General features: G+C 46.4%; 1 protein-coding gene across 1 annotated transcript; it reads right to left on the bottom strand.

Moving 5' to 3' along the window:
• Positions 1-23305: 23305 nt before the first annotated feature.
• On the bottom strand, positions 23306-140307 carry SNCG (synuclein gamma). Its single transcript, XM_069610779.1, has 5 exons — positions 139852-140307; positions 98090-98131; positions 91664-91791; positions 26771-26851; positions 23306-24033 (listed from the first exon to the last, which is right to left on the bottom strand). Exons 1-5 carry the CDS (start codon positions 139970-139972, stop codon positions 24013-24015), a joined length of 393 nt encoding a protein of 130 aa, XP_069466880.1. The 5' UTR covers positions 139973-140307; the 3' UTR covers positions 23306-24012.
• Between the last annotated feature and the right edge of the window lie 3872 nt (positions 140308-144179).

Genomic DNA, 144179 nt, shown 5'->3' with positions numbered 1-144179 from the left:
GCGGCAACACTGCAAGATGTGCTCAGAATAAAATGCGTGCCACACGAAGCTATGAGTGATAGGGGGTAATGAGAGAGGGTTAGGGAGGGAAAAAGCAGTTGAGTGGTGTGAGGGGACATAGAATAGAAGGAAGGCAGATATTGAGTGCCTTTGAGGACGTGGAAGACCTTTTCATTCTGAGCAATTTTTCCTGTTATTTCATGAGTTGGAGTACCACTGCTACTCTACTGCAGGAATTTCTATTATTAGAACCGATTACTGTGAAATTATTTACGGGAATAAGGAGTTATAAAAGAATAGGTTTACATCTGTAGTGCCTATATAAACTTGGCAGGGGGCAATGGGGGTTTGGTAACAAATGAATGGTTTGACATTGCCAGTGGCCAAGGCTAGTCAGCCCAAAAGAAAGATATTTTTGGACCACGCACATAGGCCACGTCTGAAGGACCCAGCTAGTGAGACATCAAGAAACTATGCAACATATTCGGCCGTGGCTAGTGGGCCCAAAAGAAAACTTTTGGTAGGACATGTTCAGTGGCCACAGCCAAAGACCATGTCTAGTGTGTGTGAGGAATCTAAGGTATCGCAAAACCCTTAAAATTAATTGAACCATTTGTTGGTGGAGAGATAAGGTGATCGGGCCTAATGTAACAAAACCCCTGAAAGTCAGCACTCTTATTTCAATCACGTCCACCTTGCAGAACAAAAATGCAACACACCAACCAAACAGTGATAGGGGGCAATGTCCAGCAGAGATCCAAGGAGGAATAAAACAATTGAGAGAAGTGGAGGGTCAATTGAAAGAGGAGGGGGGCACTTGGAAAAGAGGAAAGAGTTGGGGATTTTCAAGCATTATTTGGGGAATAACAGGGAAATTCAGCGGCAATGGGGAGAGAGTGAAAAAAAGTAATTGTACACCCTGTGACAAATGTGAGGATGTCTTCCCTTCTTCCCTAGGGGAGACCTTTCCTATGGTGCCAGGGCGGTACGTCCACAGTACAATAGTCCCTCTGGGGGTGGTGCACCGAGGTGGGATCACATGGTGATGGAATACCCCTATAGGATTGGGGACGATTATCACCAGGGAATATGGCATCACTGCTTTGCTTTACCTCCTGCTACCCCTATTACAAGACTAATTCCTACTATCCCCTCCCTCGATACAGCTGATATATAATAATGTCAACTTAGTGAAAGTAACCCACATGATAATATTGAAGGTCTAGACAGTATGACGTATTATGCATTTAGCCAAACCGACCGGCATAATAATTTTGAGAATCCATTTAGTCAAATCAACCTGCGTAACAACACTGAAAATACATATAACCAAACTGACCTGCATAATATTATTAAAAATGCATATAGTCAAACCAACATGCATAACAAAACTGAAAATGCATATAGTCAAACTGACTTACAGAACAACACTGACATTCAAAAATATTGTGAAGGTTGCTTGACAAATGGTACAGTGACAAGGAAGATAGCCAGGAGAGCAAAGATCACTCGCAAGCAACCAAATGAACGGTTAAGCTTCCAGACGCCCACGATTGGCTTGAAGGAACATATCAATTCAATGCGGAATTTCAAGCGGTGTTCAAGCAGAGGCTCAAACAAAGATGTCAGAGAGACTTGAGAGAGGGGGAGCCGTCACCTGATGAGGACAAGCAGGGAGCACAACCAGACAAGAGACGATGCATGGAAGAAACCAAATGCGTGGCCAGGCAGAGCCTTAGTCTTCAGCAAAGTTGCAGACCTCGCTAGGCCCCCAAAGGCTGCTGGAGCGTCCTGGGGACCATGGAGACCATCATGAAGTAGGCAAGCAGGTACACAAGATACCCAGAAGCTTTAGGAGATCCAGGGAACCACAGGGGTGATCTAACAAGCCGGAAAAGGAGGGTCTGGGACCCTGCATCAAATAAGAGACAGTTGTATGTTTGGTAGGAGAGTGATCCAAACTAATACAATGCACCTGTGTGAGTCTGGGACCTGCATACAAAACCACAAGGGTCTGGGACCCTGAAACAAACAAGAGGGGTCTGGGACGCTACACCAAATAAGAGACAGTTGTATCATGGGTGGTATCAGTCTCAGAAAACATGGCACAGGTCAATGGACTACAACTGGGCATCACTGTGTCTTATCACTCTTTGGTCAATCTACATAACCTACCCACACATATGCATATCAATTTCAAGATCTCATCTACATATCCTCCTCACTCCTCTGCTCCCTCTGTTGGCCCGTCATGCTCTGACAATTCACTCATGCACTTCTGCATCTCTATTCCTTTCTCCTTCATCCAGCACTAAAACAAAACTCAAAAAATCAAGCATTACTACATTTCATCCTTTCTTGACCAAATCAGGATCACCCTCCATGATCATCCCTCTCCTTCACCTGCTCACAGTATTGCACATGCTTTCATATAGTTCAACAGATCCTTGGCTACCCCCCATTCAGTGATGCTATCTGGGTCTCTCTTTCACTCCTTCTTGCCCTCACTCTCAACTATGAACCTTCACTTCCATCCGACACTGAGAACAACCATGCATCTTCACTTGCTCTGCTGCCACAGAGCTTGCTTACTACTCTCACTGCTCCCTACAAGAGCTATCTCCTTGCCCTCACTAATGATTCAGAGTCTTCTCAATTGTTTTATTATGTTAATATACTCTATTGCCTCTAACCCTTGCAAGCTGTCCATGACCGTCCAGAACATTGTTCACCCTCAAGAAATATGAGAAATTGTGTCCACCATTCTATTACCCTTCACTTCTCCCTTTAATATCATGCTTCTCTCCTACTTTCTCTGCTGAGTTGTACCCTATCCCCAACTCAGCAAATGAACACTGAACTCCTATTGACCACTTTGTATTTAAAAATGGTCAAAGAGCTTGCACCACCTCCCTGCTCGTATATGATTTCTTTGAAACCGCCCTCTAACAGTTTGCATCTTCGCAGCCTGTTACAGGGTGTCCAGGGTGAAACCCATCTTTAAGAAATGTACTGTTGACTCTAACAGTCCCTCTTCCTACCAAGTCAATTCCATTAATCCCAACACTCTGTAATCTTCTACCATGGTGTCTTCAACTACCTGACAACCAATACTCCTGCTGTGGAATCCAGACCCTGTGCAGTCAGGATTCCACAGCAGGTCATCAGTGAAACAGCTCTTAGTAATGGCACATACTTTCTTTCTACTGCTCAACCAACCCACCTCTCGCCGAACCACACTCTAATCAATCTCTGTGCTGCCTTTGGCACAAGACTACAAACTTCACATCTGCTTCGACAGCAAACTCAAACTATATAATTAGTTACTCTCAACTCCTCAGTGTTAATCAGTAGACTGGATGACTGTTCTATACTACTCATGGCTATCTCTTGCTATTCTTTTCCTCACAATAACATAAGAAAAATGATTGCCATACAAACCCTCTAAAACCTACCAATATCTTCTCCCACCTCAGCATTGCATCACCATGCGATGTGTCTCTCTATGCTGAATCCTTCGCTTTTCAAGTTTATGTTCCTTGTCTTCAAATCACTCTGCAATCTATCCCTGCACTACCTGACTGAATGCATTTCCCTCTAGTCTTCTGCTTGAGTTCTCAGATCTTTAGCCAACTCTTCTATACTCTCCCTTGTAGCCTACCGCATCCAATGCTTTACCTTAATGGACGCTCATCCCTGGAATGGGCTTCTGACTGATGTAGAAACAGTGCAGTCAGTGAAGCTCTTCAAGGCCAGGCTGAGATTTCAAAGGTTAGCCAGAGAAGGTGCGTATTTCACTCCCACTTCCTGCCCTTTTCCCATATATATCTGCCCCATCCAAACCCAATGTATATAATAGACTATGTCATTGTGGGCATGTTACCTAATGCCCAATATGTTTATTCATGTTATTTTGTTGTCATGTGTCTCCTGTTCATGTCTCCACATCTATCACTCCCAACATTTGTTATTATGTAACTATGTTAATGAACCTAGATGTGGGACTGAGAGCTGCCTGTTTGTACTATGTACAACAATGCTTTTGGTTAAAGTGCAAATCCTATCAAACGAATAAATACAAAATGCACATATAAATATTTTTCTGGCCATTAGAATGAAACCAAATATAAGTGAATTTAAAATGCAAACCCACCCAGATGTTTTTAATTGTTTGATTGGAGTCTTGTAAAATTGCATTTGTACACCGACCATGGCCAGAGGGGCAGAGGAGCCGCTCCATACGAACTTGGGTCCATGGACTACAAACCTTAACATCAACAAAATGATGGCCCGCATCACGAAACTAAAGATCTCCCGTGCACCGGGTCCTGACGGCCTCGCGAAGGTCATGCTTCGGGAGCACCCATAGGAATGGGTTGTGTTCATAGTGTCCTTGTTCGGTTAGATTGTTGTGAGTCACCAAATACCAAGTTCATGGAGGAGGACGATAGTGGTTTCGATCCACATAAAGGGGGATCGGAAGGATCTAAAGAACTATCACCCTATCGCCCTCCTCGACGTTATTGGCAAATTGTTTGGTATGATTCTCCTGGACCATTTCCACGTCTGGTGCAGGGCCACCGACAGCTATGATCGCTTCCAGTGTGGATTTGTGAAAGGCCTGGGCACTGAAAGATACTGCCCGGCGACGAAATATGAAAATGTACACGGTATTTGTGGACCATGTGCAGCCGTTCGACCAGGTAGACAGAGGTCTGCTTTGATCAACAATGGAGAAGAAGAACTGCCCGTTAGCCATCCTGGAACCCATCCAGGCCATGCACTCCGACACCACCTTGAGAGTTAGAATAAACCAGCCAGGTCTCCTGTCCAAAGAAATCAAGACTCCGAGAGGGGTAAAAGAGGGGTGCTTGATGGCACCAGCCCTCTTTAACTTTTACCTGGAGGACATGCCCGACGCTTTCCAAACTATAAGTTCATTCCCCGCCAAAGGTGGGTAGTGTCCACCTCTTGCGATTGCTCTATGCTGATGACGTAGTGCTCATCGACCAGACTCCGGTGGGCCTACAGAGGCAACTCGATGCCCTCCATAATTACATCACTCAGAAAGGGCTCGAGATCAATAAAGGTAAGACCAAAATTTGGAACGTCCATCAAGGTATATTAATGATTTTCCTGGCCAATCGGTGGTGAGAAGATCGAGAACGTGGACTCATTCAAATATTTGGGGGTCTGGCTGAGCAATTTAAAATTGGAAGCCCCAATGCTATCCCATTTGGTGGGAAAAATGAAAACATTGACCTGCCAGGCGTGTGCTATAAACAGAAAATTCGATCGCTTTTCCATTCTACCTGTTATCCGATTTTACAAAGCAAAGGTCTTCCCTATGGTAACTTATGGTGCTCACGTTATGTTGTCCATTTCAGACCCTTTCTGGACTCGCCTTGAGGGGCTCTTTTGGAAACAAGTTCTCGGGGTTCCAAAATGTACCCCGATTGCCATTCTCTGTCGAGAACTGGGTCTCTCTTCATTGAGATGTTCAGTTACCTGGAACAGACTGGCCTTGTTCGGCAAATGTTTCTCCCCATCAAGATCCTCAATTTTAGATCTGATCTACAATGAAACAAAACATCATAACCCATCCTTGCAGGACTGGTTTCAAGACATGACCAGTTGTCTGAACGCCATTGGCAGTCGACTTGAACAACTCTTGACCAACGCAAATAGGGTGAAAGCAAAACTGAAAACTTTTGACTGGATCCAAACTCTGCAAGTGGTTTCCAAGTGCCAACTGGTGATGCATCTACCTCCGGATGGTTGGAAATTGAACAGCGTGTGCCCTTACTTGAAACAATTTCCAGATAAGAAAGTAAGGGACACATTTCTTCGAGCTTGGCTGAACTTATATTCCACACATGAGATCCAGGCAATACGTGGCCTGTTGAAAGACAATAATTGTCAGTTTTGCAGAAATACTGATGAGACCGAAACACTGATGCATATTGACACAAGATGTCCTGAGCTGACAGACCTTCGTACTATTTTAGACATCTTTTTTCAGACCACATTGCTTCTGATCCTCTTGCTTGGTGGCCACTGCTGAGAAATGGTTCGAGACTCGGGTGCGTAACAGCCCTGGTTCAATTTCTCAAGAGAATATCTTTTAAAACTCGTACAGTTAGCTGATCTGACTCAATTTGTTCTGGGTTTTTTCATGTTTCCTTTTAATAGTAATCTTGTTTTACTGTTCACAATTGAAATACATTGCTAAAAAAAATAGCTCTACAATTTAAATGCAATAAACAAATAAAAGAAATAACTTAATTGGGTGCTTTTATTGACTGATTCTATATAATGCTAGGAAAGAAAAAGACGGTATTTTACTGGGCAACACACTTATCCTAACCCAGAATGTAAATGACATGGGATTTCTTTTTGATGCGGATCTCTCCTTTTTCCCACCAAGTCAATGCCATTGTTGAAGGGAAAACTACAAGCAGAACCATCTCAGACAAATCCTTCCCTTTCATTAAGCCATTCATCAAGTGGTACTCATCTGCGTCCCGCCTACATATTTTTCTATCAATTTATGCCAGACTCACAAACAAAACAAAGTATCTAATCTCTGTCCGAAGATAGAGAAACAGGATTTTTCAACTACTGGCTGAAAGACCCTACACTGACTTGAGACTAAAGATGCAATTCAAAATCATATGCATAATGCATAGGATGTATTGGAACAAAAGCCCTATACACTGACAGAGATTGGCAGCCCACCCTAGGCCAAGGAAAAACCTAAGATGGACGAAGTCAGCAAGGTGTTAGAAATGCAGAGGAAAAGCTCATCAGTTACAAGACAAAAATATGCTCTAGTCTAGACAAACCTTAACACATTCATATGGGATGCATTTTACTACTAGATTTCAGAGAAGAGTAGAACATCATTGGAAATCCAGCAACCTTTTTACGGGGAATGGGCCCCAGCATCTCCTAGAACAACCAGAGGTTTCATGGAATCTCCATTCTTCCAATAACTGTCCATTTAAATCTGTGGCCGACATCTCTAAACCATCCTAAATGCTGTGGATTATCCTAGACAGGCAGTCTTGTGCTGCATAGACTGACAGTCTCAATGTCTTGAGTGCCCAAACTTTAGGCCTTCCAGCCTTCAGCTGCCCTGCACTTAAATGACTGAAAGGTGAAACGTACACACATAACAAGAGCATTAAATAAATATCATAATAACTGACATCCTGTTTGAATAAGGAGGCATTCATATCTTTGGGTAAAATGAAACTGGAATGTTACACTTTTTCTGTATGAATCGTGAGTCTAAATTCTGTAATGTGCTTTCCAATTGCAAATTATATTGAAGCAGCCTCAATGCCACATGTTCAATGCAAGTGAACTGAATGGATGCACCTCTTCATCTTTTATAATTTTTATAGTTTACTGTTTGAGACTTTTCATATCTTTTGTCATCCATTTGTTTTATCTTTTTTGTGTCATAAGTTTGAATGTTCATCGACTCATTTGCTTAGAATTTTTTTTTTATAGTATTCGTTTTGTATCATCTAACTTTCATATTGTGTATGCCTTTGCATCTACCTTTCAAAGTTCTTTCATACCTTCCCTCTTTTTTGTTTATGTATATTTTGTGTCATTTCACTTTTGATTTGAATTATTTTGTATGCAGTCCTTTGTTTTAGCTGTATTATGCATTATCTTTTGCAAGTTCATCTTCACCTCATCTTAAATGTTTCTAGATTTCATTTTTACATTTTCTTTTCTTTCATCTTATTAAACTTTCAGAGGTGTTATTTTGTATCTGCTTTATGTTTTGCCTCTTATTTTTGTAAATGCAAACCCCATATAATTTCTCTTTTTCATATCCTTTACTATTTAAATAATTCTTTGTGCCAAACACATTTAATATCACTTATTGTTTCCATTGTTAATCTTTTAAATTGCATGCATGTTGCACGTTTAAACTTACATACCTATAACATTTCAAATTGTTTATCTTTCTTACATTTTGCATCTTCCATATCTTTGATATTACTTATGTTTTATCTATTGTAATTTTTACTTTATGTCATATGTTCTGTTTTGTACATTTTACCTTTCACGTTTGTTATTGATGGTGTAATTCAGCTTTAATATAAAATCAGTAATATGTCTTTTTTCTTTTGCATTTGTTCTGTGAATATGTTTCACCATTTATATCTTTTGAGGCCATGAAATGTTAAAAAATAAGAAAAATATGTTGCACAGTGAATTGTAGAAATTAATTTATGAACATTTTGGAAAAATACACATATTGGTGCCACATAGATCTATGGCTAGCCAATTATTGACTGAAATTTGTTGACTTAAATAGAAAGATGAACATGTACTCTGGCCACTTTTTGCATCAACCCGCAAAATTAGTTAAGTAAGTAATTCAAAGCTCTAAGTGATGTCAACTACATCTGTTAAAAAAAAACTGTGTTACTTTCAATTCTCTTGTAAGTAAATGTTAAATTTAAAGAAGCACATATATACATTCCCCTTTAATATCTGCCATATAATTTTACTAGCTTTTACTATTTACTGGCCCCCTTCCACTCTACAGGCCACACTTTTAACTTGCAGCCTCCACGTCCAGGAATTCAACCTTCCACCAGTCCACCCCACCCCGACTGGGAGGACCATCTTTCCACAAGTCCTGGCAATTCATTAGAGTAAGTATAGCCCCTGGCTCCCGTATCTTCGGGACATTTGCATACAGTGACCTGATATCATATAGGCCATTGTTTTCAACAGAGCTAATATACCTCTGATTCCGGCTTTTACTCGGCTGTGTGACTGTCACGTACCCAAGCATTTCCATGGCTACAACAATGCCATCAGAACACTACCACGGACACATCTTGTTCCGACACATGCGCAGTAACACAGCACTACTAACACTATTCGCTACGCGCATTCGGAAGCTTCGAAGCTTCTCTTGCTCACGCATGCGCATTCGCGCTCCCCCATCAACACTAATCTCTGGGCGCATGCGCGCTTTGCCCCTCTGCACACAGCTCGGCTTCTTCTTCTTTTTAAACACAGTGTCCCAGCCGCATCTCACAATCGCGGCTCCACAGGATCATTCCTTACCTGTCCCGGACTTCAATTCCAAGTAACCCCGGACCCAGTCCCTTCCATCAGGCTACTTTAGCTCCTTTTGCCAAATGATTAATTTAGAACGTGCCCTTCTTCTCTGTCCTAAAGGAAAGTGGCCATTGTGGAACTACTTTGGGAAGCAAGCTCCCACCACATCATTTAACCACCACACCCTTAGCAGATGCCAAACTCAGAGCCAGCATCCACCTCCAGTGCCTCCTCACCAAGAGCACACTGAGTAAGGTGAGCACCTATCTTTTACTTCCTCATCCGTCTGTGTATCCAGCTAATGTATGCTTCATACTGGTACCATTAGGTGCATTAGGTTACATTACTAGTTTGTGTATTTTTATTTTCATAGCTTACAGCAGCCTGCTGCTGCACCCTACAAGCAATGACCAATAGATACCCTGCTCCTCACCCGTGAAACAGCAATTCAAAGTCCCATCCAGCATTGCTACCCCCCAGGTCAGTCCTGTGCTTCCCTTGTTTTTATCCCAACATTACCTGTGGTGTACCACAATTATGGATGTTCTTATGTCATGTTCTTCAGTTTTTAATCACTACTTCAGCACTAATAGAGTCCCCCCAACTCCCTTCCAGGGAGACCTACTCCAGGCCCAAGATGAAGGCATCTTGCCGAAGCGTCTAAGGACCAGCATCGCATTCTCTACCTGGTCCGCCCAATCTCTTGATTCAGATCCAGACGTCGACTACGTGTTAGGTCACCCTCTAGCCTGGCTACATACAACCAATTGTTATACCATTTATTGTTTTTTGTTTGGTTGTATTTTGTACCTGTACTATCACTTGTCACTGTAGGTGATGGTTTCACATCGATCTCCAAGCACTACTTTGTTTCAGCTTTGTATAAACTCAATTCAGTTGCTAATTCAGTTACATTAAGGACTTGTGAATACTAAGAACTAACTACCCTTAATGTACTGGACCTTTTACAAAAAAAATCATAAAAAGACTACAAATGCATGACTATGAAATGCATTAACAGCAAAATAAAACAAAAGCTGTATCCTCCACTCTATTTTCGTCTGTATTTCTCAATTTCATGAGTACTACTACATCTAAAAATGTTTTTGCATGTATGTGACATGATAGAATAAATCTAGGCCTACTGTATTCAATAAGTAGACCCCAGTACTACAGACGTCAGGGCAGACCCCCTTTGTACCATATAGTATTAGCCCATAGCTCTGACGCTCTTTGGGCCGTCCCTCCAGTTACTACTGCCTACTCCTTAATGCTGAATCAATCCTTTGCAATTCACTGGAGATCATATGCAGCAGATCATATATTTCAAAGTAAAAACTTCTGCTCCAGCTTCTTACATATGCAACACCAGAATATCTAAACCCGGCGTTGTTTGTTAGTCAAGAATGATCACTTCCAACCTCAACAATCTGATACCCAAACACTTAACAACCAATCTGGCAATTGGGTGAACTAGAAAAACGGATTCATCTACTACAGGCATCTGTTTCAAAACCCTCATGGTCAGAGGTTGGTATCCCAGTAGGTCCACACAGACCCTTTTCCTGCCAAGGTTGCTAAAATCTTTACCCTTGTGTGTGATAACAGGAAACATCTGTCATCTGGCATATCACCTAGCTACTTCTCTGTGGATGAGAGTGCACTCGTCTAGCTCTCCTTACTTGGATAAAACCCTAGAGAAAGCATCTTTTTGCTGACATTGAAAAAAATGGCCTGCTAAATAACTTTCAGCCATTTGAAATCTTCACAGAGTAATTTACACAGCAGTCATCAATGTCAGAAAACTGCTGCACCATGCCCCGGATCAACAATGGGTGGCATTCATAGTAACTTCCACAAACTAGTTACATGCATTTGATTTGCCTCTGCGTAAACATCTCGACGACAGGACTCTCACAGGCTGTCCCAGTTGAATTGACCCTTTTCAATTCTCTCCAATATTCTTGGCCAACCAATCTGTGGTTTACGCTTGAGCATAAAAAGAATGTCCATAGCGTGGGAGTATTATTTAATGTACAACTGTTCTTTATAGATCAACTGAATTTTGTAACTTATGTAAGCTGGTCAGTCAGCACAGCAAGCTGAGCACTTGTTTCTGACATCTGCGCGTAGCCTGCAGAAGCAGGTTCAAATCCCAGCAGGGCCAACTCAGCCTTTCATCCTTCAGAGGTGGAAAATTGAATAGCATGCAGTGGGTAATGATATCAACTGTTAGTACAGTGCTTTGATGCCCTCGGTAAGCTGGCACTACATATAAGCTGGTAAAATTCAACCAACAAAAGCTTCTTCGCATCCATACTTATTCAAGAATTTCCATCATCATTGCAATTGTCATTGCCTAACCTGACCACTGCAACCGAATTAATACTGCTAGACTGACAGGCAAAATCTGCAATGGGTTTCAAAACAAGTAGTCACTCTTAACATTTAGTTATGGACGCTAGCATACGGTCATGATGCGCTAGCTGAGCGAACCTCAAGAGCGTTCCTCGCGTCAAGAGAAGAAGAAAGGAGGGGGGAGACTCGAGGAAGGAGAGAATGTTGAAGGAGAGTCAGTTGGTGAAGAGGACGCAGAGGAAGGAGAGCAACAGTTCATGTCCCCTAATATTGATAGAACTTTCTTTAATGTAACGTGTAATACTCTACAATTATAAAATAAATAAACATACGTTTATTCCGACCCCTATGTGTCCCATTATACTTCAATGGCGACGAGGATACTCGAACCTTGCGGCCGTTGAGAAGGATCTCTGGCCGCCACGTAGGTAGGAGCAACGTCGCCAACGTCCCGGCACTCTCCGCTACCCTACTGGAATTTACATACAGTTGCCGCTTTCGTTTTCCCTGTTTATCTTCCTGTTCGCGCATGCGCCCAAGGGCCAATTTTGGGACGCTACGCTTCAAACACGCCCATTGCAGCAACCTTCCGCCGCCGCGTATTGCGTTAAAAAAAAAACACGTCTGAAACCTGAAGGAACACGCCGCCTGTGCCGCGTTAACCACAACGAGTGACTGCTGCCTGGGGGCGTACCCCTGTTGGGGGAGAGGAGCCAATCCCACACACTGTGTAACACCGAAACTGAAAAACACACTCTCCCTCTTCGCTACCTCAAGCAATTTGTACGTGATCACACCTCACAAGCCTGAGAACTGGAAGTGCAAGGAATTCACACACCCTAGAGACGTACCAACAGTGAAGTCATCACACACATTAGTTACAGCTGTTGAAGTTGGACGAGTGTGGAATTCAAATAATTTTTTTTTTTAAAAGGTGACATTTCTGCATATACACTGAATCTGTCAAAAGAAAAATATATATAATAAAAGTTTGTGAAGGTACCCAATTGTAATATCATCGCCATGGCAATGCAAGGTGTTCACCCTCCAAACATGTTTCTTCCAGAAGTAGGGGAACCAGCCCTACCATGGAAGCGCTGGCTCAAATCCTTTGAACACTATGCACATGTAGTATGCGGAACTACATATAGTATAGAGAGAAAGAAGTCTTTACTCTTGCACTGTCTAGGACCAGCGGGCCAAGAGAAATATGAAGACCTTCCTGATTTGACAGATCATGAAAGAGGGGACATGAATGAATACGATGTTGCAATCTATAAACTTGACAAACACTATGAAAAGAAAATCAGTACCATATTGGAGAGGTACAGATTCGGGAAGAGAGTCCAGGAAAAGGACGAGACAATAGAAGAATATATCTCTGCATTGAGGAAACTAGCTCGAAATTGCAAGTTCAATGAACAATTAGAGGAGAGAATCAGAGACCAATTTATGCTTGAATGCAGAAGCAGCAAAGTCAGAGAAAAACTCTGGTCCGAAGATGATCCTCCACTTGATGTGGTCCAAAGGTTAGCCAAAGAAGTCGAACACACGGAGACATGTGTTCTTGCATTGGAAAATCGAGTGAGAGAAGCTACTATCAAACCATCTATCAGTTCGATACAATCTGACCATGATGAAGAAGTGGGAGAAATAAGCGGCAGCAGCAACAGGATAGTAAATCCCAGACACAGTAAATTGTATCAAAAATCCTCAAAAGGAAAGCCCACACAGAACTCTAGAAGATACAAATCGGACAGAGATGACACCAGAATGTACATCCCAAGTGGGGAGAATCAAAATAAAGCACTACACTCCCAAGGGAGAAGGAGTAGAACCAGACAGAGGGCATGCTATAGATGTGCGAGCCCTTCTCACTGGGCAAACAGCAACATATGCCCTGCATTAAAATTGATTTGCAGGAAATGTTGCGGTAAAGGTCACGTAGCTAAGTGCTGCAGGAGTTCACTCCGTGAAAATCCGACACTTAATTGGATTGGGGGCAGCGATGAAGAGGAAGAATGTGTATTTCTAGTCTCCGATGAAGGTGCACAGATTGAAAGTCCCAGGGCAAAGATAAAAGTGAATGGCTGCCCCATAGAAATGATGATTGACTCAGGGGCCAAATATACCCTGATTCCTGAGAACGTATGGAAGAAGTGCGGTCCAGAGTATTTACGTGAAGTTGATGTAAAGCCCAAAGCATACAGTGGAGCTAGAATAGACCTGATCGGTTGGTTCATGGCTACAATTGAATTCAAGGACAGATGAGCAAGTGCCCGAATATATGTTTCAAGAAATGGAGAGACATCATTACTCAGCTGGACCCACCAGAAACTTTTGAAAGTCTGTCTGGATCCCAATGCCAATGATACAGTGTACCAGATTGACAGTGAAACAAGTGACAATCTTCAGAAGATAAAGGATGAAATATTCAGAGAAAATATAATAGGATGTCTGAAAGGGTTTTCGCATCGCATTCTACTTAGATCAGGTTGAAAGCCCATTGCTCAGAAATTATGCAATGTACCTCTAGCCCTCAGAGATGAGGTGAAGAAAGAACTGCAGAAATTAGAAAGTCAAGGAGTGATCGAGAGGATCGATGCAGCTGAGTGGGTATCACCAATGGTAATTGTAAGGAAAAGTTCTGGGAAAGTGAGATTATGTGTTGACATGAGAGAACTAAATAAATGTGTAATCCCAGATCGCCACCCTTTACTCAACATTCAAGAACTCATATTGACTCTAGGTCTGGCAAAGATTTTTTCTACTTTAGACCTCACAGCCGCATATCATCAAGTTCGATTACATGATCATTCCAAGCATTTGACGGCTTTAATAACGCCAGAAGGTCTATACCAATACTGTAGAATGCCTTTTGGTTTGATATCAGCGGCATCAGCATTTCAAAAAGTGATGTACAAGATCCTAGCTGCAGAAGAAGGGGTGGCATTCTTCCAAGATGATGTTTTGATTTATGGCAATGACCAGGCGGAGCATGACATGAGACTGAACAAGGTTCTCAAGAAATTACACCAGGCAGGCCTTGTACTCAGTAAAGAAAAGTCCAAACTGAACAGAAAGGAGATCGAATACCTGGGACATGTGATATCAGGAGATGACATTGCACCAAAGAAAGAGTTAGCGGATTGCATCAAACTGATGATTACAACATGCAGCAAGAATCAACTAAGAACTTTCCTGGGCATGGCAGAGTATTATGCGAAATTTATTGAAAATTTCTCTAACCACACGGTGGAATTGATGAGTCTTTTAAAAATGAACAAAAAATTCATTTGGAATGTTAAATGTGACAAGGAGTTTCAGTTCATCAAGGAAGCACTCGCCAAAGCACCCTCTCTCAAGAGTTTTGTAAGGGGAAGAAAAACTATTATTACAACAGATGCGAGCGAAGTTGGGTTAGGTGCCTCCCGATCCCAGTTTTATGATGGGCAGGAATCAGTAATTGCTTTTGCTTCTAGACTTCTCAAAGGAGCGGAGAGAAACTACTTGACAATAGAAAAAGAGGCATTGGCAATAAAATGAACCACAGAGAAATTTAGAAGTTTTGTTTGGGGTTTACGATTCAATATTCACACTGATCATAAACCGTTGGTGGAGACATTCAACACCAAAGGGCTTGATAAGGTATCCAGCAGAATCAGGAAGTGGGTTTCCAGACTTCAGGAGTTTGATTTCAAAGTTATACACATCCCAGGATCTAAGAATTACACAGCGGACTATCTGTCACGGCTGTCTGGTGTTGCTGCAGAAGAGGACAACACAGAAGAGGAAGAAGTTGTTTGTGAAATATCTGAGCGATCTATCTCTAAAGAAGAATGGGATGAGGAGTTAAAAATAGATGTGACTTTGACAGAAGTTATTAAACAGGTTGAAGAAGGAAAATGTAAAAGAAATAAAGTCCGCCATGAAGGTATTGAGGCCTTCTGGGAAGTCCGTGGAGAGTTATACCTGCAAAGTGGATATCTGATGAGGAAGGATAAAGTAGTGCCTCCGAGTGGTCTCCGAGAAAGAATATTACAGATGGGCCATGAAGGCCACCAAGGAATTTTCAAAACAAAGAGAAGAGTCAGAAACACATACTGGTGGCCCGGTTGTGATCGTCAAGCTGAAGAACTCATCAAGAAATGTATCCTTTGTATGAGGAGTGACAAAGTGTGTGTGGGGGCAAAATATCCGATGGTTCTGAGAGATATTCCTGAAACACCTTGGAGGAAAATTGCTATGGATGTGATTGGTCTAATATGGAGTGGTGGTTGTGCTACGTTTTGCCTGGTCATTATTGACATGTTGACTAGGTGGGTAGAGGTAGATTTCATGCCACAGGTGACTACACAGAAAATTATTGAATTCATGGAGGAGGTGTGGAAAGAGAGGGTTATCCTGAGGAGGTCCTGACGGACAATGGATCTCAGTTTAAATCCAAGATGATGGAAAAATATTTGGTTGAAAGATCTATTAGGCATGTGTGTTCTGCGATATATCATCCCCAGTCTAATGGAATTGTTGAGAGGTTTAATCGTGTGATCAAAGATGCTGTGAAGTTGGCTTGGACCAGTGGGAAAGAGTGGAAGACATTTGTGAGACAAACATTATTAGCACATAGATTCACCCCTCACTCTACCACAGGGGTGTCTCCCTTCGAACTGAGCAGAGGCAGGCGTGCCTACACTAAGCTTTTCCCTGGCTGGATGAATAAGATGGTTGGTACAGATGTGAATTTGGAAGGTGTGAAAAACAACATAATGAAAGCCCAGATGTCCAATAAGTTATTACATGATGTAAAGAAATTCAAACATGGAATTGTGCCACAGGTGGGTTGTTATGTGAGAATCAAGCTTCCTGTACCACTGAGGAAGAATGACTGTCATTGGTCTGAACCGTTCAGAGTGGTGGAAGTATATTCCCACGCTGTGAAAACCAATGATGGCAGAGTCTGGAATAACAAAAGAGTGATTGTGTTAGGTGAGCGAGAAGCTACTGAGTGGACCAGGTTGGAGGAGAGGAGAGATGAAGAGAATGGTAAGACCAAGGTGTGTAGTGGTGAAAGGTGTATAGGAGAAGGAGAATGTGACAGAGGAGATAGGAGCGGGGTTCAAGACTCAACAAGCACTTTGTCCTTGGCAAACATTCCAGATGAGTGCCCATCGATGCCCAGCAGAAGATCCAGAACAGGAAGACGTTATAGACGACCTAAGCATTTGTTAGATTATATGAATTTGTAGTTATGCTTCCATTATATAAGGAAAGGGGATGTGTAGTGTCCTAACATTTAGTTATGGACACTAGCATACGGTCATGATACGGATGCTGCATGCGCTAGCTGAGCGAAACTCAAAAGCGTTCCTCGCGTCAAGAGAAGAAGAAAGGAGGGGGGAGACTCGAGGAAGGAGAGAACATTGAAGGAGAGTCAGTTGGTGAAGAGGACGCAGAGGAAGGAGAGCAACAGTTCATGTCCCCTAATATTAATAGAACTTTCTTTAATGTAACGTGTAATACTCTACAATTATAAGATAAATAAACATATGTTTATTCCGACCCCTGTGTGTCCCATTATACTTCACCTGAATGCATCTTTTTGGCATTAATGTCACTTCATTACTGGTAAGCAAGAGGTGAACTTAAAGGTTCTATGGGGGTCATTATGACCCGGGCGCAAAGGGATACCGGGCACCGGTAATGACACCGGTGCCGGTAATCCATTTGCACCCTATTCCGAGGTCCCTTTGCGGGTCCTTCCTTAACGCCTGGTTTTAGCAGGTGTTAAGGACGGGACCCGCAAAGGGATACCGGGGTCAATAACGGTACCGTTATTGCCACCTTCCCATTGAGCCCTATGGGGGCTCAAATGGGAATGGGGAAAGGCATTTCAAATGGGGATTTACCGGTCCCGCAAAGGGAGGAATGGACCGGTTAATCCCCATACCACCATGTCGGTGGCGGTACCGGTATTGGTGCTAGTCATGGCACTAACAGCGCCATGACCAGCACCAACCTCGGAATGAGGGCCTATGTCTTGTCACAGGGCCTTCTGTTGTCTACCACTGGACCCTAGGTCAGCATCCCAAAACAGTCTTATCACCAACCAGCCCAAATACAAACATTTTGGTAATAGATTGATCCACTTTTAAGGCTTCTTCTTCTTAACTTGCCTTGCAGCTTGAGACTCAACCTTTCTACTCTTTTTCCTGAACCCCGTCCTCGCTGTAGCTGTATCGGCAGAATCGCTTTCCATCTATCTACCCTCTCGATTCTTGCCCCAGTTTCCTTGTTGCCTTCATATTAAAGTGGTCTCACACCATTACTGTGTGCATTAAAAAACGGTATATATATATATATATATATATATATATATATATATATATATATATATATATATATATAAATATATATGATTTTCGTTCTCCTTCTGTTCTTGGTTCTCAGCATTTTTCACAACGTCTTAAATTACATTAAATGCATTTATACGTATTGTTGCAGCTTATGATGTCTGTTAATTTAGAGATATTAAAGCATCAACATGCATGAGGCTGTATGATACATTGTATTAACCCCTCATCATTACATTAATTGGAAGTCACAAATGCCAGGCATGAATTAACTATAAATTAACCGCTTTAAAGGGAGAGGAGGCAGACCGGCAGGCGAAGCCGCATCGAGGCGAAGGCCAGAGGACAAGGCCAACGCCGCTCTCTGCAGCTCCGCTGCGAGAGCCAACTCCAGGATCCCTCATGCCCCACTTGCCCACCATGGAGCTCGCCCCCCCTGCCGCCGCCATTGAGGCACACGCGGCCTCGAAGCCCGCAGTCAGCTGCAACACGAAGGAGCAGCGCCCCGCCCACACACAGCGCCGCCGTATCGCAGCTGATACAGGATCAGCTGTTCAGCCTACCAGCCCCTCCTCTCCCGCTTTAAAGGGAGAGGAGGCAGACCGGCAGGCGAAGCCGCATCGAGGCGAAGGCCAGAGGACAAGGCCAACGCCGCTCTCTGCAGCTCCGCTGCGAGAGCCAACTCCAGGATCCCTCATGCCCCACTTGCCCACCATGGAGCTCGCCCCCCCTGCCGCCGCCATTGAGGCACACGCAGCCTCGAAGCCCGCAGTCAGCTGCAACACGAAGGAGCAGCGCCCCGCCCACACACAGCGCCGCCGTATCGCAGCTGATACAGGATCAGCTGTTCAGCCTACCAGCCCCTCCTCTCCCGCTTTAAAGGGAGAGGAGGCAGACCGGCAGGCGAAGCCGCATCGAGGCGAAGGCCAGAGGACAAGGCCAACGCCGCTCTCTGCAGCTCTCCGCTGCTCGAGGCCGCAGATGGCGCACAAAAACTCTGCCAGTCCAGGTCAAGGTAAGGCCAACATCCCCTATGCCCCCTTGTTTCACGCTTTATCTGCATGCCCCCCGCTGCACAACAGTAGGAATGCGCGCCTACGGTCCCGCACCCTGCTTACCAACCCCAACAGCTATACTCCTACCATCAGTTACCGCAACGCCAGGTTGGCCACAAGAAGCCAGCTGCCAGCACTCTTGTGCGCAGCCACCAAATGCACCCTGGGCCCCAGGGTCACCTCGCAGTCCCCTGCCACGACGCAACAAGTCTTCAAGTGTTGTACTTACAATCACTACCCCTCCATTAACACTAACTCTCTATCTCTACTTCCGCCCCTTGGCCCCAATGTAACTACCGCTATCCCCCACTCTGCCACTCTGGAGTGTGTGCGGCCCAATGATGTTCATATGTTCTCTGGTCCCACTGCTGGTGCCTCCATTGACTGTGTGCTGCCCAACGATGGTCATATGTTTGCTGGTCCCACTGCTGGTGCCTCCATTGACTGTGTGCTGCCCAATGATGGTCATATGTTTTCTGGTCCCACTGCTGGTGTCTCCTTTGACTGTGTGCTGCCCAATGATGGTCATATGTTTTCTGGTCCCACTGCTGGTGCCTCCATTGACTGTGTGCTGCCCAATGATGGTCATATGTTTGCTGGTCCCACTGCTGGTGCCTCCATTGACTGTGTGCTGCCCAATGATGGTCATATGTTTGCTGGTCCCACTGCTGGTGTCTCCATTGACTGTGTGCTGCCCAATGATGTTCATATGTTTGCTGGTCCCACTGCTGGTGCCTCCATTGACTGTGTGCTGCCCAATGATGGTCATATGTCTGCTGGTCCTACTGCTGGCGCCCCCCTTGATTGTTTGCGGCCCAATGACACCTTTCTGCCCCCTAATCTTACCGCTGACACCCCCGTGACCACCCCACCTAGTTCCTCTGATCTTCCTTCAGCTACCAGCCTCCCACTCCCCCTGCCTCCCCCCAGCCGCACGCTCATGTGCGCCCTGCTCAATGCCCGTTCTGTACCAGCCCACGCCCTCGACATCAATGACCTGCTCATAAAAGACGAACTAGACCTCCTCATCCTCACTGAAACCTGGCTCAATGAAAGTTCGGGCCCAGCCTTATCATTGGCCATCCCACCTGGTTACTCCATCTACAGGAAAGACCGCACCTCTCAGAGAGGTGGAGGCGTTGCCCTCATCGCCAAAGACACCCTCTCCATCAGAGAAGTAGAAGGCATCCTTGACAGCAATAGCGACTACCTCCCCCTAAAAATCAAAGTATCAGCTAACTGCACCATATCCATGCACATTGTCTACAGACCCCCAGGACCGTGCACCGACTTCCACGACACACTCATCTCTGCACTCTCTCATAACATCAAAAAGACCTCACAGGTCCTACTCCTCGGTGACCTTAACCTAGGGCTGAACGACCCCAAGGACTCCCCTGCAAAACTCCTCAAGAAGGCACTCTCCAACCTAGGCTTCACGCACTCCATCTCCCAGCCCACACACATCAAAGGACAACCCTATTCCTTGGTCCGACCACCACTACATCCAATTCAACCTCGGAACTAACAAAGCTGCTTTCTCCCCGCCACCACCCTGCCCCGACACGTACTCCAGAAGTTCACGCCTTCTCACAGCTGAAAACCTTGCACCCTACCTCCTTAACCCAGCCCTTCAAACCCCCTCTTCGAACAACCCCGATACCTTAGCTATCACCTTTAAGGATATCATCACATCAGCTGTGGATGCCATTGCCCCCCTAACTCTCAAAAAAGCCAAAAAAGCCAAACATGCCAACTCCTGGTTCTCCAAAGAACTCCTTGATCAACGTGCGCAGAAGAGGGTTGCTCTTTCCACATGGAAAGCAAACCCGTCTGAAGCCACTAAACAGAAATTCAAAGCCATCTCCAAATTATATAAGACCAACATCACTCGAACAAAGGCTGCCTCCTTTAACACCAGGATCGCTGACGCTAAATCAGGCTCCAAGGAACTATTCACCATCTTCAGGGAACTCGAAAAACCATCTGCCCCCCCCTCCTCTATCATCAAAGATGACAAATGGTGTAACAGCATTCAATCTGCCATGCTTGAGAAGCTTAACACTCTCCAAAGTAAAATTCGTGGCCACCAAAAAGCCCTCTCCGACATTATAGCGAACATGCATGCTAAGCCACCCACCAAGACCACGTCCTCCCCGTTGTTCGAATTTAAAGATATCACAGAGCAAGAGGTCATTACCCTGCTCAACTCCATTAAACCTTCCAATTGCAAAGGGGATGCATGCCCCGCCAGCCTCATCAAGGATTCCGCACCTAGCCTAGCCCCCTTCCTCACGGCCTTTATCAACTCATCCTTCCAATCAGGCCATGTCCCATCAGGATTTAAGGAAGCTTGGGTCCGCCCACTTCTCAAGAAACCCTCTCTCGACCCAACCGTCCCGGGGAACTACAGGCCCATTACGACTGTACCGTTCCTGCTCAAAATCTTGGACAAAGCAGCTTACCTGCAAGTCCAGAAGTTCCTAGAGGACAACCGCCTCCTCGGTCTATGGCAATCTGGGTTCCGCCCTCGCCATGGCACTGAAACGGCCCTCCTAGACCTGAAAAACCAAATGGACGATCTCAGAGACGCAGGCAAACCTGCCCTTCTACTGCTCCTTGACCTCTCTGCAGCGTTCGATCTTGTGAACCACAATACCCTGTGTCACCACCTAGCCACACAAGCCAACTTCTCCCCTAAAGCCTGCCAATGGATCACCTCCTTTCTCAAAGATAGGGCCATGAAAGTATTTTCTGAAGTTGCTGCTGCCACCCCCAGCCTCCTCACCTGCGGTGTCCCCCAGGGTTCCTGTATCGCACCTACTCTCTACAACCTCTTCACGAGGCCACTGTTTAGCATCTTGGACTCCCTGGGTATCTCATATACCAATTATGCGGACGATACGCAGGTACTCATCCCACTCACGGGCGACTACCTAGCGGACTCCAACACCCTCTCCTCTATCTACTCTACCATCCAATCCTGGATGGCGGAGAATTGGCTTTGCCTCAATGGTGAAAAAACCGAACTCCTCCTTATTGGCTCACCTTTCACCCTCGACAATCTTGGAGAACAGTACGCCTCCTTCACCATTGATAATATTCCAATTAAAGTCTCTAACCATGTTAAGACACTCAGAGTCTACCTTGACTCCGACCTGTCGATGGACAGACAGGTCAATGCCATCGCCGCCTCCTCAGCCTACTACACCAAAGTCATCAACGCAACAAGGCCCTTCCTGGCCCGTCAAAGCAGCCTCACGATTGCCAGGGCCATCATCGGGTCAAGACTTGACTACTGTAATGCCCTTCTCGTCGGGACCTCCAACAAAAACATCACCAAACTTCAGCTAGCCCAGAACAATGCTCTAAGGGCAGCCACCGGCACCGCAAGGAGAGACCACATCTCCGAAATCAGAAGGCAAGTGCATTGGCTCCCTGTTAAAGAAAGAATTGTCTTTAAAACTCTTGCCATTACCCACAAATGCATTCACGAGCTTGCCCGCCCCTACCTGACGAACAGAATCACCAGGCACTCCGCCACAAGACCGCTTAGATCTTTCTACGCCAACACCATTGTCAGGCCTACCTTTCGGAAAGTGCGTGCTGGTGGCTCCAGTTTCCCCACCCTTGCAGCCACGCACTGGAACGCCCTGCCACCTCACCTCAGACTCATCGAGTCCCACCGTGCCTTTCGTAAGGCTATCAAAACCAGACTCTTTGTGTGACTTTAACCTGTTTCTGCCTTTATGCCTGCTAACTTGTAACTAAGAGCCTCCGAATGTAATCTTAAATCTGTGTTTCCTCTGTAACAGCGCCTCGATGCCTCATGGGCTGCAAGTGCGCTTAACAAATGCAAATAAATAAAAATAAAAATATAAACACCAATCGCTATGATCAGATCTACAGTAACCCTTTCCAAAGGGTAATGATAGTTCTTTGTGCATTGCATTTATATTGAGTTCATTTTTTTCCACACAGCAATGCACAGACATGGTCCAAAAACACATTACTATAAATATAAATATTAGTAGATCAAGCACAGGAAGCAACAAAAAAACAACAGCTCAGTTTCAGGGGATTAGGATACCATAATGTTCAGCCCTGAACTCTGTGATTTTGAACCTCCACAAAATGTACCTGCATCCAGGTCAAAGCAAACCCACCTATGACGTACCTGTGTGTATGAATCCAGGCCCATGTAATGATTATTCATGAAGCTGAGGGGGGCTAGGATGCCAATTAAATGGTTCCAATGAAAGGTACATGTAGGTCAGCTCTGCAATGGCCCTTAATTACATACATTGTCCTAACGCATTGTTCTTCTTTGACAGAAATGTGCATTCAATTCTGACAATGACCTCCATGGTGGATTCATAGCTTTCGATTTTTTTCTGAGGATAAGAGGGTAGACTTGCTGAAAAAGAAACACTGGAAGTCGGGTAACGGCATAGTTTAACATATTTTTATTTGGTGTCATAAAAAAGAAAACAACTCCACACGGGGTTAAATTTGCTGGATGTAAATGCGTGTGGCTTGTCAATCAGTGGTTCAAACTGGACTTTCAGCCAGCGAATACAGGGAAACAGAAGAGGATATTGATTGTTAAGACACAAGAAGGTATTGTTGGATAGGAGGCAAAGTGCATAGTTAGGCTAGTGGGAGGAGTGTCAGACCATCATTTTGATACAGAAGACAAGAAGGAAGTAAATAAAGAGATGAGTGGGAAGGATAGGATATGGTAGCCGGATGCTATCACACAGTCTGCACACGGGTCAATCAAGACGTCTCTATGAGAAATGGGGGAGACACAAAGGGGCGGAAGAGAAACAAAGTATAGGAGAGCATGGAGACGAGGAAGACAGAGTTAGTGGGCATCAAAGGCCAGAAACGAAACGTCCATGTGCCATGGGAGGGGACCACAGAACAAATGAGAGGAGGCAGGGGAGCCAAACATGAGATATAGGGAGGACATGTGACATAGTGTGGAGCTGTACATACAATCTAGAGTCTGACATAAATACATTGCTATAATATATTGTGTAGGCAAGTGAAAGGTAACCGCTGTAGCTCCGGGGATAATTGAGATGGCTTCTCTTGTATGGTTTCATGGAAAGGTACATCCTTCTAAGTTCCAAGCCTGAGGTTGCTTAATTTTCAATAATGTCTCCCTGTTGAAAGAAAACAAATATGAATTTTTAATGTGAAACCAATTAACACCCAAACAATAACCTGTATTGTGATACAATATAGTATGATGTAGAGTTCTCCCAATGTACTGGCAAATATGTTAGAGCCATTGCTTTTCCTACAATAACCGAATCCAGCCCACCCTGTCGCCTGGCCATTTTGCTGCATCTTTCTCAGTGTTTATTTGTGATATGATTGGTTATTTATAACACACTTAATACCCAGAGGTTCCTAAGCGCGGACCCGGGGATCGAACCTGTATTGCTCCGTGTCGTCTTGTTTCCAAGGTGAGCACGTTGCCCCTGAGATATCCCGCTAAGACATGGGCAAGCCTCCTATAACCTATTCCCAGAGACCTTCACCCCTCCCCTATTACTCCGAAATAATTATTTTATGTTCCCTTACCCTCACCCCTCCAAAAACAATACAATAAATGTGGCAAAACAGCTGTTTCACTGATACAGTTTAACCGTGCTGGGGAGGTAGGCGGGAACCCAATAGCCACCACCGAGTGATGTGAGGCTGTTCGTTTCACTCCAAAGTCACATTGAACGAGACAACATTTATTCTGCTTGATCAACTAACACTAATGACAGGGTAAGAAACCTCTCTCCAGTCAGTTATCACTCGCACTTCATCTTAGTCAAAAATCTGAAAGGTTCTCAATGTTAAAAGAGGAATAAAAGGCAGAACGTTGCTAAAATCTGCATTGTAGTTGTATTTGCAGGCTTCTGTTTAGCCGGAAGCACTTCATAGGCAGACGTGATCCTATTGAAAGTCAAATGGCCAACATCAGCATCAGTAAACACAATGAAGTGCAAAGGACACAAGCATGAGTGTGTGCCCACTGTACATTTTAGTGCAGCAATTTATCAAAATGACCGGGCTGCTTCCAGCAGAGTCACTCATGTGGTTCTACTGCAAAGGATCTTCCCCATCCTCACAGAGCATGGGACTGTTATCATGTGTTAGGGAAACGATCAACCTCTGGACAGCATCGCCGCTTACCATGCTGAAGGGTGTTTGCTGTCTGCTCTGGGTCTACTGCAAAAACACCCCGTGAATTGTTTTCCCTGGTATTTTAGGAAGTGGAGGTTAGAGTCTAACATAAGGCCTCACTATTTTGGGAATGATGGGCACTGGATCCCTTTTTACCCCTTTACCAATGACCCCTCCATTGGGGTGTGGTTGGTTTGGTCCCATTAATGCATCAGAGCTAATATGCATTACTCGATTTGCATTTCAAATGCACCTATGTATATCAGTGAATGGCGGTTTTAAAAAATGCAGCAACTGGCAGATGCCCGAGCCTTGAATACTTCAAATGGAATCACTCGCTTTTACAGTACCTGAGATTTGGAAAGGTCAATGCTTGGTTGGGATGATAACTCTTTCATGTGTGGTGGTTCTGTCCCATAATAACTGCAGGAAACTAATCCTTCCATTTTTTAATAGATATGTCTTTCAGAGTGACATTACTCAAGTAAAATCAGAAACCAATACAAAATGGCTGCTAGTTTTACTAAGGACTAAAGAGTGTATTCATTTGCATCATATGGTTAAAAGTCAAAATAGTTTCCTGTTAACAAACTTGACAACCCGTTGTAAATTAAAAATTGTAGATGCATGCTGTGCTTGTCCAGCATTACTTCAAATACATGTATCATAATGTAAAATGGTCTTCTAAAACTCCACTTCAGGCATTTTACCTGCCTTGAGGCCTAGAAAACAAAACCATTTAAAATAAAATGAACTAAAACTATCATTTTAAAAGATGGTGAATGATGTTGGGCAAATGACTCTCCACAACCGTTCTTTGAAAAATGTGCCAATGACATGATCCCTAGGGATGAGCGAATTTATTTTGCCCACAAGTAAATTAGGCAATATTTACACAAATGTTGCTCTACTGGTAAATTTCAACTCATGGCCAACACGTCAAACATGTTCACCCAGAGGAAAAGACCAGAACGGAATCCATCTGTTGTTTCTTTAAGGAAAGCAATCAGCTGACAAAAACAATACGATTCTTGGAAAAATTGAACCAATTTCTTACAAAATCGATTGTCTAAAAATAAAAATAATTATATCATATTGATTGGATTGCAGATAAAGATTAACGTTTTGTTGAGATGTGCTATTCACACGTTTAGGTCTACTGTAGGGTAGTCCCCAGTTTGCATTGTGGCAAAATTGCACTTTTTTATTCTGAAATTTAAACTGATCCACAATGCACAACAATGCCATTTTATTGTATGTTGGCACTGCGAATATTAAAATCACGTCCCTATCAAAATTCCAACGTCCATACGCAGAACTCTGGCTGCTGACACCCTCACTGTTTGTGTCAGTCACTGCAGGTTGGTCAGTGAAAGGGACCATGTAGTCACCGAGCAACACTATGATGGCGCTGTCACTGTTTGTGGTTGGTTTTTGATTCCATCTTATGATGGCCGATATAATTGTTTTCAATGTCAGGTATGTACTAATTCCAAAGAAAAACTGATGACTGAAAACATTGAAAAAGTACAACACGTTCTAAGTATGCAAAATAGTATATGTTCTAAGTGATTAAGTACAATGACCTAAATACTTAGCGATAACCTTAGATCTGTTTGAAAAGTTAGCACAAACAATTTCTTTTCAACATATTCAACACAGTGATCCTAGAAATTGAAGCGCTTTACTGGGGGATAAACATGGTGGGAGGGTTTCTACCTGTCCAGTGGTTTCCGTAGCCTCAACCGCAGGCTCTTCCTCTACAGCTGTGTCTTCTGGCTGAGCTGGGTGAATATCCCCCTGGAACACACATAGTGAAAAGGGCACGAGCATGTTATCATTTGGGAGATACCAGAAATTGTGTTTCACTGTAATCGTACACAGTTGTCTAGAAACTCAAACTCATTCCAACGCGTGCACATTGTCCAGCCAAGAAGTGTCATTAAGTTAAATGGGCGAACTTCATTGGAATAAACACAGGGTACAGGGTATTGGGAACTGTGACATATTGGCCATCCTCCATGGCCATCCGTTCTTTCTGTATCACCGCTATGTCGGCTCTTCTATCCCATCGGCCATCCCTTGACACAACTCTGGCTGGGACTGTCTGTTTAATGCAAAGCTAAATATTAGGGTTCCAACAAAGAACATACTTTACTTATTAACAAAATCCCAGTGTATAGGTCGACACGCTGAGCTGAACACAGAGACTTTTGTAATAATCAATGTTGCAGACGTTATGAGCACAGCTAATCCACAAAGTTTGGGCATATAAGACATTAAGGACAGAGCATTAACAAATATCAGCAAGCGCCAAATTAATATCAGTTCTTAAAATAACATTTTGAATTGTTTTTTTATGTAAACAAAAACAATTAATATGTTAACATTTGATGCATGTGACCATGGCCAATGAAGAGTAGCAGTTTAAAATGTTCAGCTTTGAGCACACAAGAATTACAGTCATTGCAAAACCTGAATACCAGAATTTGCACCAGAGAGCCCGAATATCTCTGAGAAGCAGAATTGTGTTCAATACAAAAAACACTACAGTCACTTTTACGCCCCCCAAAACAGGCAACTATACCCCTCAAAAATAATAATAATGAGCCAAAATACTACCAGAATTAAATAACAAACAACGGGCACCTAAGAAGCTGCCACCTGCTGCTACCCACTGCGCTCCAGGGATATGTTTGCATCAGTAATGCCAGCAGAGCAATACCAGAAGTAGGAATTCTAATATGAAAGCCTGATCTGGAGGGGGAATTAAAGGGGAAAGAAAAATGTATTTGAATTTGCATGAATTTATAATTGGAAGGAAGTATGGATTGCAAAAAGAGTTTGCTTTTAGAGTCAAAAAATGTGTTTGCCCTACTAAATTATACTCCGATTAGGAATGGAAATCACATTTTTATTAATAATAAATCATTTTACTCCCAATTTCAAAAATTAGGGAGCGAAATGATCCCAGTATGAAATCTTTTCTGAGGCTGTGCGTACCCCCCTTCTGACATGCCACACAGTGCAAACGTTGTCTTCCCTGCAGAGTGTGGCCCAGCAGCAAATAGTACATAGTCTCTGCAGAGCTACTCAATGGGGGTCATTCCGAGTATGGAGGTAGCGATGCCGCTTTTAGCGGCATGGCTACCCCCATACCGGGTACCGGGTCCGGGTTCCCTGAATGGGGAAATACTGGGCCAGTCCGACCTTGGAGGGCCCAGTATTTCCCCATTCAAGGAACCCAGACCCGGTACATCCCCATTCCCATTCGACCCCCCTTCGGGCTCAATGGGAATGTGGAGCATGCTAACAACGGGCCCGTTAATGACAGGCCCATTGTTAGCATGCTGGACCGCTCGCGGCACCCGCTAAGGACGCCTGGTTTTACCAGGCGTCCTTAGCGGGTCCCGCGAACGGACCTCTTAATGGGGCGATAGGGGGTTAACGGCACCGGCAGCTCTACCGGCGCCGTTAACCCCCTACCGCCAGGGTTGTAATGACCCCCAATGAGTCTCTCTCTCCTTCTTTCTCTCTCTCTCTCACACACACACACACACACGGTTTACATAGTTACAGAGTTGTTATAGTTTAGTTTATAAAGACAAAGGGCCTCATTACAACCCAGGCGTTAAGGGTTTAACGGCGCCGTCGGCGCCGTTAACCCTTAACGCCTGATTGCCATTTTAACGCCTGCTTTTGGCAGGCGTTAAAATGCAAGGCGCTAACCCGCCTTGGTGCTAATTACGGCACCGTAATTTACGGTACCGTAATTAGCGCCTTCCCCACTCCCATTATGCCCTATGGGGCAAAAATGGGAATGGGGAAGGGTAAATGGGGAATGGGGATTTACCGCCCCACTCACCTTGGAATGGGGCGGTAAATCCGCCATCCACCATGGTGTAAACAGAGTTTACACCATGGTGGTAAAGTAGGGAACTTACCGCCTGGGTTGTAATGAGTCCCAAAAAGTCAAAGGAACCCAACTGCGCCTTATTTACCACCTACCGTAGAGTTCTAATCGTTGATGACGCAGCAACAGAAATATTCTGTCAGGTACCCTCCTAAAATACCTGGCCGTGCTGTCAACTCTTTTCAATGAGAGTTTAAGTCGTAGACTTTTTTTGTAGCCCTTATTTATAACAGTGCACCATAGAAATGGGAGCTGTAAATCCCATGGGTTTACACTTGGGATAAAGAGGCGTTATGTTATGAATATTCATGGGCTTGAGGAATATTAGCAAGCTGTGATAAGGGTTTATGTTCGTTGACAAAGTGCCCCACTTCTTTAATGTGGGGATATCTAGTCACGTGCAAGGGGGCTGGGGACCTCCCTGAACTAGTGGATGATGGCTCTAGGGGAGGCATGGGAGCACCCCTTCAGTCACGTGACTTAGTCCCCCTCGTAGACAAGGCATAGTCATGTGCCAGATAAAAGGGCTACTGGCCCTTCAAAGACCTTGCCAAATGACCCACGACCTGCTGTGGGACAGTGTAGTCTTTACCTAAGATAGAATCAGTGCGAAATGGAAAGTATCCCTCCTCGAAAATATGATAACAACCCTGAGGCACTTATGCTGCTCATTGTGGGTCCCACTGCCAACACAGCTAACCTGGGGCCCACATATCCGGATCCGCCGAGGTAAACAGATGCCTGAGTGCATGCAGGTAAGTGCACACAAAAGAATGCAAAATGGAGGACAGGTTCCTTAAAGTCATGAAGCAGCCCGTGCGTGAATATCATGCACAGAGGTACAGTACAACTCAGGGGAAAAGCAACAATAATGGTACATAGGAGCAGAGGATTCCACATAGACATGTCCCAAATGAAGAGTCACCAAAGTATAAAACGGATGTTCTAGAAAGGGGAGGTGTGGGCATTTGAAACAGATTGTAGAAGGAGTTTGGAGCAAGTTGTGGTTCTCGAAGGAGGCTGTGAGAAGGGTTTGGCGAGGGCAGACAGTAGCAGATGAGGTTAGAGACAAGAGTGGGAGAAGTGACACCAGAAGGTGTTAGGAAGAAGACATCTGGCGATGGTAGGAGGAAGGTATCAGGAGGCAGTAGGAGGGGGAACTCAGGAGGTGGTAGGATGAGAACATCAGAAGGTTGTAGAAGGAAAGGGTTGTAGAAGAAAGACTCCAGGAGCTGAAGGAGGCAGCCATCTGAATGAGGTTGACGCGATGGTCATCCAAGCAACAAGAGGGCACACTTAGACTAAGGCAGGGGGTAGGGATAACCCCACGATCAGAAGGAGGAAACCCACTGTGGATGGGGGAACGAGCATTTACCATGGAGTTGAAGAGGAGCAGGCTAAGAGCAGGAGCAGAGAGATGCTGAAGTTGGAAAAAATAAGGACCCAAGAAAAGAGATGTGGTATGGCTCTATGGGGCTTGTCTGTAGAAAATGAAGCAGATGAGATCATCCGTCTCAAAGTGAAATAGAAACTCCAGCTAGGTGTGAACCTTGGGGTTGAGAAAGAGTAACATCTAGACAGCATACAAGGAGGAGTGGTGTAGCTGTACTTCTTTAACACCAAGGGACCAACTGGAGGACTTTCAGAACGAAACCCCAAGAGACTGTGAGTGACCGGGAAACAATTCAAGGACTTGTGAACTTTTTAAGGAAAATCTTGAAATGGTTTCTGTTGGCTGATGATTGTCCTGAGACTTTACTGAGTTTGATCCCCAGCAAGGATCTTTTGTGTCAAATAAAACTAGTAATACAACTACTACTACTACTATTACTATTACTATTACTATTACTGACACTTCTATTCTGTTTGATAGCTAGCCACACTCTCAGGTAGGAAGTTCTAATCGCAAAACAATTACTGCTGAGTAAGCTAGACAAGACAGATATCCGCTTAACCGATCGGTAAAGCCTTGGTGGAGTCGTATAACCTAAACTAATTCCCCTCCACATTAGAGGGTCAGGAGAAACGTCTGAGCAGCCGTTTTAGACAAATGCGTATCCATTTCCTACTGGTGACTAATGGTACAGCCAAACTGAAATCCTTCTGCAACGTATGGTGCTTTTCTGTGAGAAGAATTCGTCTGTTTTCAGAGGGATTGTGTCCCCTCCGATTCTCCAATATGCTGAGGGTCCCTCAGTAAACAGTGGGAGCCCCATGCAAAACCAATCCAATTTTACACTAGCACCTAGGTGGTTTATAATTTAGCAAATGTCCTCCCTTCATAGCCAGCACCATAATAATGATTTGGCATTCTGAGACAACAGGGCTGGAGAGTGGAATCTAAGAGTCATGATGCATCCCCACATGTTAATGCAGCATGAACAAATATTCCTGCCAGCATAGTATGTCCTGCTCATGTGTGTCTAAGACAGGGCAATCAGCTACCACCCTTTTAAATGATGAGGACATAAGCATTTTGAGTTCTTTCCTAGTATTTGATCAGTTCATGCTCTCTTGCGATGCAGTTTAAGCTCTCGGAAACGCAAATGTTACTTTTGAGCAGCAAAGATCTTTGGAGAGGTTGATGTCGATTGGTGTTACATTTCTAAAGTTAACCATCTGTGCTCAGTTTGTACATGCTCTAAATATAAACATCTTACACATAAAAATGCAACAGTTATCTGTCTGACTGATTTGCAAAGATATGCAATCGAGCAAATGAGGAGATGACAGTAAACTTCTCTGATTTGCGCCTTCTACCTCATAACTGAAACACAATGCCTGGCACCAGGGGTGGACTGTGGCTTTCACATCCACTGTGAGGGGGGGCGGACATGGCCTTTAATGGCCCGTTAGACCAAACCATGGTGGGCCCGAGTGAAGCGAGGGCCTCGGCTCAGGCTGTTGGCTGTTAAAAGCCATGTCCGTCCACCACAGCAGGCATGAGAGCCAGTCACATCATAGGGTTCATCAGGGGTACAAATGGCTTTGTTTATTTTTGTCGGGAGATTTGTGCTGCTTGGACAGCCGATCTCCTGAGGAAGAAAAAAGAAAAATTGAGATGGCTGCTGCCATATAGAAAGTGACTAAGTCCCTTTTCCATGTCCATGGTGGCCAGAAGGGAGGAGCATTTGTACAGGAGCACAAAGCTCCGCTCCCCAGCAGGTAAGTGGGTAGGGAGGGTGTGGGGAAGGAACTGGATTGTTTTGGGGCGGAGGGGGGCTTGGGGAGGCAAAAGGGAGAGGCTCACTGTTGCCTCCTCAAGTAAAAAAAAAAAAAAAAGAAATGGCACCACCCAGCCACCCAGAGAAGGGCCTCAGGTTGCTGGAGCAGCGGGCAGGGATTGTGTATTCTTGCCTGCTGTTCCAACCACCTGACCGGCTGATGGTACTTCCCCGGGTGAGAGTGGCCTATGGGGAACTCTGAACGTTTTCGAGTAGGTCTCTGCACCCTGGGCCTCTTTTGTGTGGTAACGTATTTTATTTCCAAATGTTCTCATAAGAAAAGCGTTGGACTTGCTGAAAATGTGTAGCACGGGGATACTTTGATAATGATTTCCAGAGCTTCTTTTGGTTCCCAGTCCACCCCTGCCTGGCACAAGGGCAAATCTGGAGAGGCCATGAACATCTGTGCGATATTTATTTGCAAATATGATTTACAAAGATTTGCTTGTGGGCTTTATGAATCAGGTAAAAGGCAGCAGATGGATGCCTGAGATGCTCACTGGAATCTCCAAAATGTTCTTACAGTTTCTATGAACCTGCTCCGTAGCTTGAGCGTATTGGTCACCTGTCAGCTTTATTTTTCTGATGAGTTCCAATTCATGGCTTCACTTTAACTTGAATGGATAAAATACATTTTATACTCAGTCAAACAACTTTATTCGGCCTGGAAGGCCATCAAAGTGCATCCTAAAAAACAGTTCTAATACATGAATGCATAAAGAAACAAAAAAAAAAAAAAAAAAAGAAGAACAACAACACACCCATGTAGAGAACCAAACCATCCATGAGTGCCCCCACACAGATCTTTAAGCCAATGATCAGGAACCCTCAACCACCTTCCCTCTGGTATCTCCCGTAGCGCCTCGGGCCCAAGGCGGTTAGATTTGCCCCTGAAAGGGGACTAAACCCAGAGGAGGCTCTTGCAGGGCACACAAGGGCAGGTATAGGGGGTGCGCTGACAGTGATACCACTTTTCCCTATCAGCCAATGGCCATTACATTTTCCAATACGGCCCTTGCCAGATGGGCGCTCCCAAAAACCAGTTTGACGATGTCCGTTCTGGCTGAAGGATTGGACAGTCTAGTGCACTCCAACAAGGAGCCCATGGACACAAACTCACACTCCCCCACAGCCCGCAACCAATGTAGACATTTATTCTGCAGGGCGTCCCTTGGTTCTCTTGTGCCAAAAGTGGGTTTTAAAACACCATGAAGGAGGACCATGGAGATACTACAGCCTTTAATAGTGTGGCGCCCCAACCTCGGCCTGCCCGGACCGGGGATTGAGGCACTGGCCCTCCTCCCCACGGGGTGCTGCAACAATGGGGGCTTAGTCCTTGAGTCTAGAACAGTGGTTTCACTCCTTCAGGGTGACAGTGGGGGAAAACCTAGCTTTGGTCGGCTCCTCAGGGACTGAGGAGACCTAGCCACGGAGGAAGCCAGGGACGGACAGGGGGTCGAGGGATGAGTCCCTTTATCAAAGACAAGATTAGGACCCCTAGGGCCGGACCCTACTGCGCTCTCACCTTCCCTACCCGTACCCTCCTCCCCCCCTGGTCCCCCGTGTCCCCTTGATCAACACTAACAAAAGATTTTTGATCTCGATCATCTCTGATAACAGGAGGTTCCAGGGACAGCTAGGGAGGGTTGCAAAATCAGAGGAAGTTTGAGCTGGTAGAAAATGTTCACCATTTGGGATGGATTTAGAGGCCAGGGGAGGGCTAAGACGGGGCAAGGAGCCAACCCCTGGGGGAGCATCAGAGGATGGCTTAGTACCGGATCTGGACGGAGGGCAGGACTTCTCTCCCCCGCTCAAGTCGACTGGACCCAAGGCCTCAGGAGCCTCAAACAAGGGCACAAGGGAGGCGGCGGGATGGACTTCAGCTTCAATATGAGTATGAGGAACTATAACCTCATGATTTCGGCCGGAAGATGGATGGAAAGGGGCCGGCGCCAGAGAAGGCAACAGAGGTGGGACCATAGATGGAGCCAGCGACACATTCCCTTTGATCAGTTTCGAAAACCCTATTGAGATCCTCTCACAGCCGTTGGCCAAGGTATCCAGAAGTCCGGCTGTAGCCACACAGTCAAGACCCCCTCCAGGGGTTAACAGGTTGACAGGGGTCCCAAGGTCATCCAGAAAAGGGCTTAAATGTCCAGTTGTGAGAAGGGGGATTGGAACATGATCGCAGGAGGTCCCAGAGGGACTTGGTAGGGGCCCCACCTGCAAGCTGGGGGGGCAGGGTGGCTTGAGCAAGGATTCTGAAGAGGCTCCCTCTTTGGTGCAAGCAATGACCGAGGACAGGTGGACAGGAACTCCTTTCCCACAGAGACTCCCAATGCAAGTTCCCTTTGCCTGCGTAGCCCCCAGTGCTTTACTCGACATACCTCCCCTCAGCCTTCTGCCCTTAATTGGCTTCCGATTCGCCAGTGGGGCCAAGGGTCCCTGTAGACTCGATAGAAGAAAGGATTTAGAGAGGTGAAGTGGGGAAAAAGGAGAGGAAATGTCTCCACCTTCCATGGCTCCATTGGCGACAACCTGGGGAAGACCCGCCATGATATGACCTTGAGCGCCTGCAGGGGGGGTAATAGAGGTCTGGCCCTCCACAATACACAGCACGCTGTAGGCTTTAATGGCTTTGTTGGCCCTCCCTACAGTAAATGCCTCGGTCTCACCTCACAGTCCAGGTGCACCACCACAGGTCCGCGAACACCCAGCGGGACGCAAACACCCGCGCCCTTTCTCCCGCGGGCTTCACCCTGCAGGTCGCGTTAACATCAGAAGTAGTGGGGGGGCGTGGCTTCGATATGGCGGCCCTCCTGGGCCAAACAGCGGGACGCAAACACCCGCGCCCTTTCTCCCGCGGGCTTCACCCTGCGGGTTGCGTTAACATCAGAAGTAGTGGGGGGGGCGTGGCTTCGATATGGCGGCCCTCCTGGGCCAAACAGCGGGACGCAAACACCCGCGCCCTTTCTCCCGCGGGCTTCACCCTGCGGGTCGCGTTAACATCAGAAGTAGTGGGGGGGCGTGGCTTCGATATGGCGGCCCTCCTGGGCCAAACAGCGGGACGCAAACACCCGCGCCCTTTCTCCCGCGGGCTTCAACCTGCGGGTCGCGTTAACATCAGAAGTAGTGGGGGGGGCGTGGCTTCGATATGGCGGCCCTCCTGGGCCAAACAGCGGGACGCAAACACCCGCGCCCTTTCTCCCGCGGGCTTCACCCTGCGGGTCGCGTTAACATCAGAAGTAGTGGGGGGGCGTGGCTTCGATATGGCGGCCCTCCTGGGCCAAACAGCGGGACGCAAACACCCGCGCCCTTTCTCCCGCGGGCTTCACCCTGCGGGTCGCGTTAACATCAGAAGTAGTGGGGGGCGTGGCTTCGATATGGCGGCCCTCCTGGGCCAAACAGCGGGACGCAAACACCCGCGCCCTTTCTCCCGCGGGCTTCACCCTGCGGGTCGCGTTAACATCAGAAGTAGTGGGGGGGCGTGGCTTCGATATGGCGGCCCTCCTGGGCCAAACAGCGGGACGCAAACACCCGCGCCCTTTCTCCCGCGGGCTTCACCCTGCGGGTCGCGTTAACATCAGAAGTAGTGGGGGGGGCGTGGCTTCGATATGGCGGCCCTCCTGGGCCAAACAGCGGGACGCAAACACCCGCGCCCTTTCTCCCGCGGGCTTCACCCTGCGGGTCGTGTTAACATCAGAAGTAGTGGGGGGGCGTGGCTTCGATATGGCGGCCCTCCTGGGCCAAACAGCGGGACGCAAACACCCGCGCCCTTTCTCCCGCGGGCTTCACCCTGCGGGTCGCGTTAACATCAGAAGTAGTGGGAGGGGCGTGGCTTCGATATGGCGGCCCTCCTGGGCCAAACAGCGGGACGCAAACACCCGCGCCCTTTCTCCCGCGGGCTTCACCCTGCGGGTCGCGTTAACATCAGAAGTAGTGGGGGGGGCGTGGCTTCGATATGGCGGCCCTCCTGGGCCAAACAGCGGGACGCAAACACCTGCGCCCTTTCTCCCGCGGGCTTTTATACTAAAGATGCAACTTTTCAATGCAGGAGAACCAATTCCAATTACCGCTTCCGCACTTCATCACATACATGATCTTGAGAATATCACTTTATCTTCTGATCCCTGAGGTTCCTTGGCCAGTACAATACTGAGCACTGAGATGCAGGCTGAACCAGAGTTTAATATTCACCAAATTAACATTGTGTGAAATCAGGGTCAGCCGGTGAGTTTTCAGCAAATCACTTACCTGCAGGGTCCTGTATGCTGAATGTCATTCTAGTTGGAGGGGAGAAGCCCAGTGGGAAATGTTACCGTGAGCCTTGGCCATGGTGAGCTATGGCTGGAGAGATCTTTACACTTGTTGTGCTCGTTATGAATGTCCTTTGCTTTGGGTCTCTGCTAGCACTTTGTTGAGGTGGTCATAAATAAAGCTTAGTTTGAACTCACAAAATATGCTGATAATGCCAGTGACTTTTTAGAAGGGCATAAATATTGTTTACATCTTTGGATTAAGTCTTCAACAAAGATGTAAACCCGTTTAAAGAACCAACCTAACTGATTGCTCATAGCAAATTAACAGGGAACAGGTCAGGTCTAAATTCATGCCTTCTACATGCTTAGTAGAGATGACAATTTGATTGAAGGAGTGCAGGATGGCAGTTTAAAACCCCTTAGAAAGAACTGAAAGCATAAGAAACGATAACAAAGCACTCTATCCGAAATCTGGAGCAGGAACTCAGAACAGGCGGCTAAATCAAAATACTTCTAGGCTTCCATTGTTCAGAGCAAATGACTTCTGTGACTAAAATGGAAGTCAATTAAAGAATTAGAAGACAGCTATGGTGCCCAGGCTTCTGTTTTCCACATCTGAGAACAGAATACAATTTAAAGTAGAAATTAGCTATGAACATGTCCGAATTGAGCAACAGGGTTTGGAGTTAAGGGCTCCAGGATACATTCCAGGAAAGATTAATTAGAATCTTCAAGTGTAAGGATACTTATGAGGCTTCACAACTGGAAGTCGTGTTTCAAAGACAGTGCACTCTGAGGAACTAGATTCTTTTTTTGGACAATTTGGGGCTTCCTGTGGATTTATAAACTGACAAAATGGTCTTAATCCAAGTACAGAGGGAAGGAATGCAGCTAGAACTCCACTCATTTCCCTAGGGCTTGCAGTTCTTTGGCGTATTTTTAACTACAGTCTTGAAGGGGACATCTGCTTAATTTACTGGAACAGTGGCTCTTTGCTTTCTTTTTATCCTTTCCTGTGAACATGTGTACATTCACAATCCAAGGGGAGATGCATTTGAGTGTGTTGCTGATCTCAGATTCCCTTTCTGAATATACAGTAGTAAGGGAGTAATAAAGGATTCGACCCTCGGCATCAGATCTGTTAGCAAATAGCACACTGCCTCTAGTGGCAGCACAATGGGCATGCATTGCCAATGTGGCTTTGTCCATGAAGGACGTCCATGTCTCTGCTGTATTTACCTAGCTTCAATTTGGACTTTTACTTCGTGAATATTCACTTTGGCCTGCGCCTCTTTATTAAAACATTTCACAAAAGGCCCCTCTCCTGGCAATAGGAGCCTTGGCATCTTGTGTCACAAACACATAATATGTGGCGCCTTTTATTGCCTAGGTATTGGTCGATCGTATGGAATGGCACAGAGTGTCCTGTAATGTGTTTCTTTAATTGCAAATAGCACTAAGACCTTTACACACAAAAAACATCTTTCCAATAATTCATGTTCTCCCTTCCTCTGATTCTGGCCCTACCTCCACCAATCGGATGACTTCAGTCCCTTTTGGGAGTTTCTCCCATCACAAAAAGTCCTATGTTCTTATTGCCCCCATGATGCTGTCAGGATAAAGGACTTTTGGCAACATTGTTTTGCAGATCTGAGGGTTAAATTATCATGTACGCTTTAGCGGGTGATGCCATTTGGTGGCAGACGGGGAGTTCTTTGTAGAGCCGCTCTGCAATGGGGGAGAGGGAGCATTTGAATATAATTAATTACCTTGGGAAACATGTTCTCCTCACCCCTAGTTGCCTTGGAAGTTAGCCAAGGGGCTGGAATGCCCCTATGGGGCAAAAATGGGAATGGGCAAGGGCAATGGGGGAAGGGGGAATTACCGCCCCACCAACCTTGGAATAGGGCGGTAATTCCCCTTTCCACCAAGGCGGTGCCGGTATTTTACCGGCATGGACCAAGGTGCTAATAGCACCTTGGTCCACCGCCGTCCGTGTAATGAGGCCCAGACTGGGCAGGGGACAGGTGTGTTTCTCAACACATTTGGTATCACTGGGGACCTTTGTGGATAGATCTCTTGACCTCCCATCTGAATATCCAACTCCTGGTGTATTTCAGTAGAGGCCGAATCCCTTCACACAAGCAACAGATGTGTGCTTCCAGCATTGTGGGGAGGTGTTATTCTCCCCCTTCTCCATGATAGTGAGAATTTCTTTGCAAGCAGAATACAAGAGAGGCTATTGGTGCTCATTGCAGCATTTTAGCAAGTGCAAGCATTGTCCCCTCTGGCGATGAAGCGATCCATGCACTTTACCTTGCTACCTCTTGCCTTCCAGAAACTCCTTTGCATCTTCTGGGCCAACCTCATTCCCTCTTGCTGACAAGTGCCCTTATGCTAATAGCTTGGTTGGTATTGGAGGCAGATGTTTCCAGTAGGGACTTCCATCGGAAGCTGCTTCTCTCATAAGGAGGTCATGGGCACCAAGTACCATCGGGTCATATGAGTGCTCCTGGTGCCCTGGGGTACATTGGTACTCTGAGTTGAGATCAGATCCATTTGCTAGGATGTCGTGCGGGTCTTGAATGCCTTGTCTTATTCAGTTAATCTGTATCTTTGTACTATTTCTGCATTTCCTCCCTTGGTGGACGTGGCGTCTCTGCGTGCGCTGGTTGGTTTTGTTTGCTTAGGGGGGTATTTTTTTAAACTTACAACACAGCCCTAATACTCCAGGCTCTAGGATTTTAATAAGGTTTAGTCTTTGTTCCATGGTGTTGGGTATGTGTATGGTTTAATTTAGGAGAGTGTCAGAGGTAAGGGTTCTAGATTTTTATCTGAGGGTTCTTTAACGTCCGATGGTGTTTCCATTTGGATTTTCAAATGGATTGTCAATGATGATTTTTGTATTTTTATTGTATTTTGTATAGTGCCTTTGTCCAAAGCGCTTCACAAAGTTTAAAAAAAAGGTACAAAATGATGATCTGTAATACATGTCAAAACAATTCTGGTAGCGATCAATCAGGGACAATGAAGGAGAGGAGCTTTCAGAGAAAGGCGGTAGAGAGAGTATACAGTGATTGATCGGAGAGACAGGGGAAGAGAGTTCCAGTGAAGAGGAGCAAGAAGCTGGAAAGATCGGAAGTGGGCTTGAGTAGAGGGGGCATGGGGAACGTTCAACCTAAAGAGTCAGGAAGAACAAAGAGAACGTGGAGGAGTGTAGAAAGAGAGAAGTTACGCAAGATATTCAGGGGCAAGCCCATAGAGAGATTTAAAGACTAAACAGAGAAAATGAAATTTAAGTAGCCAGCCAAGCGAGGCAAGGGATGATGAAATTGAGTCACTTTAGGAAATAAGACAAAGAGAGGGGCATGTCGAGAGCATGGGAGACCAAAGAACGTAACAGAACAGTAGAAAAGACGAGAGAAAATAAGGGAATAGATGAGAGGTTTTGTAGCATGAAAAGTGAGAGAGGACGGACTCTACGAATATTATAGAGATGAAAGCAACAGGAACGCGATGTGAGAGAGATATGATGAGTAAAAGAAAGACTAGAGTCTAAGTGAAGACCAAGATTACGTGCTGTAGAAGAGATAACGGGAACAGAGGGAGGAAAAGAGATGGACAAAGGGAGGGGGAATGGGAGGACAGTGTTAGCAGGGAGGAATAAAACCTCCATCTTCACACCATTTAGATTAAGGAAATGAGAGGCCATCCAAGATTTAATGGCAGAAAGACAAGTCGTAACAGTGTGGTGAATTTTGGGAGTGAAGGATAAAAAGGATATAAAAAGGTGTGTCATCAGCATAAAAGTGATACGATAATCCAAAAGAGGAAATTATGGGAGCAAGCAACACAGTCTATAGGGAGAATAGAAAGGGGCCCAGGACTGACCCTTGGGGGACACCGTGGTCAAGAGGAAAGGGTGCAGTAGTCTTACCCCCCCCAGGAGATGTAGAAGGTTTTATTAGACAGAGAGTAAGAGAATCAAGAAAAAACAGAACCCTGAAGACCAAAAGAAGAGAGAGAATCCAGAAGCAAGGAATGGTCCATGGAGTCAAAATCTGCAGATAGGTCAAGAAGAATAAGAACAGAAGAGTGTTTAGAATAGCAAGCTGTAAGAAGAGAATTAAGTACACAAGTTAGAGCAGTCTCAGTGGAGTGGCAGGGACGAAAGCCAGACGGAAAGGGAGGGAGAAGAGATAGATCAGAAACAAAAGATGAGATCTGAGAACAAGCAAGATGCTTGAGAAGCTTAGATAGATAAGGTAGAAGAGAAATAGGATGGAAGTTAGAGACAAGGCGAGGATAAGCCATTGTTTTTTTTAGTATAGGAATAATGGTTGCGTGTTTGAAGGCTGAGGAAAAAGTAGAAGTAAAGAGACAGATGTTAAAGAAAGAGGGAAGAAATTGTACAAAAAGCAGGTAAACTTTAGGAATGAGTACAGAAGGAATAGGGTCCGTAGTAGCTGCAGTAGGATGGGTTTAGCCAATAGGAGTAGTACATCGGAGTCAGAGGCGGGGGCAAAGTTAGAGATGAGAGTTGAGGGAGTATGGGAAAGGAAGGGAGCAGCATTAGGAGATGTCCTGGCATAAAGAATGAACTTTAGAAGAGAAAAAGCAAGCGAAGTCACACGCATATAGAATAGAATTGATAGATGGATCAGACGAAGGAGGAGAAAGAAGCCGAGTTAAGGTTTGAAAAAGACGCCTAGGGTAGGCAGATTGAGTATGGAGAAGGTCTGAGAATTAAGTGCATTTAGCAGAGTTAAAGCAGTTATCATAAAGAGCATGATAAGAGAAATAAGCAGAATGATTAGATGAAGATCGAGATTTGATCCAGCATCTTTCCAGATGATTGAGAAGACGCTGCATAGAGCAGAGGTGAGAAGAGAGCCAGGGTTGGGCGTGTTAATGGGTAGGCTGAAAAGCAGGGAGAGGATAGAGTTGGTCTAGGCCTAAAGAAAAAGTTGAGGAAAGGATAGATTTGGCCTTGTCGGCAGTAAGAGATGAGAAGTTTGTGAGCAGAGGAAGAGAAGTAATACAGGTATCATAGAAAGTGAAGAATTAATGTTGCGTAAGTCGCGCCGATTTTTTTTTGGGTAAAGAGGGAATAGGGGGATATAAGAGGTGATGGGGAGAAGTGATACGGAGAGTAAAAAATGGTTAGATAAGTTGACCGGCAGAGCTAGTACAGATGAGGCAGAGAAAGTGGAAAGAAAGATCAAGTCGAGTGAAGATCCAGAGATATGAGTAGGGGGAGTAGATAGTGGAGAAAGTAGATGCAAGTCAAGGATAGAAAGGAAAGAAGAGGCAGAGTGGGTAGAGAAGATGAAGATTAAAGTCTCCAAGTAGAACAAGTGGAGTCGGACTAGGTAGAATATGACAAAGGAGATGGCCAATGTCCTAGCAGAAGGACCCAAGTGGGCCAGGTGGACGATAAACAATAAGAAAAGAGATAGAGTGTGGGACAGTGAAAATCTTATAGATGAATTCAAAAAAAGTATAGTCAGGTGCGGGGACAGGCGAAGGGGTGGATAACTAAGAAAAGCAAAATAGTATGCCAATGCCACCTCCGCGGCCAGTGGCTCGAGGGACATGGGCAAAGGAAGACAGAGAAGAGGTAAGAGAAGCAGCAACAGTTGAGTTATGGGATAAAATCCAAGTTTCGGTAATGCAGAAGAAATGAAAACGTAGTCGTGGAAAGAGGTCCAATACTGCAGATGTCTTATTGCAAAGGGACCTGGTATTCCAAAGGCCCAGTTCTATGGCAGCAGAAGTGTCAGTAATCGATGGATAGGTGAGATTGGGATTTGAACATGAGTGTATGGACCTGGCGTTTGATTGAAGGCTATCAATTGTCTTGCAAAGATAGAATAGTACCTTGATGGAAATGCAAATAACGGGTAATGGTTTGCTCAGAGGTGCTGGGAAGGAGGAAGGACCAAGGTGTGAAATAGTTAACAGGCCATAGGCTGTGTTCCCGCCGCAGACAGCCTCAGACAGCAGGAAGCTGCAACTTTGCCCCAACTTCGCCGCGGCTTTGCCTAAGTGCGGTTGTTGCAGCCAGCAAGCAGGATGAGAGCGAGGCTGGGGGCGTGGCTTATGTGTTGCCAGTTGCCAAGCAACAACGGAAACAATGCTGATAGTCTTCACAGGCCTCGCGGGTACAGCAGATCTTAATGGATGTACTGTGGTACAGGCATTGAGCACAGTCACTGGCAGTTCAGGCTGGGGAGATGTAGAGACACACACGGCCGCCACAGACAGCAGGAAGCTGCAACTTTGGCCAACTTTGTGGCGGCTTCGCCTAAGGGTGGTTTTGTAGCCAGTGTGGCGCCGCCTGATGACGGGCGCACGCGGCGGCGTGACGTATCACGCCGCCGCAGTTTGTATAAATAAAGGGGGCGTTCCCGGCCGCGGTAGAGCGACCGGGAAGCCCGAACTGGAAGGACTGGTGCCCGTGTGAGTCCTTGGGTGAAGGGGCTTACGGGACCGCGTGGGGGCTCTGACCCGCCCCCAACAGTGGCGACGAGTGATGAGGGAGACCCGGGCCCGGCGGTGAAATTGTTTATTCCGAATTTTTGAATGGAAGCGGAACGAAGCATCGCTTCGCTTCATGCCGGGTCGCGGGACGCACACGCGGCCGGCGGCCATTTTGTCTTGTAGGCCATGAAACTTCGCAAGGCTCCGGTTTGGAGCGTGAGTACATCACGGGCCTAATTTTTGGAAAAATTGGAAGTGGGAGTTATGACCTGCATGCCCATGCTGGTTTTGTGCATTTGTACACAATTTTGGGACTCTTACGTCGTGTGAAAGCCAGGAGAAGGACCAACATCACAGGGCCTGTATAGGCCCATCCAGTGCCTAGGCTCAATTTTTGGAACCCCAGGCCTATATGGACTTTGACAAGGGGAATTCACTGCTTTCTCTTTGTCTCCTTCATCATCAAAGCGCTGTGGTTTCTTCGCTGGCTCCTTCATCATCAGGTTTGGCTGCATGGTGTGCCTCCATTGGTGCCCTGCCTAGAAACCTCCCTCAAGTTGGGTGCCTGGAGAGGAAGAAGTTTGAGTTGCGGCCCTCAGGACAGTAGGTAGGGGGTGCCTGTGCGCTCAAACCCATGGGTGACTCTGATGATTCGGACAGTGGTGGTGCAGCTGCGTCACGTCCCCGCGATCGTGGCCAGGCTGCTGCTTAACAACAGGCTGTCCTTCCATCGGTTATCCAGGCCTCTGCAGGACTGCTGCCTGGACAACCGGGGCTTCCCATTATGGCCCAAGCACGCGCACCTGCGGCCCATGCCGCCCTGCAGCCCATTCCTGAGTTCGATGCATCGGGCCCACCCTCGAGCATGGGGCCCCGATGGAGAAGATGGGTGAGTCGCCTCGACATGTATTTCAGGGCTGCTCAGGTGACGGATGACGACAGCCGGATTGCCACCATGCTATACTCGGCCGGACCGGCAGTCCAGGAAATATTTGAATCACTTACTCCCATCAATAACTCCTACGATGCGGCCAAGGCGGCGCTCCTCGCGCATTTCCTCCCCCTTGCGAACGTGGACTATGAGAGGTTCATTATGCTTTCGGCTAAGCAGAAGGAAGAGGAAACACTGGACACTTTCTACGGTCGCTTACGCCGCCTGTCCCTCGGATGTGCATGGGGAGACGCAGACGACATGATGCGCACGATGCTGATCCAGGCATGCTCCTCTGGCAAGCTCAGGAGGCAGGTCCTGAGAGAGCCAGGCATCACGCTGCCCCGCATACTGGAGCTGGGCAGATGCCATGAGGTAGCGGAGGCCCGAGCCAGCAAGATGGAAGCAGGGTCTCGGTCGGGCAGGCCTGAGGAAGTGTGTGTGGTGTGGCGAGGTGGCCGAGGTGTGAGACGCCCAGGTGGAGGACCCCGAGACAGGGCAGGAAGGAGCGGGGAGTCGTGCCAGAAGTGCGGGTATGACCTCCCCCACATGACAGAGTGCCCTGCGGTCGGAAAAACCTGCGGGAGGTGTGGGCTGGCCGATCACTTCTCGCGGGTATGTCGTGCGGCCATGCCAGTGATGGTGCCGAGGGGTCAGGCACGGTTGTGGACTCCGCGCCAGAACCAACCGCCCAGTGTAGCCCAGGTGGAGCAGGGTGAGGTCGAGCCCCAGGCGGAAGGAGCTGAGGAGGAAGACGAAGAGAACGTTTTTTTTGTCTCCAGCGTAGAAACGCTCAAAAGGAAAAGCAGGAGACAGCCAAGATGTGTAGTGGAGATCAACCACTCCCCAGTCCCGGTGCTCGTGGACACTGGTGCTTCCGTCAATGTGATGGCCAGAGGACATTTTGACTCTCTCAAACCCCTCCCGGGTCTGGCCACACCGAGAGCCCGCATATTTGCATTTGGGGGCCAGGAACCGATACCGCTGGACGGTGCCTTCGTGGCTGACGTGGAACATGATGGCTCACACATTAAGGCTCGATTCTACGTGACCCCGGTGAGCAGTAATACCTTGCTCAGCTGTGCAGCTGCAGAGGCATTAGGGATCGTGAGCTTCGCCTACTCCGTCCACCTTGGGGATATACATGACCTCCTGGACAAGTACGCTGCCCTCTTCAGCGGCATCGGAAAGATGACGGGGAACCCATTCGACTACACATCGATGAGTCGGTGCAACCCATCGCACTGAAACACCGGCGAGTACCCTTTCACTTAAGGGGGCTGGTGGATAAGGAGCTGGACAATCTGGTGAGCCTGGATATCATCGAGAAAGTGGAAGGCCCAACCCCTTGGGTGTCCCCGATCGTGGTGGCCAGAAAGCCCAAGCAACCTGACTCAGTGCGCATATGCGTGGACATGAGGCTCCCGAACAAAGCGATCAGAAGGGAGCGGCATCTTACACCGACGATTGATGACATCATTGCGGATGTTCAAGGGGCTCGATTTTTCTCCAAGCTGGACCTCCGAGCTGGCTATCACCAGGTCGTCCTTCATCCTGACTCCCGGTACATAACGACTTTCACCACCCACCGGGGTCTGTATCGATACAAGCGGTTGAGCTTCGGGGTGTCGTCTGCCGCTGAAGTGTTCCAAAATATCATCAGTGGCGCCCTTGCAGATCTGGAGGGCGTCCTTAACATTAGCGACGACATCCTGGTGTTCGCCAAAACTGAAGTGGATCACATGAGGAGGCTGGGAAAGACCTTAGAACGACTCCAATCTCTGGGCCTCACCCTTCACCGGGAAAAATGTGAATTCATGCGCTCCTCCATCGAGTTTTTCGGATTCATCTTCAAGGAGGGGGGGGTGTCGCCAGACCCGAAAAAGGTCCAGGACATCAAGGCGGCGAAAGCCCCCGAGTCGGTGACCGACGTGAGGAGTTTCCTGGGGATGGTAACTTACTGTGGGCGGTTCATCCAGAACTTGGCGTCGAGATCTGAGCCACTCCGGGCGCTGACCAAGAAAGAATCACCATGGCAGTGGGGCCCCCTTGAACAAGCCGCTTTCGAGGACATTAAGGGTGCCCTCACAGCGGAGGACACGATGGCATTCTTCGACCCAGCACTAGAATCTGAAATCGTGGTCGATGCAAGTCCCTTCGGGTTGGGAGCAGTGCTGACGCAGGTGGACAGCAACGGGAGTGTTCGACCTATAGCATATGCTAGCAAGGCCCTCACTGAGACTGAACAGAGGTACTCCCAGATCGAGCGGGAGGCCTTGGCGGTGCTGTGGGGCTGCAGGCACTTCCGGCTCTACGTCCTGGGACGCCCGGTGACGGTGGTTACTGACCACAAACCACTGCTTCCGATCCTGGTGGGCTCCTCTTCGAAACCACCGGCGAGAATCGAGAGGTGGATGCTCGCCCTCCTGGAATATTCTGTTACCCTGGTGTACAGGCCCGGGGCCAATATTGCCGCGGACTATCTATCTCGTCACCCGGGAGTGTGCGGGTGAGAGGGATATGACACCTGCGGAGAGGAAGCGGACAGTCATGTTCGCATGGTGGTGGAAGCGGCAACACCAAACGCGATGTCCCTAGAGGAGTTGGAGGCTGCGGCAGCTGAGGACGAGTGCTTTCGAATTCTAAAAGACCCAATGCACAGTGGGTCGTGGAAGTCCATCCTCGAAGCAGGGGCCGGACGCACGCAAGAAGCCAAAACAGTATTGGAGCAGCTGTGGAAGGTAAAGGAGGAGCTGTCGTTCTCGGACTCTGGGCTGCTGCTCCGGGGTGACAGGATTGTTGTCCCACAGGCAAAGGTGGCGGAGGTGATCCATCTCGCCCACCATGGACATCAGGGCGCCGCCAAGACCAAGGCGCGGCTCCGCTCAAAGGTCTGGTTTCCAGAGTTAGAGAAAAGGGTGGATGACTTTGTGGCAGCCTGCGTATGGTGTCAGGCGGCCTCCCCTCTCCAACGTGAACCCGCCATTGAGGCCATGCCCCGAGGCACGAGGCCGTGGGAGATCGTCCACGCCGACTTTGGCTCAACATCAGTGGGTACCCATTTCCTGGTGCTAGTCGATGAATACTCGAGATACCCCGAAGTGGAGTTCGTTGACTCAGTGGCCTTTGAACATGTGGTGGTAGCGATGGAGAAAATGTTTGCGGCCCATGGTTTTCCCCACACCCTATGCTCCGACAATGGATCGCCCTTCCAAAGTGAGCGATTCTCCGAGCTGCTGGAGAGCTGCGGAATACAACACCGGAAGATATCCCCCCTGTGGCCTCGAGCGAACGGGGATGCAGAGAGACTGATGCGGACCCTAAACAAAACCTTCCGGATTGCTCAAGGGCAGGGCCAATCTTTACAACGGGCCCTCTATCAGTTCCTCCGGGTGTACCGCACCACCCCACATGCAGCCACGGGAGTGGCTCCGGCAGAGGTGTTATTCAGGAGATGCCCCCGGGGGCTGCTGCCGGAAGTTGGGGAGAAAGAACCGGGGGTCATCGATAATGAGCGGGTAGAGGCTCAAAGGCGAGTCCGAATTGAACAAGAAAACCTGCGCCGGGGTCTCCGCCCTCAGAGACTTGAACTAGGGGATGAGGTCCTCATCCGTAATCGACACCCCCACGGGAAGCTATCACTCCCCTATGAACCGGAGCCCCTGGATGTAGTGGCGGTGAAGGGGTCCATGGTGACGGCCTCGGATGGACGATCAGCTGTCACCCGAAACGTGAGCTTCTTCAAGAAGCTGGGTGATCCACGAACTGACACCCCACCTGAACCGGATCCACCAGACACGCCGGCGGACGGAAGCCTCTATGAAGCGGCGCCCGAATCCCCCGTCCGGGGAGAGGCGGTGGAAGGACGTCACGTGCCGGAGGTAGGCAGGAGGTACCCCCAGAGGGCTGGGCGAGGGAAACCTGCCGACCTCAGCGAATATGTCGTGGGACAAATGGCTAGTGAACTGGGGTGAGCAGATCTGGGTGGATGACATTAAAGGGGTTTTTTCTTTGGGTGTGCAGTAGCGTTTAAAGTAGATGTGTGATTTTCTGGTTAATAAAGTTAATGTTATTGCGTTCTGCTGTTCCTCCCGGAAAAGGAGGAGTGTGGCGCCGCCCGATGACGGGCGCACGCGGCGGCGTGACGTATCACGCCGCCGCAGTTTGTATAAATAAAGGGGGCGTTCCCGGCCGCGGTAGAGCGACCGGGAAGCCCGAACTGGAAGGACTGGTGCCCGTGTGAGTCCTTGGGTGAAGGGGCTTACGGGAACGCGTGGGGGCTCTGACCCGCCCCCAACAGCCAGCAAGCGGGATGAGAGCGAGGCTGGGGGCGTGGCTTATGAGTTGCCGGTTGCCAAGCAATAGCAAAAACCACGCTGATAGTCTTCACAGGACTCACGGGCCTCGTGGGCACAGCAGATCTTAATGGATGTACTCCAGTACAGGCACTGAGCACAGTCACTGGCAGTTCAGGCTGGGTTAGATGTAGAGACACACGCGCCCGCCACAGACAGCAGGAAGCTGCAACTTTGCCCAACTTCGCTGCGGCTTCACCTAAAGTCGGTTCTTGTAGCCAGCAAGTGGGATGAGAGCGAGGCTGGGGGTGTGGCTTATGTGTTGCCGGTTGCCAAGCAACAGCACAAACAATGATGATAGTCTTCACAGGCCTCACGGGCCTCGCTGGCACAGCAGATCTTAATGGATGCACTCCGGACATGCACGGAGCACAGTCACTGGCAGTTCAGGCTGGGTGAGATGTACACGTGGCCACCGCAGACAGCAGGGAGCTGTAACTTTGCAACTTTGCCCTAGCTCTCGCGTGCATTGACGTGGTCATTTTTGTTGCTCACTCTTCCATAGGACCCATGACTTCGACAGCCTTTTGAATAGGTGCTAGACTGGTAGACGTTCTCCGGGCAGCTGGACTGCTCCACTGAGCATGTATTTCAGAAACATTATTCTAAGCTTATCATACATGTATCATTAACATTGGGTGGGTGATTTCATAATTATTTATGTATAAGCTTTGATGGTAAGTCAGTGGTATGTTGGGTTTCACAATGGCTTCCCCTTTAATCTATATCAATCAATGTCTGCATATTAAATTAGATCCAATGGTACACATATATCTACATATGAAATGGATCTAAAATGATATAGTTATGTTGCATCCTTAGTAGCCAGGAGTTTATCTGGGCCTGTTGGAATGATGAGTAGAGCCATTCAAAATATGGAAAAAATATGTACACATTTACAGAATTATTTTAAAGATTTCTGTGTTAAAAACGGACATCTTTGGCACTATAGCAGAAGTTGGAATAGTTCAAGTGGGTCGTTTTTGCATCAGAAAGACTGCAAGAGGCAATTTCTTATTTGCATATACAAAGCACACAATGTTCAAACCTAGGTCACAGACTCAGGACTGTCCCTCATAATGGAGTCCTATGGGAGGTATGTGGCGGCGTGGTCAACTATTCTGACATTTTGACCTTGGTCTTACCTCTTCCATGTGTTTTCATTTTTTTTAATGATCGTTTGTAGAGCGCCCGGAGGCATCATGGCGCTAGAGAGGCAAGGAACCAGAACAGGGGAAACAGCAATCAGCCCAGAGTGTTAAAATGTGAAAAATGTGAAAACAAATGGGTTTTCAGGGCCTTCCAGAATAGCAGAAGATTAGAGAATGATTTCATGCATAGTGGGCGAAGGTTCCACAGCTGTGCTGCAGAAATTGAAAAAGCCTGCCCCCCTACTGGGGTCAATCGAAAAGGGGGGACACAGAGCATGGCCATATTCGCGGACGGCAGGGGGCGGTTAGGGACATAGCGCACAAACTTAGTGACCAGATATTCAGCTCCCTGGTCATGGAGAGCACAGTGAACGATACACAATGCTTTAAATTGAATGCGCTGGGCCACTGGGAGCCAATGAAGAGAACACAGAATAGGAGACATGTGGGACCCATAAGGGATACCTGTTGCCACCCTGTCCGCCAGATTCTGGAGACGCTGTAGCTGGCAGACCAAGCCCTTAGGCTGGGCAAGATAAAGGGAATTACAGTAGTCCAGCCTGCTCGGAATCATGGTGGCATCACCTGGGGGGCGTAGCATTACCGGAATTAGGTGGAGCACCTTTCTTAAAATGTTTAACTGAAAATGCCCTGTCTGACATACCACAGATGCAGGAGCGGCCATCGACAAATTGTCAGACATGATCACCCCAAGGTTCTTCACATTGCTAGAGAGCACAGGAAGCGGGCCCAAGGAGGAAGGCCAGACAGAAGAAATCCAGAGTGGAGGATTGCTATAAAATATCTTCACATGTAGACAATGTGAGAATTTTAATATTGACCATTTCTATATCAGCTGGAAAGAATATGAGTTGTGCACCTGTGCTTAAAAATTAGATGGCTTTCTCAACTAATTCCATGACTTGGTGATATCGTACCAGGTTTGGAAAGGCCTCCAGTTGGTGTGGTTTAGCTCGACCTCAGCATCACAAAACTATAACCTTCTCAATTAAAAATCTAGAAGATTTTCAAGGTGTGAGCGTGTTTTGGCAGACACTCAGCACCATGACCCACACTCTTTTGGATGGGCCATAATATAAAATATATCCAGACGGCACCAACAATGTAGGCCAGTCTTGCCATGTAATAGCAACATGGGCATCAAGAGTAAACAAAAAATGTATCATGGTTGCTTTATTCTTGATGCCCATTGATATGGCTGGTTTTAATAGGCACTTAAAATCAATCCTGATTCATGTTTGCCTTTCTCTTGATCACCATTGGCATGGCATGTTTTAATAGGCATCAAGAGTAAAGGAATAAAAAGAAAACATGATTCATGTTTCCTTTGCGATTGATGGTCATTTGCTATCTGAGACTGGCCTACTGCCACAGTAAGAAGTATATGCAGACCAGCCCACCAACATACACCGGTCTTGCCCACATAATAACAAAATGGGCATCAAGAATAAAGCAAACATGAATCACCTTTGCTCTACTCTTGATGCCCATTAAAACATTCAATATCATCCCCTGGCATACCCCCCCACCATCATCCTCACTGTTATGGTGGCCCCCTCAACCTGACAGTGAGGATGAGTGGTATGCCAAGGCATGACATGGCAGTCCCACCCCACCCTCACCCAACCCCGAGCCTACCTCTGACTGTGCACGGAGAGAGAGGGCGCGCCTTCCATCCCCATACAAAATCAGAGGCAGGCCCGGTCTCTTCATACACATCCACTCATTCATCCATTTCTCTCATTCAAACACACATTCATCCATTTATTGATTTCTCACTCACATGTGCACACATACAGCAGAGTCTCTCTCGTTCACTTGTGCACAGATGCAAACACTTGTATGCACGCATAGAAGCATAAGTACAAACAAGCATACATAAATAAACACACACAAAAAACATTATCCTGAAATGCTGACCCAGTCCCAATGCAGTCTTCCATGGAGGGTCTCCGGCTCCCATGAAACATAACCAGGAAGCAGAGAGATCTTCTTGGTGGATGTCCATGAATTGACCGAAGCGCAACATTAAACATTCGAAATTGGTGAATGCGGCAATGCCAAATTCGAAATTTTACGCCTGGGTCAAATAATGTTCCCCTTCAAATTAGGTCAAATAATGTTCCCCGACCCGCCCCACCCCTTACTTAGCAGTTGGTGGCACATCGCGTTGTGTGCCGCCGACTCCTCCATCCTTCTGCAACGCCGGTTCCCTTCGCTTACGTAGTTGGGAACCGGTGCCGCAGTGTCCTTTTGTTTCTTTCGTTCTTCTTACTTTAATCTATCGGGAGAAGGGGACATCCCTGCAACCCCTAATGCCGTAATAGTGAACAAATGTGCAGGGGACCCCTCCCCGCTTGCAGCCCTCGCTCCCCTTGTTCACTATAATGACAACGAATAGGAGGTTTGCTTGAAATTTTCTGCTGTACGAAATTTTCATACAGCCGAAATTCAAATAATCTCCCATACGTTCTTTTTAAAATTTTAACATTTCTACAGATTCCCTTCTTGGTTTCTGATGGCATGCACGGGAGACTGGTGCATCTCCGACATGCCACCCAGGGAAGGCGACATGTGTGGTGAGTAATGGGAGCACTGCCAAGGCCCATTTGGGACTGCAGTTACCCAGCCGGCATCCCCAGTGAGCCGTGCGAGATTGGGGAAGCAAATGATCTGTGGCCTTGCATGGCTCATTGGGTATGTGCACTGGCCAACAAAAACTGTGAAAGAGTAGCAATTTCCCTGGGCTGGCTTTGGCTTCTGCATAAGGGGCGATGGGCAGGTTGGCGCCCCGTTGCCCATTATGGAGAAGCCGCCTCTGTTCAATCATGTCTTTGAAGGTGTAAGTTAGGAGTAAAACAGATTAACCTCTTTCCTTCCAGGAACTCTTTTGTACCTCATTCACTCATGCAGGCACGTTCCCTTATGCTAGTAGCTTGGTTGGTATCGCAGGCAGATGTTCCCAATAGGGACTTCCATCGGAAGCTGCTTCTCTCATAAGGAGGGCATGTGCACCAAGTACCATCAGGTCATATGAGTGCTCCTGGTGCCCTTGGGTACATTGGTACTCTGAGTTAGGATTTGATCCCATTTGCTAGGATGTAGTGCAGGTCTTGAATGCCTTGTCTTTTTCAGTTAATCTGCATCTTCGTAACTATTTCTGAATGTCCTCCCTTGGTGCACGTGGCGTCTCTACGTGCGCTGGTTGGTTTGTAGATTGCTTAGCGGGGTTCTTTTTTAACTAACAGCACAGCCCTAATACTCCAGGCTCTAGGATTTTAATATGATTTTGGGCCTCATTACACGGTAGGCGGAGGACCAAGGTGCTACTAGCACCTTGGTCCATGCCGGTAAAATACTGGCACCACCTTGGAGGAAAGGGGAATTACCGCCCTATTCCAAAGTTGGCGGGGCAGTAATTCCCCCTTCCCCCATTGCCCTTCCCCATTCCCATTTTTGCCCCATAGGGCTCTATGGGAATGGGGAAGGCGTTAATTACGGTGCCGCAAATTGCGGTACCGTAATTAGCACCCTGGTCCCTTTGCGGGTTGGTTTTTGATGTCTGCTAAACAGCAGGCGTTAAAGTACCAACCCGCAAAGGGACCTCGTAGTAAGGCGGTAAGGGTTTACCGGTGCCCTTACCGGTACCGGTAAACCCTTACCGCCGTCCGTGTAATGAGGCCCTTAGTCTTTGTTCCATGGTGATGCTCATGTGTTTGGTTTCATTTAGGAGATGGTCAGAGGTAAGGGTTCTAGATTTTTTTATGAGGGTTCTCTAACCTCAGATAGAGTTTCCTTTTGGATTTTGAAATGGATTGTTAATGTAAATAAGTGGTGGTGTTTCCCCTTATCATACATGTCTTCCTTATGTGTGATGCCACAGCTCTCACATGGATTGACGTGGTCATTTTTGATGCTCACTCTTCCAGAGGGTCCAGGACTTCCAAAGTCTTTTGGATAGGTGCTAGACTGGTAGACGCTCTCCGGGCAGCTGGACTGCTCCACTGAGCATGTATTTCAGAAACATTATTCTAAGCTTATTATCATACATGCATCAGAACAGGTGATATCTATGCTTAAAAACTACATAATAATAGCAAGCCTCCATGTCATGTCATATAATTGTGATTATTTCTAGTCAATTTATGAGAATGAGGTGTGATTCTCTTAAGTGCTTGGGATAAGCACTATCCCTCCATTTTAACCCTTCCTTATTTTATCTTCAGCTGCAGCCGATAACGCCTTCTAAGGGCCGTTATGCTTCTGATGGTCAGGTGGGCACCACAGACATTTCTGGATGAACCCATTGGTAGATGACTGGCAGAGGACTGTCATGGCTTCTTCGACATGTCTTCCAAGGCAGGTCATGTGGGGGGCTTTGTAACTTCACTTACGAAAAGAGGATACTTAGTGATAAGAGCAACTTCTTAAGGGACTTATATGATCTGTTTGGGGGTGGCTGGACTAGTAGCAAAGAAAGGAAAAAGGGGGATAAAGGGAGAGGCAGTTTTAGGAAGCTGTGGATTTTTTAAAATATTGGTACTGACATTTTTTTTAAAATAGAGTTAGCACATAGGGGGTCATCACAAGGTTGGCGGTAACCCTTAAATGCGGCGTTAACGCTATTACCGCCGCACTTAAGGGTCACCAAATCATGAGTTTGGCAGGCTTTACCCCCAGCTCTGAGCAGGGGGCAAATTCGCTGCGGTTTTGCCGATTTTTGGCGTTATTAACACGTGCTAATACCGCCAGAGGTAGTAGCGCCAGAAATTCCCCATTGGGCCCAATGCGGAATGGGGAATTCCCAAATGGCCCCAATGGGGAATGGGGACTTACCATTCCGCCAAACCCGTGATCCGGCACTAATAGCGCCAGGGGGTTTGGCAGTAATGCTAATAGACACAGCAGTAATACCGCCGGGGATGCCGCCCAACTCGTGATGAGGCACATAATACTCACCTCTGTGCCATTAATAGAATCACGACTCTCAGTTGCAAATTCACTGGGAATAATAATAGTATCATGCTAATCAGTACCCGGGCAAGCTGTTTTCTTTTTAGCTGGGTCAAGGAGTTGGGAGGAACTCTACAAATCCAGGCTTCACATCAGTCATCCTAGCCTCAGGCTTCGGATGTGAGCAGCTGTCCATCTTCACTACTTTAACACAACCGCATCTCTTCATATTTTGAATGAAGGTGTCTTTTCAGTACAAGCTTAGGGCGAATCGTCCAGGCAGTGCAACAAAAACTTTTATGGTCGTGGCTCAGTATGGTACAGGCCTCTGCAAACATGGACTCCTTTAAATGCCATCTAGTGTCTCTCCTTAGTTTTGCAATAAAATGTTCTATAAAAAAAAGCTTTTCTAAGGGAATTCAGAAGATGAATAGCCCATTGAGTTTACATTTAACAAGGCAAAGCTTTCCAAGAAAATAGGTGTTTCTCTTATGCCCTATTTAACTTTGAAACTAGTTGTTTTGATTTAAAGGCAAACATTAATCTCTCAACACTGTGGATGAGATGAAAGACCTGGTGATTGACATTCACTCTAACTACAACCACCTGAAAGTACACATCACCCAATCAAAGCACTTAGAAATCTGGATTAGTGAGAAAACATCATGTGAAACTTGCAATTCCTCCCATGATTAACATCGGCTGTGTGATTTCATAATGACTTAATTATACGCTTTGATGGTAAGTTAGTGGTACGTTGGGTTTCACAATGGCTTCCTCTTTCATCTAAATCGATCAATGTCTGCATATTAAATTAGATCCACTGGTACAGACCAATCTACATAAGGAATAGATCTAAAATGATTCAGTTATGTTGCATCCCTAGTAGCCGGGAGTGTACCTGGGGCTGTTTGAATGATGGTCAGAGCCAGTTAAAATCTGCAAAAAATATGTACACATTTATAGAATTATGTTTAAAATTTATGTGGTAAAAACAGACATCTCTGGCGCTATGCCAGAAGTTGGAATAGTTCAAGTGGGGGGATTTTGCATGAGAAAGACAGCAGGAGGCAATTTCTTATTTAAGCAATATAACCCGAGTGGCGGGGGCATTACTGACTCAGGTAATGCCCCGGTGCCCATAGGTAAGGCCCCGAGTGAGGGTTATATTGCTATTAGTACCCAGGCCCGCATTATGTGCGTGACCGGGGCACTAAAAGCATTTTTTTTGTCCTGAAACGCTGCAGCGTTTCGGGACAGAAAAAAAAAAACAACCAAAAGAATGGCCGCCGCCATGGAAAGGGAAAATGGAGTCCGTTTTCCCTTTCCATGGCGGTGACCATCGGGAGCGGACGCGCTGGGAACACTTGTTCCCAGCGCGTCCGCTCCCAAAAAAGTTTAAAAAAGAAGGTAAGTGGGGTTGGGAGGGCGGGAGTGGGACGGAGGAAGAAAAAAGAAAAGAAAAAACGTACCTGCGTCCCCGGCGGGGGACGAGGGAAGCCTCCAGCCGTGTGGAGCTCCGAGTCTCCACATGGCTGGAGGCTTCCCTCGTCCCCTGCCGGGGCCGCAGGAACAAGAAGGTAAGTTGGGGGTGGGGCAGGTGGGAGGGAGGGAAGAGAATTAAAAAAAAAAGACTTACCCGAGTCCCCGGCGAGGGGAGAAGGCAGCCTCTCAGCCGCGGGGAGGCTCGGAGCAGGGATGGCCCAGCTTCGAGCCTCGAGCCTCCTCATTGGCTTAGGGGCTGCCAAACCCCCCGCCGGGGACAAAGGCCGTGGAATCCCAACAGAGGGATTCCCGGCCGGGTAAGGACCCGGCGAGAGCCAACAAGAATGCGTGTTGCATTTTGCTTGACTCTCGCTGGGTACTAATTACATATACAAAGCACAAATAATGTTCAAACCTAGGTCACAGACTCAGGATTGTCCCTCATAAAGGAGTGCGATGGGAGTTATGTGGCGGCATGGTTAGCTACTCTGACATTTTGATCTTGTTCTTACCTATTACATGTGTTCCGTTATTGCTAAAAAATATCTGCATGTGTACAAGATGTGACAATTTTAATATTGGCCATTTCTATAGCACCTGAAAAGAATATGGTGTTAAGCCCCTGTTCCAAGGGCTGGAATGGAGGTTAACGACCCTGGAGCCCAAGTTACCGGCCCATCCGAAGCGAGGGTTGATGACGAGGGCTCCAGGCCCTTAACTCCCATTCCAGGCCTTGGCTATTAGCACCCCAGGTTGCCAAAACGGTAACCCGGGATGCTAAATAAAAAAAGATTTTCCTTCGCACAACAGGACGCGAGCGCTGTCCCATTCTTTGAAGGATAAACCTTTACAAAGATGGCCACCATGGAAAGGGAAGGCAAGGCTCCATACAGAGCCCCTCATCCCTTTCCATGGTGGCCGTTGTGAGTAGAGAAAAAAGTGCGGCTGCTGCAGCGAGTGCCGCTGCAGCCTAAATAAGGTAAGTTGGGGGGAGGGGAATAATAAAAAAACAACGGGACGGAGGGTGAGGGAAGATGGCGGCGGGGGTGCCGGCTGTCAGGCGGCATGGAATGCAAGCTTTCACCAGCAGTTCAATCCCGCATTCCTAGCCACCTGAATGGCTGGCACCCCTCCGGCATGGTGCCCCAGAGCTTGAAAATTAGATGGCTTTCTCAACTGATTCCATGGCTTGGGATATCGTACCAGACATGGAAAGGGCTCCAGTTGGCGTGGTCTAGCTCAACCTCAGCATTACAAAAATATAATCGTCTCAATTAAAAATCTAGAAGATTTGATTTTCTAGGTGTGAGAGTCTTTTGGTACACAATCTGCACACTCTGCATCATGACACACACTGTTTTGGCTGGGCCACAGTATAGAATATATCCAGACTGCCCCAACAATGTAGTCCAGTCTTGCTGCATAATAACATCATGGCTATCAGGAGTAAAGAAAAAAAGTATCATCATTGTTTTAATCTTGATGCCCATTGATAGGGCTAGTCCTAATAGGCACCTCGTTTAAAGCAGTACAAGCAATCCTGATTCATGTTTGCTTTACTCTTGCTCCCTGTTGGAATGGCAGGTTTTAACGGGCATCAAGAGTAAAATAATGGAAAGCGAACACGAATCGCGTTTGCTTTACTCTTGACGCACATTAAAACATGTAATGTCCTTCCCTGGCATACCTCCCATCGCCCTCACTGTGATGGTCACCCCGTCATTTTCCTTAACTGCTCACCCAGTCCCTAGGCTGTCATCCACGGAGGCTCTCCGCTCCCATGCAGCATTAACCGGAACCAGGAACCAGGAAGGGTGAGCGGTATGCCGGGACATGACATGGCAGTCCCACCCCGACCCAACCCCGGGCCTACCTCTGATTGTGCAGGGGTCACCTTCTTTCCCCACACAAAATCAGAGGCAGGCCCGCTCTCCAGCACACACGCATGCATTCATACACATCCATTCACTCATCCGTTTCCCTCATTCAAACACACATTCATTTATCATTGACTTGTGTGCACGCATTGAAGCATACGTACATACCAGCATGCATACATACACACAAAAACATTTTCCTTAACTGCTCACCCAGTCCCTAGGCTGTCAACCACGGAGGCTCTCCGCTCCCATGCAGCATTAACCGGAACCAGGAAGCAGAGAAAGCTTCTAGATTCCAGAGGGCATGCGCGGGAGACCATAACGACCCCAACATGTCACCCAGGCAAGCCGAAATGTGCGGGGAGTGGCACATTTGAGGACTGCAGTCCTCTAGCCTGCACTGCCTAGGCACATTTGAGGACTGCAGTCCTCTAGCCTGCACTCCCAGTGAGCTGTGCAAGATTGGGGGAGCAAAATGACCCTGGCTTTGCATGGCCCATTGGTATGTACACTGGCTAACTACTTAAACTGTGAAAGACGAGCACTTTCGTTATGGAGGAGCCGCCTCCATTCAATCTTGTCTTTGAAGGTGTAAATTAGGAGTAAGTGAGATTTACCACTAGTACTTCTTTGTGAATCAGCGCCTCTCAGTTTGAGTCCATGCATGCACAGCCCTGTGTATCGGGGAGCGCCTCGGTTCCCCAACCCACATGTATCACACAACAGCAGCTGCAATGTCTCTGTAAGAACTTGGGGAGGAGCAGGAAGCAGAGTCTGCCGTTTAGCTTCACAGGTGATTGGGAAAATCTTGCTTCACACACTCACACACACGTGCTCTCGCACGGAAATGTCACGGCTCAGTTGTATGACTGCACTTTTTCAGGCTACATTGAAGGAAAAGCCAAGCTTGTGTTGTTATGGAACACATTTTCCTCCGATCTTTGTAAAAGAAACAATGGCCCTCATTAGGAGTGAGCCGGTCTGGAAAAAAGGGGTTCGGACCAGCTCACTCCGAGTGCTGGTAGGGGCTGCGAACTACCTACCGGCAGGCCTGACCTGCCGGTAGTTCACGACCCTACCTGCAGATAAATCCCTGAAGCACCAGCACCGTCAACACTGGTGGCGGTGGGTCAGTGTCTCCATTCCCGTGGAGTCACACAGGGCTCCACGGGAAGGGAAAGGTCCTGTACCGGCTGCACATAATATCCCGCTATTACCAAGATATCGGGTGGTGGAAACGGTAAGCCGAGGTCGCCGGTAGGCCGCCGGTACTACTGCCCACCTACTGGCAACCTCGTAATGAGGGTCAACGTATTGAAGATGCGCATGTGGGCATAGCACATTGTGGTGTTGGTAGTCCACTGTTTGCCTGATTTTCTTAACCCTATCATTTATAAATTAGAAGATATCATTTTGCATTTCATCTACACCCATTCAGTAAGCCTGGCCCTGCGCGTAAAGCTCTTTTAGGATTTTTCCGAGTTTTACACTACATCCTAGGACCTGGGGTACAATCCTCACTATTAGGTCAAATAAAGATTCCGCAGTGTCAATATTAGTTCACCATCACCTGTTAGAAACACATTTCCGATGGAAAGTGTCATTTTCTGAAGCTTGGCAGAAGCAAAGAATGTGGGCTGGGCGTTCCAATCACTTTAATTCATTTTAAGGCTCCTTAAATATCTCTACCTAATATTTTGTTTTAGCTTATAGAAGACAAAAGAGATGTGTTCAGTGCATAGCTTATAATACAGAGAAGTTAAATAGTCATGTCAAATATATTAATTATTTCTAGTTTCGTTTTTTTAAAAACTAGGACAAAAATGTTTATATATGTATAGTTAACATGCCAGCCAGATTGACAATCCAAGCAACAGTAGAGTTCAGTTTCAATGTCTGGTTCACAGGAAATGTGTGGGGGTACCCCAGGACATAAGGGGCAGACTACTGAAGGGAGTGGATGGGTTTGGCTCCTGCCAAATAAGTTAAGATCCCCTTATGTGTCTTCAGAATGTCTTTTCTTACGTTTCAGAACGGAAGCCAATGGGGAGAAATGAAGGTATGCGAGTGATTTCCCCAGAAATCCAGGGCAGACTCCGAAGCCTATGGGTCGGTCGTCCTGGGCCATTTAACTCCCACTTATGTGATGCAGATGGGTTTTTTGGCAGTGACTTACTTTGAAAGAAGGGCACACGACTCTGAAGACAGTTCCGATTTTGATTGGGGCAGGGGGAAGTGACATCATAACTGAGATGGTGGTAACGATGGTGGTAACGATGATGCAAAGAAGCATTTGCAGCTGACTAACACAGGTAGCGTGGTAGATTTTGGTTGTCTCACTCATAAGGTAATGTTTTAATGCAGATGTGCAGCAGCTGCATGTGTTGTGGTAATCATCAAAGTCATTTTCGAGGGCCGTGATAACCTCCTCTTGCCCTGACTTAATCCGGCCACCATTCAATAAGTTTGAAGGTTGCCTGCTTTGGTGGCATTTTGTCAGCTGCTGTGGAGACAAGAAGGCTGAACGTTGAGGTCCATTGAACCCTGTAAGTAAGATGTTGGCAACATGTGGCTCTCCAGATATTTTGAACTGCAACTCCCTTCAGCCCTAGCCGATTTAGTCAATGGTGAGGGATTATGGAAGTCACAGATCGAGGAGAAGCGGGTGTGGTTTACACCTGGAATTAACCTCTCGCATGCCCAACAGTTACTTGTGGAATCGCAAACCCCCCATATGTATTGAACGCGAGAATGGACGTCTTGCTCCTTCTCATACAGGAATAGAAAAGGCTTCTTGAAGCGTGTGCTGAGGAAATGGAGACCTTGCTCTGCCTAAGAAGAGGAATCAGAATCTACTGGGAAATCTCACATAATTTAGCCCACAAACAATTAAATAGGGAGGGCTCTTTTAGCCAAAAGGGCTTCAAAACAGAAATGCTGCCACTCTGCGTACTGAACCCTCACAGTATATCATTGCAGTGACCCTCTCACTGTGTAGCAGGCCTAGCCCATCCAAGACAGAAACCTGGAAAAAACACTTCCAACTACAGCTGCATCCCTCCAGCCTAGGCTATGGTACGAACCGGCACACAAGCCTCCTAAAGAAAGTATTGAAGCAATTCAATTTCAACAAGACCAAAATCAAATCCAGAGTAATGTAGGCAGAGATCATACCACCCGCCTTGACCTCCTTCCAAAAGCTTCAGCGGGCTTCCAGAAAAAAGAGGCTACACTTCAAGCTATTCGGCAAGACCTGCAAGGATTACTCTTCTCAAGCACATACATATCTCATAATATTACTAATAATAAGAACAATGACAGTAATATTAACGATGATTTTAGCATCAGGTTTTTATATAGAGGTTGGCCGTGGATCCCTCCCACTTCTAAGTGCTTTTACTATTACCCAAGTCAATGGCGCTCAATGTATGAACTTCAAAATAATAAAGGAAAAGGAAGCTCAGGCTTGCCCCCCTTTCCCCTACCTCTGTTCCCCCCACCATGTCAGTAATTGACTTGTGACCTATCCTCAGACTACCTGGCAGAAACAACCCATGGCCTAAGATCAGCTGAACAGGGCAACAGTAGGCCAGCAACATTCAATGAGAAACTCTAGGGAGGTGCCATCATGCGAACGGTATGTCCAGAGGCGTGGAACCACATGAACGCAGAATGGCATTCTAAGTGCCCTGCCACTCCCCCCTCCTCACTCATCTCACAAGCAGCGAAAGGTTGCTCAGCTCTGCCAAGCTCTCATGCAGTAAGAAGCATGGGGAGGAACACTGCTGTGTAATGTGTGTGACAACTTGAAGTCTGTTCAGCGGCATCGAAGGGCGGACTTCGTTAAGACATACTGCTCTGTGGCATTTCATTAAGGGTAGATTTTGTTTAGAAATCAGGAATTTGTACACGATGTACCACGAAGAGATGAATATGCTTGAGGCATTTTAATTTACCATTACATTTAGGCTGAATAACCGCCTTAGGCTAGGGCTGAAGTGACGTTTGTTTATGCAATACTCTCCTGGAAATAAAAGCCATCTGCGTCACACACTATTCAATATTGATATAGACCCTTCCCTTCCTCTAGACTTCCCCCAACCTCAATACTTCTTGGTGCCTACAAGCCTGTGAGCGGCATCCTGGGAGAATTTAAACCCAGAATAGCCTTCCCCTGGAGCCTACTTAGCAGAGCAAGTCTGGTCTTTTTAGGCACTTTTTGGGGTGGGGGAAGGCAAATGGCATTTTGGCAGCCTCCTACCTGGCAATATTGTCAGTGTTGATGCGTTTTAGCCAAAAAGGCGCCCCGGATCCCCTCTGCTTCTAGGGCCACAAGCATCTGCCTTGAAATGCCTCATTGAAGCACCATCCGTGGGAAAGTGCTGGGTTTCTCATGGGGTATTTCACTATAAGGTCGGTGGGGCTGGTGTGGCGTCAGTAGCAATTCAAATAGAGCCAGCCTAGGATTCATCACACTGTGCCTGCAGCCGCACCCCGCTTTACTAATATTCAAACAGACCAGTCCACCTCTGCATATGTACTCCCAACTAAAATACAAGCATCGGCAATGTCAACAATGTGGGCTTTTGTGTAGGCATTGGAAGGGCACTTGCCAGGCACTGCTGCACATTTATTAACTGGCTAGTGCTAGTAGCAAATGCCAAATGGTGCGAGCACACAGGTATCTAACAGCAGTGCCTGACAAATGCCTAATACTTATACACAAGCCAAAACTGTTGGATTTGCCAATGGATGTTTTTAACAGTACTTCAGTGAAGAACATGCGTAGTGCTTATATGTATACAGTGGCTGAAGTCAGACCTGGTTGAGACTTTTTATTACAGCAGAAGCGGGTTTACATCTCCAATTAAATCATTAACTCTTAGAAGACTGATTTGAAAAGACACCAGCAGGCACTACCAGTGCCAAGTTTGATGGTAAATCTTGAATAAAGCGAACTCAATGAGTTCCTAGGAGGAGGTGTTTTGGGCAGGGAGGGGCAGGAACTGGGTGGGAATGGCCATAGGGGTTAGCATGGACATGGGCAGTCAATGGGTGGGCAAATAACAAAACAGCACTTACAAGCTTTGTGTCCCCCATCCCCCCAAGCTCAGTTTCTCAGGACGATAGCTCTTGGGCAATGTGCCCGCCTTCGTCACGGAGCAACACAGGTTCGATCCCTGGGTCCGCGCTTAGAAACCTCTGGGTATTAAGCACGTTATAAATAACATATCATATCATCATATCATATCAAATGCCATTCTCTCTATCTGTACTCTAAGGCCATGCATTCAGCTTATAGATGGCTAGTGCCACCTTATAGCTTGAAACTAATAAGTGAAGTAAGGTGGCAAGGCTTTCGCCTGGCTCTCAAGCAGGACAGGCCACGGTGAGAGAGAAAATGAGCTGTGTGCAGTCTTGCTGAAAGAGTCCTATACCGTGTTTCAATGTAAAGGCAACTCTCCAGCAATCCACAGTGATGTAGCCCGCTGACGTGCCCGAGGCCTCGATTAATGGTCAGTGAGCTCAGAATTGATGGAGAGAGAAAAACAGTGCAGCAGGCATCACCCAGTCTGGGAAGTAAGCAAAGCAAACCGCCCAACCCGATTAGCACTGCTTAAGAGGGGCGTGCTTCACCGTCACGTGGCTTCTGACTGCAATGCAGCAAACTAGGGCTCTGTCACCGAGAAGATAACTTAATCCACTGCCCTCAGACAAGGACATCCAGAGCAAGGCATCAGTTACAGTGAAATCAGCAGAGGCGATCGACACAGCCCCCACTCGCTAGGGCCGATGCAAGTAGTTCATCAAGCGGGGAGATGGCTTTCTCTGCCAGGGAACATGGCAACTTTCAATGAGTAATACCTTTCCGTGCCTGTGCTCCCAATACAAGGTTCTGTGTTTAAACTGCCGGTCGTGCGTCTCTCTACTACAAGTGTCAGCCAGTGGTAGAAGTGTACTCAAAAAAGTCGTGGAATAGTGACCTGACCATTTTTCAAGGGTTGCAGCCATGCTGCTTGACAGCCAGTTGAGTTGAAACAGATTTCAGTTGAGCTGTAACTGCTATTGGGTGTTAAAGTGGTGAAATGTGCTTTAGCTTCACAAAGAACACTTCTGGAAGGGTACAAATGTTTGCAAAAAGTAGTGGAGCTGTTAACTGTAAAAAATAAAAGTAGTGGAACGCTGCTCCCGATCATTCCCGCTAACTTCAACCACTGGCGTCGGCCAAATAATATTAAATATAAGCTTTGCACTTGGATAATAATATCTGTCATTGAAAAGGGCCATAGAGGAGTTCATTTAGTGAACTATCTAAATGTCACTGTTGTGATTTCCACAGTTGTAACTCTCACACCAGGTTCAGGTGCCTAAACAGCACCTCTGGGTTTGACCGACAAGTCAAAACTGTTACAACAGGATCTGCTGTGCGATTGGCAGGTGACTTCAGCGGGCAGAGTACAGAAACTTTGCACCAGTGCAAGTGCAACTTTGCACAGGATTAGCACGAAGGCAAAGTTTGCCCTAGTTCCGAAAAACAAGTGCAATATGACATGGTATCAGCACTAGGGCCAAAATTCCCCAAGTGCAAAACATATACTTTCAAACCATGTTTGCATCAGGGACAAGTTTGCCCTAGTGCCCACACCATTTCATATTAGCACTAGGGCAAACTTTGCCCTGGTGCAAAAATGCACTGAAAAAGAATAGCTTTTTGCCCAGGGGCAAACTTTGCCCTAGTGTTAATATCATGCAAAATTGTACTGGTCATGGTGCAAAGGTTTTCTAATATATTCAGGATTAATTTGGCACATGGGCAAACTTTGCCCTAGTGCTAATACCGTGTGGAAAAATACCAAAATGTCGCCTCCACAATTCCGACTGTCGAAAACTCAGACTTTTTTTTCCGACCCCTACACTTCATATATATGTGGGGGGTATGGGATATAATACAAGTATGGTGGGGCTGCGGGGATCTCCCCCTCATATGTATGTGGTGTAAAGGGGGATCTGCATTCATTGTAATGACAGGACTTAACACACATTTAAGGTCTTCGAAAAAATATGTTTGTGTCGCAATGAAATGCATGGCTGCACAGATCCATCAATGCCATTCTATGTGTAATGGCCGCTTGCAGTTAACAGGCCGCCTGAAGTGCGATGGAGCACTTAGAATATCAAACCGGTTGACTTGCCATATATTTGTCCAGCACTTATTTAGTCAATTGTTTTCACTTTTTCATGTATGACTTTGTGCACCTAATTTGGGAGTGGGCGGAACCTACAATGATCCCTTATGAGAATTCAAGACAAACATACACACCCTTAGCACTTAAGAGGGTAGTGTCCCCATGGTTGTTCACTTCCCTGCCCCCTGCATGAAGCTTGGCAGTCCAAAAAATTGATTTTTTTTTACTGTGAGTTCCCACTGATGGCAGGGGGGTGGCGGTCGTTTTTTGGGGATTGTTCTCACCCTGCAGACCCTGCCCCACATAAACATTTCCCTTTTTAAAAGATTAATTAGAAAACCCTAGAAAGTACCCCAGGTGAGGAACATTTCCAATAATGTTGCAAGCAAAGTATAAAAGGTGAACAACTTTTAAACCTAGAAGCTGTGCTTGACTGTTCCTGATTTATATCAGATTGCAATCGTCACAGGCGATTTCACATAGCTTAGGTGCTGAAGTGGTCTTGTGGTTAAATGCCCCTGAGCCGAACTATATTGGTTCGAGTTCTGGCTTGGGCCAGGCTGCATTCCAAATATACCAAAATAATGAGGATTGGATGAATGAAATTCTCCGTATCCTAGATCCTGTGAGACATGTTATCCAACATCTGGTGCAAATGCCAGCACTGGAGCTTTGAAAACCTTTTCCTCTAACTAAATGGCTCTACGGTCAGATCTCATTTTACTCAGAATCCCTGTGCAGGAACTCTTCCCATCAGCCACACACAGTTGCTGTTTTTTCTTCACCTGTCAGGATCTGTGATGTGGCCCTCGGGTTTGCTGTGGCTGTTCCTTGGCCTTCCCCTCTCCCACTGGATGCGCCTTGCATCTCCATCCTCTTCTTCCATCACTAACGTTCTGGAATAGGGTACTCGGCCTTACGCATGGTCGTTCCCTGACCTTCCCTAAGCTGTTGCTGCTTGCTCCTCTATCTTATCCGTAGATCCACCGGAATCTTGAATGCAGCCCTCAGACTATGCGTGAGCGCAGCTTCATCGTCCTCTCGCGCTCTCTCTCTCTCTGTTTCTCTCTTTTTCTCTTTCACACTCCTTACTTCTCCATCCTTCCTTCCATCAGCTAATATCTGGAATGCAGCCTTTACCCTCAGAAGTGAGCCTTCCCTCACCTCCTCTCTCTCTCTCTCTCTCTCTCTCTCTCTCTCTCACACTCTCTTTCTCACTCTCTCTCTGCCTGTTTTTCTCCAATGAAGGATGGTGAGTAGCGAGAAAGAGTGAAAGAGCAGAAGTGAAAGGGCATGGAACAGTGGGAGTGCAGAGGAGGAGTGGTGGGAATGAGATGTATTTATATAGAGGAGGAACAATGATCTTTTGATCACAAAAGAACGTACAGTAGATAAGAAATCAGATTTGATGAGAAGCAGTGAGCTTCTTACAATGAGGCAAGTTCGAGGGACATTCTGACCAGGTTGTGGAGGGGAAAAAAAGGAACAGTCAACAGGGACAATACATCAGTGGATGTACACAGATTAAGGATAACCAATATTGGACATTTTCAATGATGTGATGGTGAGTAGACAGAGAAACAGTGAGATGAGAACGGAGGAGCAAGATATTGGTTAATAGATTTCTAGAGTAGGAGAAGGGACTTGAAAAGTGAGCAGGAGTGAATGGAGAAGCAAGTAGCATGCTAGGTACTCATGGGGAAGAGCTGGGTAGGTTGTAGAGGGTGTGTGTAGTGAAGTTGGAGACTTTGTTCAGAGGGAGGAAGCAGAGGAGAGGAAGGCTCGGGTGTTGGCATAAGCAGTAAAAGCAGTTGTCAAGCACGAGGGTGGAGATTAGAGTTTTGATAGTCTGGTGAGTGTGAATTGGATGATGTTTCTGAATGCTGAGATGGTGAATACGGGCAGCAAAATCTGTGGTATCATTTTACAAGAATGCAAATGATGGGCCAGAAACTTTAGATTAAACAGATGTTTACAAAGTTGAAGCAATGTACATATTGAGCTAAAATCAAATAATTTCATAGTTATGGGCTGTACTGAAAATATGAAAACAAAACATCAAAATGATTGTGCGTTTGTGCGTTGCAAATGAAACCTTTCATATGGCGGACGTCCCCATTCAGTTGCCTTCAAAGAAGATGTGCAGTAACCAAATACACGGGCTGATTGGAAGGTTTTCCCGGTCACCTGGGTATACTTTTTATCTTACTTGGTTTTTAACGTTTGCAATTTTAAGTGATTTCTTGACATTTTTTGTTGTAATCCAAAGTTCATTTATTTAAAATGTGTACAGTCACTAACAGACTTTTGGTATATAGAACCCGTCTCTTCAGGAGGTAACATCAGTGATCTTTAGTGTTTGGTGAGACTTTAGGACATCCTTTTTTCTCCTGACTATTACTCATCTGGCTTCCTGTGGCAGCACTTGAGAAAGGGTCTGTGCTTCTGGGCTGCTCATGATCGAGTCCATGGGACTGTAAAAATCAGATGCACTGGCATGTTGAAAAATGGTCTTTGCCAATCTGCTTGGTTATCATGATTTCATCTGATATGTGGCGTCTGAATGCCTCCATGACTCTAAATGAGGGCATTGTAGGTGAACACAAGATGTTTTTTTATTTATTTATTTATTTATTTATTTATTTATTTATTTATTTGTCAATCACTCACTGCACATCTTATTCGCTTTTGGCGCCCATTTAAGAGTTTGATGACAGTCTGCTGCTTCTGCAGTGTGAAGTGGTCAAGCTGCACTGGAGGACGACCAAGAATATTACACCAAGATGGCAGACGAGCTGGTCGAGTTAGAGCTGGGTTGTTTGAGAGAATGACCAGAAAGACATATAGGCTGTGCCCCTCTCCATTTATGACAATAACTATAATACAGCTAATTTGACAACTGATTGCGGTAGTAGGAGAGTAGCAGGGACGGCTGGAAAGGCTTTTAAGATCACATTTATTGAAGTTGTACACAGTAAAAATGTCCCTTCCAGAAGCAATGGCCATGTGAGCAATGCTCCATTCGAACCAATAGCTACTGCGGGCTACGCCACAGACAGGATTCACCCAAATGACCCACCCACCAAGTGCTTCAGTTAAGCCCTATATGTACATTTATAAGTCCAGGAAAAAAGCCAACAAATTCCCCAAATATTGAACTAGTTCAAGGCATCCGTAGGTTGTGCAGTGTTTAAAATATGCTGTCCAGTGGTGGACCTCAGCTGGATCCTTAACAAGTTGATGTTTCTTTTATTTTCCCTGAACACTTGCCGGAGTCCCTGCCTGCACTCTCGGTGGCCTCGTTGGCCAATTGCTACGTTATCCTATGTGGTCCTCAGATGGGAAAAGCAAAAGGCAGTTCGTTTTTACCTATCGTTTTTATGACTTCAATTTCTTGTGGTCATGGAAGTCAAGTATCCCCAAAAATGTGAACATGGAAGTATGTTGGCTTCCTAAAACATAGAATGACTTCCAAATTTGAATCCATTGAATTGAAGGACCCCCTCTTGCAAACGGTTAAGGGGAGCACTTCATCCACCCGTCCACCACACTCACAGGGGACACACTCTTCAGAAGTGTGCAGTGTTCTATTTGCTACACTCCTAGGCACTGAAAGAAGCAAGACTTGTGCTGGTGGTCATAAATGTGCATGCTGTAGGCTCACTGGAAATGCCAGGCCTTGCGGTTGAGTCAGAAGCTTAGGTGTACATCAGCCACTGAGAAATTGAGTTGAAGCTTCATTCATTAACTTTTGTCTTCCTCTTGGCACACTACACATACATGTTCACAATAGGCAACATACCTGGATCTCCACCTGGCGTCATCAACCATGTTCCCTACAAGACTGCCTTTAAACTAAGTATTCATTAGTTGACTTGCATCATCTGAAAACCCAATATAGTGCTGTTTGTTATGTTGTCTTTCTGTGGCAGTTCGCCTTGCCCCCATCTCTCATTGGTGACAGACTTGCCAAGAGATTGCTTGATTGTTGCTTCTCCCAGCACAGCTAATTAAGCCACTAGGTGGACGCCTAGAGTTCGGGGACTTTAGAATGTTATGCCTGAACAATGTCCACGTCTTCCCTTCTGAGAGGGTAGGAAAGCGGCCATTGTCCCCTACAGTGGCCTGCGACTGCCCAGTGAAGATTTGGATACAAATGGGAAGATTGAAGTTAAATGGTGGGATTTCAGTAGATGCATCTTCCCATGATGTCACCACCCCAATGTCAGGCGCTGGGCATGTTGCCATCTTCCCATGAAAAGGATGCTGATCTTATGATTGCTTCACCTTTACTGAAATGCATGTATCCTGTGAGTCACAGCCCTGGCACAGCTCAGATCCTGCCACAGGGCTGCAAGGAACATATCCTCTGAAGATTCTGCCAGGCTTCCCACAAAACTCCCCAGGAGGAGAGGTTTCAAGAAGGAACTCTTTTAGGTTTCCATTGAGACTAATGACTCCTGATATTACTGCGAAGGCCTGAAAAGGAGGGCGGAAAGAAGAAAGTTTCGCTGGGTGCATGTCTCTGTGGTGGCATTCTTGACATGAACAACCTCCTTTGGGGGGTATGAATGACTTTCACAGACAGGATTTGTGAAAGAAAAAACACTGAGAGGTGGGTGGGGCAGGGGCACATTATAGTCACAACACTGACACTGCACTACAATTTCAAAAAGAGTTTATGTTGATAACTAACCAAATTGAGATATGTGCAACCTGCACATAAACCCAGTGTAGAGGTCATTTTATAAGGGCTGGTGATACGCGGTTTATTTACTTATTCATTATTTGTTAGTTTGTTTTGCGCGCCAGAGCCCGCAGGCATCAGGCGTAGGAGAAGAAATGAAAAGAGAGAGAGAAGACGCGAACGAAACAATCTGCTTATTCAAATAAAATCGTTTTTAGACGTTTTCTGAAGCTGAGGAGGTCCGGGTCTGCACATAGCGCTCCAGGCAGGTTGTTCCATGCCTGGGTAGCCAGAGCAGGGAAGGATCTTCCCAAACCTCTAGCTCGATGGTTTCTAGGGACTATCATACGAATAGTCCCACTAGATCTAGTAGATCTCTTATACGATTTCTTAGGTAAACTGCTGCCCGTCCGTAATGACACTTCTGTACAGTGGTAAGTACTTTGAAGCAGGTCCTTGCTTTTAGCCTTGGTTTTCTGCTCAGGGATATTTTCGTTCTACTTGAAGGCAGAGCAGAAGCACAAAGCAGAATTAACAATTCCACTGTGCTTTCCTCCTCCATTTCCTAAGTTGTTTTACACCTGCATGACATTTTCATGCAGGTGTTGGAAAAAAAGGATTCCTTTGGAATCCGCCTCCGTTCGGCATCTGGTAACAGCAGGAGGAGTCCATAGGAATCCATTGTAAATGCAAAAGCATACTCTGCAGGCAATATTTACATTCGTTAAAAAAAGGGAGTGTAAAACCAAGCATTTAAACAATTGTGTCTGTTGTTACACTACTTTTGCACTCCATTTACAAAAGTTTGAGATTGCAAACGGGTAACCGAACAGCATGAAAGTACTCGTGCGTGTCTACGAGGAAACAGCTCATTGAAAAATTGATAGGTGCAGGATTGGCAGGCCTGTCAGGTTCAGCAAGGAACACGGCTGTTCTATATTTCACAGGTTAACATGACTACGTCACTGGGCTTTGCACATGTAGACGGAAGTGTAGCTGGCCATCTTTGACCGTCAATTAACGAGGTAGTGGGAGCTCTTGCTCGCCACTGACCGAAGGTGGATTTGAACAAGTCAACTGAGGTAAATTCTTCTCGCATCATGTTTGGCGGCTGGTGCATACTTCTCCTGTAAGCGCAATCCCAACCAGTGGCATCCATCTCCATCCCACTGGAGTCTGCTCCTATGTCGGGCACACACATGTATCTGCATGTAACTGGTGACAACGTGGATTCACCGGTGCCTATGAAGGACAGAAAGCCATTGATACGCGGCTGTCATAGAGCACCAACACGCTTAATGGCTCTAGACCTCAAATCCTTGTCGCAAGAATTAACTTTATTGCTCACAGTATAGGCATGCGGAGTACACTCTGACCATCTTCAGAAAAGATTGCAAACATTGCAAAGCCAAAAGTTGTGGGGTTTGCAGCTGTTTATTGTATGTTACATTTAGGAGTGGCAGAGTGGAGGTGAAGTGGTAGGGGGAGTAGTGGTGCTGTGGTGGGGAGGTGGTGGGGAGTGGAAGTGAGGTGGTGTGGAGTGGTAGCATGGAGTGGGGTAGAGGTATGGTTATGTCGAATGGCATGTAGTAGTGATGCCATGGTGTGGCGCATAGGGATGTGGAGGTGTGAGGATGGTTTACTGGAGTGGAAGTGTGGTATGGTCAGGATTCATCTGGTGGGTTGAAGTGGGGGGGTGGTGATGTAGAATGGTGGTGTGGTGTAATGGTGGTAGGGAGTGGCAGTGTATAGTGTTTGTGTAGAGTGATGGTGTAGGGGGATAGTGGAGAGTGGTGATGCAGTGGTGCGGAGAGGTGCAGTGGTGTATGGCAGAGAGATGGTGCAGAACAGTGGTGTGGAGTGGTGGTGTGCAGTGAGGGTGTGGTGGTTGGAATTGTGGAGGTGTGTTAAGGTGCAGGGTAGTGGTTTAAGGGCATGTGGGTGTAGGAGTGTGGTGGGGGGTGGTAGTGGTATGGTGGTGGTGTGGTGTGGAGTTGTATTGTGGTTATGTGGAGTGGCAGTATGGAATGGGTATGGAGGTGTAAGGGGTAGAGGTGGTGTGATGGTGGTTAAAGTGGTGGTTTGAGTGATGTGGTGGTGTAGAGTGGTGATGATGTGTGATGCTGTGTGGTGTGGTGGTGTGGAGTTGTGTGGTGGTGTGGCGGGGTAGTGTGAGGGAAAGTGTGTGTGGTATGGAGGTGTAGGGCTGTGTGGGTATTATGGTGTGGAGTAGTGATATAGAATAGTAGTGTAAAGCCAGGCGTGTGCTCAGGGATAGGCGGTGTAGGTGTTTAAAGGTTTAGGGCTGTGAAATTGTAGAGGTGTGGTGGTTTATGGGTAGTTGTGGGTGGTGGTTAGAGTATTGGTGTCGAGTAAGGGGTGTGGAGGTGTAGACCTGTGGAGGTGCACAGATATGGTGGTGATGTGATCTGGTGATGTGGAGTAGCACAGGGGTATGTATTTGTTGGTCTGTGGTGGTGTGGTGGAATGGAGAAAGAGGGTCGTGGACTCTTCACAGCAGAATTTCCCTAACTGATGCCCTGACTGAAGAAACAAATACAGTCTTGCCTGGCCACATGTGTGCATCACACCCTCTCCATTGTTGGAATTGTACATGTGTTTTTGATCTCTTGCTAAGGGAATTTCGGTTTCTTTTCTCAAAGCAAGCCCGAATTCCTTTAGAACGAGACAAATGGCACACTTGAAAACATATCAATGATATGAGAGTCATGATCACAACTTGGTAAGATTGTTCATTCAAAAACGTTTCTTGTGATAGCAGGGTGTGTAGGAAGTGCTCATCTCAATGGGAATGGGGGTGATACAGTTATGGTCAGAGAACAGAGGTAGGAATTGTGAAGACAAAATGCAGGGAACGAGGCTTAGCTCTTCTGTGGTGCCATGCTGGGGAAAGAGGAGCTGGAGTTACACACAGTATGGCAGTAACGTGGAAGGAAGGATCACTTAACACCAAAAAAGAATACAAGCACTTAATTTCAAAGGCAACTCGGGATTGCCCCAATTAATGCAACATCTTGGCGTATTGGTTTAAATGGTGGAAGGACATTCAAGTGAACAAGTTCTGCTTTATCCGTTTCATGCCACTGGCGTTGCCAATTTCCATGCCCACCAGTTATTCTGGTTCATAACACCGCTTTTCTTAAAACATTATGCTACTGACAATATACTGCTTATCAAGGGTGGACTGGTATTTAAAACCATAAGAGGCCCTGGACATTTATTTAAAAGTGGCCCCCTATTTCACATTTTGAGCATGCCCAACCCTTTTCCTATGAGAACATGTGAAAATAAACTAGAAAAGAGGCCCACGCTGCAGAGGCCTACCAGGAAAACTCCAGAGTTCCCTGTAGGCAAGTCCAGCCCTGCTGCTTATATAAGGTTGTGAATAAAATAAATATTGTTATTAACGGACAAGTACTAAAAATTAGAAATAGAATATTAAAAATAGTGAGGTGGCACTAAATAGCTCCAATAAAGAATTCAAGCAGAATTCAACAGTTCTGCACAAGTAAGACTTTCAAGCACCTTAGAATATTTGTATTACTTACAAAGTTTGCCTATAAAAAAACAGAAGAAAGTCAAGAGGCAGCTCCCGGATACAGGCTAAACAGTTACAAAATAACCTTGTTTCAAGGGGAGGATTGTCAGAGAAGGCAATTTGTAGGATTGTCGCCAGGGACCCAATGAGAGGCAATGCAGCCCACGAATCATCCCAGAAGAATCAAAAGGAATTAAGACATTCAGAACCAGTCAATGTGGATGTCTAGTGTCAGAAGATGGGTTTACAAGCCAAGGTCAAGGCACTGAAAAATGGGAACTGAGGCAGATCAGGAGTCAGAAGAACCATAGGATGTTGACGACCATGCTGGAGTGTGAACTAATGCTCAACGGGACAAGGGTGAACATGTCAGTGTGAGCGTCAGATGTGTGTAGTTTGTAGTTCTGAGCAACAAGGACTGTAGGCAGAGCCCTTGTCAAGAGATGGATGGAACCAATGAGGCAGATGGCATCGGTGGTCCCCTTCAGGACAGGTAGATATATGCACTTATCAAGGCTTAGCATTCCAGAATGGGATCATGGATATGACCTTGGAGGGGGACCTGCAGCAGAGTGCCTTGGAAGGTCCAACAGTGGAGCAAGATTTTGAGGGCAACAGAGACAATGTTTTGAGGGCCTCAGCAGCAGACCAGTGCTCCCACTTCTGTGATGGTGATGCACATAGCCAGAAGCTTCAGGGGAGCACACAACAGCAGATGAGATGTTAAATGCAACTTTGCCAAGTGGATCAAGCAAAGGTATAATTTGCAGCAGGTTACTTTCTGGACCATGCAAGTGAATTATTCACCTTGTGGAGGATGAGGAGTTTTAGAAATAGAGTTTCCAGCAATGTTCCATAGCAGTGTCTTCATCTTCTTCCAAGTACACAGGTGTTCCAGGTAGTCAGCTGAATAATGGCACCGATATCTACAGTTATACAGACACACTCATACAGGTGTGGGAGTGAACCTAGTGCTACAATCACAAATAATGAGCCTTTCAAAAATGTCATAGCCTCGCAACATCTGGCGGCCAGTCTCAGAGATGTTTAGATGGTACCAACAAAGGGATGTGGATTAAGGTGTCTGTGAGTCCCTCACGCAGCTAGAACTACATTGCAACCAGTCAGAAAAGTCGTTTTCAACATTTTGTCAGAGCTCAGAAAGGCAAATGGCCAAGGATGGCCATTCCTGCTGAGAAAGGTGAATTAGCAGGACCCCAAAGACCAAGGCAAGGCAGACATTTTGCTGCTGCTCAGGGCTTAAATTGTTAACATCATGGTAAAATGGCAATGCTATGATGTATCTCCGGAAATTGTTAAGGGCTCCCACAAGCCTGTACCACGGCCACACTGTATGGATGGTAAAAGCCCAACTAAGGACACTGTGGTGCACTTTGGGTGTGCCCATGCCGTGTTGGCCAGCTATCAATGGAGCATGTTTAAAATATAGCTACAGTCCGCAGTGAGGCTTTGGATGAAAGCCCTATTCAGGAAAAATAAGTTTGAGCACAGAAAAAGACAGCAAAAAACAGCAAGCCATCAGAGTGAGTCAAAAAGGGCATTCTGACTAACACTCCCCCACCCCTGCAGAATGGAGACAAGCGTGCTAATCACCCATGGAATTACCTTCCAGTTCCAGCTAGTTATACTACCAGCATTATTATGTCCAGCTCCTGGCCTACGCCCTATGGTGAAGTCAAACCCTTGAACTCTAATAGACCTTATGAGCAACTTACGGTTGTCCCCCTTCATGTGCATAAAACATTTGAAAGGATTAGGGTCAGTCTGAATTTAAAAGTTTGACCCCAACAGATAGAGTCTGAACCTCCTTAGAGACCACAAATGACAAAGCACTCTTTCTCTTCAATCACCCATTTAAGCTCCCTCCCTTCGAGGTGCCATATGATCAAGATCCTGAATTGTTCTCTTCCCTTGTCCTCAAGTTGAAATACAACTGAACCAATTCAACATGCTGAACCATCCATCTGGTCTATAAAGGGCATGCTGTAATGAGGTGCACTGGATCCAGGTGCCTGACAAAGAGCATCCTTCAAACCTTGAAAGGACCTCCTGCCTGTCCCAGACCAGATCAACCGCTAGGGTTTATTGGAGAGCAGTAAGATGGGTTGCTGTGGTTCCATATTATGCCATGAAACTTTGGTAATACCCAGTGAGTCCCACAAAAACTCTCACCTGCATTGGGGTTCTCCCAGTCTTGTACTACACCCTTTCCACATCGTGCCAAGGGTAGACAACTGAGTCTTGGCCAACCTGGCATTTACAAACCTTTATGGTGAAGTGGGCCTTTTTAAAGCCCCGCCATGCCTAACCTACTAGGGCAAGTATTCTTCCCAAGTGAAACTGAAAAATTCTATCCAGTCACGACATGCTGCGAAATGATATTCTAGCCAATTCAGAACATGACTAAACAGTCTCTGAAAGTTGGAAAGTGTATTTTTTTAATCATAAAGCTCTTTAATTGAACTATTAAAATCCTTCAGTAACGTGGGGATGCATAATGCAATTTTCTCCTTGGCACAGTCACCCGGGGCAGTTTGCTAGTACCATGAGGTAAGTTCCACCAGTGCATGGGGGAAATTGACATCTGACTTAGTGCTACAATTAAGGGATTTATAGTCAACACAAGATCTCAAATCCTGAGTTCCTGCTTTCGCACAATTCCACTGCACTAGACCCGAAGCTTGCAGAGGGTTTAATAACCCCCAGGTCCAACATATTGTTCACTTTAGACTTGATGTTACCAGTCACTTCTTCTGACATTCTTTAGCCGCTGCTTCTCACAGGTGCAGTCTCCAGTACCAATACATTGACTGCTCCAAGACCTAAGTCATAGGGTCACTGAAAACAGGAAGTAATACTCTTGGATCAAGGTGCTTTACTGTCTCCCGGTTGAGGAAAAGTACGTTTTGGTGAGACTTTTATTCCCTCATTGAGCCACACCTGGAATTGCTGTGGAGTAAGTTTGGAAGCAGATTATTGTCAGACATTAGGATCAAGGTAGCCACCTCATCTCTATTGGTGACCCTCACCTGTTGGTATGGAAGACTTTGGGTGTCTCTTTATAGGTAATTTACTTTCCTGAGATTGGAAACAACTTCATAGGGGTCAGTCAATTTGCCCTAGGCTTTATAGGCTCCAATACCAGAATATCTTGTTCTTCAGTCAGTTCCATGTGAAAGGTTTTTTGATCGTACCAATCCTTGACTAAAGCCTGGCGAGACTTCAGGCTACTGTTGGCTGCCATCACCAACAGCCTTCTGGGCCACCTTTCTGCAAGCAGGAAGAAGCCATCATAGAAGGGGGTTCAACTTCCCTTTGAAAGGTTGACTCAGTGAATCCTTCATTTTATACAGCTTCTCAAATTCACTGTAACCAAGTCCTTGCATTGAACAATGTATTGAAGATTGATATTTGGCGCAGGGTGGGTGTGCTTTTCCAAACATTGTCAAGAAGGATCATGCTGAACTGCAGTGTTTGCATGGGTACACCTTGGGCATCTTATGGACTTGTTATCAGAAAGGGCAGGTGGGGTTAGGCTCCCAGGGGGCAGTATATATGTGCCATTCCTAGAGTCTCTACCCATGCGCATGGCTTGTTAATATGAACATGTACGCGGGCAACAAGCATTTCCTATGCACGTGAGGGAATGCACACTTTGGTATACAAATTGACAGAATCACAATTGACCTCCTGCACAAATTGACCACATTTAAAAGGTCAATTAGGATAAGTATGTGGGAATCCCCGGCAGGTCCCCCACTCATTCCAACCCCCTCCCCTGCCCCCCGGCAACTCCCTACCCAATCCCCTTATATTATTATAAACCCTAACCAACCCACTATATATATAAAAATACTCAAATGGTCAATTGTACAGCAGGCCAATTAGGACCACCGTAATTCGGTCAATTGTGTCATTCGATCAATTGTATTCAAACAATTGGGGCATTGCCTGCAATAGGCATAGGCAGCTACCAGGGGAGAGCCTTCAGTATTTTAAAAACAACCTTGAAATTCCTTCTGCAAAACCACTGTGGGCCTTGCAGGTTAAACAGAATCATGGGCTGTTTGCGCTGGGGCTGCTGTTTGGATAGATCAGCACCTGAAAGTGATATGTGTTCTGGTTTAGGGCGCTCTACTTTTCTTGCTTAACAATATACTTGAAAAACATAATGCTTCATAGATCCCCTTCCAATTATGAGACAAAAGGATGATAGTCAACAGTCAAAATTCGAGACAACAGCAAAGAAGTAGTGAGACAGAGACAGAGAGCGAGAGAGAGAAAGAGAGAGGGAAAAAGAGAGAGAGAGAGAAAGAGAGAGACAGAGAGAGAGAGAGAGAGAGAGAGAGAGAGAGAGAAAGAGAGAGAGAGAGAGAGAAAAGAGAGGGTGGACATGTTCATGAACACTAGCACCATGGTCTGTGGCACTGTTAAATCTGATTGTTCAAGCTCTGAGCTTTACACTCTCCCAATGGCCTCCAATGACCGCACTGCTTTTATTTGGCTGTGGTCTGCCATTGTCCTACTCTGGTGCCGTCTTACGGTCACACCAATGCCTTGGTCGCTGTTCACAACTCTCCACCCGTCTCCAGACACTGAAAAGACCCGCCTCGCAATCACTTGCACATGTTACTGACGCCCTGGATGTATCCGTGGCAAGCATTTGAGCCCCACCACACATTTAGCTGTTCCCCCACCTGCCTCTCTGCTTATTAGTACCATGGGGCTGCAACGCCACCACACAGCCTCTCCTGGGGTACTAATCATTGTAAATCCCTATGCTGGGATGTTTGCCACTTGGTTATGGCTCAGGGAACCACATTAAGGCCTACGTGTTTTCTGTGGTTCTAATTTATTCTAACAAGTGGTAAAGATACCCCAAAACCTGAGGTATTGCTTAATGATGTAACTAATGTCTTACTATATTATGAATATCTGGACTACAAATAAAAGACTGACTTAGAAGCGTGAATCATTCAATGAAAGGGGCTAGAGGATCAGTAGTGAGATTCTAATTCAGAAGACACAATAACTTTGATGCCAAGTCATATGGAAGACGCGAATGATAAGCTACACGGTACTTTATCAAATACATTTGACCAAGCTAACTTTAGCCTAATAAACATCAACGGAAATAGGCATTTCCCTAAGCAGTTGAAAAGGGAAATCTGGTGGACTAGCTGCAACATGTTTTAACCAAGTTTAAATACATGTACTGACAATGAGCTTGAATTTATGAAACCCACTGATATTTAGCATACAAGCAGATGTATGGCTAAAGGGCTAGGAATTATATTGTAAAGTCAATAATCCACCCTGTGGAAGAAAAATGTATTCAGATCGGTTCTTAGCTAAACGACTTGGGATGAGGAAATCACTACAATAAGGTTGGGGTTTGAATAGTTTATATAAAGATGTGGGGGATAAAAACAATCTAATGATTATTCAGAAACAAATCATTTTCAATATCATCAAATGTTCACCTAAGATTAAAATCGATATGCTGTGTACAGACTACAATGAGGTGCCTCATCACAACCACCCTAACTCCATGCAGCCAGTCTTGCTAGCTGGCAATCGTCCAAGAGCTTCTGCAGGTCATTGTTGCAGAGGTTTCCAGGATTCTGAAAATGCAATTAAAAAGTGACCATAATTGGGATCTCAGTGATCGTTCACCTGATGACTCACCACCTTAATGCCTCCTTTCATAAAGGTAAGGTAACAAACTCGAGCATGCAATGATCAATCCCATCTTGCTTTGGCAAAGCCCTAGAAACAGTGATTCCCTCCCAACTGTCCCACTAAATAACCTCCTAAACAATTAACAATGTGTTGCTCACCTTGGGGCATGTCAACCACCATGAAAGGCATCATGGAAGTGCTATGACATACCAGAGATGGCCAATATTTCTGTGTGTATCGGCTGCTTTTGAAACTGTGCCCCACAACCTCCTCTTGGGGTGCTTGTATCGGGAAACTGAAAGTAAAGGTACTGCCCTGTACTAGGTTGCATCCTTCCAGGCTGACCACATCATCAGGAGAAACTGGCATTCTACCTGCCCGGATCTTTCAACAGAAAATGCAACATCTCCTAAAGCTCTACTCTCTCAGCATTGTTATCCAACATCTATTTTTTTTTTTTTTTTTTTTTTTTTGATGCTGCAGTTTATTTGAAAACTTTTTCATCATTTACTTGATTTAGAATCGGTTTTTAACTTTTGTTTGTTTAGTTCGAGTATAGAAGATAGGAAGAGAGCAATTGTGTAGGTGTACTTGTTGTTGTGGCCGCTTAGGAGAGCGGTCCATCTTTCTTGCGTACACATTTGTGTCGATGAGAGTTGAAAGAATGCACCGAATTCTTTGCGTTGTGTGGCGAGTTCGTTGCATTCCATTACGAGGTGAAAAATGGTTTCCTCGATTTTTTGGTCTTTACAGAACCTGCAGTAGTTGTCTTCGGGCTTGATCTGTCTTTTTGTGTATAGGTATGCTTTTGTAGGAAGAATGTTTAGGCGAATTTTTAGGAATGTTGCTCGAATGGTTTGGTCTGGGAAGGTTTGCAGGTACGCCGGTGGTTCGTGGATTCTCCTATTATCTTTTGTGCATTGTAGGTTCTGTTTGTAGGTATTTTTTTGTTGGATGGTCTTTATCCAGTCGTTGTGCAGCAGTTTTGTTTTTGCGTGTTGTGGACGAAGTGTGAGCAGTTCTTCTGTGATATTTTCACTATCCATTTCTTTTCTCATTGTATCTTTCCATTTTTCCAATATTGTCGTGTTGAAGGTGTTTTCTTTGTGTCGAAGTATTTGAATTGCTGGAGTTTTCCCATCTGTCAATATTTTCCGAAAAATGTCTAGTCTTTTCCATTGTACGACTGATTCGATTGATTGAGTTGCCAGTTCGTAGCGTATTCTTGGCATTGGAAATGTTTGCGGGAGTCGAAGGACTTTGCGCCAGAAAGTCGCTTCATATTTTGTCCAATTGACTCTCTGAGCGTTCAACATTGCTTCGGTACCGTAGGTGAGAATCGGAATATACTTGTGTCTGTAGTAGGAGATAATTGGCTTAAAGGAGAACTTGCCGTATTTTCTGTGAAGGAGGCAGCCTTGTCTTGATAGAGTTTGAGATGTTTGTTCGATTTTGTCTATCCACTGCTCTTCTGATTTTGACTGGTTTATTGTGATCCCTAGGTATTTGAACGATGTAACATTTTCTATTTCTGAGTTGTCGATCGTGAAGATATATTGGTTTGTTCTTTTTTTTGATGGTTTGGTGAGGGTCATTGTCTTTGTTTTTTCCGTATTGATCGTTAGTTCGTTTTTTTTCATGTAATGGCTTAGATCTGCTAGTGTCGTTTGTAGCCCAGTCGGTGTTTTGTCTAGTAGCACAATGTCATCAGCGTATGCCATGATTGGGACTGGGATCGAGTTGATTTTGGGGGGATTGGTTTTATGTGATTTTAGATGTTCTTCGATATCGGCAGTGAACAAGTTGTAGAGTGTCGCTGCAAGAGGACAGCCTTGTTTAAGTCCGTTTTCTGTTGGTATGGCAGATGTTGTAGCTCCTTGTCTCGATAGTCTGACTTTTATCGTGGTTTTTGAATACAGCAGGATAATTGGTTCTAGGATATCAGATGGACAGTTCCATGTTCTAAGTTTCGACCATAGTTTTTCGCGTGAGATTGCGTCAAAAGCCATTTTTAGGTCAATAAATGCTGCGTAGATTGTCGAGTTGGAGTTGATGGCTTCATGTTTGATTGCTTGTAGTAATATCAGGTTGAGATTTGTTCCAACGTTGGCCGTGAATCCTGTTTGTCTGGTCGAGAATTTATTGTTTTTTATGGCCCATGCGGTGAGTTGGTTTAGAAGTACTGCTGCAAATAATTTTCCTAGCGGATCGAGCAAGGCGATCGGTCGGAAGTTTTGGGGGTCTTCTCTAGGGCCTTGTTTGTGGATTGGTACGATTACTGCTGTTCTCCAGGAGTTTGGTATTCTGTGCAGTTTATTGATCAGTTTTGTGATGTGACACAGGAGGGTTGCCCAAGCGTTAGGATCTTCTTTGATTATGGCATTGGATAGTCCGTCAGGGCCTGGGGCTCTGGAAGTGTTGAGTTTGTTGATCAGGAGGATGTAATCTTCAAATTCTGCGTGTACTTTCCATGTTGGGTCTGTTATGGGTTGTGTGTTCTGTTGAACCGTTTCTCGTGATGCATAGATGGTAGTGAAGTGCGTTATCCATTTTTCTTGGGTTACGTTAGCTGTAAGCTTCTGCTGTTTTTGTTGATTGTCATTGAGTAAGTTCCAGAGTTCTTTTGTATTGTGGGATTTGTGGATTTTCAATATGTTCTCTGCATCTGCCTGCTGAATGAGGCTTTTTTGTGATTTAGTCCAGTTTCGATGGTTGTTTTTCAGAGTTTTGATCTGGTTTGGGATATCGAGAGCTGGGGTTTTCTTTATCTGTCTTATTGTCCGATTTAAGGCTTTTTTCCTTTCGGCAATTTCTTGGTTGTAGAAATGTCGATGGTCTTTCTGCGGGCGATTTTTACTGGTTTGTCGGAACGGAATTAGGATCCATTCGTAGTCAATTTTTAGAGCATTTGTCAGACTTGTCTGTAGGAATTTTTCCGGTAATGAGGCTAAGGATGCTTGTGGGATTCTCAGCCTTGTTGTTGTTCCGTTTAGTTCTAATAGAGGAGATGGTAGCCCCGTCTCTATTTTTTCCAGTGCCGCTTCAGAGTGGGCGGTAAGTTGATTATGGTCGCTCCTATCTGTTAGTATCGTCTGCACGTTTGTGACTGATCGGTGAAGTTTTTCAGATAGGAATATATAATCGATGATCGCATGGGATGAACCTCTGCTCCATGTTGGTGTATAGGGTTTCGAAGTGTTCCCTTGACTCAGAAGGAGTAGGTTGCGTATCGTGGTTTCTTTCATCCATCTCTTTGCGTTTGCCGATAGGTCTGAGTGCTTTAAGAGGCCACCGTTCTTATCGTATAGTTTGATGTTCAGATCGCCACATATTATTACTTCCGATGACGGATGTTTAGTTGTGGCCTCATCGACTGAGATGAAAACTCCATCTAGGAACATATCTGTTGATATTGCTAATGGGTTCCAATAGAGATTTAGGATTAGGATTGTTGAGTTGTCTTTCTCTTCTCGTTTTTGCTGGTTTTTTGTATATATTATTGTGGTCAGTTGAATCCAGGGGTTTATGTTTTCGGAGAGTATTACTGTGCTGTGAGGGTTTATCTTGATTAGGGTGAGTAAGCCTGAGGCGGGTCTTCCTTGTTTTTGTACGATAGCTGGGTTTAGGAGCGTGGTAAAACCATCACATGCTGGTGGGTCGCTGAGCCAGGTTTCTTGGAGGCATATGAATTGGTATTGCTCTAGCTCAGCAGCTGAGTCCGTAAATAGATGGAGATTTCCTCTGGTGTTCCATGAGCACAGTGACCACGTAAATCCATTGTTCGTTAATTGTTATGAGTTAGAGTTCATTGAGTATTCTGTAGATTCTGTTTCTGAGAAGGTGGTTTCGAAGTCATAGATTCTTCTAATTGCATGGGCATCTTTGTCTGGTTGTTGGCTTCTTATTGAGTCTTCTATAGATTCAATGTCTGATGAAGGAGTTTCAAAGCTTGTTCTGTTAGATTTGTTATTTCTGTTTAGGTATGCTTCTTCTGAGGCACGATTTGAGTTTCTGTCGTCAGTTGCCTGTTTTTGTTTCCTTTGGTCGTTGTTTTTTCTTTCGTATCTTGCTGTTGTTTTATATTTTGGTTTGCTTGGCATTCTTGTGGATGTTGAGGCCCAGCATGAGAAGCCCAAGTTGTGCAATTGTCTTCGTGTTGATATGATGAGTTCTTGGTTATTGGGGTCCGAAAGCTCTATGACGATTTTATCCAAGTTTCGATCGTCTTTAAAGGTTATCAGATCAAGGTCTTTTGTTGTGAGTTTTTTCAAGCAAGGTATTACGCCAAAAAGGCGTAGTAGATTTGTTCTATTTAGGATTACCGGTTCCAGGTTTTTATTTGCATTTTCAATGTGGATTTCATATATTTCATTTTGTCGTAGTGGATTAACAAATGTTGGTCGCATCTGGGTTTGTTGACTGGAGTCTTGTGGTGTTGTTGTTATCGAGATCGACGAGATGGGGTCGTAAGCTTCGTCTCTGGTTGTGGATATTGAGATGTTTTCCATTGATAGCACCGAAGTTTCTTCTAGGGAGAGTTCAGTAGAAGTGTCTTGATTTTGTTTCGCAGGTTGATCAAGGATTGTGGTATATTCATCGATTATTATGTAACTCGTCTGGATTATTGATTGCGAAGCCTGTTGATTGTTTTCTGATGGTTGTTCTTCGTGGGTGGTCATGTTGAGCAGTTCCTCATCGATCGGCGAGTGTGGCAGGATAGGTCCCGCTAATTTGGGTTTGGTCTGGGCTAGATGAACTTGAATGCTTTGTGTGTTGGCAGCTGATATTTTCTTCTTTGGTTGTTGAACAGTTTGGGCGTTCTGGTTTATATTTCGTAGAAATGCTCGAGAGCCCGTTTGTCGTTTTTTGTTATTTTTCTGTTGGGTGGGTTTTGTTTCATTTGTTATTTTTTCTTTTTCAAAAATCTGAAAGTTTTCATTTGGGTTCTTTGTTATGTTACTTGGGGTGATGGTTTTTGTTTTTTTGTTAATAATATTTTGACTCGGTTCTTTTGGTACTTGTTGGGCGAGGTCCGAGGTGGTTTCAGATAGTTGTTGTGTCTGAATTGGGCATTGTGACGCTTTTAGAGACGGCGGGGTTTGTAGTCGTTGATCGTTTGGTCTGGTTGCTTGCTGGTGATGGTGTTCTTTGAGCATCTGTACTAGTTCTCCTGTAAGTTTTGTTTTCTCTTGTCGGTCTCCTCTCGCAATCTCGGCTAGTCTTTGTTGCCACCGGTGTGTCTCCTCTGCTTCTATTGTGAGTCTTGATTCCACTGTCGAGACAAAGTGTTCGATGTGTATCTGTTTTGAGTGAATTAGCGCTAGAAGGGTCGCCTGATCTTTTATTGCATCTTTCATATCTTCATGTAATTTCAAGAAGGGGATCATCGACTGGGAAAGTGTTGCGATGAGCATGTTTTGCAAGTCTAGCATTGTTGTTGGGATTCTTGGGTGTGGGTCTTCTTCGGCTTGTTCGTGGTTGTCGTTTTTCTGTTGGGGGTCTTTTGATTTTTGATTCTTGATTACTGGATCTGGAGTATAGTAAGATTCATCTGTGTCATAGTTGAATCGGGATGGGGCAGTTTTACGTTCATCCAATTCTGGTTGACGTTCTTTTTTCATCAGCTTGTTTTGGTTGCCCTGGGGGATACATGGTGTTGATGTTAGTTGCATTGGGTTTGCTTCCGTTAAGTCTCTAAATACTTCTTTTCCTTTTTCTGCAGTAGTCATGATTGACTCAATTTCGGTGATGTCCAGTGATAATTTTTCCAGTCTGTTTCTTGTTTTTGATGTTGTTGGTTCCACTGGGCTGGTGGATTTGACGGAGTTGTGGGTTTTAAGCCACGCAAGTCGTGCTAATCTTGCTTTTTCTTTTTGCTTCTGTTTTTCTGGTGTTGGGACTGCTGGTTTTGTAATTTGGTCTTGTGTTCGTTCAATTTGTTGGCAGTTTGAGGTAGGCTTGAAGCCGATATGTTGAGCTGTGCGTTTTGGTTCTTGGTTGTTAGCAATTTCCTGAGGATTGCTGACTATTTCGTGCGGTTTCTTCAGTTCCATGGATTGTTGATTTCGGATTTGTTTGTCCGATGTTAGATCCTGTTTTGTCGGTGTCTGCAACTGTTTGTTTGTAAGGTCCATGGGTTCTTTATTGCTGATTATAAGATTTGTCAGGGTGTCTTGTGTCCTGTTGTTTGGAGGGTCTTGTTTTGTGGACTGGTGGGTTGTGTTCAGAGCAATTGGAGGATCGATCAGTTGCTGTTCAGGTTCGAGTTGAAGAGCCGGTGATGATGATACGGACATGGTGGTTTGTCCAGTTGTTGTGATTGGATTCTGAGCTTGAGTTTTAATGTCCGGACTCTTCATCTCGGTTGAGGTAAGTTGCTGATTTTCAACTGTGCTGTGTGATTCCGCTAATAGTCGAGGGGATATCACAATGGGATTAGCAGATTCAAGGTTTCTTTCTTTGAAGTCTTCTGAGTTCTGTTTAGAGTTTGAATTCTGTGTCAGGGACTTTGGAATTTCTTTATACAATGTCACTTTCTTGAAGGATTGCTCCAGTGTTAGCTGCAGTAAATTTTCGTCCGTTGTGTTAGCGCTCACGGTCTTGGCTGTTTGTCTTGTTTTTGGACGTTGAGTTGGGTGTTGTTTGTTGGTGCGAATTATTGTCATTGTTTCCAGTTTGTAGATTGCAAAGTTTAGGTTTTGGGGGGTTCCTATTTGGTTTCTTAGAATACTGGCCCCCTGGTTGCGGCTTGCTACTGTTGTCTATTTGATGAGGTCAGGATCCAAGGGTCGAACCCTTTCGGTCTCCTGATCAGCGGGGCTGCGCAGGTTTGTCTTCGTTCTGCTTTTCTGTGGAGGGTCAAGTTGCGCTTTCAGGATCCAAGGGTCGAACCCTTTCGGTCTCCTGATCAGTGAGGCTGCGCAGGTTTATCTTCGTTCCGCTTTTCTGTAGAGGATCAAGTTGCGCTTTCAGGATCCAATGGGGGGACCCTTTCGGTTTCCTGATCGGTCAATGGTACGGGGTTGTGCGATCGTTTTGTTCCTGTGGGGCGGTTAGAGCTAAGTTTTCGGGATCCAAGGGACGAACCCTTTCGGTCTCCTGATCAGCGAAGATAAGCAGATGTTGGAGTCGGAGTCCTGACAGGTCTGGTATAGGGCGTTGAGGGGGCTGCTGTACAGCTGCGGGTGTCGGGAGTCAGCGCGTTGAGTGGCCGAGGCGGGGCTGCGAAGGCACACGCGGCAGAGGACCCTGTTCGGTGTTAGGTGGATGGAGCACGAGTACGCCAGGCACAGGCAGGCTCCGGTGTCAGAGGATAGTCAGAGGGGAATCGTTCAGAGGGGTCGTTCAGCTCCGGGCCAGCCGATACGGACACACGAGGGGACAGCGCAGCTGTCAGCGGCGAGAGGCAGGTCACTTGCAAGGTTTTGAATGTCTTCGAGTGACTCGGTGGGCGGATTTTTCTGGGGGGGCGCCGCGGAGCCTGCAGAGCCTAAAGACCAAAAGACTCTGCAGCAGACTCCGCGGCCGCTCCGCGGTCTTCTGGGTATTTTAAAGGCACCAGGTGAAAGCAGGTGAAACAAAAAAAGGACAAGAAGCAGGTCCTCACAGGGTTCAGGAGCAAAAGCTGTAGAGTCCTCTCGCAACCGCAACCAAAAGACTCTGCAGCAGACTCCGCGGCCGCTCCGCGGTCTTCTGGGTATTTTAAAGGCACCAGGTGAAAGCAGGTGAAACAAAAAAAGGACAAGAAGCAGGTCCTCACAGGGTTCAGGAGCAAAAGCTGTAGAGTCCTCTCGCAACCGCAACCAAAAGACTCTGCAGCAGACTCCGCCATCTATATCACAGGGTCACAAATAGCAAGCAGCTACATTTAAAGATCCATGAAGGCTAGGCCAGACACCAAAAGGGTCTCAGTGTTTGAAGAAAGAGATCTGTTACATTGACCCAGTGTGTCCTTTGCCTCTCCCCTTCAGATGACTCCTCATTTCATGGGTCCTGCAATACTTACTGTGGGGAACTTAAGCAATGGAACACCAAGGAATGTGGTTTAACAGTTCTTCATTTGTTTTCTCTGAATGGTCAGGTTGGTTTATAGCAATGCTTAAAAGGAGTCAGGGGAAACTCTAAAATTAAAGGCAAACTGTGTTTGGATGGGCTAACACAAAAAAGGTGCCACCTTGGGTTTTCCCTCTTAGCCCATACAAGTGGTAAACCAAAGTAGCTCTTAAATCTATTCTAAAACGTCTTTGCCGTTCAAAGACTATGTTCTACGAAGTAAAGTTCTGAAGGATTGGCCAACATAAATAGCAAAACCTAATCTTACACATTTCTTCAGGCATTCCTTCTCACCATAGTCGATAAATAATGATCCAAAAGATATGGCCAACAGAAAAGTTCGAAACTTACACTTAATTAACCATTTAACCTCCTTGCTCCCCTATTGTATTAATGTAAATGTTTCAATATGTAGACAACCAACAATTTCTTAAATTATTCTTCAAGTCACTCTCTAAACTAACCAAATTAAAAAAAACTATTTCTGCTAATGCATCTGTAAAAGGTACTCACCCTCTGGACTTATTTGAGCCTCTCTGCTTTCCCCATGATTAGGACCTCTTCCGAATTGTTTCACAGCCATCTCTTCTTAAACCTCCCTAAGGTTTATAATTCTTTTTTTGCAGGCAACATGTCCCTCCTGGATCTTCGGATTCTCCTGGACATTGTGTTTTTTCATGAATCGCAAGAAGGTCCCGCATGGACCTGGAGTTCCTTCAGGTTGCACAAAAGGTCTCTTGTGAAACTGGGGAACCATCATGATTTACAATAGAACCGGCCTGGACTTTGGGCTTCTACAGGGTTGACAGCAGGTCCCACCTGGATTAGGGTTCTTTCGGGATTCACAAGCTTTCCCTCATGGATCTTGGTATTCTCTAGGATTCTCATCAAACCCATTCTGGGCCTTGGGTTTCTGCAGGATTCTCAACGGGTCCCTCTGTGATTTTAAGATTATTTAGATATCACAACATGTCCCTCCTAGACTTTGAGATTCTTTAGATCTCACCACAAATCTCTCCTGCACCTTGGTTCTGTAATGTATTTGCAACAGCTGAAATAGTTATTCTCCCTGCCATTAGAGACATTGTCAGGCAGATGATATTCTCATGCCCTCCTGCCATGGGCCAGCTCCCTCTCTCAAAGGCCTGAGCGTTACTGGTCGATGAGCCAAAGAGCTAGACTTTTCAATCCCCTCCAAACTATGAAAACATCTTTCAAACCCCTTAGTTACCTTCTCCATCGAAAGGCTCGAGGCTAGAAGTACTTCCTGTTTCCCCTCTCTAATCCTGTTATAAAGGTTTGCTGCTTTTCTTCATCCAGCAATCCCATAATAGATATTAGTTTGACAGCTCTTCCTTTATATCATGGGACAAATTCTTCCTTCTTTCTCCAACCAGCTGCCTTTCCTAGCCAGTAGTTCAAGAGGTATCGCGTTGTTTCATCCCCAGGAGTTTTTTTTGTCATTTTTAATGAAGAAATGACATCGAAAAAACGAATCGAGATATAGAGGGTTGAAAGGGGTTAGGTGGGGTCTGGGGCAGGGTTAATAATATAGGGTAGGGAGGGACCCACCATATATTGGTTTTAAACAATTTTGATGAGTTTTTTAAAAATAATTTCTTCGAAAGAAAATTTTTCGACTAAATTCATGTTGGTAAAATGACATAGAACCGTTCAAGTACTCTCCCCTGTTGGTCAGGGAGGAAGGCTTCCTGATTTTCACCAACAAGCAATTATTTCCTGAATGGTAGTTCCAGGGCTCTCCCTTTACATCAAGGGAGCAAAGTATCATGGTTTCACCAGCCACCAGTCTTTTCAAGGACAGATCCTGGACTTTTCATGTTTGGTTTACCTTCTTCCAGGTATCTGCACTCTCCCGTGCAGCCTTTTGCCAGGTGAGGCTTTCGCGGCTCCTCTTGTGTCACGGTATAACTCTGATTTCTCTGGTTCCACAGCAGTGACCATTCCCACTCCCTTTTATAGTCATTAGGCTATGTCTTGCTATCTAAGAGCAGCCATGATTGGTTGTTAGCAAGGAATTCATGTGACCCTTTCTGTGGCTGGCTTTCCCTTCTAGGCTTATCAATCGAAGGCCAGAAATGGATCATGGAAAAGCCACCCTGACATGGTTTTTGTAAGCCCCATGAGGTTTTATCAATACATGTAGCATGCAGTGCCATCTGGAAACAGTCCTGGGTTAATTGTTCAGCCTTGCAGCTCTTCTGCAATCTCCGGGTGCGAGTATCACCTCTTGCAAGAGTAACACAGCATGTGTTAATTTCCCATGGCATTGCTCCATTTGCTTTGCTGTTTCTGCGGTTTTGCAGAGGATTCCCCACACTTTCTTGTCAATGCTGCTTTCCAGTCCGCTGACCCTTCTGTTCTGCAGAGATGGACTCTGGGAGATGCAGTCTGTAGTCTCCGGGATACCTCTGCTTCTCTCCTGTGATACAATACAGTGTTTCCGGGGGTGGGGGGCTAGCATCATACATCAGCGAAGGGGGCTTCTGGAACTCACTACAATACCTAAGAACAAAGACTGAAATCTTTGGATAACTTTCAACATCGACAAGCCTTTTGTACCCTAGACCAATACTGCCAGTATTTCAACTTTCTTTCATCTACAACTCTTGAGGATAATCTTTGTCATTTGAGTAATATGTTGCCACCAGTGCCCAGAGTCACTGATAAACTTCTGAAACTCACCTGCTAACAGTAGCACTAGGTGGCAGGTGTAGTAGGTGACAGTAGGAAATCAGTTTAAGACCACCGCCATAACTGCACTGTACATAAAGTCATTTTGCATTGTTTGAGGTACCACATCACACAACACACCAACCTCATAATAAAGTAAGGGTTGACCAATGTGCAATTTTACTCAACAAACTAGTAGCTCCCAGTGCAATATGAAACCAACGACTATAAGGTCCAGCAGACCATAATTGACCATCAGTGTTTATGATATGATATGGTTTGGTATTTGTAACACGCCTCTACACAAGTGGTTCTAGGTGCCTAGGTGCCGCAAGACAAGAGAAGGGAACAGAGGAATGACAAGACAAACGCTATGACTGGACCATGTGACATTGAGATCATGCAAGTGCAAACGAGAAGGGCAGGGGAAAAGGTGCAAGGTGAAGTGCAGGGAAGGGGTAAGGTGATGTGCAATCAGGGCAGCAGGGCTCTGAGTAAGTGCAGGGACGGCAAAGGACTACACGGGTGCAGTCCCAGACCGGGAGTTCTGGGTAGGCCAGGAGGCAGTGCATAGTGACTGGTCGGGGGGAGGGGCATGGTACCCTGTGTGACTCTGAGGGCAACCATGCAACCTGTCCGGATGAGCAGTCAAATATGGTGGTCAGTCAAAATCTCAAAAAAAAAAAGTCGAATAACAATAATGTCGAAAAATAAATCTCGAAAAAAAAAGTCGAATTGCCTTTTTTTTATTATATATTTATTTTGGGGTCCGGGAATAAAAAAAAAATGGGTAAAACAAAAAAAAAAAGAAAGAAAAGGGGGGTTGGGAGGAGCCCCCCCATTTCGAATGAAAAACGTCATTAAAACAAATTCGACTTTTTTTTTTTTCGAGATTTTTTTTCGACATTTTGTCATTCGACTTTTTTACATTCGACTTTTTCACTATAAACCGTCAAATATATTAGCAGGGGAGAGGGAGAGAGAAGCAGCTTCCGGAACTTCAGGGGATCTGGCTCAAGTCAGAGGTGCAGAGATACCATTCTAGGCAGAGGCACCTGCAGAGCTGAGAGATCTACCACCCACTCTCTGCTTGGAGAAACAACATCATCATGTATTCATGAAACCTGTATTTTTCAGGTGTCATATATATGAAGACAGTTGCACAGGTCTAAGTTTAAAATTACTGGATACATTACTTTTTTAATACAGAGAGTGTTTTTACACAGGTACAAATATACGCCCATGCATCACATCCTACAATACAGAGAAAATGCAATGTCCTCCAAAATGCAGCCCAAGCAGTTTTAATAGGTCATTCCACTGGCAATAGGGAAGGCCACATTAAAGACAGGGACCCCGAAAACATGTCCTATTGTCCTTCATGATTTTTCATCAGTAAAATTGTAATGAAATGAGTGCTTATTAGCTGTGAAGGATACTTCATTTCGATAGTAGGTAGTTATCCTACATACCAATTAATATGAAGATCCAGGCAGGTAAATACGTACATAAAAAGCTGCATTTCTATTTTGGATTTAGTGACTAGATTTTCTCTCATGAGTCATAACCTCTGCTGGCGCCCCCTACATTGTCTCTATGTGGCATTTAGCTTAGGATCTTGAGCTGAATTTCTGTGGGTACATGAGCCTTGTTAGTGCTGGGTTCAGACACCAGCATGCCGGATGCAGGCCAACGGAGATTGGCAAAACATAATGAAAGACATAATTATGCATGTTTTACAATGTAAACCCTTAACCACAACCTACATCATGAGGTTATTGGCTATCAAGATGCAGTGAGTTCTCCAAGCAAGGATGGACTGGGACAAATAATGGGTACTGTCACCCATTAAAAGGGGCCTGCAATTGGGAATCAAAATGTTTTCTTTTACCAATAAACTGTTAAGGCACTATTTTGGGAAAATATGTGTGTGTTTTAAAGAATATTCAGTCAGTAGTAACGATCAAAATTGCCAATGCCAGTGCACAAACAGGCCCACATTGCCCAGGAAAACCGGCCCACCCTTGCCCTGCATGCTAGCACGAGCCTGTTGGGAAGGGGCACCTGAAACTCACCTCCTTTACTAAGCCCGTGGTAGTCACTATGTTTTCTGCTCCTTCCACAGTCTTGTTTGCCACCTGGTTGACACCGGAGACCACGGCTCCTCCCACCGCACTGGCCTGTTCTTTCGTTTTCTCAGCCACTGAAAGATTAAAGTTATAAAATAAGGAGATCTAATGGCACATGGGATGAAGGCACTCGACCCAAGCTTAATCTAAATGCATTGTGGAAGACTATAGTCTACCTTGGTCAAGCTATGAAGAACGTGCCATCAGTTTAGGCCAGGAAACACATTCTATGGGTTTGCAGCACAATGCTTTTTCGGAGTGTACAGAAGGCCATAAAAATAGACGCCTGCATGCAGGAAAGATCTGCATGATTAATAAAAACAAGCGAACAATGACTAAGCAAACTGTGTTGGCTATTGTACAGGCATTGTATAGACATTTGTCAGGTGCTGACATCCAATGGCCTGGTTCTGTCACAAGACCGGGCAGGGGTGTTGCTAAGTCTGGAAAAGATCTGGGGCTATGTTACTGTCGGGACTCAGGGCTAGCTAGCCTTTTGGTTGTAGCCTCTGAGCTTCTGTCCGAGGCTATAACCAAAAGACCCAGGGATATAGCCCCTCAGCCCCCGCTAGCAGCGCCTCTGCAAGCAGTATAAGGTACTACAGAAAGAAGGGCATCACTCAAGCTGCTTTAACTACAAGTGGGGTATAGAGTCCCCTATCTTGATGAAGGTACAGAGAGGAGAGATACATTCCAGAATAGTATGGATCATGAGTAAGGAATTCGAATCTATGTAATTACTGCGCCATCTTTACTGCGAGCCGCAAAAATGTTCACTTTTTATTTTGACCCCCTTTTCACCCCATATATATGCCAGGGAGACGCCCTGCATCCCCTCTTCATCCACTACATACTATGCCCATCCCTAACACATATATGGTGTGAAATGGGGATCAAAATAAAAAAGTTGACATTTTCAGTGGTCCCAGTAAACTAGGCACAGTAATTGTATAATCTTAGGAATTCTGCTGATGTCTGTAGTAAAGCCTGTGTGCTAGATGGCCGCTGCCACACACACTTTCATGAAACCAGTAAATATACACCTTAATGAGAAATTAGACAGTTCCTGAAAATATCTATATCTTGTATAACATTACAGGGCCTGCGGTAGCGGCCCTCTGTTATGGTTAAGTTGCTGAACCCATAGGAAGAGCACTATTTGGGTGGCTTATAACTTCGCCCCCTTGAACGAATCCTCACCAAACTTTGCAAAAGAAGTATATGGCCCAGTCAGATTGATGACTTTTCATCAAAATGTATTTCATATGTGATTTCATCAGTGATGTCATCAGTGGCATTTGTGATGTAATCTTAGATGTCCTGGGTGTTAGTCTTAGCAGTGCAGGATGGTGGCGCGAGTTATGGTTGCTTTGCTTACTATAACTGGCAAATTTCTGAGGTTTTTTGGTTGTACTTGTAACCATAACGTTCCTTTAACAACGTTTTTTCATTGAATTTCATAGGTTTTTATTAGTGTAACTTAAACATCACGTCCCTTTAACAAACATTTTTCAGTGAATATAGATAAGGGCTTTTAAAAAAAATCAGAAATAGATTACAATTATAATTATGATAGCACACCAGTAATTATAGGTTTGTTTCTGAGGGAGGAGGACATTCCAAAGACTAGCTTGAGCATGATATGCACAACCTACTTTTTCGGAGGAAGCGGAAACCCCCAGAGACTAAATTGTGCGACACACAAGTGACATTTTCTGAGAGAGGAGAACATTTCTCTGGCAAGCTTGATTTTTAAACGTGCACAGAGCTTTTTTTATAAAGGAGGAAAAATCCAGTGACTATGTTGAGTGTGAGACACACATGTGAAGGTTTCTGATGGAGGAGGGAACCCGATTGAGTAGCTCCAGTTTGATACAGCACTTGTAAGGATAGCAAATGGAACACCAAGCTTACACCTGATGCTGTAGAGTTTGAGATGATCTTTAGAGCTTCCAGGGATGTTTCGTTGCCACAAGATAAACAACAATATGCATCATGCTGAAAAACTCACATTCCAAAAAATGAATGGTTATGTCTCGCCCTCCTTTACTGGAAGGCCACGCCCACAGAAATTGGTTACATCTGTGCGCCTCTTTCCGGCTTCTTGCACACTTCACAAGATGTTGAGATGGCTGGCGCGACTGTGAACATCCTATATTGCTCATTCCTCCGGCTTCCTCCAGCTTATGACCACCCACAAGGCAGACATTATTCACCAAAGCGTTTTATAATGGTGCAATACCATAGGAAAATGTTCTGTGAATCAGGCATTATGTGTCCGCATGCCGGAACATACAATCATTGTACATTTTCCACTATGGAGGCACAGCCATCCTTTCCACTGCAGTAGAGTGGGAAGCCAACATCGTCCTGCTCAATGGTGCCGCTGGCTGTAGTAGGGAAGGCAGATGGAATGCAGTGCATTATTCATGCCACCACAACTGTTGAAGCTAGGAGAATATAGTATCTCAGTATTGCACAGTGTCTCTTCTCCAACTCTTAAAGTGAATAATGAAGTAGTTGTTATATTTCAATGTCCTGCTTTCCAAAGGATGACCCGGAGACAGTAGTGGAAGGTGGAAGGTAAGTGGCCTTTACTGGTAGACCAGGATCTTCAGGTGGCAAGTACCGGTAGGTAAATTGGGAACAGAGATACCGGGCATCCACACTGTAGGGAAAGACCGCTCCCTCTCTCAACTGACAAACATGGAATCTCAGGACAGAACATTCAGGGAGCATTCCAATAGGCCACAGAGAAGGCAGCCTCCCATGCAGTAGTGCAGGTGGGTGACATGTAGCTCGTGTAAGTGAATATGTATGCAACCTCCAGACATGGGTTACATGGCCAATGCAGAAGGCTCACATTTCTTCCCCTACCTCATAGACGTATTTCAGAGCAATTCTCCACCTTCAATGACTTTCGCTTGGCAGAGAGAGGTAATCCCCAACCCAGACGTACAGGAGAGGTCCAGGTGGAGCCATTTCACTGCTACAACAATAATCAATACAAGGTCATCCTTCCCCTTTAGTAACCTGCACCCTAACTTTCCCCTTCCTTCTACACCACTTCCACCTCCTGCATCATATATGCAAGCTCCTCTCATTTCTCATATCTCACTGCCACCACTTGCATACCCACACCCGATACCTCCTCCTCAACCTTCTCTGAAACAGATCCTGAGGGGCTAATGCCACCACTTCTTCCTCTAATGGAGATCTCTCCACCACAGACTTCAAGGGGACTGGGGTGCTGCACACTCCTCATTCTCTATATGTTTCTGCCCAGCACTGTGAATCCAATATTGTCTCAAAACATTTACAGGCTCCCATCCCCCAAATGAACCCCCACAGTATCCTCCTCCTTCAGCAAATCCACATCTTCACCCTCTGACATTCATTCAAGCTCAATGTCTATTCCTACCCATTCTCCATGACAACATCTTCCTCCCGTTCTACCATCACATCCGCCTCCTCCTCTACGTTGGTGAAGATGATTACAATAGGTTACAAGCTTCAACACAATCTTTCCCAGGTGCTTCTCCCAACTTCCTAAGTGCCAACTTCCCTCCAGCTCCAAAAACCCCAGCTACATGAATCTGCATCATCTCAGTTTTAGTAAATTTTAAACAAACAAAAAAGAGAAGGATGGAAAATTTTGACCGAGATAGTGTTAATGATGTGACCAACTATCTAATTAATTTTCCCTCTTGAGAACTAAGGATGGAACAGTTTGCCTCATTAGACCGCACATTAAAGAATGCATCCACCATTCCAGCGGGAATTCCTGTACCAAGAGAAAGGAAGGAATGAAAGCAAAAGAGCCCTCAAAAACATAATGCACTCACATCTTTTTTTTTTACGAAGGAATACATTTATCAAAACAACACCTCGCTTCCTCTCTTTAGCACTTCCGAAGTGTGGCTCCAACCCGTTCCTCAATATAATACCCTAGCGAAAGCAAGAAAGGTACAGGAAGTGAGCTGGGCATTTTGAAAAGACATGAGACGTGAAGTGTATGTGGTCTCTCATTGGTTGATCTGAATCTCTTCTGGAGCTTCAAGGCTACAGATTGGTGCCTTGAACTGTCGAGAGGCTCAAAATCTATATGCAAGATTTTCGGGGAGTTCAAGGTGCCATCAAGTCTCTTGATGCCAAACCCTGAGGTATCCAGTGAAACAATGAAACTGTTGGAGAAAAAAAACGTTGTGATGTTAAATACCCATGGCTGGACCTCCTCCACTTGCCCCCGGATGGTTCCATGTCATTTCACTGACAGAAATTTTTATGGCTACATTTTTAATGTGGCCTTTTTTTAGGGGGGATGGGTTCCCTCCCACACACACCCACTGATTTTTAACTATTCCCGACCCCCAACCGTGTATCTGCCATTTTCCACCCCCCCCCCCAAAATTTAGATGACTTTTTTGTAATTATGTTTATGTTAAAAAGGCAGTCGTAACAATGCCTGACGATGAAACAATGGTATACCCCCCGGATCCAGTTATATGTAGGCTACAATGTAAATACAGGTATTGTGGAGGATTTGTAAAGCCCAAAGGTGTGTCATACTGTAAGACATCTTGGAGCTACAGAAAGGAAGGAACTGCTCCCCGTGACACAGGAAGAGTATTCTGTTCAGGTTCCCCATAAAGATCACTGGCTTGTGTTTGTTCCTTTGTGGCGGGGGCTGTGAATTTCCAGAACTTGGAGACAACAACAGTGAACTGTTGCCATGTATTCTTTCCTTCCTATAGTTAGACACTACTAGTATCATTATTCAAAAAAACACCCAATTTCATAGAAACCTGTGGTTTGGTCTGGTAGGCGATGCAACTTCTTTAGTACAAATAAAAAGTTCTGTATCCCAAGAAAGGAATAGGAAAACAAATATGAAATGTGTATTGTATGCTGATAAGTTGGACATAGCAAAGCTTGAATAGCATTGTGACATGTGTTCGGAAATCTTGTACTGCTCCTTCGGGAACTGATAGCAGCGCATAGTGAGGTATACAGGTGCCCTAAATCAAGTATCTAAAATGCCCCTCTAACTCCAACCCATCCTTTTACTCAAACCCCCAAGCCATTCAAACCCCATTTGTAGTCGCCACTAACCCCCTCACACCAGCCAAAAATACACCTCACCACTCCACCGCGTGTTGCTCCCAGAAGGATTAATCACTAGATATTTTACTTCCATGTGATGGCAGAAAAATACCTCAATTTACAACAGGTCTGCCTATTTCTTGCCCACCCCAAAACGGCACTTTCCTTAGTCTCCTACTTGGTCTTTACGGTCTACCCAGGTAAGTGCCCATAACCCATTTCAAATTCAGTGTCTGGCTTGGCCTTCCTACCTCCATCCAAGTATAATGAAGACCACATCATTATTTCTTTCTGACGTTGAGAAAATGTTTACCATTAAAATGGCTGACATTAGAAGATCAATCCGTGTACTGCTGGCAATGGCGTTTGTGCAATGGGTGTAGTCGCCAGCTTTGTTATGGCAGTCCTTGTGAGCGCAGGGCAGTTCACAAAGCTGTGCACGCAGAGGAATAAATGAATATTTTTTCTTCAGACCGGGCTGTAGTACCATTCTGCCCGGCGCTCTGATGACCTCCCAGTCCCGAACCTTTCAAAATATCTCTGCAAACTGCGAGATACAGCAGACACATCACTGTGGCAGGCATTGGGCCTCATTACAAGTCAGTTGAATGGGTTAATGGGCTCTGCTAATGGTGGCGGGCCCGTTAACACCATTCCGCCTGATTACGAGATCCCCTTGCGGGACCCGGTAAGGACGCTTGGTAAAACCAGGCGTTGTAACTGGGTCCCGCGAGAGGAAGAGGGAGCTAACAACGTGCCGGTTGTTAGCTCCCTCCCCCATTCCCATTGAGCCGTAGGGGGGCTCAAATGGGAAAGAGGAAGCTCCGGGTCTGGGTACCTGGAAGGAGGAATTACTGGGCCCTCCAAACTCAGAATGGCCAGGTAATTCCCCATTCAGGTAACGCAGACCCGGTTAGCGGCATGGCTACCGCCAAAGCCGTAATGAGGCCCATTGTAATGCTCTGATCTTTTAGGTTTCGGTCAAAACCTGGATTTGCCTATTTTGGTTTGATTTCTTTTTTATTCACATGTTTTGACTGCTAATTGTATTGAACACATTTTTAATAGATGTTTACCACACATCCCATCTGTTATGACACTCCTTAGGCCACACCTCTTCTAAATTTCCATTAGATGCTTGAGATTCTTCGACCCGCCCCCCTAAATATTGTTTTTCAAACTTAAGGTCTCTGCTCCCCTGATTTCTTTCCCCATTCAAGCAGTGCATCTCACAATATCTAGTAGTGCATTGTGTGGCAATATGCTCACCTGTGCTCACGCTGTGCACCACACCCTCTTTGGTCTTGGTACCTGTGAAAACAAAAGACATGTACAGTGATCAGCAATTAATTTGTGAATGAAGGGAGAAACTGACAGATACATGCAAATTAGCATCTTGAGGTGACTTTCACGCCTCTATCCTGATCATGGACTAAAAGGCCCGTGGTGTTGGATGATTGGTGGTTTTGCAACAGGCAGGTGCTGCTGAATGTTTGGAACGTCTACAGAAGAGTCAATGTCATGCCTGACTCTAACCCAGACATACCATCCTTTCAGAGCCATTAAGCTTGACAGAAATAAATATGGATTTTGTAGTGTCTAAGTCCATGTATGATAGACAGGACGCAGTGAAAGCGCAGGAGCCGGAAAGTACAAAAGGTAAGTACTTCATTAGAGTTACAGGGCATAGGCCAGAAGTAAAGGAGAGAGCCAAAGTATAGTCATCCTTCTAGTAGCATCTCCCATCTTGAATCCCCAACTGTAGTCCCTGGTACCCTGAGGGAACACAAGGTTCCAACCAGACCAACATTCCATAGGTTGCATTGCCTTATGCAATGGAAGCCTACGCTACACATTTCTATAGTTCAGACTGTGTTTGATTCCTCAATGTTTTATTTAGAACACAGTGCACAGTGAACAACAGAGATATGACTGGCATCTAGTGACATCTACAACGCTCACTAGACAGATCTGTGTCCCAGAAGCAATACTTAATCCCTCCCTGCATCTCACACCATGACTGGTGGAATCGGTGTGCGCTGTTATATACACTTTCAATACGACTTCACAATGGCAGCAGGGCCATCATGCCTTACATTGGAGAGCCACAACCATGGCTTTCCCCCTCCACCCATCAAGGGGAAGATTTGTGCTATGGAGGGAGTTGTTTCCAGTCACCTGCCAGGAAAATCAAGTGCGAAAGATACAAGTACCAGAATCCTCAGGGCTAATTAACTTGCCACACCTGAAAAAGAAATGCAGACCTGCCTGAAATAACTAAGAAACTCAGCCTCCCTGAAGATTGATGAAGTCATGAAAACGTGCGTTAGGAGGAGAAGCTAAAGACTGGTAACAGAGCGCCTGCCTTCACATCTTTAAACATGACTTCACAATGTAGTCTCTTAACTCTCTCACGGCATCCAGTTTACATCAGTGGATGGCAAATGATGGGTTGTGTTGTGTATTTAGGAGGGCCTAATACTCTGCAGAGTGACTGCCCCACCATTATCTTTTGATAGCTGAAGTACGTCCTCAAAGACATGAGACTCTCTCTGCAGCCACACACATGACATTTGTGTGCCAGTAAGAGATGGCCGTTCATGGTGGAAGAACTCGAAAGGCAATTGGTTGTATGCACCTTAAAATCATTTGTAGATGTCACTGATATTGCCCGAGTCCAACTGATGCTTCTTATACCTCTAGACTTGTGGGGCTGAAATCCCACACCCCCTTCACATGGAGTAGACAGATAGAGGTAGGAGATTACAAGTACATTAAAAACGGTGTCAGGCAACATGTTTTCCCTCACATCGCAAACTTTTGAAAGTTAGAAGCAGCAGTGTCTGGTTAATTTTTTTTTTAATTATAGGGCCATAAATGCTTTCGATAGATGTACGTGAGCCACCTAGTATATCAAGGGACCCCCCGGCCCCAACCAACCAACCAACTGGGGTTCATGTGCTGTTCTGACCCCGAAAATTGTCTTTTACATAATGGGTTAACATAGTGCATTTTCTACAACACCTTCTGTGACAAATTGGGTAATGAGTTGCACAGTGCAAAAACACATAAACTAAAACAATAGATGCCAAGCCACCAACAGGGAACAGGTGAATTTTCTAATGCATTTTCACAATACCTTTTCCCACAATATATGCCAGTATTCTGCAGTGCAAAATACCATAGTGATCCTAACTGTGCCCAAACACTTATATGCTGGCTGCAACAATAAATGCCAGTATTCCCATGCAAGAGCATACTCATGTTTACTTTGGCCAAAATGCTAGCAATGGCTCTAAAGAAAATCATGTAAATGCTGGATGCACCAAAATAGACCCGTATTCCCTGGTGTCAGGCCCCATCGTATTGGATTTGCCAAAAATGCTAGGAGAAATTCCATGTCACTGTAAAAAAAAGAAAAGGTGCCCATACTGGTTGCACTAATGTAGGCCTGTATCCCCCACGTTGATTGTGCCCATAATGCCAGTAAAATGCTATTTGTATTAGTAGGTTGATGGTACTATAACCCTAAGGTATCTCTGTGCTCCAATAGGCAATACAGACTAGCGGATGAACGAGTAGAAAAGTAATGATTTATTTTCTTTCTAAAAGAGTGAAGCTTCTAAGGCACAGGCTGTCTGTTAGAGAATTCCACGGTTTATCTGGAAGGTGTGTACTTGTGTGACCTAGTCATCAGGATCATTTAAATCTATGGCTACTGTTAGAAAACATGTCCATGCTGGTTGCCCAAAAGTAGGCCAGTATCCCCGTTTTAGAAACCTAATCATGTGGCTTTCCCCATGATGTCATTAAAAAATTCCAAAAACAATACAGGCCTGTATTTCCGAATGTAAGAAAACTCATCATGTTGGCTTTGCCCATAAAGCCAATACAAATGCTATTCCCAGTGTAAAAAAAAACGATGTCCATACTAGGTGCACCAATCCAGGCCAGGTGTCCGCCACGTAAGAACGCTCATCATGCTCATAGTTCGTATAAACACTGCAGGGTAGCCTGAATAACTTGGAAAGTCAAGCAATTCAACCTTTTCAAAATAAGAATGGTTTTCCAGAGTCAAAGTATAAGAAATATAATAGGCATAATAGACATTACATTGCGAGCTCTGTGTCATCAACCACAGTATTTGATTCAAAAGGGGCACAGAAAATGTGAATTAACCAAAATCCCTGGTGACTAAGTATCAAAAAAGATGATTCAATCATTTGTATCTCATTCTCATTCTTATTAAGTCGGTAAAATAAAATGGGTTGAACGTTCCCTGCTGCAATCTGTGTGTGTTCCAGAGGTTGCAGGTTCGAATCCTGGCAAGACCAACTCAGCCTTTCATCCGTCTGAGGTCAATAAACAAGTACCAACTTCGGTTGGGTGATATTGTATGTAAATATGTTCTCTGTAAAGGGCTTTAGCGAAAGTGCTATCTAAAAATAACATTTCATTCCTAACACTCATACATGTAACCAACATGTATATGCATAGGGATTAGATAAATGCAACAATGTTGCAAAGTCAGAAAATACACATATGTTAATTTTCTAAGTGGAATTATGTTTTCTTTTGTGTGAACCCACAATAGGTGGGCTTATGGTTTTATAATTTTCCATGCATCATGTGCTTAATAATTGCAAATTTTGAGATCTTCTGATGTTCCAAAAGGAACATGACTGACATGTTTCAACATTCTACACTATTTCTTTATTGTCTTGTCTTCTTCAGGGTCAAACAATTAAGTCTTCCATCAATGATGGCATGTTGTATACCCTAAAATTGTGTATTTCTGTGACCTCACTTCTTTTGATTACAACATTCTGAATGATCTTCCACTTGGTCACTAGTTACCTGCTTGGGATCCACAGGTCTCTTTGTACCTCTTACAATCTCCAGTCTGTGGTCACTGTCCCTGTACTGGTCATTATTTGTTACCTGCTTGTGAATCCAGGATCTGTTTGTGCCTGTCATAATTTCCTGCCTATGTTAACTGGTCCTGCACTTGGTTTTTTGTTAACTGTTTGGGATCTCTTTGCCTTCATGTGCCTTTTCCAATCTCCAGCCTATGGCCACCAACCCTGTACGTTGTCACTGGTTACCTGTTTGGCCTGCCCATATTCCCTTTGTGCCTGTTTTGTCCCTGTGATGACCGCCCCTGTGCGTTGTCATTAATTACCTGTTTTGGAAAACCTGGTCTTTATGAGTAGATTTTAATCTTCTGTCTGCAGACAAAGATCCTGTTCTGGGTCACTAGTTACCTGTTTGGGATCAACCTTCCTGGTGTCTCTACTTCAATCACCACTCTGAGGTCCATTACGGTAAACTTTTCTCATTATTTGCTTCTTTTGCTGTTCTTCACACTGCACAGTTATTCTGCTTTGGTGTACCACTTGCCTTGCAATATATAGCATTTTCTTTTCTTTTCTGTCCACATCTTTTTCCCCACGGGTTGAATATATTTGCTTAACATCCTTCTATTTCAAATGTGGGTAGCGTGCTTCTGAGTTTCTGTTATTTCTCTCAGGAGGTTTGCTGTTATCCTCTGATTCGGGGGCAGTTTCCTCTGTGACCACAGGTATTGTCATCTCATGTTGCTGGGTTTGTCGTGCTGCAAACTAAAAAATAATCATTGGGCGCTAATTTACAAAGCATTTTTTCAATGGGATTACATAATTGTAAAACGTTTGTGTAAATCAGGCCCATTGTTGTCTACCTGCGATGTGCACTGTTGGAAATGGAAGCTGTGCAATGTTGGAAATGGAAGCTGTGCAATGTTGGAAATGGAAGCTGTGCAATGTTGGAAATGAAAGATGTGCAATGTTGGAAATGTTGAATTCTCTATATCAGCCAGTAATATTCAGATAATCCAGGATCTGGGTATCTGAGTAACAGAAAACAAAGCAAAATGCCAGAAAGCTCTGTGAAGAAACATAATGCTGACATCAGGCATCCAGTTATCCAGCATGTTTAATTATCCGGCATCTTTGAGTTCATACTGGTGCCGGACAGTTCAGCTTTTACTGTAGCTGTATATATATATGTGTGTATCCAGGGGAATCGTGTCTTGAGCGTGGGTTGAATTTTCCAGCATTACACATGGCCTTTTCTTGGTATCAGGTAATAATGTCCCCATACAAAATGTCGCTGGAAAAAGCCATTGGCGACATTATATATGGTGACATTATATATGTGGACGGGTTGCAGGGATGCCCTGCTCACATCTAAAAAAAAAAAAAAACAGGGGTGGGGGGTGTCCCCCGCATGTTCAATGTATAATGTCTCTGCAAAAAACAAGGGCATTATTACATGGAACCCTTTTCTTGAGGCATTGGATGGCTTAGCTCGGTTTTTGGAGAAACTGAACATAAAGGACCAGATTGTCAAATCTTTTTTGGGAGCAAGGGATGAGATGCGCTAGACCAAAAAAAAGGAGGTTAATTCTCAAATGGCATCTAAATGAGCGCACAGATGCCCTGTTCACACCTCGGGGCATATCAGGGGGCGATTCCAGGCAGTTCAAATCATATCCCAAATTCACAAGTGCCAGGCTATTATTGAAGTCTATGTAAAAAGGACGAGTATACTCGTCCTTGGCACTTAAAGGGTTAAATGCCCAGAAATGTGTGTCATCGTCCTGTGTCTTTTCAAACAGGCGCAGAAGAAGGCACCAATCATGAGAGGATCAGAAATGATCCAGGGTGACAGCGACAGATCAAACCGGGGCTGTCACACTTGCATTTCCATCCGACAAACAGGTCTGGAAATGCTTAATTTTCTTCTTCTCTGTGAAACGCGCTCCCAGCAGCAACGCAGCAGTTCCGGGCGCCCGTCATACGCTCGCCGACACTAATGTATGCAAGGGGGCTGGGCAGCACATCTTCGTGCCACTGTCCAGCTCCTCCTGAAACATGCAGGTCACCTTAGAGACTAGGGCCCGATTCATGGAATATGAAACCGTGCAAAGTGTATTTTGGCAGTGCAAAGTCCGGGCAAAGTCAGTGCATAATCATTTTTGCAGTACAAAATGACTTTGCCCGGACTTTGCACTGCAAAAATACACTTTGCACAGTTCCATGAATCAGGGTTTGTGTCAGCTGTGCAAAGATCACTTTTCAGCAGTGCAAAGTCACTTTGAACCGGGCAAATATTCCATGAACAGGGCTCTAAGGTGAGCTGTGCATTTCAAAAAGGAGCGCAAAATGAAAAAAATCATCATCTGCACTTTTTTTATTTCCATTCATTTTTGAAAATCTGGGTCAAACAGTTATATTTTTGGGTGTGAGATAATTTCACCATGGACCTTAAAATAGTATCTTGAAATGTTATTGGTTGCTGAAAAAAATATGTTTGATATCTATTTTGTTTATCTTGAGCTCTGTTGCAAGGGATTTGTTGTTTTGCATAGAATACGCAGCTTAACGTAGAGACCCTACACACATGGGACAATTTTCTGACACAAGTGAGGGGTGTGCCTGAGTACCCCCCTTCACTAGCATTATACAACCATGCAGGAGATTTACAAAGCGCAACGGAATGTGCGCCTCACTGATGCACATTTGCAAAAATCCAGAGAGCTGAGGAAAAAGAGGAGCATTTACACAAAGCGAAAACTTCATTGCGAAGTCACAAACAGGATGCAGTTTGAAATGCATGGCTAGAGTCGGCATGCACTCCCCTGCACCTGACTGAAAAGTCAGAGGGGAATGCATAGTGCACAAAAGAGTCCTTTCAACCCTTCTGTGTTTTTTGTATTATTTGGGACAGGGATACAAAATGTGTTTTTTTGTTGTTTTACTTACTGCACACACGCAGTGTAAACTTATGCAGAGATTTCCCCATACTTTTGGACTTGGGTGCCTGAGGGCGCTCCCACCACAAGCGCGTTGAGACCATATCAATGGGAAAAGGTGCTATATAAATGACTGCTACTACTACATAAATGCCACAGTCGGTCGCGGTGCACTAACCTCCCAGCAGCAGCCGCGGTGGTGTCGCGACCCTACGAACACCTGAACGGAGGGCGACATATGCACCAGTACTAATGTATCCCTGTTGCATGGAGGTCAGGTAGTGCATTATTTGCGCTGGAGCAGGGCCCTGGGAAAAGTACAAGCAACCTTGTTTTATTTAATTAGGCGACCTGTTCATTTCAACATAATTGCCTACTGTTCATAGTGCCTCGTGTGCACTTTTTCTAGTGCTTGGTTCTTTTTGAATCAGGCCCACAGGAAACAATTGAGCTACAGCACCACCACTGTCACCCACTTTTCTCCTGTTGAGAACCGTCTGCACTCAATTGTTGCATGTTCTCCCTGTGCTGTGTCTGGAAGCACATCCCATGTGCTAGGCCATACATATTTAGTCCTATGCCACAGCAGAAGAGGTTTTGTTTTAATCCTGTGCCAAATGCTTCTTGAAGGCTGACACAGTATGCAAATGCTTGTACTTCTTGGACCCTTACATACTTATCTAAAAATGTGATTAAATAAATAAATTGGCATTTATATAGCGCTACGAACCCTCAGGTATCTGAGCGCTGCTTATTATTACCCACGGTGTGTGGTGCTCATTTATCGACCTCGGAAGGATGAAAGGCTGAGTTTGGCCCTGCCGGGATTCGAACCTGCGTCAGCAGGCTCTGCACGGAAGTCGAAGCGGGCGCTCTACTAGCTGTGCTATCGGACCGGTTGATTGGTGGCTTATCCTCCATGCATCCAAGGTAGAGCGTCTTTCTCCTTTATCGGATGATGCAAAACAATGTCTTCAGATTATTGCTTGCATCTTACAAAGTTGTCATATTTAACGGCTGGGGTTCCGGCGACCCCATTTTAGTTTTGAAAGATTGGGGGCACCGCACTAAGTGGCATCTAGAGGGGTGTAAAGATCGGTTTGGGTCATCTTGGCACCGCCATTGTCTTCTCTCCTGGTTCGCGGGCCTGCTTCATCCAGCCCGCATGACCAACCTGGCTTCCCCTCTTCATAACACACACTGCTGCACCCTTTCTCCCCCTTATGTTTTATAGTTTAACTATTTTCTGCTGTGCCTGTCCGCCATGCTGCTCTCCCTGCCCAGGGAGCGACCATTTTCCCTGTTAAGGTTGTACTGTCTTTCTGATTTACTCCTTTGTTTCCCCGCCGTCTCCTTTACAAGGCGGACAGCAGCGTGGTCCTTGAATTTCGATTTCTATGTTTTTTAAAACCTCTAATATTCTGTGTGGGCTGTTCCTCTGTGCCATTTGATATCAACACAACCAGGTCCCTCGTTAGACTGTCGGCTGCAGCCTCTGTGCTCTCTGGCCTTCAACACGATTGTTCTGTGGAACCTTAACTGCGAAAGCTCAGAATTCAATTGGGTACATGCAGATGGAGCCCAGGTTGTGTACTCAGTGCATAAAACCTGCAGGCCCATTTCAGCCAGGCAGGTGTTCTTTCGCTTTGAATCCCAACTTCACAGTATCTGGCCAATGATATGAGTACCCAGATGCTCCCTGGCAAACCATGGCAAAGGCGTGAATTAATGAGTCTTTGATGGAAAGAGCTGGCAATCGATACCAATACGTATCACCTGATATGAATGCCAGAGAACATTGTTTTGGCTCCTGGGCCTCTGAGGAAAACCTGAATCGCAAGTACATGTATAATGCCTACACAAAAGCGAAAACTGCTGGCTTTGTCAATGCTTATGGTCTATGCAGGTGAGAACCGCCCTCTGATAATGTTTGGGGAGAGTGAGGTCAACTGAGTGCCTGAACAGTTTTACCATTGCCACTATCAGTTTCAAAACACTGCATTTGACTTTTTCAATTTTGATGGTTGTCTGATTTTTGGCTTTTCTGTAAATCATGTATTATGTAATGTGATGAAATGTGGTATTATCTAACATCCCTCTGTCATGTTGGATAGCCACAATGCGCGTGGGTAGCTAAAAAAGTGGGAGTGTGGCAAAGGCAGGTTGAAAAATCTGTGGTGTTGCTGGTTGCACGTTGGAGGCGCCTGAGTTCTGACTGCTCTTCTGTTTCTATGGGATTGGCAGATTCACTTGGGAATATGTTATCCGAAAGGGAGAGCCCACTGATTTGGGGGAGTGCGGTAAGGCTGCAGAGGCAAGCTTAAGAGTAGCTCAATGAATGTTTATGTGGTAATGGCTAGGCCGGTAGTGGCTACGGTGGCCATGTGTGGGGACTTTGTGTGTGCAGTGTAATGTGGTAGTACATTTCATCAGTGATTTGTTAAGTCATGCAAAAGAGTAATAGAAAAACAAGGAGTACAAGTGGTGGGGAACGGTGCATTTGACGTCATTCAGTAGAAAGTGAAATGGTGCAATTTGGTAAAATGCTTAGAACGGACAATCCTGGAACCATAAAGAGCAAATAATAAGATTGCATATCATGGCATGGAAGCATTAGAAGTCATAGCAACACATGAATAAGGCCTTCCAAGGCAAACAACCAGGCTTTCTCCCTGTACTTCATCCACTGGCCTCTTGCAGACGGGTCCCATTTTACTTTCACACACTGCCACTGTCAAACAGTCTTTCTGTCTCTCGGTTTCTGTATCTCGCTCTGGCTCTCACTCTTTCTCTTTTTCTATTTCTCTTGCTCTCTCTGCCCCGTCTCTGTGTCTTTATCTCTGTTTTTTCTATGTCTCCCGCTCGGATACATTGGGCCCTACACGCAGCAATTCATCTGGGATGAGGGAAATCACGCTATGGAGACTCCACTCATTAGCATGAGCTATGTGCAAAGTGTTCTCGGAAGCAAGAACTTCTGGTTCAGAGAAAGAGCCTCTTGAAATATGTGGGGCCCCGCACCTATTTCACCTTCCTTGGTATGTTGGTTGGCAGGCTGTGCCCGTCTCAAGCCTCACTGTAACTTGTTCAGATGCTGTACTCAGTGGCCAGCTGGGACTTCTGCCCATCACAGCAGTGAATGGTTCTTGTCAGGTGCTCACCAGGCGCTCAGGGCAGGGGACAGAACACTGGGTCACTTCTCCCAGAAGACCACCCCAGTGGCTCCCACAAGCTTCAAACCCCATCGCACACTGTGCTCACAGCTGTAGGCGAACATGTAATCCCTCCAGACCTAACCCACCACCGTCCACTTGGTGTTAAGGGAGCACCATCGTGTGGTTTTCAGAATGATGCTGAAACTTTGCAGGGAGTAATTAACAAAGACGCGAGGAGCAGGAAAGACACAAGGCAAAGTGTGATTTCCTGGAAGTGCCAGCTGGGTGCACCATCCTTTGTGGTTGCAGCAAGGTAAAGGGGAGCATGCCTACAGTAAAGAAAAGGAGGTTGGAGAGGAGGAGTGTATTTTTTTATTTATTTTATATTTATAAAGCGCTCACACAGCCCGCAGGCATCGAGGCGCTGTTGCAGGAATTGTTTGTTTTTCTTAGTTGCGTATTTTTTTTTTTGTTTGTCTTAGTTACGTATTTATAACGCGCTTAAACACACAGAGGTTTCTAAGCGCTGACCCGAGGATCGAACCTGTTGTTGCTGCGTGTCGTCTTGCTTCCAAGACGCGCACTCTGCCGCTGAGCTATCTTCCCGGGACATAGGATGGGCGGTCCAGGTCTCCAAGGGGAGGGGCCATTTGAGCGTTTTTTCCAACATTTGTGTGTGGTCATTGGGTGTGATATCAGTCGATCCTGTTCCCGGGCTTCCTAGAGATTTGGGAAGAGCTTGGACACCTTCCAGTCTGAGATTGCAAATCCTATCCACGTTAGACTGTGAGGTGCCTGCCAGAAGGCTGTTTCCGTAGTCAGGTTTAGAGTTGACCAAAGCAACAACAAGGGCTGCAGTGTTAGAATCGGACAAAAAAATTAGATTTGTCTAATAAGACGTGTTATATAGGCAGAAGAGGCCTTCAGTTGACTAACATGTTTTTTTTATATTAAGGTTAGAATCGAGGTATACACCAGGGGTCTTCACCCAAGGACTGGTCTTAATAGAAACTCCAGAGATGTCGAAAGCAGAGTATCTGGATTCCAGTTTAGCAAAGCGCTGAGAGGTACCGACGTGCATGAACTCAGTTTTATTAACATTGGGGTCAAGGGAGTTCTTAATCATCCAACCTTTGATAGTAGCATAGATGGAGGTGATTTTTATAAGCTCTAGGTCATAGTGCCAGTCAGTTTGATCAACACCTGAGTACTATCAGCGTAGTTAGTGTAACTTACTCCGATGCTATCGAGAAGTTTGAAGAAACGGCGAGTGTATACGTTAAAAAGAGTAGGAGAGAGGCAAGCTCCCAGTGGAACACCACATCTAAGCAATTCAGTGGGGGATTTAAAGCCCCCAGAAGAGACACAGGCTGATCTAGGACCCAAAATGAGTACAGCCAGCACACAGCATTATTGGAACAGTTCGCAATGGCTCCTAGTTTCTCCAACAGCAGTGAGTGATCGACAAGGTCGAAAGTCTCTGAGAGATTAAGCAGCATCAAAAGTGCAACCTGTCCAGAGTCAACAATGTGCCATAAATTGGCTTTTAAATCAACCATGGCAGTCTCAGTGACATGGAGAGCACGAAAACCTGATTGCATGGTACCCAATTAGTGCTTGCTTTCAATATGTTGCTGTAATTGTGTGTAAGATACCTTGTCTAAAATTTTCAAAAGAAAAGTGAAATTGGTAATTGTGCGATAATTATCCATAGAGGCAAGGTCAAGAGGGCCTTTTTCAAAACAGGAGAGATCCAAAAATTGTTTAAGGCTTTGGGATCAGGAGCACTAGCAAAGGATGAATTAATCAATCTAGCAACAAGAGGGGCCAGACAACTAAAGACGTCCTTAATCTTAGCTTGAGGAAAGATGTCATCAGGGCAGGGGGATGGCTTAAGGTGCTGAACAAAGTCAGACAGCTCAACTGCAGATACTTCTTTAAAATTTAAAATAAGGATGGCAGTGTCAGAGGGACACAGATGGAGAACATTATCAGGTGTATTACTGGTAGGAGAAGATAACTTAGCTTGTAGTGAAACAATTTTGTCATGATGATGATTGAGCTTAGCATTGAAGCCCTGCTGAATATCAAGGCACCAGTGGTCACTCTTGGTGACAGCAGGAAAAGAATTGGCCTTCCCCTCAAATTCCTTAAGAATAATACAAAGTTCTCTTTGAGAGGACTTGGCATTATTGATTCGCCCATTGAAGATATTATGTTTTGCTGTCAGGATGGCAGTTTTATAGTCAGAAGCATATTTACGGTATGAGACAAGATTGTGATCAGAGGAATTTTTCCGACAAGCCTGCTCTTTTTTCCTTTTTAATGTTCTAAGGCCAAGTATTTCATCTGAGAAACATGTTTTACCCAGTGTTTCAGTTCAGAAGAGGGGGCAAGAGTATCAATAATAGATGAAATAATGGCTTTGCATTGGCCAACCAAAGTATTTGTGCAACCTGAAAGCGGCAGGTTCGCTAACAAAGGTTGGGCAAGTTCATAGAAAGCCGTAGGTGTAATCTTACGGTTGTTCCTAACCGTGTGTTCAACACGTGAGGATTGGAGTTCAGCCTGGTAACTTTAGCTGAAGGTCCATCCAGGAAAAGAATGAGGCAGTGATCTTGGCTTTCCAGTTTGGCCTTCTTTCTGTTCACTTTTTTCAGTACATCCTTTCTTGCCCACTCTTCATAACTTGCTCTTTCTCACTCTTTCATTGGCTCATAAAAAAAAAAAAATCACTTCCACCCCTGCCCGCTTACTAACTTTCTCACTCACTCACTGACTCCCTCACTCACCTGCTCTCTCAAACACTTTCACTTGTTCATTCACTTATCTCACTATTTCACACAGTCGCACACTGCCCAATGGACACACTCCTTCACTCACCTCCCTCAGCTACTTACTCACCCCCTCTCATTCGCTCACTCACATTCTGGAGGAGCCTAATCAGCATGCATTTGCACCCAAAAACATCAAATAAATAATATCGACGGCCATTTGAACATTCTGTCTAGCATCGCATTAATTTCCAGTCCACGTTTGTTAATATCGTCGTCAACCTATTTCTCTCTGAGCTAGAACACCGATACGTGCAGCCACATTAAAATTTCAGACGCCCTGTGACATTGAGAGGAAAAAAAGGAAGGAAGCCCTATGCCTCAGCCTGGAGTACTTTCATAAAGTTGTGTGTTTAAAGGGAGGAACATCATATTGTGGTTAATAATGCCTTGTACACTGTTCAGACACATGAAATCAAAATCTACAGAAAAAGTACTCCTTCCATCGAGGAAGCCTAGATTGAGGGGTCATAGACACTCTATGCCACTGTACTGAAATTGACGAATGACCACACATGTGTGGCGCTGAAACAGCACAGCAGTATTTTTTGGTAGGTTTTGTTTTGAATCAAAGAGTTGGCTTTCCGGCGGCCTTTGTTGGGACACCCCGCCTCCTTGTCAAGCCCATTGCTGGTTTATTGTCCACAGACAGCAACAATCTTGCTAGGCCGACAACTGGACTTCGAACTTGCCGCAGCTGTCTGGAGTGTGGAATCATAGTGCTGGCCTGCACCCTGTGCATCCTCGTGTGCAGTCCTCATACTTTCTATTGTTTATGCTTTGATGTGGTCGGGACACTGCTCTGTCTCACACACACTGCGCCCGAATGGCATGCAGTTGTCATATCAAATACACGAATCTCTGTTTCGCACCCTACACCTTCCTGGTCTCAAGTGCCAATACTAGTTCACATTGATGATGCTGTGGTTATGTGGACTCACCGGACTGTTCCACACCCTGCACCTTAATGGTGCATTGCGGCCATATCAGTCACCAGGGCCGGACTGGGCCAGAAAATGGTCTCGGGCATCAATGAAAAAGTGGCCCACAGATCCAAATAGCTATTCATTCTTTTTGTGGTGGACTGTTGGAATAGTACCTAAGGGGGAGTTTTTTGATACAATGTGATGCAAATTGTGCAATTTAAAGAATATGTATTTAGCAACACTGGTCAAAACTACTAGACGCATAGTGAAGTAACTCATCAAACTGGCCCACATTGGCCAAAAAAAGTGTCCCACTTTGACCAAAAATACTGGTCCTCACCAGCATTTTGCATTTTTGGTTCACAACACAATGGGCCTCATTACAAGTACGGCGGTAAGGCAACAACGGCGCCTGTATCGCTACCAGCACCATTGTTACCGTACTACAATACTAGGAGTTCTGCTCGCCGGTGCCGTTACAGCCACCAGGTCTTACCGGGTGGCCGTACCGGCACCCGCAAGCAGACCTTGATGTAGCAACGGTACCGTTAACAACGGTACAGTTGCTACCTCTCTCCCCATTCCCATTGAGCCCTATGGCTCAATGGGAATGGAGATTCATTTTTACCGGCGCCCAGAAAAGGGCAATTACCGGGTCCGCCAAGGTTATAATGACCCGGTAATTGCCCTTTTCTGGTCGCCGGATAAAAATCAATGCCGGCGGCCATACTCGTAATGAGGCCCAATGTTTATTAAACTGAGCTCACACTCAGTGTCATGTGGAAATCCAAGATGGCGGCACGCATACTGAAGGCCACCCTGGGGCACAACATGGCATGCCATTGCAATGCACCATAGAGTTGTGTGGAAGGAGGTCATGACTCCTTCCCCGTGGGTGCAGAAATAATGCTATGGACAGTGTGTGGCTTGGCTCAGTCACTGGACGTTGAAATTCTCCTTTCTTTAAATTCGTTATTTAAGAATGTAATACGTGTGGAATACAAATGTTTTATAATAACAACTCGACAAAAACTGAAGAGACAACTTGGGGACATCGAGAGAAACAAGGGCAGTGCAGTTCTTTTTAACACAAAAACACAATTGATTCTTTGATTTATTCATGATGAGGTGTGTTGCTTTGTTAATTGATTATGTTTTCCGAATGAACGTATTTCTCTCTCTGTTTACGTGAGCTGTTAAACGGGTCAAATGTGATCCTCTTACACGTGATCGCTTTCAAGTGGAGCTCGGTTCTATCGTACGAAACTTGAAAAGAGTATCCTATCCCAGTGGAGTGGTGGTTTACAGGACAAGGGGTCTTGATACATGCTGCATGTGCTGCAGCAGATGTGTGCGTGTGGAAGGGTGGAGAATGAAAGGCACCGCCTGCCAGTAGCAGTGCCTCACATCTAATAATGTACAATGTTGCAGTGTGAGGGTCTTACCATTGGTTCCTGCCCGTTGCTACCCACCCCTAGGGTCCTGAACTGTGATTGGCTAGAGCTGATCTCCCCAGGCCTGGGATCTGAAATGGTTCTCAGCTCGAGGTGTACCTTTTCAAGGTAATAATTATAACCATGGGTCCGGATTGTAACTTGTGTGCACCACCAAAGTCTATGGTGGTGCTCGTTCACATAATGCAACCCTCGTCTCTTGCTGTAATGACTTTGTTGCAAGCCTCGGTCTCGTAGCATGTAACCGATCCTCTTTCCCAGTGCCGGTTTCAATTCATCATCCAAGCTGCCGATTCACGTGTTCAGAGACCGTGTTTTGGGATTCTGGAGCTCCGAATTACCCTGATTTATGTGGCTTTGTTCGTATTTATTGCATCTGGTGTTACTGCCATTCGGGGAATGCAATGTCACTCATATCTTGGTGGCTTTGGCAGCTGGCCCTCGTCCCAAATGGTTTCTCTCCTGTTCAGTCTGAATACAGCTTAGCTTAGCTGTCACTGAAACGTTTGTGGTCTACTGTGATTTTCCTAAGCCATGGCATGGCTTCTACAAGTGTGTGTTATTCTATAGTTCTCCATATGTTTAGCAATACATTGGTTCTGTCAGGTTCCATCGGTGCTCCTGTAGTTCCATTAGGTCCGCTGCATGGAAGCATCTGCAAGCTTGCTCAGAATCTCTTGCTTCTTGCTGTTTCTGCTTTTCTGCAGTTAAGCTAATCACAAAATAAAAAAGCAAAGGCAGTATGTATATGTATCTGTCCTCTAACTTATAGAACTGTCTGCATGTGTTCTTCATGAGTTTGGGTGTGTGAGTGTGTCCCGATGTGCTGATGGCACATGTGCTACATGTCTAACGCTGCTATGTTGTGGTGTCTCTAACGACGTCAGTAGCATGACATCTTGGCGCTTAAGTCGATTCTGTCAATTGAAGCCTTCTTTGTCACAGTTTGAGGCTCCTTGTCCACTCTAGGTAACGTTTGCACTGCTCCAGGGCTATAGGGTTGGCTGAGGGGGTACTTCTCAACATTCTTGTCTGTCATAGGAGCACTAAGAATCGGTCCAAAATGGTATGGGCGATTGTGGTATCTGTGGTTTTCTTCCGGGCCATGTATTTTAGGCGAGGGGGTGCAGGGGTAGGATTTGACCATCCCTCTTCAGTATGTCCGTGTCTCTGTCACCTAAGCAAATCTGTTCCATCCACCAAACCTCTGGGAGCTATGAATCGTCTGGTGCTATATACTCAAGTCTGTAGTTAGTTTAGAGAACTCAGAACTCATTTGAGAGGGGTGGGGGTGGGAGGGTGTCAGTATTGCCATGACACCATTTTATTTTACAAATGCTAACTGCATTCGTTTTGATTATTCCCAGAGAGAATAAAGCCTGCTTCACAATCCTATCTAGTGATACCCATGGTTAATTTCACGATCTACGTAACTGGAACGTGTGTTAACTCTTCATGATTCTATGTAAAAGGGGAAAGGTTTGGCGCTTCAGCTAGTTAACCCCAGAGGTGTTTGATACCAGCAAGTGAAAGCGTGCAGTCCATAACTTCCCAGCAGATGTGCTGGTTTTCACTAGGTAGCTCATTTAAGCACCCACTTCAGACCAGAAGCATGCCTGCAGTTCCCAAGCTTGAATCCCTGTAGGACTGACTCAGCCTTTCCTCCTTCCAAGGTGGATAAAATGCTCTCCATTAAATTGCATAGTAACATACATCTATCAAATTGCAGCTCTGAGAAATGGGAGGAATCGGGCATGAAGCGCAATATTGGAAAACACGATATTGTTGATGCCCTTTAAATGGAAAGCAATGGAGTTCTTTGGGCCATCAACCCATCTGGTAAATACATGGGTGTTACACATCTACACAATACTAAAAAACTATAATGACTTTGTCAACTGCATTCATGTTGAAGAGGATAGCCGTTGTGTTACTAGGGGATCTGTGAGATCCGCGCAATTCATTGGTAAGGGCACTTCTTTATTGGCGACAGAGAAAGTTGTTTTTAAGATCAGTGAAAACACTTGGCTTAGCTATCAAAGCCTGCCGGGTTCATCGTTGCTTGCACTGGTACTAAGTCCTCTCTAGCGTTGCTATTGTTAAAGGTATTTGAGGTGAAGGGTCTTGAGATAAGGTACTTTGCCCAGAGCAGCCTCTCTGTGTCACTCTGCCATCCACCAGGCATTCTTTTGTGAGCTGGAACATGACCATTCCAGGAAATGCTAAGAGGAAAGCCACTAAACTGTGGAGCTCCTCTAGGAACCTTCGAAAACAGACTCCATCCGCTATGGCCCCATTTATCTCCCATGGAATTGATAATCTATCCAACCTTAATTCAGCTAACAAATTGGCCAAAGCATACCAATGGCTGCTAGAAAGCGCTCTTTGCAGCTTGGCACCTATCAAATCACACCTTGTGAGTACACAGCCCAATAAGGCTTTGTTTTCAGCAGATATTCACAAGCTAAAAAGGATCAAAAACAAGGTGCTTAAGCACTGGACACAAACTAATCTCCCTCAGGACAAAGTTACCTATCTGGTTGCTGCTAAAACCTACAAACTTGTCATCTGTGAGGTACAAAAACTATACTTTGACCAAAGAATTGCAGGGGCATCGTCCAACTCCAGGGAGCTATTCAGAATCCTTAAAGAGCTGGAGGAACCTTGCCTTTGCCCATTTCAGATGACAAAAAAACACCAACTGGTGCGCAGTAATTCAGAATGCCTTTATTGATAAGCTGACTCTTATACAGAAGGGTATTGCAATTAAACAGGCTTTGGGTGATACTCTCAAAGGGGACCCAACGCCCATAGAGATCACAAGTTCCTCCACTAAGTTTACGTTTCAGCCTGTAAATGAAGATCAAATGATTGAAATCATTGGAAATCTTAAGCCCACAAATTGCAGAGGCGATACACCCTATTGGATTCGAAAAATAACATCTTTAAATCCTTTGAGGCAGGCAACACAGCATTGCTTGTATCACTAGATTTATCTACAGCACTCGATCTGGTAGATCATGCCATACTTACAGACCTACTAGGTGGCCTCTTTCTCTTCAACAGTAACCGCATGGATTAAATCATTCCTGTAAGGCCAAGGTCTTTTATAAAGACACGATGGCTGAAGAATTCTCAGTAACCTGCAGGGTACCACAGGGTTTGTGTGGATCACCCACTTTATTCAACATATGCTACCATTGTTTGAACGACTGGATCGGGAAGGCATTGTGTATGGTAATTATGCTGATGATACTCAATGCCTGATCCCTCTTACTGGGAATTTTGATGCTGATTCACTGTCCATCAATGCCTCCCATGGCCAGTTTCAATCCTGGATGCGCACAAATGGTGTATCTCTTAATGACTCCATGATCAAACTGATGGTCATGGGTAGCTCTGAGCAGCTCCAGAAGCTATGCCCGGAATATCAGAGTTTTAACATCGCACGATGTATCATTCCCAATCTATCTAAAATCAAGACACTAGGAGTACCCCTCGACAAAGAACTTAACATGAAGACACAAGTAGCGTTGTTTCCAACACCTCTTACCACCTTAAACTGCTTGCCCAGCTAAGACCTTTTTTGAGTACCACCAACAGTGCCACTTTTGCGCGAGCCATAATAGGAGCCAAACTTGACTACTGCTCCAGCCTTCTGATGGGCATTGCTAAGGGTGAAGTGGTGCGGTTGCAGGTTGTCCAGATAATGCTGTTTCCATCATAGAGGGACTCCGCATCGGATCATGTGTCTGCAGCACGTGTGGCTGTACATTGGCTTCCCATCAGCAGCAGGATCTCTTTTAGAGTTCAGTGTATCACACATAAATGCCTACATGGAGCTAGCCCCGAATACTTGTCTAACTGCATAAATTGGCTTCCAGCCCGCAGGGTGCTGAGATCCGACAACACCTGTCTTTTGGATACACCATGGGCAAGATTGACGAATGTTTCACAGGGCTCCTTCCCTTTCAGAGCCCCCAAAATGTGGAATGTTTTACCTCCTGATTTAAGAGCTTGCACTTCCTTCTTTGCTTTCAAACAGGACTAAAAACAGTTCTGTTCAAATAAACTTCATGTGCCTCCCTGGTCCCGGGCTTTCACCCCTTGACACTTGATGTTCTTTATGTTATTTTTGTTATTCGTTGATGTATGTTCTGTTTCGGCGCACCCATTCCTATGGTCTCTTTGTCCTTGCGCCATATGAATAAATAAATAAAAATATTGTGTGGGACTTCAATGAATGGGTACACATAGCTGTGAAAAGAGAGGCCTCAGAGTTTACATATAAGATGACCACATTGGGCAGCCAACTAGTGACTGGCCCTACCCACAATTATACCATACACTTGATGTAGTACTGACTAATAACATCCAAACTTCATCCAGGTCTTACTACAAGATATTTTGCTCACTGTCTCATCAGTCTTCAACTTTTATACATGTTTGGAACCATCACCGCCACCCAACAATCTTAGCAGCAGTTGTATGGCGGCATGACAAACCAAGAATATGAACAAAATATGTTTCCCGCCTATGCCGTTACAGACTGAAGTCTGTTAGAATACACCGTCATGGCTTTCGAGGGTCCTTTGACCTTAAGCTCACCAAAATGCTTGACCTGATCATGCCTTTGATACTGAAAAGAACACCAGCCAAAACGCTAAATGATTAACAAGTGGTATAGTTTGGATCTGGAAAAAAACAAATATGGTATTCAACAAACTGGAAAGACAGTGCCAATACTCAAAGCTTAAACCAGACAACTCACTTTGCAAACGCCTCAGAAGAGGTTACTGTAGCGCTATCAAGAAGGCTAAGAGAGCATACTTTGCCAAGTAAATCTACGAGTCTTGCATCCAACCTATAGAAATCTTCAACATTTTTGCAAACTAAAAATATTCTCAGAGTAAATCTCAAAGGCCCTGCCATGATCTACTCTTTTTTATTCAAAAATAATAAACATTTGAGGTAATATTTATGAATTTCTGAATTTCTGAGTGTACTCATATTGCACTACCTGGTAGACTTAACTGCATCAATGTGCGAACTTGGCAGAGACTTATGACGATTTTAGTAAGCATACAACACTCTTTTAGGAGATCAAGATCTCATCCCTAACATAAAAGCCACATCTTAAGAGCCTTGCAGAAAGCAAGATAGGTATCCATGTTATATGAGAACAATTTACGTGAGAATTCCATGGATGATTAGCAGCTACTAAAACATACCATCACCCCTGGCTTTACATATGGATTTAGGGATCTCTAACAAAGAGTGATTCTCAGATCAGAAAGAGCCGAAAGGTCTGCCGAGACGGACCCTCTTCTCTGGATATTTAGGTGCTACAGTATGCAGGCCCTTGTAAAACAATCACAGAGCCTTTGATTCTGATTTCAACAGCATTGTGGACTCTCTGGAGGCATGAAGGTCCACAGTCTGGAAGTCCAATATACAGTGTGTTGCGGAAATCCAACTTTGAATGGGCTGGAGAATAGACAAGAATAGTATACAAAATGGCCTTTCTCATGACGCAGGTCTCTTTGAAGCACAAGTAATTTGTCATTGATATGATAGTTCATTTGTAGGTCTCCTTATCAGTAAAAAAAAACATGTGTTTCTCTTTTTGGCAAAACTATTTTTAATACCAAAGAGAAGCGGGGGGGGGACATACTTGTGCAGAATTGTGACATGTCGTCTTAGGGCCCAAGATGATGGCCCCTGTTTTCCTGAAGGCCATTTTCCATCACCAATATTCTACATCATTCAGGCAGCTAATTATATTCCCCAGGTCAGGGTCTGATCACGTTACTTTAGGATATGTCTTTGTGTTATCTGCGTATGATATGATATGATAATTTATTTGTATCGCGCTCATACACAAGTGTTTCAGAGCGCGATGAGGCAAGGGAGGGGAACAAGGGAGGACAAAAACAACAATCTTGCTAGGCCCAGTGACATTGACAATGCACAAGTGCAGGGGAGAGGGGAGGAGTGGAAAGTGCAGAGCAAGGGATAAAACAACAACTTGGAGTGCAGCCAGCAAGGTGGCAAGGTGGCAAGTGCAAGGCTAAAGCGCTGACAGGAGTGTCTAATAAGTGCAGGTAAGGGGACTCTAGGGTTGCAGATACAGACCCAAGTGCAAGGGTTGAAAGCAGGCAGTGCGGGTGTGTGGCTAGGATGGGCAGGTACCTGGGTCCGAAAATCAGAGGGTAACCAGGTGCCAGGTGCTGAGGTAGACAGATCACCAGAGGAGAGGAAGAGCAAAGACAGAAGCAAAGAGGAAGGTCTTGAGGTGTTTCCGGAACCGAAGATGGTTCTCCTCAAGTTTAAGAGAGGCAAGGAGGCTGGTACAGGAGCATGAACTTCATAAAGCTATCAAGCAGTGGTCTAATATAGATGTTAAAAATCAGTGTTAAAAGTGGATTTCCCTGAGGGACTCCGCACTTCACCCCTGCTTTGGAGGACAAAAATGGTTATCTGCACCAGATGCAGAATGCACTCTGTTTTGAAAATAGAGTAACCTAATGAAGAATTGTATTTTAAACCTGCACCTGCTAATCAAAGAAACCCTAATAAAGAAATGTCTTCATTTGAATAGCAGTCGACACATGCCTAGTTCTTTTTACCTAGCATGTGCCTTTTAGCACTACACAGTGCATCCAAGCAAGACTGTGGTATAAGCGGAAGCGCTGGAGAGGGCGCCGGTTGAGAGTTGCGGGAGGGGCAACCCCACTGAAGCCAGTCAGTCCGCATGCTGAGGAGATGACTGGCAGTGGCAGGAGCTGCAGCGTTGGACACGGACAGGATGCTGCCCGGGCGCAACAACCCGCTGCTAATCTGACCTGGCCTCCTCATGAAAATGGATTGAGATTGAAAACCAGAGAGAGGAGGTTATGCACTCCCCTCTCCACCACAGGCACCTGTGTGCAACCGCAGAGGCTTGTGTGGCTCTCAGACACCCAGCTGTTCTGGTCATGGGGCTCGGGCAAGGCCTTTTGATGTAACTGAATTAGGGGACAGAGCATGTACTTGGAAGCATCCTGGCAGCCCCGGCACATATTAAGACATATGTGGAAAATAATGGCTCTGCATGGCACACCAGATTTCATTTGACATGTAATGTTACCCATGAGACATTTGAGGCTAAACTTGGCACACAATTGCAGAACATGAACATATGAGACTGTGCACATACATCCATATGCAGCTGTACAATGAATAAGGTGGAATTACTTGGGCATTTTAGGGTGCACATTGTATATGGTGGTAGAAATGCGGTCTGTGAAGCTGTGTCGGTAATGTATAATGATAATACCTGGCTTATGAAGCTTATATTTGCAATAAGATGGCAGTACTTCGGCTTTAGAGACTGTGCTTGGCACATGATAGCAGCATCTGACCATGTTAGGCTGTCCTTTGCAAAAGATAACCATATTTATTTAATAATAGTCATTGGCCCTCATTACGACCCTGACGGATTTTTTCCGCCATCGACGGACTTTCCGGCCATGGCGCAAAGTCCCTTTACGCCATGGCGGATGGCGGACTTACCGCCCCATTCCGAGGTCGGCGGGGCGGTAAGTCCCCATTGACCCATTTACCCTTCCCCATTCCCATTTCGGCCCCATAGGGCTCAATGGGAGTGGGGAAGGAGTTAATTACGCCACCGTAAAATACGGTGGCGTAATTAACACCAAGGTCCCAGAGCGCCATGGATTTTTCCGCCCGCAAAAAGCGGGCGGAAAAATGACCATGGCGCTCCAGGAACTCGTAGTTGGCGGTAAGGGGTCCGCGCAGCTAACGCTGGCGCAGACCCCTTAGCGCCAGGGTCGTAATGAGGCCCATTGTTTTTTTATAGCGCGCTTAATACCTGAGTTCGGTTTCTAAACACAGATCCTGGATTCGAACCTTTGTTGTTCTGCGTGGTCCTGCTTCCAAGGCCAGCACGTTGCCCCTGTGCTATCCCCCGTTACCTAGAGTTGATGGATTTACCTTCATGGGATGGCATTATCTGAATATTTGGCGGTGGTCTGTCAGGCTGGCCATTTCCAGCTAACAATTCTACGGAACGTTTTGCCCTTCCTTCTTATCTTCGTCCTCTAGTGGTTGCAGCACTCGTCTTGAGTCGCATCGACTATTCTAATTCATTCTTTCTGGATGAACCATTATATCTTACCAATCAGTTCCAGCTCCTTCAAAATGTGTCAGCTTCCGTGGCCACTGAGACCCCGTATAGCTCTCATATCTCTCCTGTTATCTGTTCCTTGCACTGGTTGCCTGTCTCCAATCGCATTTCCTTTAAATCACTTTGTATTGTTCACCGGGCCTTATATGGTCATGGTGCAGAGTACCTGTGGGCTAAGTTCTCACAGTACCGACCTTCTCAGTTATTGCACTCTGAAGATGCCCGTCTGATTTTGGTTCCTTGGTTTCGTTCAGCTAGGTTCGGTCGCTGCTCCATTTCTGTAGCGGGGGCCAGGTTATGAAATTCGCTGCCACTCAATCTCAGGGCCACCAAAAATCCTTTGCAGTTCTGACGTCTCTTGAAAAAAACCACCTGTTCTAGTCGTTCTGTTCTCAGCCTGTTGCCTCTGGTGGTCCTGCACCCTACAAATGTACATAACATAACACTTGACATACGATGAAAGCACCTGCAACTGTGAGTCCATGCCTTGATGGTGGCTATGCCTTGAATGTCCTGCTGCTTCAACTGGAATAGGATAGCCATTCTCAAGTACATTAGGTTGAACTTAGCACATGACGGCGGCACATGAGTCTGTGAGGCTGTAACTGGCATGTGATGACTATGCCTGACATGTGAGGCTATAACTGGTAAAAGCCCACGAGGACAAGGGTGCGGGTGATGGCGTCCCACCCTGCTTGTTTTGGCCCAGGAGGGCTTTCGTTTCTGCCAGTGCCGTTGGCCACGGCCCCTCCACTCTCATAGCCCTCCACCCTGCCCCACCAGGGTGAAGCCCGCAGAGACAAGGGAGTGGGGTGTTGGCATCCCGCAGGGGTGTTAGTGGCCTGCAGGGCTCCTCACACTGGACTGAAAGGACCATTGATGCAGACTTTGCTTAGGTGAGAGTGAGCAGAAATTGAGCAGAAATTGGGAAGTCAGCCAGGCAGGGGATTTGGCATGCTGTGAGGAGCATTTTGGAATCATTGGAAAACCTACAGAGGAGACAATGGAGATAGTGGAATCCCCTCCCATCTCCCCTCCCCTCTTTTTCTCCAACTCTGGCCTCCTGTCCAACTTGTCTAACCTGTAATCCCACACTGGCCCCAAAACCAACCACAAGATCAAAGTAGTGAGGATAAAGGGGGGGGTGCTGTCGAGCGACTAAGGGAACTGATCACACACCTGTTACTGTCAATATTCCCGAGAGGACCCCCGCTCTGGCAGCAACTTCTACTGCCATCTCTGTCCCTGCCCCGGGGAGTGAACCCCGGGAGGCGTTTAGTGAGAACTTGAATTTGAACAGTATTCCCAACATCAGTGGGGAGGCCCACCACCGATGAAACAAGACTGTTCAATACCCTGACCATATGGTCTGGGGGGTCAATGTCCTTAGCTGTGCACTGTGGGGTCTTTCCTCACCACATGCCCAACTTCGTAGCTGCAAGCCCTGGGGAAGGCTCCCACCGCACAAACCAACGCAAGCCTGAGCATAACACAAGTTTCACTTCTAATTCTCAGGGCCCCAATGGTACGGCCAATGTTGGGAAATCCGATTCTTCAGACAATGGAGCTGAGAAGGCACTCATAGGATTGTCCAAATTCCTCAAGGACTGCGCTTTACTGGCTTACCCCTTGGTTTCCGCAGTGCCCTGCGGGCTGGCACCTGGGCCCCTCTCTGGTATCTCCCACCTGAACTCTGACTTATTGGGTCACACTGTAGCTCACCTGCTGTCAACCGTGGTACACTTAGCCTTGGACCCTATGGACATGGTTATGGTGGCTGAAGGATCTTTAGAGGGAACGCGTTGCCCCTGTTCCACTTGCAGTGCATATGTAGCTCCTGGAGTGAGACCATGTTGACAGCACACTCAGGGGCTTGTTCCTTTCTCCGATTAACTCCCCTTTGGGCACCTAAGCCTGCCAGCCAAGGAATGTCACCACTCTTAGGCTCCCCCACATAGAGAGGCCCAAATCTCCCGGGGTTGTTCTTGTTCTTGTACCCATGTGATGTCTGAATTGGCAGTTATTAAAAAACTGTTAGAACTAATCGATGGCCAGAGTAGGGGAGGGGGTAGTTGGAGGGAGGCCGGAGAAGGCCCAATGGGAGTGATCCAAGATATTACCATTGTCGCTGGGGGGCTACATCCTCCACCCTCCAATACGAACATTGCCTCTGATGTCCTCAATGTCTCTATCCTGATGAGCCAGCCAGTCCAAGCTTGATCAGCTGCTGAAACGTAATTTATCTTGAGAGCCCACCAGGCCCCTTACTTCGGGTGGTAACCCTCTTAGCTTGAAGGACATAGCCCCTAGAGCAGTGAGTATCAAGCGTCCCATGGTGAGGGCAACTGGTGCATGTAACCATCATCCTGGGGGGGGTTCGCCGAAGCGCCAAGTACGAGAGAGGCCAAATGAGTCCATAGTATTTCTCCATGGGGTACCCAAACTATCCCCTGATAGGCGTGAACCGAGGGACGCCCTTTTGAACAAATGCCATCGTTTGCTCCACTCAGTCAGGGACTGCGCCTTTGCAATCCGGGAGTAGGGTGTTACAGACGGTGTCCAGACATTCATTCGAAAACAAAAGGATCGAATGCAATACATTTGAGTCAAAAGAACCAAAAAAAAGACTGAATGCCCTTTTTTTAATGTTTTATTGGGGGGGGGGGGTTAGTATAGGTAAAATTAATGTTTTTTGGCCTAAAAACAGGGGTTGGTGGGGGAACACCCCCCCCACCAAAAAATTCTTTGTATTCTATCCTTTCACCCATAACTGTCACAGACTGATCAGTGAAAACCCTGAGGATTCCATTAAATTGGCTTTTAGGGATGGGCACATGGCCAGGGGAGTATTGGGAAGACTCATGCGTCATATCCACTGATTCTACCAGTGTGCCCTCCCAAACCATCAACACTCTATCTGGTGCAATCTCATTCCTCTGGGCACCCAGCGATCTGGCAATTACTTGGAACAAACCGGGGTTATGTTTTGCTTTTTTGTAGTATTGTCACCAGTGATTCCTATTATGCTGATTTTTTCCTTTTTGTTACTTTGCTGTAAATGTGGTAGAATATCGCCAGGTAAAGTTATTTTGATTGATTGATAACTGGTTTATTTGTTGATAATTGGTTTATTTGTATTTTGTTACAGGAATATGTCTTAGTTGCTTATTTAGAAGGTGGTGCGGACCTGGGGATCGAACCTGTGTTACTTCGTGTCGGTTTGTTTCCAAGCCGAGCACCTTGCTGCTTGAGCTATGGTAGAAGATTAAATGAACTGTTCCTGTGAGGCTCTGCTGGCATTTGCAGGCAGTATCCTCCACCTATGATGGATCTGCTGTCAGTCTTCCTGTCAATTTATGGCTGCACCATGGGAATATCAATGCTTCAGCCTAGCTAAACCTCTGGCTTCCTGACGACCAGGGGGGGCCAAAGTGCCAGAACCTAAATGATTTCCTATGAAAATGTATGTGGATGTCCAAATAGCACGCAGGCTGTTAATATATGGTTAGTAACTCAAATAACATTTGGTCTGCTTTAGTAACTTTATTCTTTAATAAATCATAAGCAAATTATGTTTTTCTTGACATATCTATCATGCCATGTGCTGTCGTTTCATCAGGGTCAGAGGGCGTGGTCTAACTCTCCATGTGGCATCACTGAAGTCACTTCCTGTGATGTCATCCACCCTATAACGTGATTGGCGCTACCCTAGAGATTGTGTTGAATTGATGTCAGTAGCCTTACCTCACAGATGCCCATTCTTGCCCACCACGTGTTATCTACTCTAAGCCCCATGCAGGGCTATTGGTACGATAAGGTAATACTAGGCAGGCGCCTGGAGGGCTAGTTTTTACGTTCAGACTTGACATTGGGCCCAAACGTAGGCAGAGGGCAAAGCAGCACTTTACTTAGAGTTGTGGAAGCATAGCTGCTTAAACCTTCCACTCCCATCCAGCGCCTTCTGAGACATGCTGAATCCTGGCCAGCACACATATATATGGGCCTGATTTACAAGGTGTTTTTCAATGGGATTGCTCCATTGTAAAACGCTTTTGTGGCCCATCGTGCATGTGGATGGCGCAAATTAGCGCCGGTGGCCTTTTGTAGCTCGTTGGAATGGGGGAAGGGGACATTGCCGTGTGAGCACGACTTCTGTTCATAGAAGTAAACGCCTGCACGTGCAGCGCAGCTTTTAACGTTCCGAAGTCAGCGCAGCGTTGCATTAAACAGCCCGGGAGATACTACACAAAGCAGTGACAGCAGTGGTGCTCTACTACTTCTCTAAATTAAGTTTTACTGCTCCTATAGTTTTATTTTCTAAAAGAAATCGTTACGGAATGGTTTTGTTTTAAAATAAAAGTGTAGGAGGAAGCTGAAACGTGCACTGCAATGACCGTTCCCGTAAACAGCAGGTGCCTTTGTTTAGTGATTTGTTGTGCGCGTGGCGGTGGGGTTTGTGGGGATGGGGACAGGCCAGCAGGGGAAATCATTCCATTACTTCTGTTTGTACACTTGGACCACTGAGTGGCAGCTTCCCGTAGACTAGAGAGAACGTGCTGTCATCGTATTACCCACTGGCTCTCATCGTTCTTGTCAACAGCTGCTGATTACAAATTCAGTCGATTATTTCTTAACCGTTTTTAATACCAGCATGCCCCCGCTGTGCAGATATGGTGGCTTTTGTGATATTACAAGCAGGCCAATGAATGGGCGACTGCTGCCCTGTGTGTTCAGCACTGATTGTAAAGGTGACAGAAAACTTTTAGCAACAGATATCGGAATCCCCTTTTTGGGTTTGACGCTTTGTGGCATAAGCCACAAATATTGCCAAAACATTGCTACTGTAAAAGATCAAGAAGAAAGGGAGTTCGGGTGCAGGGTATGGCGTTGGCATGACAACGTGTGGCGATGAAATGGCCGAAGCACCAGCTGGGTCTTGTTTTCTAACAATTTGCTTGGCCTATTTTTTTTATCCATGTGCTTCTGCCATTTGACGTTCTTTAATGAGTTCTCATGTCCCCATTACAAGTCCCCTTTTGCTCGAAGCAGCCGTGGAGCTCCGGCGAAGTGATATCTTTTTATGATTTTTATGACTTAGACTGATGCAGGCCTCCTTTCCCGGGGGCAGCCATCCTGCTGCACTGCATTGGAGCTCCACACTCTGTGTGATAGGCTCAGCACCCTGTTCGATGCTGGGACGCCGAGCCATCCGACTCGATTGAAGTAAATAAAGCAGCGGGCTCAATATTCTACTCAGCTTCACATGGGTGGCTGCATAAGCAAATTGTTTTCATTTGTGTGTGCCTAGAAGTGTTATCTTCTAGCAGCTCCTGGCTGAGCATTTGATTGAAATGATGCCACTAGATTCCGTGCGGGCATCCGGCGGGTCGCCTCCCCCTATAGCTGGCATGGACTGGGTGTCACGGTGGGGAGCTGGGCATGGGTAGTTGCTCGGTGAACGGCATGGCCCTGGAGAATGGGTGGATGTCAAGCTTTTGTCCGTGTGGAGCCTGTTTTTTTGTTGCTTTTTGGTAGCTTGTCGTGCGCTGGATCCGAGCACCTCTTGGTGCCCACGTTTTTACTAGATGGCGTCCAGTGCACAACGTTAACATTAAAAATGTTGAACTAAAATGCATGCTGCTAAAGTTTTCTATACGTAGGTGAGTTATTTGGGTATAAAGCACGCAAAAGTCCCGGAATGGCTGCTTAGAACACGCACTGTAGACTCACCATGTGTACGCAGTGCCTGGGATGGCTAGCAATGCACCAAGAGGTAGCATGGTGGGTCAACACTGTTTGCAACGTTCTTTCCATGTTACAGGGACTGAGGTGCTAGGATTGGCAGCTGCCCTCTGCAGCATCTGTTCATTAAACAGTGCTTTCTTATAAAAGAAGTTTAGAATGATAGCTCTCGCTTTAATTTTGACATGGAGAAATTGGAAAGAAAACGCTTTCTCCATGAACGCGTGCAATGTCCTAGATTCACTTGCGTGTGTACCACAGTCTTCCTTTATTCTCGTTGCATCTTCCTCTGACTTACCCGCCCTCCCGCGTCACATCCCTCCCTGCCTCCCCCATACCCCAGAACTGATCCATCAACATAACACCCCCAACCCCCAATTTAAACATTTACCCAACAGGGGTAGTACACAAACAGGAACATAGTTTGCTAGACCATTTCCTCGAAAAGGCATGAGGCTAATTCCTGGCCTTCTGAGGTCTGGAACTGAACCATTCAGCCGAGCCACTGGTCCCCGGTCTCTCCCCTTGATCTTCCCGGCCAGATGCTTCTGAGTCCTCTTGAACCCCTTGATAAGGGTCATCGGATATGTAGTCAAAGGGTATCTCCACTCGCCCACTCAGCCTCCTTGACCCCGAGAGGGGAACTTTCTTGAAATGTGATGAATTTCGCGTTGTCGGTCCTTTGTCTCCTCGGGCCGTGATCATGGAACCCTTCTTTTCCAGGATGATCAGAGGTTCTTCATGAAAAGCTGCTGTGTGCTTGTGAGTCTGTGGTTGCCGAATAACAACTACATCCCCTACATCCAGTTGAGGATCTCGGGCCTTCCTGCGACCATACGTGTATGTCTTCATGCTACATTTGGCCTTCTGATCCTGTTCTCTTATCTCTGTGTCCAGTTGCGAACTGTCTTCTGGTGAACCGGCCTGTGGTAGCCAGGTCCTGATGTCCCTTCGAAACATCTCTGCTGGGGTTTTCCCTGTGGAGCTGTGTGGGGTGCTTCGATAGCCTCTCAATAATTGTTGGAGTACTTGTTCATAAGGTTGCCCCGTGAGCCGGGCCACCTGTAGTGCCCTATTGAGATTGGCCATAAACCGCTCAATCATGCCGTTGGCCTGTGGCCACAGTGGTGTGACCTTGTGATGGGGAAACCCCATATATTCGGCAGATTTTGTGAAGCTTTGTCCATTGAACGGAAGCCCATTATCCATCTTCACTTTCCAGGGGAAGCCAAAAGCCATGATGATGCGGTCCAACGACGGAATGACATGGTGGGCTGTGGTTGATGATATGATCTGGGCTTCTGGATATCTAGAATACTCATCCATGACGGTCAATACATATCTCCCCCCTTCGATAGGGCCAAAGAAGTCCGTTGCCACCAACTCCCATATGCCCCCTGGCAGTTCGTACATTCTCAACGGCTCTGGATGCCGATTTGCCGTGATGAGGCAATAAGTGGGGTGTTGTGTCAAGACGTCCTCCACCATGGTGTCTAGCTGTGGAAACCACACCTTTTGGTGCAGCATACGCTTTGTGGAGACCATTCCTCGATGCCCTTGGCGAGCCAGTTCTATCACCTTCCTTTTTAGAGATATTGGAATCACCACCTTGTGGCTCTTAAACAGAAGGTTGTCTTCTGAGAGAGCTAGCTCTTCCTTCACCTGCAGTAGCCTATTGACCTCCTGTCGTACTTCATCCGATGCCAGATGACCCCTTTCTTTAGCCCTCCTCCACCGGCCTGACCTGAGTCCCTCACATATGATTTGACATGCTTGGTCCGATTCCACTTCCTGGGATAGGTGTGTTGACTCAATGCCTTCAGCAATAGCCTGCTGGATTAGGTATCTGTCTGCTACTGATGGCTCAGGGTTACAACTGCATCTTCGATGTCTCAACAAAAAGTCGGCTGGGTTTTCCTCCTTCCCGGGCCTGTGCATGATTTCGAAGGGATAGTCCTGCAGCCGGAGTCTCACCTCGTGACACGGGGTGGCATCTTGACTTGTGGGTTGCCATAAAGAAATAGGAGTGCCTAATGGTCAGTCACTACTCGGAAAGGCTTACCGTAGAGAAACAAGTGAAAGTACTCACAAGCCCACACTACTGCAAAACTTTCCTTCTCAGCCTGAGAATAAGCCTGCTTGGTGGCTAAGAGACTTCTGCTTACGTATGCGATGATGTGAGTTTGCATTGGGTCGTCCAAGTCAATTTGGGCCAAAATGGCTCCAAGGACCACCTGACTACATCGACGGTTAGCTCTGTTTTGCGCTCCGAGTCGTAGTACAACATGTTTTCGGCTCGAGCCACCCTTTCTCGGATAACCTTGAAGGCACGTTGGCAGTCCTCCAACCAGTTAAACACTGTATTCTGATTAGTCAACGCTCTGGGCGTCTCGCTGACTGTGGCAAAGTCTTTTATGTACCTCATGCAATAACTGGCAAGGTCCAGAAAGGATCTAAGTTCCGAGACCTTGGTCGGTAGTGGTGTCTCATTCAGCGCAGCCACTTTGTCTGGATCAGGAATCGTGCCGCTTTCTGAGAACACATGGCTGAAGAATCACAGCTGCCTTTCCTAAACTCACACTTCTCCTGGTTGAGAGTGAGGTTGGCAGACTTGAGGGCCATGCACACCTTGGCCAGGGTCTCATTGAGTTTATCCACATCAGTCCCGAACACCAGGATATCATCGCTATAGTTTATACAGTTTGAGATGTGCTTAATCACATTGTAGATTTCCGCATGAAATATCTCCGCTGCCGAAGAGACCCCAAAGCTCAACCTCTTATACCTGTATAGTCCCAGGTGTGTAACGAAAGTCGTGATGTTCCGGCTCTCAGGATTTAGTACCAACTGGTGGTAGCCCTTTTTCAGGTCCAATTATGAAAAGACTGTGGCGCCGTTCAATAAGTGAATCATATCAGTGATACATGGGACCATGTGCCTTTCCCTTCAGATGGCCTGATTTGGCCTCCTCATGTCCACGCACAGTCTGATAGCATCAGAGCCTTTCGTCGGCACCAGGACAATGGTTGAGACCCATGTGGCGGGGCCAGAGGCTGGTTCTCTGAGCTTGTGTAACTCATCCTCCACTATCTTCTGGATATTCACTGGTATGCCCCTGTATTGATGTGCTATGGAGCGCACTTTCTCATCAATATGTAGCTTTACTTGCCTGCTCTGCAGTTTTCCTATGCTTCTAAACAGATTCATCTTTTATCATGAGTTCTGGATCTTTGTACTTGTGCACCATGATCTTGTAGAGCACATGTATTAGACCAATTTCAATGGCAGTCTTAAAGCTAAGTACACAGCCACTCTCGCTCCCTGTCACCAACACATGCAGCAGTACTCTTTTCTCTAGTCCCTTATATCGGCACAATCCTTCAAATTGTCCTAGACAATTGCGGGGTGCTGTGGCTCTGTATGGATATACGTCGACGGTTGTTGGGGTTCGCTTTGGAATTCGTGGCAGTTCCTTGAACACTTTCTCACTAACCACGTTCACTGTAGCCCCGGTGTCTATGAGGAATTCAGTGGGTCTTTCGTTTAATTTCATAATCAGTGTTGGATTGTGCTCTGTGGCCACCGAGTTGCCCTGGGCATATACGTAGGCCTTTTTCCATTGTTCGCTTCCTGAGGAGCTAAGTTCGGATTCAGATGGGGACTGTTGCACCAGGTAGCGCACGTGGCGCCTGGATCTGTGCTTGGGTCTCATGCGGGTTTCGACCTTCTTCTCTCTCTCTCCTCTCTCTCCTATGACTCTCGACCCCCCATTTCTAGCTCCTTTGATTCAGTGTCCTTGTGTCTCAGCGGGGGATTGACTGTCGCCCCTGATGATAGTGGTGCTGGGGGCAGAGATCTGGGTTTGAATCTAGGGAATGATTCTCAACATCAGCCTCGGTCTCTCCCCCTCTCACTGGACAGTCAACACACTGCTTCAAAATGACCTTCTTCGCCACAGTGTCGGGCATATCCCTTCATGTGGATATTCACATCCACATCTGAAGCAGAACGGTTCCTCCTGTCTCCTATCCTGTTGTAGTCGATGTACTGCCTCCGCAGGTATAGTGGTGTTAAAGCTTTCCACTTGAGAGTCTTCTGCTCTTTCAAGCGTCAGTATTTCGACCAAAGTGCGAGCTTTCTGCAGCAACGTCCGCTTGAAAGTTTGGGATTCACATCCTTGCTTCGGTGTTAGAGTAGTTTGCAAAGTCGCAATGGTTCATCTTGATTCTCAACTTCATGACATATGCGTCCATGGTCTTGCCCTTTGCCTGCTTGGTGCTGTGGAGTAAGTGTTCACATTGCTGTGTAGGGTGAAATATGCTGACAGAGCCCCTTTGAGATCTTGCATGGAGTCAATGGTTGTTGCAGGCATCTCATCTATGATGTCCTGAGTTGCTCGGCCTACCGCCAGCATAAGAAAACAATTCTGTCTTTCCTCATCAATGGGCCCTGTGGCCCCCATATACAAGTCAACGTCTCTTATTCATCAGGCCCACCTCTGCCCCATATTGCTTGTGTCCGTGACTTCAAAGGTTCCTGGCATCTATTTATTTATTTTTAAAGTGCTCACATCGAGGCGCTGTTACAGGAATAGTTTTTTTATTTTTTTATTGCGTAATTGTTTCTTTTGTCTTAGTTGTGTTATTTATAACGCGTTTAAACATGCAGGGGTTTCTACTGTGTTGCTTCGTGTCGTCTTGTTTTGAAGGCACGCACGTTACCGCTGAGCTATCCTCCCGGGACAACCCAGGGAATCTGGCACTCTGTATGGGGCTTGCTCCTGTTGAGCTGCTGGCCCTTGAGCCTGTGCATCCTGGCCTGCCTGTTGATCCAACATCCCCTTGTAAACTGGGCCTCGTGTGCTTTATCAGCCCACATGGTCGCCTGAAAGGCACGAGCACAGTGTTACCAGTTGCCTCTGTGGGGTATCAGAGGAATAAGCACTGCCCCGATGGCCGCCTTCCGGCGTGAGTACCATCATGTGGCTTTCCTCCCTTTCTCTGACTCACCGCCTCATCAATTTAATGACTGCCGCGGCCCGGGAGTTTTAATTACTCAATCCGAGCGTCTAATGGTGGACGGGGCACTGCTTTCACCGTGTGTGGCCCGGGTCGGGTTGACTCGGCCTTGCGGTGATGTTTCCACTCCCTGGCAATAACACAGGAGCACCGGAGCCATGCCTCCCGGCCTCCGCACCTCTCCCTGCCGTCATGTGGGTCTGCATGCCGACAGCGCGACCCTCCTCGGCACCAGTGTAATGGCCTTGCTACACTCGCGCGTGTACAGATGCTGCGCAGGAATAAATGAATGGGAGCGGAGAATGCCTAACAACGTCCTCCTTTATTCTCGTTCCGTCTTCCACTAAGTTACCCCGCCCTCCCTGCCACATCCCGCCGTGCCTCCCGACTCATCCATACCCTGGAGCTGATAAGTCAACATGACAACACGTGCGCTAAATTCCAAATTTCATGCAGGGTTTGGGTCTGCTGGTTATGTGCTGTGTTGGCCATTGCTGACACAAAAGGTACACATTTGTGCGCGCATTAGAGGGCGTGGTTGTTGCAATAGTTTTTTTCTCGCTCATGTTTCCTCTTGCTCATCATCGATGACACCCTCTGTCAATGGCTTCCCCCATTGCTGTATTGCCCTTCTCATTCCATTGCACACCTGCAGCCCTTATCCAGTTGCACTCTCCTCCTTGCATGCTAAGTGCATATAAATGCAAAGGACAGCAGTAAACGCCAAAACTATTGGCATGGCCAATGCTTGTTAACTGACTGTTCAGTCACTCGTGTTCTATCTCACACAGTGTTGTAGCATCCCTGCTCCACGCCCTGGTGCAGGCTTGTCAGGCGCTGGCTCCGCCCCCTGGCCGCGCCCAATGAGCTCGCAGCTTCAGCAGTGCGGTGTTCAGCTGGGAGTGCCCCTCCCTGCCGCTCCCATCATCTCTCGAGCCGCGGGTACCAAAAGTAGCGCCCAAACACACCACGGACGACGAGTACTCGGCTGCTGCGAAGATCCCCCCACCCCCGTAACCCCGAGAAAGGCCAATATCGTGGAAGTCCCGGGAATCAACGCCCCGCCTGTGATACCCCCATGGGCATTTCCATATGGTCCACTATGTGTCCTGATTAACGCCTCCAATGGTAGTCCCTGTAGTACATGCCTTGAAGGGATGGAAGGCTGGGTCTGCAGTGTCGGGGTTCAGACCTCTGACTGCTGCTTGCACACTGTCTCCCCGCCCCCAAACTCTTCCAACACCACTGCCCACATCCGGAAGGTGCGCGCGCTTCCTGCTGTTGCAGGCGGAGCCCCCGCAGGGGAGGCAAGCATAGCATGGCATAGTGTGGCAGGGATGGGCATGCTGTCGAGTAACACTGGGTAACACGGCATAGCGTAGTGTCATATGGCTTTCCGTATAGCACAGTATTTCACTCAACAAAGGGGTTTTTCGGCAATAACTGTAGAATAGTACTGTGAGTGTGTGCTCCTGCTGCAGCGATCTGATGGGCGGTCGGTTTAGGATCTCCTGAGAGCGCACTCCTCCTTTCAACTGTCCGAGTGTGTTAAAAGGCGCGCGCACTCACATTGATCGACTGAAGGAATATGCCTAATAAGGAAAAACAAAACTCAAAGGACCCACGCGGTTGGAAAAGGATTACTTACAAACCGAGCAGATCTGATTTCAATATTTGGGATTTCTGCATGCGTTTGGCTGTCGGGAAGCTGTTGACGCATTGTGATACGCACTGGGTCCGCGAACTAAGACTATAGCGCGGGGGTTGTGACATGACTGGGTGGTTCCATTTGCCTGCCCTCTTTCTGTTTTTCTGTTGCAATGTATGCATTTTCCTATATTTCCCTAATTGTTAATCCGTGGCGCCCCCTCTTGCTGTCCGAAGCGTGATTATTAGACCTGTCTCTTCGGTACTTCTCATTTTCCAATGTAAGACCCCCATCCATGGGATTGCCCTATCTGTCACGCCTGCTCATGTTCGGAGTTCGCTGCGTATGCCCCCTCCCCATTCATGTAGGACTTGAGTCAAATGTACGACTGTACAAAGAAATAACGCATAGTGGCTAAATTGCTGACTTTCGAATCTGGCGCGTTATCCCGGCTTCCCCGCTGGATGAAATTGAGTAATATTGGGCAAATCACTTTACCTTCCTGCACCTCCGTTTCTATAACGGAGTACCTAGGTGTGCTTAAAATCAGGCGAACCAGCCGTGCATGGAACCGTGCGCAAAATTGGACGTTTTAATTTATAAAGCCGTGATTGTGCGGTCGACGGGGCGCACGCGGTGTCGGTGAGCGTGACGCAGCAGTGCATTGTGTGAGGGTGCCACACCTTGGTGGGCGGGGCTTCTCCTGTGACACCCTCGCGAGAACAGTGGCTGCCCACTATATCACTCAATATTAGCATATGCTGCATTATGGCAAAGAGCCCCGGGCGGGAGGGGTGGGAAGCAGTGAGGTGGACTTCCGGGCGGGAGGGGTGGGAAGCAGTGAGGCGGACTCCCGGGGTTTTCTCGGAGGCTCTCCCTTGCGGCATAAGATAAGCCCGTGAGTGGTCCAATCTATGTAGTGCCCAATAGGAGCTTGTGCCCCCTCTAGGTGCTGTATTGAAGATGCAGCCCTTAAGATTCCTCTCTATGCGAGAGACGCATGCTGCTCATTGGATAATATAAGCATACATATAGTCCAGCAATAAGTGCTTGCAGGCCTCTCTAGTCTGGCCCCTTCCCATCCTGCAGCAACACACCAGCTCTGTCTTTGCTCTTACACTATGATTACTTTCCTCCTACATCAGTGTTGGGACATGCTGCGTTACAGGGTCAATGGCTGCGTAGAGATCACTGTGCGCGATGAAGGCCACGGGGTAGCATCTGGGTTGGGCAATAGCCTCTGGGAGGAGTGGGGGGCGGCTAAGCAGATGATCTAGTGACATGACTAAGGGGGTAGCCTTTAACCTCGCCCCTACCCCCTCCGCACTTCAGGGAGGAAACGAAGGCCCTGCTCTTACCATGTCTCGCCCCACATGCTCCAAATCCACCAAAAACTCCGTGAAAATCGGCATTCGTATTTTTCCTAGTAGTGCGGAGTCGGAAATTCCATAGCTACAGCGGGGGAAATCTACTGGAACCTTCCACACGTTTAGAAATCTGTGGAGAATTTGGAAAATGTGCGCTCAGGAGAAATCTATATGTTCTGCAAAACTCTGCCCTGTCGATTAGTACTGCCTCTGGGCTGACTGACTGCCCTTTGTTTACAGCGATGAGTCTCGTTCTAGTCCAGATTCAGGCTATATAAAGCCTATGCGTACTAAGGACCATCATTGCGCGAATTTCACGGCCTACTTCCATGATACCTCCACCTTACGCCGCCATTCACTGTAAAGTGTGAAAGACTCTTTATAGGCCACGTATCAACTCTGTTGAGAAACCCACTCTGAAAGGAGGTGACACTGGACGCCATTATCTGGATTGTCAAGGTTGAACCTTGCAAGGGTGCCTGAGGTATATAGTGCTGCCCTCCTACGAGAGGTAGGCCGACAGTTGCCATTATCTCCTCAAGGCAGCCATCACTAAATGAGCAGGAAGGCTGGGAAATGGATGCCCGCCGCTTGCTGACCAATCGTATTACAGCTTTGTGTTGCTGGCCAATCATTGGGCAGCCCCAAGAAGATGGTGGTTAGGCTTTGAGATATCTCTAGGCCGGGATCGCTGAATCCTCCAGCGGCTCCGTTTTTCTGATGATGGCCTTGGGATTTCTAGAGTGGCAAAAGCACCAAAACAGTTGCTGCTGTGGCTAATTTGGGCTTAATAAAAAAGAGCAATGTTGGCTTCTGTCAAAGACACGCAGGGGATAAGCACAACGTAACTATGCGATGTGAAGCTTGATTTGCTTATCGTCCAGGTCCATGTTTTTAGCTAAATGGCGTGTTTCCCCTTGTAGTAATTATAGCCAAATGGTCCACAGCCTCTTTCTGCTGCTCAGATTAAACACAATTCCAGAGAGTAGCTGCTCAGTCACCCCTCTCTCTGAATAAGCCTCAGCTCGATCCTGCCTCCACTCTTCCTGGACCATCACCACTCCCTGTGCAGAGACGTTCAGGGCTGTCGGACGAAACAGTGTGATGCTCCCAGGCTTCCCAAAAGCACCGGCCTGCCATTAATGCCAGTCCATGCCTAGTGACACATCTTAATCTCCAAAGGGGAAGACACCAGCATACTGAAGTACATTAGTGAGACATTGCTGTCTGTCTTTCTACCTTAATTGCTGTCCATCTTTCAGTCTTCATTGCTGTCCAGCTTTCTACCTTAATTGCTGCCCGTCTTTTTCTTTTTTCTTCATTGCTGTTGGTCTTTTCATTTTCATTGTTGTCTGTCTTTCTATCTTGACTGCTGTCCATCTGTCTGTCTTCATTGATGCCAGTCTACCTTCATTGCTGTCCATCTTTCTACGTTCAGTGCTGTCCACATGTCTACCTTAATTGCTGTCCGTCTTTATATCTTCACTGCTGTTGGTCTTTCTATCTCCATTGCTATCCATCTTTCTATCTCCATTGCTATCCATCCTTCTATCTTCATTTCTATTAGTCGTTCTATCTTCATTTCTGGGCGTCTTCCTAGCTGTATTCTATATGTGACGTTGCATTCCGAGATTGTACAATGGTTTGCATTATTATTTTTTTTTCTTTTTCCAGAGCACTGCCCGGGGGATATAATGCACGCTGCTAGATAGTACTTACTACCTGCCTTTTCTTTACAGAGTCGTGTGCAGTGAGTACAGCGTGACTGGCAGAAGGGTGCCATATAAGACCAGGTACCGTACATTCGCGTGTAATACTGTTTTAATTGTAATGCTTCAAACTTAAATACTACAGTACCTAAGCGGGTCCACTGGTGGATTCAGTCCACTTACCCATGGGCATGTGCCAGGGCACAGATCTACGGCAATGGTAGTTGCCAGCTGTGTCGGCACTCGCAGGGGAAAGCCAGCATTGCCCAATACATTGCATCTTGGAGTCCCTTGGGTGTTTGTATGGGTCCGGGGAGGGGCTGAAGGGGGTAGAACGCACTGTTAGCTACTGCACGTGACTGAAATCCAGCAATATCGATGATTTCAGAACCTTATAGAAAGTTAAAGTGTAAGACGCAACGCCCCTCCCGCTAGTGCCCAATAGAACATTCCACGGTCTGTTCATGGGAGGGGTGAGGGGGGTCAGGGAATTTTTTGTAGATCATCTAGCATAGTATCAGCAATGGAAGCAAAAGTAGGAGAGACATAAAGTGAGAGAGCGAAATAGAGAGACTGAGGGAGAGTGAGAGAGGGGAGGAGATTGAGAAAGAGAGAGAAAGGAAAGAGATGAGGGAGAGAAAGAGAGGGGAAAAGAGAGAGGGGGAGAGAGAGAGGAAAAGGAAAGAGATGGGAGAGAGAAAGAGAAGGGAAAAGAGAGAGAGGAGAGAAGAGATGAGGGGGAGAAAGAGAGAGGAAAAGAGAGAGAGAGGGGGGAGAAGAGATGAGGGCGAGAAAGAGGGGGGAAGAGAGAGAGGGAAAGGAAAAGAGAATGGGAGACAGAGAGGGGAGAGAGAGAGGAAAAGAGAAAGGGGGAGAGGGGGGAGAGGGAGAGGGTCGGAGAGAGAGTGAGTGCGAGACAGAAAGAGAGAGAGGGGGAGAGAAAGGGGAGAGGAGGAGAGAGGGGCGGGCAGAGCGCGAGAGAGAGGAAGAGGACAACGAGAGGAGACAGTGTGAGAGAATAACAGAGAGGAAGCGGAAGAGAGCGAGAGAGAGAGCGGGAGAGAGAGAGTTCGGTCACATGTAACCTTGTGCATCATATATCAGGCAGTTCTCTGCCATGTATGCGGCCTCTGCGTGCTGCGCATGGTGTGCCGGTTCTGGGTTTCTCTGTCGGGGAGACGGGGGTCCCTTGGGGTGTTTGCTCTTGCAACCTTCCTCAACACTGCACAACTAGTTGGTTCAGTGTATTCACGGATATTTCGCGAAAAGAATATGTGTTTGCCTTATTGCAGAGTCAGCTTCTCAGTTGACGGTTAGTTTGGGGCAAGGGTAGGCGAGAAACGGCATCTGCTCGAAACACCAGCACAGTGACTATGCCTTTAGCAGTCATCACCCGGAAGCAGACACACCTGCATCGCCAGCATGCCGCGCCCATCAAGGATGCCCCTGCCCCGACTGCCATGCCTCCTGAAAGAGGTCCTCTGCCACGGTTCCCCATCAGGAAGGGATGTGCCACGCGGAGAGCAGCCGCGCAGCAGACTGGCACCCGCCCCCCCCCCCCCAACCCCCTTCTTTAAGTGCCAATGTCAGCTGGGTCTTCAGCATAGAGCTTGCACTCACAGTCGTGCAGCTTCGCAGCACTGTACGATTCAATAGAAAACATTTCGTCGACTTCCGAAGGGTGAGGGCTGAGTCGACTCCGCCCATATTCAGGGTTTGACCCCGCAGGGTACATACGCATCTATTATTGCGTTCGTCTGCTCTTAACTAACCCGGCGGAGTAGGCAAGCTCTTCTTCCCCTGGAGATCCGATGAAAAGACACCATTCACCCCACCCCCCACCCCATAGATAAACCGGTTGAGGGCCCAGGGGAAGGCAGCGTGGGCACCTTGGGGCATGTGACCAGCGCGAGGAGTTTGGGTCCCAGCAAGGAGAGACAGCAGGAACCAGCTTGGGCAGGGGGACAGTGTGTGAAGGCGGGGGAAGCTTGGCACATGCGAGCACCGAGTGAGGAGTTTGGGGCGCAAGGACAGAGAGTGTGCGAGCAGCTCATGGCACATTGACAGGCTGCAAAGAGGCTTCTGAACAGGGACAGCGGAAGCTGTGCAAGTCGGGCCCATTTCAAAATGACGGTTGGGGCCGCCTTGTCTAAACCAGACGGAGGCGCCCGTGTGGTTCGGCTTTTATAAGCGATGGACGGGTAAAGGAATGCAGGGATGGGGTATTAGCTGCAGATTATCACGGGGCGTGTAGCGGGGGAGGGGGAAACACTCGGCGAGGTTTCTTTGGATTCAGGGGTGCACTCTGAGTTGCTTTTTGGAACATGAGGCCGCGAGGACTTTGCAGCGCGTGGATAGTGTCAGGGGCCAGTTCACAGCGCGGGGTGGCTTGGTCGCCATTTCTTCTTGAAAGTAGTTGCACGCTGATACCAACAAACAAGTAAAATAAGCACGCGCACACAGTCTAAGGGGCTTTACATACTGGAGTGTGTGGGGGAGGGGGGTGCTGTGGGAGCTTCCATAGCACGTGCACAGTCCGAGCACCTTTGTGTGCGTGGTGTGGTACTGCAGTACCCGGCACATGGCAAGTGTGCAGCAGCTTAGGGGAGCCCTGGCAGGGCGAGGAGCGTGGGGCACTTGGGCAGGCAGTGTGAGGTAGTGAGCGGGCCACTGTGAAATAGCGTAGGCGGTTACACGGGCACTGTGAGGTAGCTTAGGGCACGTGGAGTGCGTGAGGTAGCTTGAGGCAACTGAACAGCGTAAGCTAGCTTGAGGCATAGGAACATGTGAAGTAGCTTACGACGAGGCGTGGACATCGTGAGGTATCTTGAGGCACATGGGCTGAGGGCGTCAGCCAGGCCGTTATCTCCTGTTAATGCTGCCGTCAGCCGCTCCCCAATCCGTTACATTTGAAGGTCACCGAAGTCAAGCAGCGCGACAGGCGTCGTCCCACAGCAAACGCTGTATAATGGCTGTATTGTATAACTCGGTGATTTTAAGATACACAAAAAGAGTAAAAAACAAAGTAAAGTATGGTCGTGGGGGGCGGAGGGTGGGAAGGAGTGTTCTCTGAAGGGAACTCGGCCAGACGCCCTTGGGTTGCCGAAAGTGTCACGTTAAAACCAGATGGAGGGGCAGGCGGGTGCCCTGAATGCCCCTACAAAGCAGCTTCCTGTGAGGACGGGTGCTGCTTACCTACATACATGACGCCCTCCTTGGTCTTCTCGGCGGCCTCGGACACGCCCTGCTTGGTCTTCTCGGCTGCGGCGACCACACCCTCTTTGGCGATGGAGAAGCCCTTCTTGAAGACGTCCATGCTGGCGGGTGCCTGCTTAGCTGTCGGAATGGGTCCGGAGTTTGGGGGGGTCTTAATAGCAGTGCGCGCGGCGTCCCCGGGTCCCTCGTGTCCGCTCCTTCTCTCGTCCGTCTCTCGCACACTCTGCAGTGGGATGGCAGTGTGTGTGTGTGGTGGTGGCGGCCCTCCCAGCTCTGCCCGGCTCCTATTTATAAGGTGCACACACCGGGGCTGGCCAATGTCTCTTGATGCCGTGCTCTGAAATATTAATGATATGGATGGGGGCGGGGAGGGGGTCCTGCAGGCAGCGATGCCCTCTGGAGCAGTTTCAGCCGGTTAAGGGTGGGCTTTTTTCTGGTCCTCCCTGCCGCAATGTGCTCTGGTTTCAAGGGCACGCGGCAGACGCGCTCCTCCTGTGATGGCGAGGTGCGCGCGGAGCCGGGGCCGGGCTGGGGGGCCTTGGGCGCTGGGGAGAGTAGTGAGGGCCGAGTAGGGGAGGCGAAGGGTGAGGGCCCAATCTTGTGGCGAGCTGAGAGGAAGACACATCCGACATAACGCACGAATGAAGCTCCCCACGAGGTTCACCCCCATAGCCTGGGCATTTGTCCATCTTTGTACCAACACACTTGCTCATTCTATTTCCCCTTTTGATATCCCACCCAGGAAAGGTGCAGAATGAGACAGGTTTACTTTGTTGGCATAAAAAGGCCGCAGATTTATTTTCACAACTTCATAAACTCAAAACACTGCAAACAAACTTTGTGAAAATAGTTCTGAAGGTGTGTCTACTGCTCTGTGTCCAAACCCTGTTTCCCCCTTTCCCAACCAAGTCCACCGTAGGTCAAAGCTCCCGCAACCATTCTTGTCCAAGCCCCGCCTGCCCTTGCAGGTGTTCCTGGGCTAGGGGAGTGCCGTTTAGTGGGGGGGAAAGCTGAGCCCTCAGTGCTACCTCCAGTGCCCCTGCCGCTTAGGCCCCCAAGAAGCTCTGGTCCCGAAAAGAGCGAAGACCCTTCTGGCTTTCCCACGGCTCATTTGGAGTCTGTATCTTGCCACTGGTTGCCAAAACACTGCCACGCCAAAGGTGGGTCCACGCCCACCATGGCTCCCCCCTTTCCTACTTTCATAATTCCAGCAGCGTTGTGCACAAATTCCAGTAAAACAGATCCATGCCCGATGATGATAAATGCACTCCGTCTTTCAAATAGTACTCCAGGGACTTCAGATTTATCAGGCCGTGCCTGATCTGGGGGAAACCTCTGCCCCTGCAGAATTTCGCCATTGCCCCGTTCAATTTCCTCCTCTACTTTTCCACTGCCGAATGGTTTTCCGTGCCCCTCAAATCCTGCTTTGGAATGATCTCGGACCACAAGATCTCTGTCTCGCCCAACTGCGAGGACAACTCCTTCAACGAGAACATCATCTCCTCATGAAAGCCCCCTACCCAGTCTTGTCAAATCATTGCCGCCTAGATGGATAATAAAGATGTCAGGTCTGTGCTGCTTACCCAGCAATTTGTTGATGGGCCCATCTCATTCCAGGCACCCCGTGCCACCAAATCCGGTACTCACCGGTGGTCAATTCCTCTCTTTCTGTCATCCAGCTGGCCCCGGCCCTAGACACAAATGAATGCCCCACTACCCAAACGGACCGTCTCCTCCTTGGGGCTACTGTTGGTTGGAAGGAGATGAGAAGGAGGTCATTAAAACTACAATTTGTCCGGCCTTATGTACCTCTTGAAACACCCCGACTTCCATCCCCCGTTTCTCATGATTGCTTACGGACCCATGCCTAACTTGGTTGCTGATGTGGCCGCCCCCTACTAAAGCAGTGTGTACCAAACACGCCTCCAGTTGCCCCCATCCCTTCCAATGCCATGTCCATGACCCTCCTGAACTGGAAACGGCTCAAGGCCGACCCATCCCCATGCAAGAATAGGGGAGACCCTGCACCCGCCAGATGCCTCCCCTGGAGGTAAGCCATAAGCCCTGCTACAGGATACACTATGCTCCCCTTGATGCTATAGAGGATGACCATCCTCCCTTTTCCCTTCTGATCGGTCATAGACCTTCTTAAATAAATGCACCCCCGCTCTTTTGTTAACTGCACATCCTCCAACCTTAAAAACCCAGTGCCCCTTCCCTCTCTATTCTCCGGCACCAGTTCGCTTACTCTAAAGGCTCCAAAGAAGGCCAATGAAAAGGCTGCTGAGAATAAAACACGCTCTCTTTCGCTATGGCAAACAATCCGTAGGGTTTCAATTAAACGGTGTAGTTTTACAATATCGATAGGCCGTCTTACATCAGGCTTCCTCTCTGTCTGCTTCGCCCAACCCTTCATCACCATTACAATGTAATGCTGTTTGGGAGGATCAGGCTTCCCCCCGAGTTTGAAATAAAGGCTATTGCCATGATAAGACATCCAGGATCTGGTTTTCCCAGACCACCAGACCCATCCGACAAAGGCGCACACTGGTGCTCCCCTCTGCCCTTCCATCAAAGTTTCACCTTGAAAGGCCAAGAACCAGTCCCAGCATCCCCTGTACCTCCTTGTAGTGTCAGGGGCCAGGGCAGTGTGGATTAAAGAACTCAGATCTCCCAATCATGCCCCACCACTGTGCCTTGAATGGGGTCATCCTCTTGATCGCCTCTGGACAGTTCCCCTGAAATTTCTCCCACTGTAAACGAGAGAGAGTCAGTGGCCACTTTTTTACTCTAGGAATGTGTTGCTCTCTCAGTAACCTCAGTACCTTCAAGTTGCAAAACGTCCCTTGACTGATGATATGGACCACTGCCAAGTTAGCAGACCAAAGCACCACTCTCCTATTTGTTAATGACTTCCCCCACAGCTTGAAAGCCACTACGATAGGGAACAGCTCCAGTAGCGTGATGTCCCTGGTAATCTCCTCCTGATGCCATGATGCCGGTCAGGCCTGGCTGCACCAGTTGCTCCCCAGAATAGCCCCGAAACCGTGTGAGCCCGATGAGTCAGTAAAGAGCTTGAGTTTCTCGCTAGTAGCCCACTGTTCCTGCCACAGTAGCACTCGTTGAAATCATCCAAGAACCCATCACACATTCTGAGATCCTCTTTCACCTCTGCCCCCAGCCACACATGCTGGCAAGCGTGTTGCAACCCTACCGTCTTCAGCTCAATGCTCCTGGTGAAAACCTTCCCTGCCGGGATCACCTTACACGCAAAATTCAAGTTACCCACCAATGATTGCAGCTCCCTCAGGGTGGCCTTACTCCTGCCCCTCAATTCCTTGATTGTTTCCTTCAGCTTCACCACCTTGTCCTTTGGAAACCTACACCTCCTTTCCACTGAGTCCATCTCTATTCCCATGAATGTAAGCCTTGTGAGTGGGCCGACTGTCTTCCCCTTGGCTAAGGGGACCCCCACCTCCTCCATCAATGCCTGAAACATGCTCATGAGTGACCCCCAATCATACGTCCCCTCTTTCCCGATGAACAAGAAATCGTTGCGGTAATGCATTACCCCCACCCCCGCCCTTTGCCTTCTGCTTCAAAGCAAACTCGAGAAAGGTACTAAACTTTTCAAAGTAAGCGCAGGAAATAGCGCAACCCATCGGTAAGCACCTGTCGTAAAAGTAAGTGTCCTTTACATTGAAGCCCAGCAAATGTAAGCTTTCCCTGTGAATTGGCAGTAGCCTAAAAGCAGACTCAATATCAGCCTTCCCCATCAGTGTGCATCTCCCTGATGTCCTCACCAATTCAACTGCATCGTCAATGAAGAATAATGGACCCTGCACTTCTCTTCGGCTATGTCGTCGTTAGCAGAGGCACCCTCAGAGAAAGAAAGGTGCTGTATGAGGCAAAACTGACCCTCCTCCCTCTTTGGTACTAATCCCAGCGGTGAAACTACCAAATTCTCCAACAGGGGTAGGTGAAAGGGCCTGCCACCCTCCCCAGCTTGACCTCTTTAGCCACATTTTGTGCCACAACCTCAGGCATTCTCAATGTTGATTTTAAATTGTCTGCTTCCCTGCCCCCACCACCCCCTCGTAAGGGATCTTGAACCCCCACCTGAAACCTTCCCACAGCAATTTAGCTTCAGCGCTATTGTGATACATATTTAGGAAAGGAATACATTCATGCAGGAGTATGGGTGTGGGCAAGTGACTCTTAATTACGCTTGGCCTTCTCTTTGGGTTTAGCGCTCCCCCTCTGCTTCCCCTCGCGGGAGGAGGAGCTGTGTTTCCCTGCATTGTTGC

The sequence above is a fragment of the Ambystoma mexicanum genome, chromosome 8, assembly GCF_040938575.1.
Source record: "Ambystoma mexicanum isolate Mex_15411 chromosome 8, UKY_AmexF1_1, whole genome shotgun sequence".
NCBI classification, from domain to species: Eukaryota; Metazoa; Chordata; class Amphibia; order Caudata; family Ambystomatidae; genus Ambystoma; species Ambystoma mexicanum.
Note: the sequence above shows the minus strand (reverse complement) of the source record. Positions and strands in the feature narration are given on the sequence as shown.

Bases quoted from the DNA above. Each gene is read 5' to 3' on its own strand.
- SNCG (XM_069610779.1), bottom strand. From the start codon at position 139,972: ATGGACGTCTTCAAGAAGGGCTTCTCCATCGCCAAAGAGGGTGTGGTC. The intron at 26,852-91,663 runs GTGAGTTTCAGG...TGTGTGTTCCAG, and splicing joins CCACGGGCTTAGTAAAGGAG to GGGGATATTCACCCAGCTCA. The intron at 24,034-26,770 runs GTAGAAACCCTC...TTCTTTCAACAG, and splicing joins CTACGGAAACCACTGGACAG to GGAGACATTATTGAAAATTA.